The following is a 125,000-nucleotide window of genomic DNA, read 5'->3' as shown; positions in this document are numbered from 1 at the left end:
CAACCTATTATCCACTGCGGAAATGCATCTCCTTAGCTCACTCAACAAATATTCCTACACAAGTTTGTTTGTCTACTTATATTTTATCATTTTGCCAAGGCATTGAACCAACTGGGGAGCTGAAATAATCTTTCAGTGTTACTCTCGCGCCAAAAGCCTCCTTTGTAGCATTTCCCCCTCTTCCTCTCATTGGACGTACTGTGTTTGATGGAGGCATGACAACAGTATCTGGTAATGCAACAGTATTTGGGTGTATCAGATTGTGAAGTATGCATGTTGTTGTAATGATTGCATTAGCGTTAGAAGTCATAGCTTTAAGTTTCCTGAAATATATTCTGAAGGTTTGCACTAGAATACCAAATGTGCACTCAACTATCCTCCTGGCTCTAGATAATCTATAATTAAAAATCCTCTTCTCTACCTTATGTTCAGTCTGTGAACCTGGGTAGGGCCTCATCAAATTTCTCTTCGGCGGGAAAGCCTCATCTCCCACTATAACGTATGGTGCAAGCACATCAGTGCCAGGAAGTGCAGCATCTTCTTGTACTTTTCAAGTCATCCTCAATTTTGGATAGTATTTTCTCAAATGTTCCTTTGTTCATTCTGAAATAGCTGTGGAATTTACTCTCATCATCAATAAGACGAGGATACAGAGTATGAAATTCTCCTATCTTGCAACATAGGATGAACCCACAATCTCTTTCTTTTTCTATTTTTTTTTTTCTTCTTCTTCATCAAGTGCAATAGCAATTATTGCCAACTCGGCGTCAGAAAAGTCACACATCCTTCGTAACTGATGGTAAGACTTCTACTGGTGTCGAGGGAGGGGGGATGACGGGAACGAGAGCGGACCGATAGTGTGAATACCTCAGAACCGAGAGCGGAGCGCGACCGGACCGATAGTGTGAATCAACCCTGAATACCTCAGAACCGGAGCGGAGCGAGAGTGGAGCGCGACCGGACCGATAGTGTGAATCAACCCTTAGGTCATTCCGTCGTCATTGACGTAGCTTGGACGGACCTCCACTGTCCCCCACTGAAGGATGTTCCCTCAATGAGGCTTGGTAAAGTTGTGTGATTCACCATGGTCTTGGACCACGTGTTGGACTCGTGATCTACTGCTATTTTCCTCCCGGAAGAGAGCTCAGAGCTCATATATGACCAATCTATGGGTAATGGTGTGACCTTACACGCACATACACCCAACTCCCCGCCCACGAAAGTTGGTGTAACAACCCACAGCGCAGCGATACTGAAAATATTTTAGCCCTGGGTGGGATTCGAACCCAGATCGCCGTAGTGGCAGGCGGGGAGTCTAACCACTGCGCCACGAGGTAAAAGGTGCATGTGAAGTGGTTTTTGGTATGTTTTGAACAGACTGTGGTTTGTGAATGAAATCTGAAATCAATGTTATCAGATCGTACTGATTACGTTCTAGCGTATAATTACGACACTAAACTATCGTATCTCTAATGTATCGTAACTCTATCGTAACTCATTGTTAAGAGAGTTGGAATGCAATAAAAGTACTTATATACTTCACGGGGATCGAATCCGGATCGTCCACATTCAGAGGTATTGAGAGCTACCCATTGCACCATGCTGACCACTAAATTCACTTTGGTAAATAACCTTTAATACTTTAAAGAAGAATGATAAAATAAGGTGATGTCTTGAAGAAATAGAATTTTTCGTGAGGTAATTTTAGATTTTCCGTCAAAGTCCAACTAATATCGTTCTGGGAAGATTTGTCTCCCAACTGTCGATTCTAAAGAAAGCTAATTACTTCCTTACTAACTTAGTACTTACATGTGTAATCTGGCTGCTTCTATTCCAGTATAACGCAAAAAAAAAATCTTATTTTATTTTTATTCATTTATTTATCTTTATTTATTTATTTATTTATTTATCTATTTTGTATTTGAAATATCTAGTCTTCTATGAAGTGGTTACGTTAGGTTAAGTTGGTTAGGTTAGCTATGTTAGGTTAGGTTTAGGTTATATAGTAATGTGGCGAAATTGCATGTATGAATGTTGCATAGTGTGCCTGGATGGTTGGTATGCGTGTAAGTGATGCGTGAATCGGAGAGTCGAAGCATAAGCAAGGGGGTATGTAGCGAGGGTATGCATGGGGGGACGCCAGGGAGGGGTCCCGGCGTCGCTCACCATACCTCGCATAGAGAGAGTAAGCCTAGCATTGGTGTTGAACACACGTGTAAAATCCTCATGTTCGCTAAGCAGAATAAACAAGAGAAGACTGAACTCCTGCCTTTCCCTGATCCGGAAAATTGTAGGCGTGAACTTGTCTTTAACTCGTGATTCCATGATCACGGCCCATGTGCAATAGAAAAAGGTGAGTTTAATGTACATGCGAATACGTAACAAATGGCGTCAGAAGCGGGATCAGGTTGAAGTGATAAGTGACTTGATATCGAAGTGATAAGTGGTTTGATATTGAAGTGATAAGTGACTCAAGTGATCATGGATGTCACCGGTGATAATAAAGACATAGAAATTGATGGTAAAGACATAGAAATTGAGGGAAAGCAGGAGTCGAGTGTCATGGCGTCGATTGAATGTGAGGACACGGTGTTGCACCGAGAGGCTACTGAACATGTATCTCCTCAGTCAGTGTTGCTCTTGGCACAACACTCAGTGGCCGAGATGTTGAAACACCAACAACAGGTCATGGCAGATATGCTTGCGATCCATATGGATCAACAAAAACAGGTCATGACTGAAGTGAAAGAGGAACTGAGGGCTATAATGGGGGAGAACATGGGATCGTTAGAAACACGTGCTAACCAGTATACTGACGACGTGTACCACCGTGTGAAGGAAGAGGTTAAGGAGGAGGTGGTGGCAGTGAAAGAAGAGGTTAAAGAGGAGATGAAAGCAATAGAAGAGCGGTACCGTGAGCACATGCAGACGTGTCTTGACAAGGTATCTACACTGGAGGCGGTTTTGGTGAGACAGGAGAATGGGGAGATTGCAGCAAATCTCGATACCGTGACATGGTGCAATGCTGGTGAGCATCGCGTAGTGAGCTCAATCACCCCACCACCTTCACCTCCACCCTCACCTCCTCGTAGCCTCTCGCCGCCACCGGCGTCTGTAAGGCAGAGGAACGACTTTCGCCACGTGAACCCAGGGGACGACCTCACAGGGAGACGTCTGGGGAGTCGTTCAGTTGAACTGCAACCCCGAGGGGCCTGTGGAGGTGGTGAGGTCACGCGGTATGAGAAAGAGAGGAAGGTGATTGAATATGACGGGAAGGTGTCTTGGGACGCGTACCAGGCACAGTACGATGTGGTTGCAGCTCGTCATAGGTGGTCACAGGAAGAGGAGGCCTTTCAGCTGGTGAGTGTGCTGAAAGGGCAGGCGTTGGAAGTACTGGAGCACTTAACCCCCGCTCAACTGCGATGTTACGACAGTATGGCTGGGGCCCTCCGGCGTCGTTTCGGCAGGAGGCGGCAACCGGAGGTGTTTCGGGCTCAACTGAAGACGAGGAGGCGAGGGAAGGACGAGACCCTTCCCTTACTAGCGCAGGACGTGGAAGCGCTAGTGAGGGGCGCTTACCCCATGGCCACGGAGGACACCGTGGACATGTTGGCCAAGGACTGCTTCGTGGACGCTCTTCACGATAGGCAGTTACAGATCCACGTGAAGCAGGCTGCGCCCAAGAACGTGAGAGAGGCTTTGGCAAGGGCAGCGGAGTTTGAAGCCTTTCTCATGAGCGTCAGCCCTGCTGCTCCCCCTCCCAGCGACGCGTGGAAGCGTCGTCCGAGCCGTGCTTGGGCCAGGCGTGCGCAGGCAAGTAGCAAACCATCTCAACCTGGTGGGAAGGTGAGCTCCAAGCCTTTCAAAGGATCGTGCTTCAACTGTGGTCAGGTAGGTCACAAAAAAGCACGACTGCAAGAGGAGGGCACGGTCGCTGGAGGACGGAATGCGACCGGTGTTCGAGCCCTGCTGCTGGAATTGTGGAATACGAGGACACAGTTCCCCTGAGTGCCGCCAGCCCAAGGGGGTGACGCCGTCGGCGGGAAACTTGAAGCAGCTGGGGGCCGGGGCACCTTCCCAGCAGAGCACTCGGGCGCCCCAAGCCAACTAAGGTGTCGTCAGGTGGCGGCGTCCCACGCCATCAAGGTGACAGGGAGTATCAATGGACGCCAAGTGGAGATGGTAGTGGATACGGGGGCAGAGAGGACCTTCGTACGAGAGGGAGTCCTACCAGAACGTGGTGTGAAGTGCGTGGGTCAGCAACTGTGCGGTGTTACAGGAGACTGTGTACCGGTGAAGGGACCGGTGTGGGTGAATCTGGCTGTAGGCAGGGTGACTGAACGCCTGCCTGTGCTTGTGTCGGAGATGGAAGATGAATGCCTGTTGGGGTTGGATTTCCTTAATCGCGTGGGGGCGTGTGTTGATCTCCAGGAGGGTAGGATGTCAGTGAGAGGCTATGAAGTGCCTTTGAATCCTAATGGAGAGCTCGCCACGAGGGATGAGGTAAGGGAACCCAGAGGGCAGAGATCTCCGGCCGTCAAGTCACCCAGCCAAGATAAAGCACGGAAAGGAAGAGTGGCCCGCACCTCTGCTACTACGAACATGCACCACACCGCGTCCACCACTATCGCCACCGCTAACAGCAAGATGGAGTCACCGAAGGAGGAGAAGAAACAAAAGGACCTACCAGAGGGCCTGCCTGAGTATTTGGAAGACTTGACGGAGAGGAGTATCACGCAGCTTACGGCTGAGCAGGCGAGTAGAGTGAAGGCATTACTCGCACAGTACCGTGACGTGTTCAGCAGTGGAGACATGGACTTGGGTCGCACGTCATTGGTTCAGCACAGCATCTATACCAGAGATAGTCCTCCCATCAAGCAGGCGCCTCGTCGGGTCCCACCAGCAAAGAGAGAAGAAATGGAGAAGCTTGTCCGAGAGTTGGCAGCAACGGGAGTGATTGAGCGGTCAGACAGCCCGTGGTGCTCGCCGGTAGTCCTAGTGACGAAGAAGGACGGAAGCCGTAGGTTCTGCGTAGATTACCGGGCGCTGAACGCCGTCACTGTCCCTGATGCTTATCCTCTCCCCCGCATCGACGAAACGTTAGACGCTCTCAGTGGGGTCCAGTGGTTCTCCACGCTGGACTTGAAGTCAGGCTATCATCAAGTCGAAATGGCGCCTGAGGATAAAAAGAAGACAGCCTTCTCGATTGGGCAAGGCCTGTGGCACTGGAATGTGATGCCCTTTGGCCTCATGAACGCCCCTGGAGTCTTTGAGCGTTCTATGGAACGTGTACTCGACGGTATGCAATGGAAGGCAGCAGTCGTCTACCTAGACGACGTGCTGGTGTTTGGAAACAGCTTCGAGGAGGAGCTGGCTAGGCTCACAGAAGTGTTCAGCCGAATGAGGAAGGCTGGCCTGAAGCTGAATCCAAAGAAGTACACTCTATTCAAGTCAGAAGTGCCGTTTTTGGGACATGTCGTCGGAAGGGAAGGTGTGAGGACGGACTCACTCAAGGTCACCGCTGTGGAAGGATGGCCAGTCCCTCAGAATGTCTCGGAGCTGCGCAGTTTCCTGGGCTTGTGCACGTACTACCGGAGGTTTGTGGCAGGGTTCGCCACTATCGCCGCCCCACTGCACCATCTGACGAGGAAGGGAGCAGCTTTTGTGTGGAGCGAGGAGTGCCAGCAAGCTTTCGTGGCACTGAAGCGAGCGTTGGTGGAAGCGCCAGTGCTTCCCTACCCACAAATGGGCTTGCCGTACATTGTGGACACGGACGCGAGCCAAGAGGGTGTGGGAGCCGTGCTGTCACAGCTTCGTGATGGAAAGGAGTATGTGGTGAGTTACTACAGTGCTAAGTTTAACAAGGCGGAAAGGAACTACTGCGTCACACGGAAGGAGTTGGCAGCGGTGATGAAAGCACTCGCTCACTTCCATCACTACCTGTATGGTACGCGCTTCACCATTCGAACGGATCATGCCGCCTTGAGATGGTTGAAGACGATGAAGGAACCGGAAGGACAGCTGGCCAGGTGGATTGGAAAACTGGAGCAGTACAACTATGAGATCGAGCACCGACCTGGCCGGGTGCATAACAACGCCGACAGCTTAAGTCGCCGTCCCTGCCCACCCGAGTGTGAGCATTGCTCACGGCGAGAGTCTGAGGTGGCTGTGCGGAAATTAACCGTCGCTCACAGCACCACCGAGGCAGACGAGAAGTGGAAGAGGGACCAACGAGAGGATTCTGACCTGTCTCTGGTGATTGGGTGGTTAGAGGCCAGCAGTGAAAGGCCTCCCAAAGAGACAGTATCACCCGAGAGTCCTACTACCAAAGGACTTGTTGACCAGTGGGAGGCACTGAGTCTGCGAGGGGGAATCCTACACCGGCGTTGGACGCACGCACGAACAGGAGAGGTAAGCTGGCTGGTAGTAGTGCCATGCTCTCGGCGACAGGAGCTGCTGAAAGAGATGCACGAGGGTAATACCAGCGGCCACCTGGGAGTGAAACGCACTCTCGAAAAGTTGAGGCAGCGAGTGTACTGGTTGGGCATGCGATTGGACGTGCAGGAGTGGTGCAAGACTTGTCGTGTGTGCGCCGCAAAGAGAGGCCCCGCCCACAAGACTCGTGCCTCCCTGCAGTTATACCACACCGGGGCGCCGATGGCCTGGCTGTGGATATAGCCGGCCCTTTTCCGTGCACAGAGAGAGGAAACAAGTACCTGTGTGTGGTAATGGACTACTTCACGAAGTGGCCGGAAGTCTGTGCTCTACCTAACCACGAGGCAGAGACTGTAGCTCAGTTCCTTGTGGAGGAGGTGTTCGTGCGCTATGGAGTCCCTGGGGAACTGCACTCAGACCAAGGACGAGAGTTTGAGTCGCGGGTCTTTAAGGAATGCTGCAGTCTGCTTGGCATCAATAAGACTCGTACTTCTCCCCTGAGGCCCCACATTGATGGTATGGTGGAGAGGTTTAACGCGACGATTGTCCAGCAGCTGGCCAAGTACTGTCAGGAGGACCAGCGCGACTGGGATTTGTGGGTTCCGTACGTACTTATGGCCTATCGTTCAGCTGAGCATGAGGCCACGGGATTCACGCCAGCCAAGTTAATGTTTGGCAGGGAAATTCGTCTGCCAGTCGACCTCTCTACCGGTCGACCACCGGGAGCAGAACTTCCACATACGTATAGTGATTACGTGAGGACGATGCAGCGGCGCCTGGAGGAGGCTTCCCGCTGGGCGAGGCAGCATCTGCGAGTGTCAGGTCAGGCTATGTGGAGGCAGTACCAAGGTCGCGCTAGAAATGCAGAGCATCAGCCCGGCGATATGGTCTGGCTGCATAATCCACAGAGAAAGCCTGGCAAGTCACCGAAACTCCAGTCCGACTGGGAAGGACCATATAAAGTGACGAAAGTGATATCCGCAGTGAATTACCGACTAGAAATGCCTGGCAGAAAACGGGCGAGTAAAGTAGTGCATGTCGATCGGTTATGGAAACACCCAGGCGAGGGAGAATTTACCTGGGGTGAACGTGATGTAGATTCGAGAGACAGTGACAGTAGTAGTAGTTGTAATGATGGTGATCATAGTCCTGATGTTGAACGTGAATGTGAAAGTGATAGTGACACTGAAAGTGACGAAGGTGTAGTACATGAAGACTCGGAGAAAGAAAGTAAAGATGAAGTAGAGAGAGACCAGAGACCTGGGGCCGTATACACAAAACTTTTTTGTTAGCCTTAACAATCTCTGCTAGCTAACAGAAAACCACTAAAAGTTATACACCAATGCTTAACTAACAACTGTTAGCTAGCAAACAGTTGTTTGTCAAGTACCGCTAAACAGCGCTGAAGTTAGCAGCTTATGAACATGTAAATGGACGTATTATCAAAAATTGCACACATAAAACAGTGTTATTAATGCAGTTGTTCACAATTTATTATTTAAGTATCATGATAGCACATAGATATCGTATGTATGGGTTTTTAGAAGTACTTATTAACCAACGACAGATATTTTTGGACGAAGGCGCATTGTACAGGCGGCCGTGCCACAGACAAATCATCCGACAGAAGACTCAACAATAATTTCAGAGGACATAGACATGGCAGAAGAAACACAGAAAAAGAAAAGGAAGCCAAACTGGTCACAAGAGGAAACACTCCTCTTGATCAACGTGATTATGGAGAAAAAATAATAATAAATGGGCGATTATTAAAGTTTAAAACACAAGGATAAGAGGGAGGCATGACAAAGCACGTTGATGCTATAGTATTGTTTTCTGTTTACATATAAATGTTCATCGACACTTGGAGCCCCAATTCTAATGTTTGTGCCATCTATGGTACCCACAACACCGGGAAACCTACAGTTTTCCATGAACTCTGCTTGTTTTACTTGCACTTCTTGGCGAGTCAATAGGAATTTTACAAACTGAGTTACAATATCTGGTTCTGATAGTGCATCAATTGTTTGAGTAATGACACGGCTGATTGATGCTTGCGAGGTCCCAAATTCGTCACTGCTGCATTTTACCTGTGGCTAAATATCATAGGGTAATTGCCACCTTCGTCTCAGGACTCAGTGGTCGATTCCGTTCTGTTCTGGATTGAAGTTTGTCCCTCACTAAATCAGCCATTTTTATTATACCAGCACGGTTCATTCTGAAGCGTTTGATGAGTTCGTCGTCATTGTACTCGTTAAATATGTCCCGTCGCTGTCGATAAACTCGCAGTCATCTTTTTAGTTGTTGTTGCTCCGCCATCTTCTCTACTAACAGGCAAGGTCTAAGTAAACAGGTCTAACCGCTGGAGCAGTCCTGCGCAGCTTCTGACGTCGTTTGGATGCGTCCATTTTCTCTTTGTGATACACTGAAGAAAACTGTGAAACGCCAAGGAAGACAGGAACTATAATATTTTATATATTATATATATATATTATATATATATATTATATATTCATATATATAGACAGGAACTATAATATTTTATATATATATTTTATATAATATTTGTCAGAATATAACTAATTGAGTGGAGCGGTGCGAGCGAAGGCGACGTCATTTTCGAACGACGGACCAACTTCAACTGACAGCTATAGGACCCGCTAACCCCACTTTGAACAGCCAGGTGACGTTCACGGGCTCGCTGCGCCAACTCCCTCGAAATTCGGTCGGAAGTGGTTAGACCTTATATTCTTAGATCTTGCTAACAGGAACTTGTTAAGAGCTTAATAGTCCTCCTCAGCACTTTTATCTTAACAGTACTTTTAAGGCCCTAACAAGTTTTCTGTATCACTGTTAGTGCTTAACAGCTAAATGTTAGCCTTAACAGGAATTTGTTACCCTTAACAGCTATAGGTTAGTGCTAACAAGTTTTGTGTATACGGCCCCTGGTCGACTTCCCAGAAATAGGAAGCTACCAGCGTGGTTAACGGACTATGTGATTGACATTTGATGTTATCAATGTGTTAGGATATGCCATTTGATGTTATTTGATATTTGGATATGTCATTGTATGTGATTAAGTGTTCTTAGTATATGTAATGTTTTCCAAATGTAGAAGTGATGTTTTATTTCTTTTATACAGAATGTTTTGTTTTGTTCTTTTGTAAGTTTGTAGGTGAAAGCTGACGGGTCGTCAAGCTTTGTAGAGGGGGATAATGTGGCGAAATTGCATGTATGAATGTTGCATAGTGTGCCTGGATGGTTGGTATGCGTGTAAGTGATGCGTGAATCGGAGAGTCGAAGCATAAGCAAGGGGGTATGTAGCGAGGGTATGCATGGGGGGACGCCAGGGAGGGGTCCCGGCGTCGCTCACCATACCTCGCATAGAGAGAGTAAGCCCAAGATCTAAGAATATAAGGTCTAACCACTTCCGACCGAATTTCGAGGGAGTTGGCGCAGCGAGCCCGTGAACGTCACCTGGCTGTTCAAAGTGGGGTTAGCGGGTCCTATAGCTGTCAGTTGAAGTTGGTCCGTCGTTCGAAAATGACGTCGCCTTCGCTCGCACCGCTCCACTCAATTAGTTATATTCTGACAAATATTATATAAAATATATATATAAATATATATAAAATATTATAGTTCCTGTCTATATATATGAATATATAATATATGATATATAATATATATATATAAAATATTATAGTTCCTGTCTTCCTTGGCGTTTCACAGTTTTCTTCAGTGTATCACAAAGAGAAAATGGACGCATCCAAACGACGTCAGAAGCTACGCAGAACTGCTCCAGCGGTTAGACCTGTTTACTTAGACCTTGAGTAAGCCTAGCATTGGTGTTGAACACACGTGTAAAATCCTCATGTTCGCTAAGCAGAATAAACAAGAGAAGACTGAACTCCTGCCTTTCCCTGATCCGGAAAATTGTAGGCGTGAACTTGTCTTTAACTCGTGATTCCATGATCACGGCCCATGTGCAATAGAAAAAGGTGAGTTTAATGTACATGCGAATACGTAACAGTAATAATAGTATGATCGCCTAGTGAATTTCATGTTAAATATCCATGTAAACTTTAAACCCACAACCGGAGAAATAATATCAGAAGTACAGGAAATCTGTATATTTCGACTACTATCTGTAGTCCTCTTCAGCAGAATGGTTACAAGAAGATAGAGTATAGGTATAAATGAGGTAGTGAGGAGTACAGACAAGGGGACTTTTCACTTCCTCTATCTTCTTGTAACTATTCTGCTGAAGAGGATTACAGATAGTAGTCGAAATATACAGATTTCCTGTACTTCTGATATTATTTCTCCGATAGTCGCATAGTGGGTTTAAAGTGTACATTTACAAATGTGTAATAACATTACACTTTTCCATTAAATATCCTTTATTTTATTTTATTTTATTTTATTCGGATTCAATCATATATACAGTAAAATACAATACATGTAAGACTCATATTATACATAGTAGGTACGCGCGAATCCACGCGCGGCGCCACTGTCGACCATGTACTGTTTACATCGCCATTTTTTGCGGCCCACTAGCTTTTGATTAGCTTGGTTTGAATGCTTGCTGCGTTCAGCGCATGCGCAAGATATTCAAATTACCTTGTTGTTTTGCAAATGTATGCTCAATTCTTAAAATAGAAAAAAAAATCAGCGATTTAAACGGAAATTTGGTTATCAAACTTGGCAACATAGTTTTCCGAGTAAAAATATTAAGGTAAGGCATCACTAGATATTATTTTAATTTAGATAAACATGTTTATCAACTTATTTTCTCCCGGAAATGAGAAGCTTAAGATCGTTCATCACTTGATGTTTGAGCTTAGGGTCATCACATGTAGGCATATGGTCACGCGCGAAACCATGCGCGGCGCCGATATCGCCATCTTTTGCGCCCCGTTGGATTTTGATTTTTGTTTGGCTTAGTTTGAATGCTTGGAGCGTTCAGCACATCCGCAGGGTATTAAAATTATCTTGTTGTTAAACAAGTTTATGCCCAGTTCTTCAAAACTTTACTAATTCTTGCCGGTTTCAACGCAATTTTTTACATTAGCCTTGGCAAATTAGTTTTCCGAGTAAAAGTGTACAGGCAAGAAACTAAATCATATAATATTGAATGTAATAATGTTGTTTATTAGCCTCTATTCTACCGGATATGAGCAACTTTAAAATCGTTGGTAATAGTGCAGTTGTGCAATCTAATGATATTAGCCTGATTATCCTGCAAGTTTTTCACTAGTGTGCTAAGGTCATTATTTTGAGTTTCCGTGCTAACTACATTTGCCTATCAATTCTTCCCTATTTTCTAAATGTAAGAGTTTATATTTATTTCCACCTGCAGAATCCATTACCCTATATGGACCTGAGTACCTTGTTGAATCTGCGAAAATAGTTTTACTATAAACTAATATAAGGGTTTATAAATATTTTATTTTGTGTGTAAATTGTTTAGGCTATTTTGGTTTACTATAGTGGCTTTATGCAGGTTGTGATAAACTAGTACACTAATTTCAAATGAACTATAGTTTTTGTCCTTAACATTGTCGACATTTTTACAGCCGAAAGTGCTTAGTGCGGCGGGACCGTTGTTTGTTTGAACGTATTTTTTTCTTTTCTATTATAGTAAGTACACTGCGCCCCCATAAGCTGGAAGCCCAGAATAAGAGAATGCGTTTTCCACAACTTACTAGAATTATCAGGTAAAGTAATCATGATTGTAGATGTTGTCGTTTGTAGTAATGATAAAAACCCCAATCAATCAAAATTTTATCTTGGGTGACCGTTTACATCATGATCATTATCATATCGACTTCGATGGCGAGAGCGATGTGCCTGTTCATATTCGTTATTTTCGTATGTGAAATATAAGGAGAATGTTTGGATATTCATTTAATGAATAAATGAATATTTTCTGGTTTTGTTGTATCAATGTATACAAGAAAGTACTCTCAAATCGTGTGTACCATGAATACAAAGCGAATCCAAATATCGAATAATAACGCCTAGAAATGTAGTGGGAAATTAATTCAAATTAATTGGGTTGTTCTTGGTACTCATGAGCGAAGGATTTCCCGGAATAGAATTAAATATTTTGGAGAAACCTAGTGTAAATATTCAAAGTAATGCAACTACTACGCAAGTTAATAGTTCGGGGAAAACTAGAATAATTATAATGATGAATCTATTGGATATCCCCACCTTCCCTTCCTCCTACCCCTTCTCCCCGTCTTCGGCATACATGAACTCGTACACGATACGAGCATAGCTCCCCTTTCCGTAAGATACAACCAGGTAAATGCATACGGATACATACATACATGATACATGCACGCATTCACACACGTGAGCACAGACGTGCACTCGTGCACGCGCATGAAGACGTACACACACCCGCATGGGTTTGGACAAATACACGTTTGCACGCATACACCTTAAAGTGACCTTTGGACACAGGGAAGCATATACGCGCGCGCGCGCACACACACATATCCTCGTGGCGCAGTGGTTAGTTCTCGCCTACCAATACGGAGGTCCGGTTTCGAATCTCACCCAGGGCTGAAATAATTTCAGTATCGCTTCGCTGTGGGCTGTTACTCCAACTCTTGTGGGCGGGGAGTTGGGTGTGTGTGTGTGCGTGTAAGGTCACAGTATTACCCATAGATCGGTCGTTCGAGCTCTGAGCTCTCATCTGGGAGGTTAACTGTTGATCACGAGTCCAACACGTGATCCAAGACCGTGGTAAATGGTGAATCACACACACACACACACATGCAGTGGATAGAATTCCTGGCTGCCACTACGGTGGTCTGGGTTCGAATCCCGCCAGGCTGAAACAATTTCAGTATTGCTGTGCTGCGAGTCGTTACTCCAACTCGTGAGTGGGGAGTTGGGGTGTGTGTGCATGTAAGGTCATAGTGTTTCTCATAGGTTGGTAATATATGAGCTCTGAGCTCTCTTCTGGGAGGGAAATAGCTGTCAATCACAAGTCCAACATGTGATCCAAGACCATGGTGAATCACACATGCACACATATACATGCATGTACCTATACTAGGCACACACACACAAAATAACATGAACGCTGATGCATTATGGGAATATACATATATATAATACATATATATATATATACACACACATTAATTACATTCGTAAATATCAAAACCAAAAAATTTACTACTACTGGACAACATTGTGCAGCAAATTTTCCTACCAAGTTGAGGGAATGGGCAAACCATGGAATATATTGACAAATGTACCCCTTTCCTTAGTGACGGCCTGTAGTCCATTGTATTTACCACTCATGTTACTTGCATTGTCATAACTCTGGCATCTACCATCTTCAGAGCCCTTACATGCCTAAGTGCCACCCCAGAGGCAAAGTTCTCAGTGATGTCCCCCCCCTTCCCATCTCCACTATTCCTTACTGCCTATTATAGCTATTGGCTTGTGAAATAATGAAACAGATTTTAAAATTGTTATTTAATGTCCCTGTTGCAGAAAAGACAAGGAAAAATATTTCATGTTGATTCTCATACAAAATTTGTATATTATGGTCAAATATTCAGGGCTCCTCAGACTTTTTTTATTGTATTTATTTTGTCAGCCTTATGGGCGGCATGTCCAGACTAGAATTGGCGCCCCCAGGCATATGCCCGCCCCCAGCCCCCCCATGTGAGGGCCCTGACCATCTTCAATGTTGATTTCCCTTTCTGTAAAGAAATCTAGTAAACTGTCAGTAAGATTTGCAGAACTAGGTCCTTCCATCTCAAAAAAAAAAATTATAGGTATTTCTACTGATACAGAAGGCAACATATATTGCACAATTGAAGTAAGTTGGTCAATGTGTGCTAAATCTGGTGTTGAATCCAGTGAAACTGAATAATACTTGCACTTTTTAATTTCATAGATTATTTGGTCAAGTATCTTGGTCCCAATCAGACTAATAAACTCTGCACACACATCTTTGAACAGATATGAAGTATTGACTTTTCCTTTGTTCCCATGAGCATTTGTGCTCAGATAGAAATGGGTCAAACTTGGCCAGCAGTTATAACAGTCCAAGGAAAGGGAGACCTTGTTCTGATGAAAACTTTAAAACTTCTACAACACAATCAACTGCTTTTCACCAGTACTGATGTTCATATTCCATCTGTTTGACAAGTACAGCATCAACACTATCATCCTTCTTCTTCTTCTGAGCTAACAAGGCAGCAATAGCTTTCTTGTGCACAGTATTTTCTTTGTGTCAAACCAGTCCAGTGTTAGCATTCTTGCAATTATCAAAATCTTCCTCGGCAAGCTTAGAAGGGAACTCTGGGCTCATAACTTTGCATGGAAAGCAAAATAGGTGGCCTTGGCTTGTTGAGTAACAGAGCCAACATCTTTCTTTTATACAATTTATAAGTTTGTGACAGAGAGGGGGGGTCGCCGAATTTATGAAGTGGCCTTGCTGTGGATGTGCTGTGTCTTGCGACTGCTTCTGACCCAGAGTAGTGGACAGGATGCAGGGATGACCCGTCATCCAGGAGGTGCCAAGATAAGAGGGAGGGAGAGAGGTGGAGGGGAGTGGAATATGTAGGAAATGGAATGGGTGGAAGTGTTTTCTATGACTTTTTCTTTTTGGCTAACCCCCCCGCGTAAGGGGGAAAAAGCCTTTGGTATATGTAAGTTTGTGAACCCTGTTAAAGTAACTTTTCTTATAAAATCTTGTTTTATTTTCACTTTTGTATTATCTTTTGGAGGAAATAAACTCAAAGTATCTATTTTGACAGTCCTAGTTTCCTTTAGCATTCCAGTATTCTTTCAGAACCTCATCAAATTTTGGTGGCCACTTTCCTAGATAAGTGGAAAAAACTGTTTTTGTCCACATCTTTTGACACTGGTGTTAAATCTATTGTTTCTATATTTTGGTATTCTTCTCTACTGTGTACCACTGTTTTGGCTTCTTCCAAATGGTCAGGCTTGAAACTGTTATCCTCATCATACTTGGGTGGTTTCTTGACCTCATCTTAAGTTCAACAACACTTTCATCAACTGATGTTAAAGGGTGGTGTCCACCTTCAGGTTCAGATGTGTCAGTGTCACTAGGTTTTATCTTAAAGAAAGTAGTTAACGTTGGACACGGCCACTATCTCCTTCAGTCTGTCCTCCTTAGTTGTTGTTGTTGTTGTTTTGTATATATATATATATGTATATGTATATATATACACATATACATATATATATATATATATAGATAATATATATATATATATATATGTATATATATATATATATATATATATATATATATATATATAAACACTTCCAGAGAGTAATTGCACCCAAAATCTTGTTCACAATTCACCATTAATTTTTCTGGAAAAAAAAGCCAGAATTAAAAAAAAAAGAATAAGAAAAAAGGCCTAAAAAATTAAATAATAGGCAAACAATAATTTAAGATATATAAGCCAATTATTACATATTGCATAGCTTGCTAGTTATACAATATGCAATAACCAATATAAATACAACCTAACATGACCTAACAAAACTTGGCTTAGTATTTAAGTAATTATAAAGTATTTATCAAGTTATTAAGTATTTAGGTGATTCTTAGATGACACCACCTGAAACCACTTTTCTCACCTTTCTCGATGCTGGCTATACATTAAAGAAGACTAAAGAAGAACTTTTCTAGGAATATGATATTATATCATGGCTTAAAAGCATTAATGGCTTTCTTTACAGAAATACAACCTAACATAACCTAACCAAACTTGAATATTTAAGTAATTATTAGATAACACTCAGAATCTCACTTTTCCCATTTTTCCCGATGGTGCCTGTTATGGCGGGGTAATTCCCAAACAAGGCAGTTTGTTTCTTAGCTTTTAATCCTGACCATGTTTACATGGGCCCCGGCATGTCTCAAAATCATAAGTACAAGTATATCTATGCCAGGCGTCAGTGGGCAGTAACAAAATATAAACAGTCAAGTATTATGAAAGAGAATCAGAACAAATATAACTTAGGATCAAACTCTAAGTAGTAAATGAGGGATTTATACACTTATACAAAAACAATGATAGAGGTAAATGTATATACTAGAAACATACTGAAACACAAACATGAATCCTTACATCCTTTTTTATGACAACCAATTAGGGTGCCACAACCATACAGCACTACAAATCAAGGCGATCTGGAGGCTTTATAAGTCTGCCAGATTTGGTTCTATTCTTACGTTTCCTGATAGGAGATTTAACCGGAGAATTGTTAATGTGAACATTGTCTTTATCCGGGTCATCAGGAAAATTAACATCAGTGTTAGGAATATCACATGAAGGTTTGTTATGAGCATCAGAATGGCAAGACTCATCAACAGAACTAATATCCATTACTACAGGAGTTATAGGCTTCTTAACCTCTTCCATACGGTGCCGCCTACGTAGGCGGCATGAGGAGCAAGTGGATACGCGAGGCTGCCATATCGGCGTCTTGATTATATTTATTGTAGTTGTCCCTGCATAACTGACATACTCTGTAAACTGGCTTCATCACATTTACTATGGTCATCAAAATTCACGGGTGAAAGAGAGAACGATCGATATAAGCGGTGACTATTTTTTATGATGCGAGTATTATGACGCAACATCGTACGTCTGGCAGCTAATGCTGCCCGTGAGATTTTGGCCTGAAGTGAAGTGGTTAACACTCTGAGCCACAGTGGTTACATATCTTGGCATAATCTGATCAGCATGCCTTCTCCAAAATACATTTCCATGATCCATTAATTGAATCTTATAATTACGTACACCTAACTCTTCAATTACTTTTCCTGGCAACCATTTCTCTCCCTTTCCATAATTTCTTACAAACACAGCATCCTCTAACTTATATTTGGATACACCTACAACCTCTTCCTCAATCTTACTCTCTTCTTTTCCTTTTGAAGGGAGTGCAAAGGTCCCTTAAAAGTTCTACCCATTAACATCTCTGAGGGTGTTTCGCCTGTGGAAGCACTAACAGTTCTTCTCTGATTATATAAAAATCTACATATTGTAAGATGAATGTCCCCACTTTCAAATTTACGCAATCCACTTTTAAAGGTTCTCACTGCACATTCTGCTAACCCATTTGAGGAAGGATTGTATGGTGCTGGCATCACATGTTTAACACCATTCTTAGACAAAAATTCCTTAATTTCTGCCAAACAAAAATTTGCAGCATTATCTGACACTATTTGGTCAAGTAAGCCAAAATTTGCAGATGTTCTTTGCAACAACTTAACCCCTTCCATACGGTGCCGCACACGTAGGCGTCATGGGGAGCGAGTGTATTCGCGAGGCTGCCATATCGGCGTCTTGATTATATATATTGTAGTCGCCCCTCCATAATGACATTCTTTCTAATTCTTTTGTAATCGCATTTTCTATGGTTATCAGAATTCACGGGTGAAGAGAGAACGATCAATATAAGCGGTGACTATATTTTATGATGCGAGTATTATTACGACACGTCGTACGGCTGGCATTGGCTGCTGCCACCGAGATCTAAGTCCATGACGCCTACGTGTGCGGCACCGTATGGAAGGGGTTAATAGTAGCTTTTGAAGAAATGGTTTCAGTAACATGCACATCCATGAATTTGGAAAAAGAATCAACAATTACTAAAAAATATTGTCCATCTATAGGTCCTGCATAGTCATTGTGTAATCTTGACCATGGTATATCCGAATCTGGCCAAGCAAGAGACTGAGATTGGGGCTGCTGGTGATTAGAAATAGAACAAATAGAACAACTTTTGGTAACTTCCAACAGATCTTGATCCAGCTTAGGCCACCATACCCATTTTCTTGCTTCAGCTTTCATCGCATTTACTCCATTATGACCTAAATGCAAATGATCCAACACCACTCCTTAATTCCGACGAAATTACCACTCTATTTCTGAACAACACAATTTCATCATGAAGGCTAAGATCATTTTTGATCTTGGAGTACTCTGAAACATTAGGTTTATTTTGCCAAATTTAAGGTTATTTACAACATTTTTAAGAACTGGGTCCTTTCTGGTATACAGTTTGACTTTGTCCAAAACAATATCACTATATGCCATTACCTTGATTAAATTGACATATTCAACAGGTACACTAGATTCATTGTCTGAATCTACTATGGGTAATCTACTTTAAGCATTCGCAACATGATTTTCTCTGCCTGCTCTGAACACCAGATCAAAGTTAAACTGTGATAACAATAGAGCCCAACGCTGCAATCTGGCATTGGCATGAATTGGAATTTATTTCTGTTTACCAAATAAACCTAACAATGGTTTGTGATCAGTTTTTACAACAAATTCTCTTCCTAGTAAGAAATATTTCAACTACTCCATAAACCACCGCAAGAGCCTCTCGATCCAGCTGAGAGTAATTCTTTTCAGCGGAAGATAACTTCTTACTAGCAAAATACACAGTCTGTTCTTCCTTATTCACAACTTGTTTTAAAACACATCCAACTCCAACTGGGGATGCATCAACCTCTAAGATAAGGGGAGAACAGCCATCAAAATTTGACAAAACCCTTGAGTTACCAATTCTTTCTTAATAATCAAAAAAGATTTTTCTTTTACCTTAGTCCACTTAAAGGTTGCATTTTTCTGTAGATCATACAAAGGAGCAAGATTGTAGCAAATTGGGGAACAAACCTACAATAATAAGTTACTAAGCCAACAAATGACTTTACTTCTGCCACCAAGGTAGGAGCTGGGGCTTGGGCAATTGCTCTTATTTTACATTCAGAAGGTTTTATACCCTTCCCACTCACATCATATCCTAGATATTCAATTGAATCAGCTTTAAGTACATATTTACTTTTATTAACCTTGACATTGTTCTCTTGAAGTATGCTTAGTACTTTTAAAAGTCTCATCATGTTCCTGTTCAATGGAACCAGTTACAAGAATGTCATCCAAAAATACTGCTACCCCTGGAATTTTACACTGAACCATGAAGCGCTGAAAAATAGCAGGAGAGGAAGCAAGCCCAAAAGGTAATCTGTTGTATTTAGATAGACCTTTTGGAGTGTTAATCACTAAGTACCTCTGAGCCTCTTCATCTACTGCCATTTGCAGGTAAGCATTTTTTAAGTCCAGCTTGGAAAAGAGTTGTCCCTTTCCAACTACAGACAAAAGTTCATCCACCTTTGGTAATGGATACTGATCTACTAGCAAAAACTGATTGAGGTATTTAAAGTCTGCACATATGCGTACAGATTTCTGGTCTTGTTTTAAAACTGGTACTATCGGGGCTGCCCATTCACTGAATTCTACAGGGGAAATGATACCCTCCTTAAGTAGGTTGTCCAATTCGTCTTCCACTAACTTCCGAAAATGGAATGATACTGTACGAGTTTTGTAACACTTAGGTACAGCTTCAGGTTTAAGATGTATTGATGCCTTAACACTAGGTATGGGTTTTGTTGAATCAACTGTGTACTCATCTAATAAGGTACTAACATTCACAATATTATTTACTCTAGACACTCCAGAGGCATCAGGAATACCTGTAAGAGAAATTCCTACTTTTTGCTGTAAATCGTTACCACATAAATTTGTATTACCAGAAGCTACAACACAAAATGTATGTTCCAAGACATAATTATTATATGATACTGTAACATCCACTTTTCCTAAAACATCAATGGCTGTGTGACCATAAGCACGCAACCTTTTATTACCAGGTGACATGGATAGTTTTAATGAATGTACCCAATTTTGTGATAATGTGGAAACACAAGCACCTGTATCAATCTCAAATGGTATTAAATTGTCATTAATCTTGAAGTTGACTAACTCAGATTTAACAGAAAAGATATCTGATTTAACACCAAACAAATTGTTATCTGCACTGTCTGAATCTGAAGAATCTTCCAGTCTGTTTGCAGCCTCATTTCCTTTTCCCTTACTTTTCTTTTCAAACTTTGAATCTTTTAATATACAGACTGCTTTCAAATGTCCCTTTTTACCACACATGTTGCAATTTCTATCTTGAAACCTGCATTTTTCACTTGCATGGGGAAAACCAGTGTTTGCATGTGAGCTTAGACTTACTATTACCTGATTGATAATTACTAGAGGTCTTAGGGTCATATCTACTTCCTTTTTTCTTATGTAATTTTTTACTCTGATACCGCTCTTATACTGTTATTTTCACCCACAAATGCCTGTTCCATATTTAATATTCTATCAAAAGTTTTCTGGGAAGTCAAAGTTTGTAATTTGAAATTTTCTGCCACTAGATTGGGAAAATAAATTTCGTTGTCCACTGCCATAAATAATTGATCTCGTTCACGGTTGTCAAACTGGTCAGTGAAATTACAATCTTTGGCCAGAGCCTTTAAATCTGCATATAGATTATTTAAACTTTCACCTGGCCGTTTTTTCCTTTGTTGAAATGCCACAAGACTTCTATGGTAGGATGGAGTGACTATATAGTACTGCTTTAACGCTTTCACTAACTCATTAAATGATTTTGTATGAGGGAGATCAGGAGCATAGATCCTTCCCAACTCTGCGTACACAACACTTTTGACAGACACTAATAATAAGTTTTTCTTCTTCACTAAATCTTCTTCACTGTCGCCAGTTATTCCTGTAAATTGGAAGTGAGCTTCCAAAAGACTCAGCCATAGGTCTAGTGAAATCCTATCTGGCTCAAATCTGTCAATCTGTCTATCCTTAGACATTTTTGTACAAACACTAAGAATTACTGCCGATGCAAAAGCCGGTGCCTAATCTGAGGCTAATAAATGCATTGTAGACATACAGTCGTGTGATCTCAATGTCCACTTTACCATAGCACTCATAATCTAATCTCGCCCTTGTTGCCACTGTTATGGCGGGGTAATTCCCAAACAAGGCAGTTTGTTTCTTAGCTTTTAATCCTGACCATGTTTACATGGGCCCGGCATGTCTCTAAATCATGAGTACAGGGATATCTATGCCAGGCGTCAGTGGGCAGTAACAAAATATAAACAGTCAAGTATTATGAAAGAGAATCAGAACAAATATAACTTAGGATCAAACTCTAAGTAGTAAATGAGGGATTTATACACTTATACAAAAACAATGATAGAGGTAAATGTATATACTAGAAACATACTGAAACAAACATGAATCCTTACAGTGCCTATACGGTAGAGAAGAAATTTCCCAGAAATTCTATATTGTATTATTGAGGACATTATTTATTTATTTTCATAATTTATTTCATTCTGGGTAGATATAAATGAGTGCATAGAGGGATTAGGGAGAAATGTCAATGTAGTTGTATTGGGAGACCTAAATGCTAGGGTAGGAAATGAACCAATTGACGGAGTGATTGGAAAGTATGGAGTGCGAGTCAAAAATCGTTGTGGAGAGTTGATAGTGGAGATGTGTCTTGAAAGAGTTGATGACGGCAAATACAGTGTTTAAGAAGAAAGTCAAGTATAGATACACATGGGAGAGGGTGGTGGATGGAAGGGTGGCAGATAGAGCGTTAATGGACTATATAGTGGTGACTAGGAGTATTTTTAGGAAAAGTTAAGGATGTACATGTTCAAAGGGGAGAGATTATCAGATCATTTCCTGGTGGAAGGTAAATTGAGAGTGGAGAAAGAGGAAAAGGGCAGAAGGTAGGGAGATACTTGGCGTGAAATGCTTAAATGAAGGAAAAAAAAAAAAGGAGAATGAGTATAAGAAGTTGAGAGAGGAGTGGGAGAGAGTAATGGATAGAGTAGAACTAGGAGTGGAGGAGGAATGGGGATGGTTCAAGGAGGGAGTCATAAGGTGTGCAAAGATGGTGTGTGGAACAAGGAGGGCGGGAGGAAATAGAAAGAAGGGTAGTGAGTGGTGAGATGAGGAAGCAAAGAAGGGTGTAGAAGAGAAGAAGCAGGCATTCATAGATTGGCTACAAATTAGAATGAGGGAATTGTATGAGAGGTACAAAGTAAAGAGAAGGGAAGTTAACCATAAGATAAAGGAAGCAAAGAAGAGAGCAGATGTGAAATGGGGAAAGAGTATGACAGAAAATTTTGAAAGTAATAAAAAGATGTTTTGGCCAGGAAGTTAAAAGAGGAAGAGGAGGCTAATCAAGTAAAGAAGAAAAGGTAAAAGGTGCAGATGGAGATGTGATAATGGAAGAGAAGGCAGTGAGAGGAAGGTGGGCAGAGTATTTTAGGGACTTGCTAAATGTGAAGGAGGATAGGGAGGGAAAGGTAGTTGCAGTGGGAAGCGCTAAGAAAATGAGAGTGAGGAAAATGGAGGAGAAATAGGGAAGGATGAAGTGAAAGTAGCTGTTAAGATGATGAGAGCAGGTAAGGCACCTGGTCTGGATGGATGCCATGCAGAATGTCTGAAGAAAGGAGGTACAGTTATGGTGGACTGGTTGGTGAGGTTATTTAATGTTTGTTTAAGAGAGGGTAGAGTGCCAGAAGACTGGAGGAGTGCCTGTATAGTTCCACTTTACAAAGGAAAAGGGGACAAGTGTGAGTGTAGTAGTTACAGAGGGATCAGCTTGTTGAGTATAGTTGGGAAGGTTTATGGGAGGGTCTTGATTGAGAGGATTAGGAGAGGAACAGAGGGAGTAATTGGTGAGGAACAGTGTGGTTTTAGGATAGGTAGGGGATGTGTAGATCAGATTTTTGTGGTAAGACAGATATGTGAAAAAGCTATAGGAAAAGGTAAGGATGTTTTTTTGCCTGTTATGGATCTGGAAAAGGCTTATGACAGGGTAGACAGGAAGGCACTGTGGGAGGTACTGCAGATATATGGGATAGGAGGAAAGCTGTTAAGAGCAGCAAGAGTTTTTATGAGAGTAGTAGAGCTTGCGTTAGGATTAGAAATAGAGAGAGTGAATGGTTTGAGGTAAAGGTGGGACTTTGTCAGGGGTGTGTTATGTCACCCTGGCTGTTCAATCTTTACATGGATGGGGTGGTGCGAGAGGTGAATGCAAGGGTAGTGGGTCAGGGGTTAGAGATGATTAAAGAAAATGGAGAAAAGTGGGAGGTAAGCCAGCTGTTGTTTGCTGATGACACTACGCTTGTAGCAGGATCAGAGGAGGGATTGAGGAAGTTAGTGACAGAGTTTGAGAAGGTGTGTGAAAGAAAGAAGCTGAAGATAAATGTGGGCAAAAGTAAGGTGATGAGATGTACAAGGGGAGAGAGTGACAGTAGGCTGGAAGTGAGCATTAACCACTTCCATACGGTGATGCCTACGTAGGTGGCATGAGGAGCAAGTGGGTACTCGATGATGCCGACGTCGCCATCTTGATCTTATTTATTGTAGTTGTACCTACGTAATTTCCATTCTCTCTAAACTGGCTTCATCAATTTTCTATGGTTATCAAAATACACGGGTAAAAGAGAACGAACGATTGAGCACTGACTTTATTTTTTATAATGCGATTATTATGACGCAACATCGCACGTTGGGCAGCTAATGCTGGCAGACGTGCTATGTGCCCTGGAGTGAAGAGGTTAAGAGTGAGAAACTGGAGGAAGTGGATAGTTTCAGATATTGGGTGCAAATGTGACAGGGAAGGGAGGAGTGGGGGTCGAGGTAGAATGTAGATTGAAAGAAGTGAGTAAATGCCTTGGTGGATTAAAAAGTGTAATAAGAAATAAACATCTGGGAATGGATGCTAAGAGGAGGTTATATGAAGGAGTGATTGTGCCAACAGCAATGTACGGGCCAGAAACATGGAACATGAGAGAGGAAGAGAGAAAGAGTTTGAATGTGTTTGAGATGAAATGTCTGAGAAGTATGATAGGGGTTACTAGGCTAGATAGAGTAAGAAATGAGGAGGCGAGGAGAACAGGGGTGGAAAGGGAGCTGGGAGATAGGGTTGATGAAAGAGTATTAGGATGGTTTGGACACATGGAAAGAATGAGTGAAGAAAGATTAGTAAAAGAAGTGTGGAAGGCAGAGGTGGAAGGAGTGAATATGAGGGGGCATCCTAGGATGAGATGGATGGATGGGGTGAAAGGGGCTTTACAAAAGAGAGGAATGTCTGTAGAGGAAGGATGAGAGAGAACAGAAGATAGGGGTGAATGGAGAAGGTTTGTATATAGATGAGACTGTGATGCATGAGGGGAGTGGGTGGGGGATGGGGGGTGAGGAAGTATGTATGAGAAAACATTTGACGCAGCCCGAAGGGATTTCTCCCTGTCTTCTCCTTTTCTGCATGAGGGGATGGAGAGGGGGGTTTGCTGAATTTATGAAGCAGCCTTGCTGTGGATGTGCTGTGTCTTGCGACACTGCTTCTGACCCAGGACAGTGGACAGGATCCAGGGATGACCTGTCTTTGTATCTTTCAGCATCAAGTTTTTTTCTTAAAGTCTTGAATAGTATTTGCCAGGTAGGTGCCCAGATAGGAGGGAGGAGGGTGGATGGGAGTGGAATATATGGGAAATGAAATGGGTGGGAGTGATGTCTATGCCTTTTTCTTTTTGGCTACCCCCTGTGTAAGGGGGAAAAAGCCTTTGGTATATGTTTGTATGTATGTATGTATTATTCATTTATTTATTTATTTGTTTATTTTTTTCCTTGGCCATAAAAAAGCTGGATATTATCAGTCATGTCAAACTCAAAGTCCACCATGGGCCATATTAAAGTTGTTGTTAGTGCTGCACTTGCTCCAATTAGAATTATTTAATACATCATTAAATGCAATTTATTAGACAAAATTATTGACAAAATATGCAATTTATAGACAAGAAACCAAGAATCACAAGGTTGTGAGATCAAATGGCACACTCGAGTAACACAACAATGCACAATAAAACACACACAACTGGCTGAGAATGTTTTCATGTTATAACCAAATACCAGTGAGTTTGAAGGATTCCTGTAGCAAGGGCGCAGCACTAACAGATCATTATTGGTCGAATTCGAATGATTGTTGTCTTCATGTTTGTACGTCTGTGTGCAAATGTGCATGCTATTTTTCATATGTCCCTATGAGTAGTTTTTCCAGAGCACTTCTACATTTGGATGCCATAATTGATGCGACTATGCATATGCATAGGCATATAACTTTTTAAATTTACAAAATCAATTGATAAATCTACTGTTAGTCTGTTAATGCTCTTATTATCAGACTTATTATACAATGCTCTAATGAAGTGTTCTATATTTATATATAATAAAAAAAACTCGGGAAAATTAGTAATTTTTTTCTTGGGCTTTTGTACATAAGGGCAAAAACTTAATTATTTTTTACACCACAGGGCCCCCTGAAGCACGAGGCCTGTAGCATGTGCTTTATGTGCTACTAGGTTAAACCAGCACTGTGTACAGCTATTACTATGGGTGTGTGTAGAAAAATGGAAGAGAATGGGGCTTACCAGTCACCAAGGAACAGTGTACAGGCCCAGGATGAGTTCAAAGCACCCCTTCCAAGGGCTTCAAAGGATATGGAGGGTCAATAAGTATGGAAAATGGTAAGCAGCGCTAAGATGGGTGAGTAGACTATAGAAATCTAAAGTTATATGGCAATATTTTTTGCATTTTTACTATGAATTGCTCATATAATTTGAGAGGTTGCTGCTTTTTCCCAAGGGGGGCTCCTGGAAATTACTGACAACCCCTAGGAGGAATGCACTCCCCAGGTTAAGAACCACTGAATTAGATACTGTGTGAAGGCACATTGATGTAATTGCACAAATAACAAAATTGAATTAGTGTAATGTAATGGTGTAAAAATTGTGTCGGGTAAGGTTATGATAGTGTGGAAATAGGCAGAAAATGTTGTCATGGCTTGGCTTTGCAAAGATTTGAAAAGGTTGTCCACATCATCAATCGCAGGCACACTCATGGCAAACCAGACCAGTGTGGGAAAGGCAGGTTCTGCGAACAGTGTCTGCAGGAGAATTAGTGTAAGGTGTGGTGGTGGAGGCGGCACGAACATCCTCCTAGATGTATTACACGGAAAGGGAGCTATACTCATGGTGACCCGTCTTTGAATCTTTCAGCATCAAGTTTTTTTCTTAGTCTTGAATAGTATTTGCACTCACTGTTTCTTTATCTAAGTTATTCCAGATATACTGTCTGGGAAGTTTTTTTTTCAGATCTCTTCCATAGTTATCCTTTTTGAGTTTCTTTTCATGACCTCTTGTTTTTCCATTGTCATTTTTTAGTAAATCATTCCTATCAAGGATTTCCATTACTTTCATGATTCTATAGATAGTAGATCACCTCTTTCTCTTCTCTGCTCCAGTGTTGGTAGTTCCAATTTGGATAATCTTTGTTCATATGTTAATTTGGAAAGAGCTGGTGCCAACTTTGTCATTTTACAAAGGCTTACAAAGGTGGAGGATGCCAACAGGAGACCTTTTGGTCCATAACTAGGTTGGATGCAAAAAATTATATACATACATTTACCAAAGGGTTTTTCGCCTTACATGGGAGGTAGTCAAAAAGAAAAAGGCATAAAAACCACTCCCACCCATTCCATTCCCTACATATTCCACTCCCCTCCACACTCCTCACTCCCTCTTATCTTGGCACCTCCTGGATGACGGGTCATCCCTGCATCCTGTCCTCTGCCGTGGGTCAGAAGCAGTGTCACAAGACACAGCACATCCACAGCAAGGCCGCTTCATAAATTTGGTGACCCCCCCCTCTCTGTCCCCTCATGCAGAAAAGGTGAAGACGGGGAGAAAACCCTTCGGGCTGCATCAATTTTTTTCTCATACATACTTCCTCACCCCCCATCCCCCACCCACTCCCCTCATACATCACAGCATCATCCATACACAACCCCTCTCCATTTACCCCTATCATCTGTCCTCTCCCATCCTTCCTCCACAGACGTTCCTCTCTTTTGTAATGCCCCTTTCACCTCATCCATCCATCTCATCCTAGGATGCCCCCTCATATTCCTTCCTTCCACCTCTGCCTTCCACACCTCTTTTACTAATCTTTCTTCACTCATTCTTTCCATGTGTCCAAACCATCCTAATGGTCTTCCATCAACCCTATCTCCCAGCTCCCTTTCCACAAGAAATATATAAATAAGAAATATAGATAATACATGGGTATAGTTAAATGATAAACAGGTAAATAGTAAATAATAATAAACTGGCAAGTAAATAGTAATAAATAGAAATAAGCTAATAATAAATAAACAGACATAATAACAAACAATCAAATACAGTAGAAGCCCGATTTAACGAATCTCAATTTAGCAGAAGCTCAAATTAGCGAACTGCAAATAGCAATAACGAAAATGCTCAACTTAGCGGAAATGGTCCGCTAAGTTGACCATTTTCCGCTAGCTGGCCAGACGCACGTCTACGGAAATAGCTCAATTTAGCGGGAACGGTAAGCTAAGTTGAGCATTTTCCGTCAATTGGCCACATGCGTGTCTCAGAGTCCAATGTTACCAGATGTTACCAGGTTGTGGTGGTGGAGTCAAGGGAAAATTTATAATTTAGTACTTTGGAGGTATATAAATATATATATATATATGTACGTACTATAATATATATACAATAATATATAATTCAGTATATGTGTAAAGTATAATTGTAGCAGAAATATATTCAAGTAGAAATAGACAGTATAATAGGAAAACAAAATAATGAAACAGTAAGTTGATGGGAAAATTCAAAATCAGTACGCGAGAGTAATCACCACGAAAAACACTTCCATAATAACGAACTATGTTTTCTGCAACAACACAACAATAACGCTCACTATCCAAAAACCAACTGCCCAGTCCTATTAATCGCTAGAATTATGTACATCGAACCAAACACGAAGCTATGACTAATATTCCGCGAAATTCACAGACAGCTCATATCATTGTTACACGACAGACACACACACACACACACGGCTCAGTGGCGGATTGGTAAAGCACTGGCCTCACAAGCCAGAGAACCGGGGTTCGATTCCCCGGCCGGGCGGAGGTAAGTTGGGTTTGTTTCCTTTCACGTGTAACCCCTGTTCATGTAGCAGTGAGTAGGTACGGGATGTTAGTCAAGGAGTTGTGACCTTGCTGTCCCGGTGTGTGGTGTGTGAGTGGTCTCAGACCTACCCAGAGATTGGCAAATAATGAGCTCTGAGGTCACTGCCGTAGGGTGGTGTCTGGCTGTCTTGACAGAGACTGCAGCAGATCTGAGGTGAATATACACACACACACACACACCAAAGAAATCTGGTGGGAAGAGATGACCGTAAAGGGTGTAGAAGACTCATGGGGAAATGTTCTACTTGAGATGATTATTGACCACACAATGACACAATGGATTCAAGAGAACACTAGGTATAGAAATGAAGACGAACCATCGAGACTAGACCTAATAATCACATCAGAACCTGAAATAGTGGAAAAGATAGAATACCAGGCACCAATAAGTAAAAGTGACCACATATTGATAGAACTAGAAGTAAATGAGAAAAAATACATGAAAAGAAATGAACAATATAGAAAAGGAAGAGTGATGTATGAAAAAATTTTTTTTTGATAAAATAAGAGAATTCTTTCAAAATGAAAACTGGGAAAGAATACACAAAGAAGATACAACAGTAGAAGAGAAATGGAATATTTTGACAAAAATTAAAAAAAAAAAAAAGTGTGGAAAAGTATGTCCCAAGACAAAAACAAGAAAAAGAATATGTAAAGTGCTGGTACAACAAAAGTTATAGAGTATTAAAAGACAAAAGAGACAAAGCTTTGACCAAATTGAAGAAAGACAAAAGACCTGAAAAATGGAAAATATATACTTATAGAAATGAATATGTACAAGCGTGCAGAGAGGAAAAGAGAAAATATGAAAAAGATGTCATAGAAAAATGTAAAGATCAACCAAAACTATTCTACAGATTTGTAAACAACAAACTGAAAAACAAACAAGACTTGGAGAAATTAAGACAAGAAGGAGTTGAATACACAGAGGAAATAGAAATGGCAGAAATTATGAACAAGCATTTTAAATCAGTGTTTACAAGGGAGAATATACAACCGGAAGAGATCGAATGGAAAGAGAGTCCCCCCTATGAAAGAAATAGAAGTAACAAAGAATGAAATAATGAAACACTTGAGTAATCTTGATGTTAGAAAATCGCAAGGACCAGATGAAAAAGCAAACTGGATTTTGAAAGAATGCAGAAATGAACTGGCAGACAAAATACATAGCATAATAAATGGTTCCTTGAAAGAATGAAAAGTTCTAGAAGATTGGAAAAAAGCAAATATAGTACCTATATATAAAGGAGGTAATAAAGAAGACCCTACCAACTATAGACCAGTCTCTCTAACAAGTAGAATAGCAAAAATTTGTGAAAGAATTATCAAAAGTAGATGGGTAAAATATTTAGAAAAAAACAGCGTGCTCAATCCAAGGCAATTTGGACTCAGACAAGGATGATCATGCATCACTAATTTAATATGTTTCTATTCAAGGCTAATAGATATAATACAAGAAAGAGATGGATGGGCTGCTGATTGTGCATTTCTAGACCTAAAAAAGGCCTTTGACAAAGTACCACATAAGAAGTTGCTTAAGAAATTAGAAACTGAAGGAGGAATACAGGGCAAACTGCTTAAATGGATGGAAGACTTTTTGCTAGAAAGAAAAATGAGAGTAGTGGTAAGAGACAAACACTCAAGATGGGATGACGTAATAAGCGGTGTTCCACAAGGAACAGTTCTGGCCCCAATAATGTTTGCTATATATATTAATGATATGGATGAAGAAATTGAAAGTTATATGAGCTTCTTTGCAGATGATGCAAAACTATTAAAAAAAGTGAACACGGAAGATTGTGAGTCACTACAGAGTGATCTAAATAAAGTATGGTAATGGAGTAGGAAGTGGGAGATGGAGTTCAACACTAAAAAGTGTAGTATAATGGAATTTGGAAAAAGCAAAAACAATAACAGGAGCATATAAATTGGGAGAAGGAATAAAAAAAGGTAGAAAATGAGAAGGACCTGGGAGTCATTGTTATGAATAATATGTCACCTGAGAAACATATAAATAAGATTTTTGGAGAAACTTATAATTTAATAAGAACAATCAAAGTGGCATTTACATACCTGGATGAAGAAATGGTGATGAAAATTCTGATCACTGATAAGACCAAGATTGGAATATGCTGCAATGATGTGGTCACAAAGTACAAAAAAATGTATAAAAAAAAACTTGAAAGAATACAAAGAGCAATTACAAAATTGGCACCGACACTCTCAAAACTATCATATGAAGAGAGACTAGCAAAACTTGAACTACAGACACTAGAGCAAAGAAGAGAGAGAGGAGATTTGATAGCTTACAGAATCATGAAAGGCATAGAAATTATCGATAGAATCAGATAAAATGGGATGATAGAAATACAAGAGGGCACGGAAAGAAAATCAAGAAAGACAGCAATAGAAGAGATGTGAAAAAGAACAGCTTTCCTCACAGAATAATAGACAGTTGGAACAAGTTAGATGAGAAAGTCATGTGTGCAGAAAACAATACATGAATTTAGAAATAGTTTAGATAAAATGAGATGTGAAGACGGGACACCACGAGCATAGCTCCCCTTCCCATAAAATACAACTAGGTAAATACATGTTGCAACAAATTACTGCACGTTGATGTTTGCTTGCAATTCATGCTTGTGCTGCCTATAATTCACTTACAATAATATATATACTGTATGTGTGTGTGTGTACACTAGGGAATGTTTAGGTACATATCATTTTTATAATCCGCTCTGGCAACACTGTTACACCAACGCTCACTCACTCAAATTAACGTAAAATTCAATTTAGCGGACTGGACCTTGGCTGAATTAGTTCGTTAAATTGGGCTTCTACTGTAATATGAAATAAATGGCAGTCATTACAGTATCTTGCTTAAATGTTTATCTAAACAAATCTTAGGGAACCTGGGAGTTCTTATATGTGAATGTGTCATAAAAGTTGTTCAACTTCTCTGGTGAACTTGTGTATAATTACCCTTTTCAATAGAGTATAATTCCCCACTAAACTATTTCAGTCACATGTATATGTTAGGTGTAGTGAATATTTTTATTTTGTAGAATAGTGTATAGTGAAGATATATCTAAACATGAAGGTGTCCATATCAACCGCCTTTGCAGGAAATGAAAGATTAGAATCTTGGTAAGAACTTGGTAAGATTATATTTTATTTTATTTATTTATTTATTTATCAATAGTGAAAAATGCTGTGAAAATCTGTTAGGATAAATTAAAAAAAAGATTGTTTCCTTTTTTTTAACAAATTAAAGTATGACATTTTCCCTTTACAATGGCACAACAATCAAAGTTATGTGTAAAATAGAACCAGAGATATAGCTTATTAACCCTAGAACCACATCGTTGTTTTTGACGAACGTGAACCACATTGCCGGGAGAATTTTACCCTTTTTTGGAAAATAAAAAAAAACATGCTTAACTTCAAAACAGGTTTATTATAAAATAAACATTGAAAGAGTAACTCTTAAACTTTAGAATATGTAAACTTAATTAGTACTTTACGTTAACCCTGTAAGTGATTTAATGCAAAGTAAGGTAAAATCACTAAACGAAAAGTATGTTTAGGAAAAAAATTCGCAAAAGAAAAAAAAATACTGCAGCTGGGGACTTCTCTTTCACACTTGTTGCTGAATAGATGGACCCTTACCTCAGTCAGGTACAGCCCACTGTTGCCACTAGAAACTGTATGGAAGATGCGCGAAAAGTGGCTGTAGTTTTTTTTTTTTTTTTTTTTTAGAGGTTTCATTTTTGTTTTTCATGCTTTCTACAAAGCTTTTATGGCCACTTATTTCAACATGGATAACCCTAGAATGAAGACACATAATGAAAAATTAACTTGCCTCTTACAGACAGTCACCACAGATGGGGTATGCATGCCGAGGGCACTTCGGTAGGGCACACTTGACGCAGTGGTGGCGGGTCTTCCGGTCTGACTTGTTAGGACAGGCCGAACAGCGTACCAGGGGCGAGTTGCTATCTGAGATTGAAGTCCCTGGTGCCCCAGTAGCCATGCCCACTGATGACAGATCCAACACAGTTGTGATGAGAGTGGGAAGTTGTCTTGACATATTAGGTGACGTCATGTGCATCTGGGCCCAGGGAGTGATGAGTGCTGTGGCGATTTCCATCATGAGACTCCTTGCTGGTATCTTTCTTCCTGTTCTTCCACAATTCTCTGAGCTTATAATGTATTCATTGATGATTGCTGCATTTAGGATGCCGTACCACACAGGCGCGGATCTAGGAACAAAGTTTGGGGGGGGCCCGACGGCAGAATTTTCGGTTGTTTAACGAGCATTAGCATTACCGTTTCTCCACTCACGGGATTCTTATTTGTTAATAACTGGCGGACTGACCTAAATGAATGGGCATAACCATCTGCTCTAGGTGCCAGTGTTTCTCTTCGGATTCAAATGAGAGAGGAATTTTGTATCTTATCAAAACTTTATTGAAAGTAAGAAATTAATAGCTAGAGACCTAGAGACATTAGACCTCAATTTAAATGTAGAATATATATATAAGACAGTAAGCATTATACTTTATATTATTACCTATAATAGTAGCCTTAAAAGTAACATGCAAAGGTTATTACACTGAAAGGATTATTCACACTGCAGCCTAAGCAAAGAGAAGACGGCGGTTCCATAAATGATACAATGATAATAAAAATGGATTATAACATGGATTAAACATGGATTATAAAAATGAAATAGTGAACTGAAATGAAATCGGGCCAAAGCCAAAAGGGGGGGGCCCGGGCCCCCTGGGCCCCCCCCTTATATCCGCGCCTGGTACCACACACATAGGGGCCAACGTCGTGTCTTCCTTGAGGTGGAAGTTACAGCACACATTTGATCGAAAGTATCAACACCTTTAGTTGAATTGTAATATTCAATGACTTTGGGTTTGCTACTGGGTGCAATGGTAGGCTGGGTGTGCTGCAATGACAAAAGGAGAACCATCTTCTTCAGTACCTGAGATGTCTTTGAAACATAGGACACAAGCATCATCTCTGTTGTGAATAAGAAGGCACTTGAGCCATGGATGCGGGTTTCTTTCACCTTCATCTCGGGTGGAATTTCTGTCTTGTTGGCTCGAATAGTGCCAACAAGTGTCGTCCCACAGTTGTTCAGCAGGTTGGCAGTAAGGGGAACTGATGTAAACCAATTGTCGGTGGTGACATTTCTGTGGGATCCATGGTATGGCCTGGTTAGTTCTTTCGTATAGTAGTGTCCGAGGCTTATTCCATCCTGTGGCAGTGTTGTCCCCCCCTTCCCAAAGTAGGGTTTGGCACCAAGCATTTATTTAGTGCTTGCATCACATATAAGGACAAGCTTGATCCCATACTTTGGTGGTTTGTTTGGGATGTACATTCTGAAGGGGCACCTCCCTCTAAATCCCAGCAGTTGCTCATTGAATGTTAGGTTTTCCCGGGGGACATAGTACTGGGTACACTTCATGATGAATTCTTCCCACACTTTCCTTATAGGGGCAAACTTGTCCTGCTCCTGCCTCTCAATGCGGGTTTCAGGGTCATCAAACCTCAGGCAGGATATAAGGAATTCAAACCTGCCCTTGGACATTGCTGCTCTATAAATAGGACAACCAGTCACCTGACTCCACATCTCAAGGACAGACAAATGGTTGTCCTGCTGTTGCCCTGCTGCTATGAGCACTCCCAGGAGTGCTAACATCTCTTTTGGCTCTGTTTTTGCATACGTGCCTGACTGGGTTTTCTGCTTTGATGCAACAAGGTCTATACGTTTATTTGTCCAGGTGACACATTCCTGCACAATTGCATCTGTAATAAAGAGCCTAAAAGTCTCCTCTGCTCCCACAGCGTGTCGTGCCTCATGAGCTGACCCTGGAGTGAATGATGCCATTACATTCCTTGCCAGCCACTTCCGTGATTGCCCATGTTGAGGATCACACTTCCACTTAAAATTACTTCTTGAGGAAATCAATGATTTGTTGAAGTCTATCACAGGTGGAACTTCAACCGCCTGGCCTCGTCTTCCTCGCATTACAGGGGTGGCAGCAGCAGAGGTAGTGGCAGGGGTGGCAGCAGCAGAGGTAGTGGCAGGGGTGGCAGCAGCAGAGGTAGTGGCAGGGGTGGCAGCAGCAGAGGTAGTGGCAGGGCTGGCAGCAGCAGAGGTAGTGGCAGGGCTGGCAGCAGCAGAGGTAGTGGCAGGGCTGGCAGCAGCAGAGATAGTGGCAGGGCTGGCAGCAGCAGAGGTAGTCGCAGGGCTGGCAGCAGCAGAGGTAGTGGCAGGGCTGGCAGCAGCAGAGGTAGTGGCAGGGGTGGCAGCAGCAGAGGTAGTGGCAGGGCTGGCAGCAGCAGAGGTAGTGGCAGGGCTGGCAGCAGCAGCAGAGGTAGTGGCAGGGGTAGGCATTTTGACAGGTGTGGATGTGTACATCTTCCTCCTTTTTTTCTTTGGGGGAGGGTCTTCACATTCTTCACTGTCATCATTTTCAGGTTCTAACGTAGGAAAGTACTCTGTCATTGTCACTGTCATAGAGTAGGTCTATTTCTAAATCATCATCAGGTTCGCTTTCTAAATCACCAATTGATTCCACATCATCTTCAATGTCACTACCCATAAGTGATGATGCACCAGTTTGGTTCATAAAGTCAACCAGCTCTTCATTATTTAGTGTTTTGCCTCAGCCAGCCATGGTAAGGTTATATCTGAAATATATCACACTCAAACTGAAAAGAAACACACGAATCACATATTTCAATATCACATTATATATGGTAAACCACATCGTAGGGAAATTTCCACCCAGGTAAAAAGTCCGACGGTCACCACATTGCAGGGTGGAAAACTCCCTAAATCACAAACTTTCCCCCTCTCTGGACAATTCCAGGCAGAGAGCGGGACAGCGCACCCACCCATCATGGTGTCTTGGTAGGAACTGATTGTATGGGGAAGGAGCGCAGGCTCCTTTGTCTCCTAGTAGGTGAGTCATGTGTCACCCACATGCGCATGGGAGAAAATCTCCCTGTGATGTGGTTCTAGGGTTAAAAGACAAAAACATTGATTTTTCAGGGGAGGGGGATTTAAACTGGGAGGCTGGAAAGCGACGTGCCCCTCCCTCGAACTTTGAAAAGGCACTAAGAGGTGTAGAGAATAATAGCTTGCCTCAGAGTGGTGGGAAGAGTTGCCAGATATCTCCATAACCCCTCAATACGGGCCACATCGCAGGTCTGGCAGCATTAGCTGCCAGACCTGCGATGTTGCGTCATAATACTCGCATTATAAGAAATAAAGTCACCGCTCAATTGCTCGTTCTCTTTCACCCGTGAATTTTGATAACCATAGAAAATATGATGAAGCCAGTTTACAGAGTATGGAGGTCATGTAGGTATGACTACAACAAATAGAATCAAGATGAATTTGGCATCATCGCGTACCCACTTGCTCCTCATGCCGCCTACATAGGCGTCACCGTATGGAAGTGGATAAACACAATATCGTAAACAAAATAGAACTGGCTATCGAAATTTTGACTTTATTTCAATATATAGAATGTTTTCTAGTGCAATGGGGTTGCCAGAGGTTGCCAATAACTTATCTGTTTTATTCTGTATAAAAAGAAAAAGAAAAAAAAAAAGAAACTGAATTGAGCTGTAATATTTGCTTGAAGTGTTACCACCATCATAGAGATTATTTTGAAATGTTTACCTAAAATTCGTTCATGTGCTAGAGTTTTTTGAGTGATCTCTTTTTCCCCCTTACATGGGGGTTAGCCAAAAAGAAAAAGGCATAAAAATCACTCCCACCCATTTCATTTCCCATATATTTCACTCCCCTCCACCCTCCTCCCTCCCTCCCATCTTGGCACCTCCTGGATGACGGGTCATCCCTGCACCCTGTCCACTGCCCTGGGTCAGAAGCAGTGTCGCAAGACACAGCACATCCACAGCAAGGCTGCTTCATAAATTCGGCGACCCCCCCTCTCCATCCCCTCATGCAGTAAAGAAGAAGACAGGGAGAAATCCCTTTGGGCTGCGTCAAATTTTTTCTCATGCATACTTCCTCACCCACCATCACCCACCCACTCCCCCTCATGCATCACAGCCTCATCTATACCCAGCCCTTCTCCATTCACCCCTATCTTCTGTCCTCTCCCCTCCTTCCTCTACAGACATTCCCCTCTTTTGTAATGCCCCTTTCACCCCATCCATCCATCTCATCCTAGGACGCCCCCTCATATTGACTCCTTCCACCTCCGCCCTCCACACTTCTTTTACTAATCTTTCTTCACTCATTCTTTCCATGTGTACAAACCATCCTAATACTCTTTCATCAACCCTATCTCCCAGCTCCCTTTCCACCCCTGTTCTCCTCTTCACCTCCTCATTTCTCACTCTAGCCTAGTAACCCCTATCATACTTCTCAGACATTTCATCTCAAACACATTCAAACTCCTCTCTTCCTCTCTCATGTTCCATGTTTTTGGCCCGTACATTGCTGTTGGCACAATCACTCCTTCATATAACCTCCTCTTAGCATCCATTCCCAGATGTCTATTTCTCATTACACTTTTTAATCCACCAAGGCATTTACTTGCTTCTCTCAATCTACATTCTACCTCCACCCCCACTCCTCCCTTTCCTGTCACATTCGCACCCAAGTATCTGAAACCATCCACTTCCTCCAGTTTCTCACTCTTAATGCTCACTTCCAACCTACTGTCACTCTCTCCCCTTGTACAGCTCATCACCTTACTTTTGCCCACATTTATCTTCAGCTTCCTTCTTTCACACACCTTCTCAAACAAAGGATTACAAAGGCGGAGCATGCCGACAGGAGACCTTTTGATCTATATCTAGGTCGGATGCGAAAAAAAAATCATATTAATAATGAAATAATAAATAAAAACTATGATAATGTAAATAACAAATAAAATACATAAATAAATGCATAGGTATAGTTAAATAATAAACAAACAGGTAAATAGTAAATAATAATAAATTGACATATAACTAATAATAAATAAAAATCAGACAGACAAATGATAACAAAACAAAAACAAATAATATAAGATAAATTATAATCATTACAGCATCTTACTTAGGTATTTATCTAAATGATTCTTAAAGCTTTGAACTGAACTACATTGCACTACCTGTGCAGGAAGTTTATTCCATTCATTAACTACACGGTTGGCAAAGTTGTTTCTACCTACTTCCAAATTGAATCTATTTCCGGACAGTTTGAGACCATTGTTTCTTGTCTGATTCTCATTCAATGTAAAAATTTGGTCACTTTTGATGTTGTCAATTCCCTTAAGAATCTTAAAGACCTGTATCAAGTCACCTCTGAGTCTACGCTTTTTTAGGGAAAACAGATTCATATGTTTTAGTCGATTTTCCTCAATCCCTACTCTGATCCTGCTACAAGTGCAGTGTCATCAGCAAACAACAGCTGGCTCACCTCCCACTTTTCTCCATTTTCTTTAATCATCTCCAACCCCTGACCCACTACCCTTGCATTCACCTCTTGCACCACCCCATCCATGTAAAGATTGAACAGCCAGGGCGACATAACACACCCCTGACGAAGTCCCACCTTTACCTCAAACCATTCACTCTCTCCATTTCTAAAGGCCCCTACACACTGTCAGTCATGATTGCACAATATTCATAATTGTGCCAGCATATCCTGTGTGAGTGGGTGTGATTGAGTGTTTGCACAGTGTTACGGGCTGCTGGTATGTGAAGAGACGTTACGTATAACGTCTAAGTGCTTAAGAACCAGCGCACTTCTAGAAGCCACTGTAGGACTGAACTATCTGGTCAGGGCCTAGATAATTCGTAAGACTAGAAGTAAAGGTAACAAAGAAGATTCCAGGAAAGGAATATTAAACTAGCGATAAAACTAGTAAACGAAATTATTAATGGAAAATATTTACAGGCAATCAACACAAAAGAGAATGGGCAGTAGGGTCAATGGGACCGTTACATGATTATGGAAATTATCGTTCAAATAAGAAACACAAGATAAGTATGCAATATGGTACTATCTAAGTACAAAGAGATCAGGAACATGCATCAGAATAAGTAATAAGTACAAATATAAGTAAAGTAATGCAATGTATATCAGACACGTAATGTAGGCAAAAAAGGGTGATCACTTCACACCAATCGTCTCATGAGTCCAAACTTGTATTCTTATCAAGAGATCAATAGAGCGAAAAATGACAAGGAATGAGCGGTTTCAACCGCTTATATACCATTGGACCGGAAGCCGGATACTTCCGGTTAAGGGTGCGGGTGAGGAGGAGGGTAAGTTAACACGTCAACATGGGTAGTTTTAGGACCCTCGACTCGCTTGAACAATCTATTTATTTAGTAACTGTCAAATCTGTGCGCTCCGAACTATTCAGGATTTCGCTTGTCTGTTTGTTCTACAAGAGTGCGCACCTCTCCGCACGTAGGCGAGATTACATATAATGGACGGGCGTTACTGCTTAACATTGTTACAATACATACATAGACAAGAAATATGAACATAGTTATGTAATACAAAGGAACACAATTCTATAACATAATTACACATATGACGTAATATCTAATATTACGTTACACCTCCACCGTTTGGGAAAGCTTTTCACTTTCTGTTGAAAAGCTATGTTCTAGAAAGGACGTCGGCTAAAACATTAAAGACGCCTTTTATATGATGAATAGTTAGATTAAAGGGTTGGAGAAATAAACTCCAACGTGTAAGTCTCGGATTCTTGTTTTTCATAGTCTGTAGGAACTTCAAGGGGTTGTGATCCGAATATACTTGAATGGTAGTTGAGGAACCCAGGTAGACTTCGAAGTGGATAAGGGCCTGGACCAAAGCGAGCGTCTCCTTCTCAATTGTTGAGTAGTTCTTCTGCGCAGGGGACAGCTTCTTGCTGTAGTAGGCGATAGCGTGAAGAACTTCATTGTGTTCTTGCAAGAGGGCGGCACCGATACCGGTGTCGCTGGCGTCGACTTGCAGAAGAAAGGGTCGTTGGAAATCGGGTGCCCTTAGAACTGGTGCGTTAGTGAGAAGGGACTTCAGGTTTTTGAAGGCCGTCTCACAGGTAGGTGTCCACACGAAGTTGTGGTCTTTTCTCAACAGGTCAGTCAATGGTTCTGCTACATCTGAAAAATTTGGACAAAAACGGCGATAATAGCCACTCATTCCAAGGAATCGACGTACCTCTCTACGATTAGTGGGTGTTGGTACATCATTGATGGCTTTTATCTTGGCGTCTATTGGAAACACTTGGGAATTTCCAACTTTAAATCCCAAATAGGGGACCTGTGTATGTCCGAAATCACATTTGGACAAATTGATGGTAAGGTTTGCTTGGTCTGCTCTATAAAAGAAATTATTTAGGTGTTCAATGTGTTCTGTCCAAGACTGACTAAATATTATCACATCATCTAGATAAGTTTTTACTCCTGGCAATCCTGCAACAAGATTACTTATCATTCTTTGGTAAGTGGCAGGGGCATTTTTAAGCCCAAATGGCATTGCTCTGAATTGGAACAATCCCTCTTCCGTAATGAAAGCGGTAACTTCTCTTGAGCGAGGGTGTACAGGGATTTGATAGTATCCCCTTAACATATCCAACTTGGATACATACTTGGCAGTTCCTAGACTGTCTATGATATCATCTATCCTAGGGATAGGAAAAGCATCGGCCTTAGTATGGGCATTGATTTTCCTGTAGTCAATGCACAGGCGATAAGAATTGTCAGATTTAGGGACAAGAATGCAAGGAGATGCCCAAGGACTACTGGAGGGTTCAATTATTCCCTGTTGAAGCAGAGTGTTTATTTCTGCTTTTATGAACTCCTTCTTTTTTGGATTGACTCTATAAGGGGCTTGTTTGATAGCCCTTGGCGAGTCTAGAATTATTTCGTGTTCTATCCAAGAAGTGAATCTTGGGGAATCTAGAAATAATTTTGGAAAACTTCTTAAGAGGAAAAGAATGTCTTTACCTTGTTTCTCAGATAAGTGTCCTACTTTTATCTGAAGATTTTGTAGTATCTGAGAGTTTTCCAAGGGAATCTCAGGAGGATTAGGCAGGTTATCAGGAGGCTCTTCGGATTCTATTGTGGTAGAGCTGCAAGCTGGAATTGGATCTCGGGAATGATAAGGTTTTAAGGTATTTATGTGACAGAGACGGGAACTCTTTCTTCTGTCTGGAGTTTTGATTATGTAGTTGAGATCACTGGCTCTGGACAAGACTTCATAGGGTCCTTTGTATTTAGCCTGCAATGGATCTCCTGGTATGGGAAGATAAAGTAACACTTGATCTCCTGGAGAGAAAGTTCTAAGTTTAGAATTTTTATCATACCGACCTTTCATTACTCGTTGAGCATTCGTCAAGTTCTCTCTTGCCAACTTCCAAGCTTCTAACAACTTCTCGGTGACCTGGGACACGTATTTCAAAGAAGGAACTGGTGGTGGTTCTTTCATCCATTGTTCATGAAGTATCTTTAGGGGACCACGGACTTCATGACCGAAGACTAATTCTGACGGGCTGAATCCAAGGCTTTCTTGAATTGTTGTTCGGGTGGCGAACAACAAAAAGGGGAGTCCGTCTTCCCAATTTCGAGTGTTCTCAGCACAGAAGATTCTTAACATTGTCTTGAGCGTTTGGTGAAAGCGCTCTAGAGCACCTTGTGATTGAGGATGATAGGCGGAGGAAGTTACATGATTTATACCTAGTGTTACAAGAGTTTCTCTAAACTTGTTGGAAAGAAAATTACTTCCTTGATCACTTTGAATGTTCTTAGGAAATCCTACCATAGTGAAATATTTCAACATTTCTCTGATTATGTTTTGAGCTTTAATATTTTTCAAAGGAATTGCTTCTGGAAAACGAGTGCTCATACACATGATTGTGAGAATGTACTGATTTCCTTTACTTGAAGGAGGTAAAGGTCCTACACAATCAATAAGAACTTTTTTAAATGGCTCTTCCATTACAGGAATGGGATGGAGTGGAGCTTCTACAATTTTCTGGTTGGGCTTACCTACAAGTTGACATGTATGACATGTTTTACAATATTGGGCAACATCTTTGACAACCGTGGGCCAATGGAAATGTTGGGTTATGTTGAACAAGGTCTTTCTTACCCCTAAGTGACCTGCTAAGGGAGTATCATGAGCCAATCTTAGAACATTATTCCTGAAACTAAGAGGGAGGACTATTTGATTCCTTACTTGCCATGGCTGGTCAGCGGTTGCGGTGGATGCTCTCCATTTTCGCATTAGGACTCCGTTTTCTATATAGAAACCTCGTGACATATTTTCAACTTCTGGAGATGAAACAATCTCGTACAAATTTTTAAGAGAATGATCTGACTTCTGTTCTTTGATTAATTCTGCTCTAGATAGAGAAACTGGTGAAGAAGAAGATGGGTCAGTTTGGGAGAATAGGGATTCTAAATTATAGGTCTCCTCTTCAGATTTCTTGTACTGAGATCTGGTTACAGCACAAGCGGGAAACAACTGTAAGTTATCTGAAGGTTCTACTGAGGTCTTAGGGTTATTTGTTATTAAGGGAGAAATGACTTTGCTTCCAGCGATGTCATTGGCCAACAATAAGGATATTCCTACTATGGGAAGAGAGTCTACTACTGCTACTTTAACCATTCCGGTTGTTAAATCAGACCGCAAGAAAACATTATGTAATGGACATTTTATAATTCCTCCAACTCCTTCTATCAATATATCATAACCTGTATATGACTCACCCAGATTCTGCAAGACAGAATTTAAAATCAGACTTTGCTTTGCTCCTGTGTCTCGGAGTATGGAAATAGGATATTGTTGTGAACTACTACTATGAGATATAGTTCCTGAAGATACAAATGGTTTGAAACAAGGATCATGATCTGATGAGGGGGGTTCTACATTACTTGACAATACCGGCTTCTTTGGTAGTGTATCCTGAATAGAGGATTTTGAATCATCTGATTTTATATTACTTACAAGAGTTGGTGTCTTATTGGAGAATGAGGGTGTCAGTCTCTTTCTGCAATTAGAAATGTGATGGCCAACCTGTTTACAATATGAACAAGTTACAGGGGGATTAGTCTTAAACCTTTCCATTCTTTGCCAAGGTTGGTTTGGAGGATATTGATTGAAATCAGACCTGTAACTGAAATGTGATGGGCTAGACTGATTTTCAAAGCGTTTCTTTGGGGACCAAGGATCAGAGTATTTTGTTGAATCTGGAATATATGACTTTGACTTTTGGGATTCCATTTGTCTTGACTTAGGTTTATGATTTAGTGTGAACTCATCAGCCAATACAGCAGCTTTAGTTAAAGTTTCGGGAACATGATCATCTATAAAAATCCTAAGATCTGTCTCTAAGGTATTCTTAAACTGCTCCAACAAAATCAACTGTTTAAGTCTATCTAATGTGTCTGTTTCACTAGCCAAACACCACCTATTGAATAACCTCTCTTGTTGAGCCGCATATTCTACGTATGTTAACTGAGGTGTCTTCCTATAATTACGGAATTTCTGTCTATAGGCCTCTGGTATTAGTTCATAAGCTTTTAAAATACAAGCTTTCATATTATCATACTCGCTTTCTGCTTCTGAAAGAGAAGTATAAATTTGCTGAGCCTTACCCTTAAATTGTGTTTGAATGATTAATGGCCAATTTTCTTTAGGGATTTGTAACTGTTGCGCCAATTTTTCCCACTGAAGAAAGAAAATTTCTGGCTCTCCCTCTGAAAATATGGGTAAAAGTTTTACATACTTGGAAATATCTATACGACCTTCCTGAACTACGGGTTGTCTATCAACAATCCTAGCTTCTACTTCTGCCTTCTTTAATTCTAACTCTGCCAATTTGACTTTAGTTTCGTCTTCTCTAGCTTTAAATTCTGCCTCAATTTGCATTTGTTTCAGTTTAGTTTCCTCCTCTTTAGCTACTTGTTTCGCTTTAGCTTCCTCTTCTCTAGCTCTAAATTCCGCCTCAATTTGCATTTGTTTCAGTTTAGTTTCCTCCTCTTTAGCTACTTGTTTCACCTTAGCTTCCTCTTCTCTAGCTCTAAATTCTGCCTCAATTTGCATTTGTTTCAGTTTAGTTTCCTCCTCTTTAGCTTTAAGTTCTGCCTCAATTTTCATTTGTTTCAGTTTAGCTTCCTCCTCAATTTCTACTCTCCTGACCTTTAATTCAATCTCCTTAATCTTAAGTTCGGTTAGTCGTGCCTCTATTTCTAACCTATTTGAAGGAATTTGTATAGCTGTAATCTCTTCTGGAGATAAGATCTCATCTTCGATCAGATTTTCAACGAGTTCCTGAAGTATTTTTTTCTTTCGCAAACTTGTATCAATGTCTACTCCAAAGTGCTTGCCTATTTCTATCAAAGTGTCTTTAGTTTGTTTCTTTAAGAAACTTACCTTGGGATTTTGAACGAATTCTTGAACTATATCATCCATCTCTATAAGAATGTGTTAAATACCTGATCCAATATCCTTGGCAAGGGTCGCCACTTTGTTACGGGCTGCTGGTATGTGAAGAGACGTTACGTATAACGTCTAAGTGCTTAAGAACCAGCGCACTTCTAGAAGCCACTGTAGGACTGAACTATCTGGTCAGGGCCTAGATAATTCGTAAGACTAGAAGTAAAGGTAACAAAGAAGATTCCAGGAAAGGAATATTAAACTAGCGATAAAACTAGTAAACGAAATTATTAATGGAAAATATTTACAGGCAATCAACACAAAAGAGAATGGGCAGTAGGGTCAATGGGACCGTTACATGATTATGGAAATTATCGTTCAAATAAGAAACACAAGATAAGTATGCAATATGGTACTATCTAAGTACAAAGAGATCAGGAACATGCATCAGAATAAGTAATAAGTACAAATATAAGTAAAGTAATGCAATGTATATCAGACACGTAATGTAGGCAAAAAAGGGTGATCACTTCACACCAATCGTCTCATGAGTCCAAACTTGTATTCTTATCAAGAGATCAATAGAGCGAAAAATGACAAGGAATGAGCGGTTTCAACCGCTTATATACCATTGGACCGGAAGCCGGATACTTCCGGTTAAGGGTGCGGGAGAGGAGGAGGGTAAGTTAACACGTCAACATGAGTAGTTTTAGGACCCTCGACTCGCTTGAACAATCTATTTATTTAGTAACTGTCAAATCTGTGCGCTCCGAACTATTCAGGATTTCGCTTGTCTGTTTGTTCTACAAGAGTGCGCACCTCTCCGCACGTAGGCGAGATTACATATAATGGACGGGCGTTACTGCTTAACATTGTTACAATACATACATAGACAAGAAATATGAACATAGTTATGTAATACAAAGGAACACAATTCTATAACATAATTACACATATGACGTAATATCTAATATTACGTTACAACAGATGATTGAGGAATTATCAACATGGTTTGATTTTGTAAGTTCAAGCATAGTAGTTACACCATCATGAGTGATAGTGGCGATGATTGCGCCAACAGCTCAGTCTTTCCTTTGTAACCATGGGGAGCACACAGGACACTCAGGAATTTTGGAGGGAGTTTATCCAACTCCAGAAACTCCAATCTTACTGGTAGTGTGTGGCCCAAACACTGCTTGCACAATCTTGATGACTGCAATCATGACTGACAGTGTATAGGAGCCTTAATCCTAATGCAAGCTCTACTACTCAAATAAAAACTCTTGACTGCTCTTAACAGCTTTTCTCCTATCCCATATATCTGCAGTACCTCCCACAGTGCCTTCCTGTCTACCCTGTCGTAAGCCTTTTCCAAATCCATAAAAGCCAAAAAAAACATCCTTACCTTTTCCTATACGAGGGTCATTCAAAAAGTTCTGAGCCCCCCTTCACAAAATTTTAACCCCTTCCATACGGTGCCGCATACGTAGGCGTCATGAGAGCCCAACAGCATATACGGTGCTGCACACGTAGGCGTCATGATATAATTTTGTTTCCGCTCTTGTTGCGTTATCTTGTATGTTGTACTGGTAGTAAGTAAAGATTCCGTATGCTGTACTTGGGATTCTGTTGCTCCTCCCACCATCCTTGTTCCCATAAATCACGATAATGAGCTACAATATGCCCCGCCTTCTATCTACATTGAGTAAGTCTCATTAGGTAAAGCTCTCTCTCTCTTTCGCTCCTTCCTCTCTCTCTTTCGCTCCTCCCTCTCTCTCTTTCGCTCCTCCCTCTCTCTCTTTCGCTCCTCCCTCTCTCTCTTTCGCTCCTCCCTCTCTCTCTTTCGCTCCTCCCTCTCTCTCTTTCGCTCCTCCCTCTCTCTCTCCTTCGCTCCTCCCTCTCTCTCTCCTTCGCTCCTCCCTCTCTCTCTCCTTCGCTCCTCCCTCTCTCTCTCCTTCGCTCCTCTCTCTCTCTCTCTCTCTCTCTCTCTCTCTCTCTCTCTCTCTCTCTCTCTCTCTCTCTCTCTCTCTCTCTCTCTCTCTCTCTCTCTCTCTCTCTCTCTCTCTCTCTCTCTCTCTCTCTCTCTCTCTCTCTCTCAGAGCTGGACGCTCGGGTGGTAGGGCAGCTGGAAGGGTGGAGGTGACAAAGATAATGCGCTTGCTTTCCCCCGCTGAACTCCTTCTCTCCCTCACTCACTCACTCCCTCACTCACTCCCTGGGCAACCAGCAGCAGTGAGGTATAGGCTGCAGGTGCATCCTCCCTCCCTCCCTCCCTCCCTCCCTCCCTGGGCAACCAGCAGCAGTGAGGTATAGGCGGTCATACGACTGGTAACTTATCTGACCTCTTCTGCTCTCTCCCTCCCCCCCTCTCTCTCTCCCTCCCCCCCTCTCTCTCTCCCTCCCCCCCTCTCTCTCTCCCTCCCCCCTCTCTCTCTCCCTCCCCCCCTCTCTCTCTCCCTCTTACACACGCACACACACACAGACATTCTGTGATGCATAATCAGGAGAGGGAGGGAGAGAGAGAGGGAGGGAGGGGAGATGTGTGTGGTCAGAGTAGGAATAGCAAATGTTCCAGTGAAGGGAAAGAAGGAGGTTAGACTTTGCCTGGATTACTCCATCACCCCCTGGGAGTTCGCGTAAGACATCGTCATCGACGAGAGGATTTCTATACGACTGGTAACTTGTTTGATCTCTTTCTCTCTCTCCCTCCCCCCCCTTTCTCTCTCTTACACACACAAACACACGCGCACGCACGCACACCTTCTATGATGCATTATCAGGAGACGGAGAGGAAGAAAGGGGGGGGGGAAAGGGAGGAAGAGAGAGAGAAAGAGATAGGGAGGGAGGAGGGATGTGTGTTGTCAGGGTAGGAATAGCAAATGATTTCAGTGAAGGGAAAGAAGGAGGTTAGCCTTTGCCTGGATTACTCCATCACCCCTGGGGGTTAGCGTAAGACATCGTCAACGACCAGAGGGTTTATTTTTACCAGGGATGGGCTCTTCCTCTGTCTATGATGCCTTACAACCCATTGTCTCTCATCACTCTCAGTACCTCTTCCTTTTAGGCTTGCTGCTGCCAGCCTTGCTGCTGCCAGCCTTGCTGCTGCTGCCAGGCTTGTTGTGCCAGATGTTGAAGTGTTCCATGGAACACAAGCCTGGTTGGTCTTCACACCCAGGGCAGAAGTAGAGTGTTTCCCTATGTTTAGGGTAACAGATTCTGCATCTTTTCTTTGTTCTTGTCTCCCGCTTCACAAACCGGTGGGTTTCTTCATATGAACGGCGGCCCCCTGTCCTGAGTTCTTTTCTTCTCTGTGAAGAACGTTGCCAGAGCAGCTGCCCCCAAATTGTGTTCAAGCAAGATTTCTTTAGTCAGTGAAGTGATAAACTCCAGGAGAGGAGTCTTTTCATCAGTGAAATATTTGAAAGTAATATGGGCATTCAGCACCATCCTGAAGAGCATGTATATTCCTATTTTCTTGAACCATGCCATACTTTTTCTATGTGGAGTGTATGGTTCAAGTAATTGATCTGCTAGATCTACACTGCCCATCTTTTCATTATATTTCTCAATATGAAGTGGCTTATTTTAGAATACGGTTTTATTTCCAAAATAAGTTTTGTTTTTTTTCTACCATACCAGCATGGTATTTGGTAGTCAGAACTACAATGTCTTTTTTTGTCCGCCCACTTCACTATGAGTACATTGCCATTTCTCGCAAATGCTGTTTGGTAATTTTCCAGTGTCATGTCCTGCACTTCCTTTGGAGGCCCTCTTCCATACCTCACAACGCCAGTAATCATTGTCGTTCTCCGCTCCAGGTACCTAGCCAATCTCAGGCTAGTGTACCAATTGTCAGTTATGACATGCCTCCCTTCATCTAGCAGATCTTTCATCAGAGAGACAACAATTCTCTCTGATACAGACAAGTGGGAGGCAGACTCGTCTTGTACCTGGTAGGTATCTTTACCGTAGTACAGATCTATATTTCACGAATAGCCATTCCAATTCTTGTCTGATGGGCATAGCACGTAAAGTTTCACTCCAAATCTTGCTCTCTTACTTTTTATGTACTGCCTGAAGTGAAGCCGCCCTTTCCCTTTCATCAACTGCCACATGGCGTCCAGGTCTCATGACCATCTGGCAGTTTTCTCTAAGCAAGCACATAAATGGCTCAATACGTGTGCGAGGGTCAGTTTTTACTACCTTCGCAGGTGATGAAAAGCACAAGAACTTCATTATGCTAAAAAATCTATCCCTGCTCATCACCTGGGAACAAAACACTGGTGATCCAGTTCTTATCCAGTCACTTGCCCAGTAATCGTGCATCTGAGGAAGTTGATTTAGTCCCATTACTAACACAAGGGCTATGAAAGTGTACAGGTCACCTTTTGTCACTTCCTTCCATACAAGATTGTGTATCTTCCTCTTTTTCTCTGGATGCACATTGAAAAAGCGTTCTGCTTTTTCATTTATCCACTGGCATAATGTGTTCATCACCACTTCACTAAGAAACAATGTGAAGGCATCTAACGGTGTATTACAGTTATAGCCTTCTAATGCTTCATTTATGCCTTCATATAAGGCAGTGAGGGGAGGCACCTCGTCGGGGCGGTTATCGCTGAATGGATCAGCGAGCAATTCCCATCCATCACTAACAACTTGTTCATCGTCACTTGATAAGTCATCAGTGAAATCACCCTCAAGGGTGTCCTCACACTCCGTGTCACTAGAAAGGGTCGGCGCCCATTCAACATCACTGTGTTCTAGATCGCTCATGTCTTACCAGGTCAAAGGCTCAACGGTTTCTGCTGTATTCGATACAAGGTCAGAGGGAGAGGGAGGGTGATAAAAGAAGGCGTGCAGGACAACAGGATATGCTTGTGCGTAAACACACACACGCGCACGTACACACACACATACACTCGTGGGCGGGGAGTTGGGTCTCTCATGGGCGGGGAGTTTGGGGGGGGGGTGTAAGGTCATAGCATTACCCATAGATCGGACCTACGAGCTCTGAGCTCTCTTCCAGGAGGGAAATAGCTGTCGATCACGAGTCCAGCACGTGATACAAAGACTAAGTAAACACACACACACACACACACACACTCTATCTCTCTCATATTTTCATGATCAATGGAAAAGGTAAATAAAACAACATATCAGTTTTTTTCTTTTTATTGTTCAAAATTGGTGGGGGTGGTGGTGGTGGTGGGGTGGTTGGGCGTGATAGCTCGGCTTCTTCCTGGCCCCCATTGCCCAAGTACTTCCTGGAGTGGTGGGGTGGAGTCTCTTCCCTCAGCTTGGTAGTAATTTACCATCGCAATGGTATTCCCAAGCTATGTAAAAAAAAAAAAAAAAAAAGTGATATATACATTGTTTATTGTTTACACAGCATATTGTTTATTTTCAACTAGGTAATGAAGTAAATACTTGAAGAGAAATGAAACTCCAGCTCCATATCTGGAAGAAGGCGAGCTTCACTTTTCTCACCTCGAGATATCACGTTCATTGCGTATCTTGTTGTTGTCATGACTAATATGATTTAGCAGCAAAAGGTGTAATTGCAGATAAAAACGAGATGTCATTGGTTAGGCTTTATCGAAGTTAGTGATTGGCTAAGCTCAATTGTTTCCGCTCTAGTATTTCCATAATCAATTATTTTTTACTACCGAAGACTGCACCCATCCTTATGGATATTATATCAATGGCTTCGTTATTAGTTGTAGTAACATACCAAACAAAAAAATCATGAAAAACAACAATATATATATCGAGTTTTGAACGCTGAATAAATTGTCTACAAAGAAAATTTCAACTTGCCTTCTCTTTATCAGTCAATAATTCACAACTTTGTGAGTCAACATTCGAAGGTAAATGCATTTTTATTAGCAGAATTTTATGAGGATTCTCACAGTATTATCAGATTTTCAATTGAACAATTAGCACCCTGATTATAAGTGGAAACGTACAAGTTTTCCCTGAAACACATTCGTAATTGCGCGTAGGCCTCCCTTCCCGTATTGCTGGCCCGCGCGAAGTTTGAATGCCCGGAGTGAAGTGGTTAATAAAGACTTCCTGCAAAGGATCAAATTGAGAACTTACAGGTTCTAAATAGAAGTTGACAAGAAACCTTTCTTTGCCTAACCTTTTGGGAGGAAAATATTTAAGTCTTACAAGACTGAATAAGGGAAGTGCCTTTCTCAGTTTTCTTTAGAGAAACTCCATTGGTCTTGAAAAAAGAATTATAGTAAACAAGTGAATCTCCATGATATTCCTCTAAGCAATTATAAGAATCCACTCCAAGGTCAGAGTCTGGTTTTATCCTCCAAGGCCTCTCCTTGCATTTGAAACTATCAATGTCTTGGATTTCATTAGAGGGCATTTCAGGAATCCCCCTTATCATTCTCTTTAAGTACAAAGGCTTCTCACTAGGAGGGATATGTTGAGCCCCAGTCCCGTATGGAATGTAACCATCAGCAAGTTTGATAACCTTGCATGACGGGCCATACAAGGGGCACTTTCTATTGAAAAGTTTGAGAAGTTTTGAAGAATATTGTTGCCCAGAATCCCTAAAATGTTCAGTTGGTCTCCCTTCACTTTTGGAAAACTTGGCGAGACAAAAAATTGGTGATTATTCATACTAAGTAGTACAGAAGTTAAGGAAGGAATTTGTAAGGACAAGTTGAATCCTTCAATGGCAAAAAACAAACTAAACAAATGCATTCCTGAAGGGAGTTTTAAGTTAGCATACATACATACATCATACATATACCAAGGCTTTTTCCCCCTTACAAGGGGGGTAGCCAAAAAGAAAAAGGCATAAAATCATTCCCACCCATTCCATCCCTGAATACACTCCACACCCCTCCACCCTCCCTCTTATCTTAGCACCTCCTGAATGACAGGTCATCCCTGCACCTTGTCCACTGCCCTGGGTCAGAAGGAGTGTCGCAAGACACAGCACATCCACGGCAAGGCCGCTTCATTAAATCGGCGACCCCCCCTCTCTGTCCCCCCATTGCATAAAATGAGAGGACGGGGAGAAATCCCTTCAGGCTGCGTCAAATTTTGCTCACACATACTACCTCACCCCCCATCCACCCGCCCATTCCACCTCATGCAATCACATCATCCATACACAACCACTCTCCATTCACCCGTCTTCTGTCCTCTCCCGTCCTTCCACATTCCCCTCTTCCCCAAAGCCCCCTTCACCCCATCCATCCACCTCATCCTAGGATGTCCCCTCATATTCACTCCCTCCACATCTGCCTTCCACACCTTTTACTAGTCTTTCTTCACTCATTCTTTCCATGTGTCCAAACCATCCTAATATTCTTTCATCAACCCTATCTCCCAGCTCCTTTTCCACCCCTGTTCTCCTCCTCACCTCCTCATTTCTCACTCTATCTAGCCTAGTAACCCCCATCATACTTCTAAGACACCTCATCTCAAACACATTCAAACTCCTTCTCTCTTCCTCTCTTATGTTCCATGTTTCTGCCCCATACAGTGCTGTTGGCACAATCACTCCTTCATACTGTCTCCTCTTAGCATCCATTCCCAAATGTCTGTTCCTCATTGCACTCTTTAATCCACCAAGGCATTTACTCGCTTCTCTCAATCTACATTCTACCTCCACTTTCACTCCACCTTTCCCTGCCACATTTGCACCCAAGTATCTAAAACTATCCACTTCCTCCAGTTGCTCTCCCTTAATGCTCACTTCCAGTCTACTGCCACTTTCACCCCCTTGTACATCTCATCACCTTACTTTTACCCACATTTATCTTTAGCTTTCTTCTATCACATACTCTCCCAAACTCTGCCACCAACTTCCTCAATCCCTCCTCCGATCCTGCCACAAACGCAGTGTCGTCCGCAAACAACAGCTGGCTCACCTCCCACTTTTCTCCATTTTCTTTAACCATCCCCAATCCCTTGCCCACTACCCTCGCATTTACCTCTCGCACCACCCCATCCATGTATAAGTTGAACAGCCAGGGCGACATAACGCATCCTTGACGAAGTCCCACCTTTACCTTGAACCACTCACTCTCTCCATTTCCTATCCTGACACAAGCTCTACTACTCTCATAAAAACTCTTGACAGCTCCCAGAAGCTTTCCTCCTATCCCATATATCTGCATAACCTCCCACAGTGCCTTTGTCTACCCTATCATAAGCCTTTTCCAGATCCATAAAAGCCCAAGAAACATCCTACCCCTTTCCTATAGCTTTCTCACATATCTGTCTTACCACAAAGATCTGATCTACACAACCTCTACCTGTCCTAAATCCACACTGTTCCTCACCAATTACTCCTTCTGTTCCTCTCCTAATCCTCTCAATCAAGATCCTCCCATAAGCCTTCCCAACTACACTCAACAAGCTAATCCCTCTGAAACTACTACATTCACACTTGTCCCCTTTTCCCTTGTAAAGAGGAACTATACAGGCACTCCTCCAGTCCTATACAGGCACTCCTCCAGTCCTCCTCAGTTTTAAGTTAGCAGTGTAGTTAAAACCTCTTTTTTTCATTAGAGGTAAACCAAAGGAAGAAACTAACATGTCCATAGGAGGACTTAAACAAGGTCCAACTTTGTCCTCTACAAATTCCTTATTAATGATAGAAAACTGTGCTCCAGTGTCCAACAAAAAGAGACATTGGGCAGTTCTCTTTCCTCTGCTAGTAGGAAGGGAAACCAAAGGAACAATGGAATCTGATGAATTATGAAAATTAAACACTTTCCCTTCAGAAAGTGGTGCTCGGGTTTGTTGCAAACAAAACATTTATAAGGAAGAGCAGCCTTTAATCCAGGGCATTCCAAAGGACCATGTCCATGATTTAGGCATCTATTGCACAGTCCTAACTGAGATGCTCTAACTTTCCTGTGCACAAGGGATTTATATGAAGTACACTTCGAACTAGCATGGTCGGAAGCGGGGCAAAATTTACATCTACTAATAGACTTCTTAATGGGATTAGAATTGGCCTTAAAGGAGCCATCAACTCCCTTACTGGAATCAACTGGTTTTTTTCAAGGAAATTTCCTTGAAAGCAAGGGAGCTGGTAGTAAGGCTTCTTTTAGGTTTGACACCAAGATCATCTGATCCCATTTTGAGTCTAACCAAAACTGACTGGTAAACTTCCTTGATTTAGTTAAAATTGGGGTAATTAGAATTAATCACCCGAGACAATTCAATAAGAAAAATTTTAGGCAATTTAATTAAAATTAATTAACTTGTCAAGAGGAGGAAATCTACCCCAATTCCCGGGGACCATGGAGCAGATGGCCTTTTTTTTTTTTACAGTCTAAATTAGCTGAAATTTGGATATATGTAAAATTGAATTCTAAGAAACTTTTGTTCCTGACATTTTCTCGAAAAAATGAATATTAAAAATTTTATAAAAGAAAAGATAAAACATTTTGGAAAATGAACTCACTTTTTAATTTTTGTTCAATTTTATTGTTTTATGTCCCAAATTGTAAAGAAACATATTGTAAATGTTTTGTATTGACGATTTTTGGATACATTATTATAACATCATATATTCGCAAATAAAAAAAAACTAAAAATTATAAATTTTTGCAATTTTTTGAAATTTTTCTCCAATTTATTTTTTGAATTTCAAAATTTTGGCAGTACAAAAAAATTGCACGGTCTTTTCGAACAATTTGCTGCAAACGGCACTAAAATTGACAAAAAATTGTAGAAGATCCAATTTGAACATGGAAAAAAAAGTCATTGAGATACGGTGGTTTGAAGTTTGTTTGGGATTTTGACTGCTAAAAAGCATCCCCACTGTGGCATTATCAGTCATGTATGATCATAGTCAAGGGGGATTTTTATACAGTGGAGATCCCCTTCCCTTTTCTCACATACAGAACCATTAGCCATTACTTTATGACACAATAATAATAGGTAATGTAGGGGAGTAGGTATTATCTGCTAGAATGCACCAGCTGGATAGTCCTCATCTGTTTTGTTTTGTAGTCTTCGTTTTTGCATTTGGTGTCAAACTTTTTCTGATTCTCCCCTTATCTTTGTCTTGTAAATTTTTTTTTCAAAATGCTGATGTCTGGGAATCAAATCCAGGCGTGTAAAAGCCTTTCAAATAACCAACATTGTGATCAAGTACGGAAGAAGTGATGGAATACTTTAGTGTTAGTAGGGAAGCGAATTTTGTCTTATTGGCTCTGAGCCAAATTTTCGAATGAAATGATTCGTTAGGGTTTTGTGTTCGCCCTTTCAAGCATTTTTGAAGCAATTCGTCTCTAGTCAAATCTATGTAGATTTGAAGAACATGCTTCCTTGCAGAAGGTTCCAATCTAAACTTTACTTGCATTTTATCATGGAATTCTGGCTCTTCGTTTCTTGCAATTGCTTTGTTATAAAAGCAGTAGGAGTCGATATCAGTAGGGCAGAAATCGTGTCTTGGGGATTCGTCAGTGCTTGTGGCATGGTAAAATCCAGACAAGGCACTTTTTCGCATGTCGTCAGTCGTCTTGCTCTTGTTGTCCCTAATAGCTTTTCCAAAATAATGCATCAGTTTAGTTATGGTCAGGTCTAGATTCCATACTCGCTAGTAGATGACGTCAGGTTTTTGTGTTGTTATCACTTCGGGCAATGTCGGGTATTTTCGGAAGTTTCCGAAGTCCAATGTGACGGAAGACATTCAGAGGCCCAAATGAAACGCAATAATAGACTTCAAGCTTCTTTTATGGAAGAAAATTAAAATATCAAAACTTTATAACATTTTTTCAAGTGGAATGATAAATTATATCATACATACATATACCAAGGCTTTTTCCCCCTTCCAAGGGAGGTAGCCAAAAAGGGAAAGGCATAAAAACACTCCCACCCATTTCATCCCTAAATACACTCCACACCCCTCCCACCCTTCCTCTCATCTGAGCACCTCCTGGATGACAGGTCATCCCTGCACCCTACCCACCGCCCTGGGTCAGAAGCAGTGTCGCAGGACACAGGATAAATTATATAATATATAAATATATTACTATTACTGGGTGGACGTTTTTTACATTAAAAAAGTTTGAACTGCTAGGAAAAGACAAGAGACTTGAATTTTTTTTATATAAAAATGGTCTTATTGTTATTTACAGCAGAACAATATTAAAATACATGTATGTGGAAAATCTCAATATTAAAATACATGTATGTGGAAAATCACTTATTCTTATTTACAGCAGCACAATTAAAATAAATGTAGGTGGAAAATCTCTACTGGTAGAAACACTTTATTTTTATTTGCAGCACAATTCTCAATCATTCCTACATTGAGGGCAAGTGTAAGTGTCATCTGTGCACATTTCCCTGACATCATGCACAGACAGATTTACACAGTGTTATACTATTGTTTACAAGAGCTGCACTCTATCATCAGTTTTTCAGGACGATAGACATGACACGTACAATATTTGGTGATAGTTTCATACCTCTCATTTTGTGGCAATCTAGCTTTATTGAGTTTTTTATGTGGAAACATGGTGAAATCTCCCTTTTCGAGACATACTACAAGGTGTTCCCTCATTTTACTAACATCAAATGTTACTGACAAAGGATCAATGCCTTCACACACGGCTAAAACATTAGCAATGGAGAAAAGACCACATGATGCTCCATCTGGTTGTCTTTGAGGTGTAAGCATTCTAACTTTTATAAGACCATCAACACCAGTTGCAAAGATTCTATATAACTTTACAATTTGACTTCTAAGTGAGAGAGACATACGAGGTGCCAATGAATCGTATACAGTTACAGCTACATCATCATTAGGTTGTCCCACTGACATAATCCAGTGGTTTCCAACATGGTGAATTTGTACACCTTTAGATGTGGCAGGTGAATCAACACTGCCCCTAACACTAGCTAAAGTTAGTGTTTTCAAAGCCACATATACTATAAAACTTATCTGACAGAATTGATAGACAAGCATTGATAATCCTGTCATTAAGCCACCCTCTTTTCCATAGAACAGTTGCACTATCTTCAACGGTGAGACTGTGGCCATTTACATTCTTCCACAAATCGTTATCATCACTGACTGTTTCATGATCACTGACAACAATTGTTATATTATCATCATTGGGTTCAACATCTTTTTGAACAGGACGACTAGAAGCTTTAGATTGTACAGCCTCATCAGCATCAAGATTGATGACATTTTCTGGACATTGCCTGAAGTGATAACAACACAAAAACGTGACGTCATCTACTAGCGAGTATGGAATCTAGACTTGACCGTTGAGTTATCACGGCATCCATTAGTTTGTTCTTCCCTCCTAGCACTGTCCTTTTTCTGTTCTTTCCTGCTTTTGTAACAACGTCTTCAGCAGTGGTTTGCTTGATTAGTCGCAACCGAGTCCCCAGGCGCTTTGCAATATGGTTGACACATTCTTCTTTTTTTACCTTTTTGGAGTAGGGTCCCTTTCCATCATTCAGTTGAATGATGCTATTGAAGGCACTGCTGTCTCCATCACTGACAAAAGTAACATATCGTAATTTGAATTTGTCCTCAGACCTCTGCCACATTTGCAAAGCTTGTTCCTTTCCATGGCACCGGATTTTCCATCGAAGTTTTTGTCACAGAACTCGTTGTGTGCTTTTTTTCCCTCAGCTGTTTTATTCTTTGCCCTTGAACACCAATGACAAAAATTGGAAAGCACTTCAAAGTCAATAATAAATTGTGTCAGCACCTCTATCACAGCTGCAGCACCAAAATGTGAAGTGTGTCCTCGTTTCATCCATGATCCATCGAATGACACATCGATATCTAGGACACCTTCATCATCAGGTTCAATGCCAATTTCTGCATAGGCTTTTACAACTGATGATCTAATGCCTTCAAAGTTGAAATCATTCTTTTCACAAATTTTATTGCCAACAAAATGTTTGTATTGTTGATATCGATGAGAATTTGTTAGGTATGTTTAGGTTCATTGCAAGTGAACTGAAACCTGCATAGCCAGTTCCATTATTCATGGTTTGCAAAACAATTGATGCCGTATTTATGACATAGTTACATTTGGTTTGTTTATGTGGTATTTTAGAAAATAGCATTGCATCACAACAAGAGCATTTCACCTCTACACCAACATCAGTCTGAATTTATGAAAGAAAAGTTGCTAGCAGTACTACATTCTTCACTATAGGAAGACATAAAAATAACTAAAATTCTCAAATCTTCCTTGCTCACAATCACATTATCAGTATTATCACACAAACTTGGATTTGGAAATAAGTCTTTATTTTCTTCAATTAGCTTCAATCTTTTTTGAAGTGTAGTTAGTGGGGGAGGAGTTGTTGTTGTCATTCCCTAGACTGTCTGTCCGAGCAGTCCCGTCTCCCCAAGGAATGCCACAGCTGAAACTGGGTTTTCCCACAAATCCTTATAGAGTGTATGTTGTGTTGTTTGCATGCATAATTTTGTATAATGCAGTCTTCCATTATGTGTTGTATGGTATGGGGTGAAGTGTTACATCCTGGGCAGCTGTTCACAACGCGGTCATCCAGCCTCTTCTGGTAGCTTAGAAGTGCTTGGTGGTGACCGCATCGCAGTCTGGCCAAGTGGACTCTGTCCTTTCGTGGGAGAGAGGATTCAGAAGGGTGGATATCAGGGGGTCTGGCATGCAGCAGTGTGTTGTCTTTCAGTGTGTTAATGGAGCGGTGAGTGATATGATTATGAATGTTTCCGGAGGCTGGTATTTGGTGGTTGTGGAGGAAGAGAAGAGAGTATCTGCGCATGATAAAGGTCTTTGGGTGTTGTTTTAATGTTTCTTGATGTGTGTGGGTGTTCTGCAATGCAGTGTAGCGGGTGTGATGTGTTTGTGGTGGCAGCTGCAAGTGTTTGTGTGCCTCTCATGTTGAGGTGGTCCTTGACTTTGAGGACTTTTGTTTCATGGTGTAAATGGTCTGTAGGTGATGTATTTGTGCAGCCTGTAATTGTTTTTAGGGCTTTGTTTTGTATGATTTGAAGGGTGTTGTGGTGTGTCTCACTGAGATTAGGAGCCCATGCAGGACTCGCATAATTCATCACTGAGCGTATGCATTGTTTGTATATTGTTACATTAGTTTCTTTGTTTTGTCCAAATGTTGTTCCAGTGATTGACTTATGTGCGTTAAGTCTAGGTGTGCATTTGTTTTTTATGTTTGTGATGTGTTGTTTGAAAGACATAGATGTATCTTATGTTACACCAAGAATTTTCAGTGTGTTTGTGTGTGGTATTAGAGTGTTGTTGATGTAGAGATGAGGTATGTATTTGTGTTCTTTTGTCCAGTTGGTGAGAAGTGTTGCTGTAGATTTGGTTGGAGCTATTTTGAGTCTGTTTGTGATGAACCATGTGTTGAGTGTATCAAGGTATGGCTGGATTATATCTGCAGCTTTGTCTGTGTTATGATGTGTGCATGTGATTGTTATGTCGTCTGCATAGGAAGAGATTTGTATTTCTGAGGTGTCTGGTGTGGGTAAGTCATGCATGTATAGATTAAATAGTGTGGGGGATAGAACAGAGCCCTGTGGTACTCCGTTCTTAATGTTTCTGATGTGCGATGATTGGCCATTATATGACACATGAGCATTCCTACCTGCCAGATAATTGGCCAGCCATCTTTTGGTGTTATTGTGCATGTCTGTGTTATATATTTTATTTGTTAGGTTGTGGCGGGGGATAGCATTAAAAGCTTTACTAATGTGTAATGTTATAAGAAGTGTTCTGTGGTGGGGCCTATCTGAATTGATGCCATCTAAAATTCTTTGTGTGAGGTTTGTCAGAAGAGTGTTTGTGGAGTGTAGTGGCCTAAAACCGTGTTGTGAGTCAGCAAGGGGAATATATGGTGTGACAAGTTTAAGTATTAGGCGTTCAATGACTTTAGAGGGGGTGCAGAGAAGTGTGATTGGGTGGTGCGATGTTGGGATTGTTGGGTCTTTGTTCGGTTTTGGAATGGTGATTATTTTACCATGCTTCCAGATGTCAGGTATAGTGTTGTGTGAATAGCTGTAGTTTGCAATGTTTGTGAGTGCGTGTATACCTTGTGGTCCAATGTGTTTTAGGTGGATATTGCTTATGTTATCAGGGCCACAGGCAGATGAGTGCTTGAGATTATGTATTATGAGTTTTGTCTGACTGTCTATGAAGGGTGTATTGTCTGAGTCTGTGGGGAAGTCTTTCTTACGTCGAATGGTGCGTCGGTTGTCAGGGTGAGAAGTGAGATGGCTTGTCTGTGCAAAATGACGTATGAGTGCGTTTGCTTGTTGTTTGTTTGAGGGTAGATTATCTGTTGTTGTGATTATTGCTGCGTGAGAGTGTGTAGTGTAACTGTTGGATAGTGTAATGCTGTTGAGTGTTTTGTACAATTTGCTGGTGTTTGTTTTGTGATCAAGTGTATTGATAAAGTTTTGCCAATTTTGTGTTTTTTGTTCATGTATTTTATTGGCAATCAGTGTTTAGTGTTTGTATTTGGTCTATGTTTTGAGGGATAGGTGTGGGGGTATCGTGTTTAAGTGTGTCACGTTGTCTGATGAGGCCTTGGATTTTTGGTGTGAAGTTGGGGTTGTGTGATTTTCTGTTGCCTCTAGGGATGTATCTCTTGTCTGCATTTTGTATGATTGTATTGAAAGTGTGCACAGCATTGTTTATGTTTGTGATTGGTGTACTGTCAAGTGTTTCAAAATGTTGTTCTGTCTCTTTAGTAAAAGCTTCCCAGTTAGCTCTCTTGTAATTGGTGTAAGTGTGTCTGTGGCCAACTGGGGTGCATCTTGTTTTGGTGGTGATGATGATTGGAAGGTGGTCAGAACCAAGGGTTCCGACCACTCTCCATGATGTTGTTGGGGTTAGGCAGGGGGAGCAAAAGGTGATATCAGGAGAGGAGGGAGTGTAGAGGGCTTGGTGTGGGATATGTGTATGATTATGCGTGTTGTTCATGATAGTCAATGAGTCAAACTGAGTCTGTATATCAAGCCCTCTGTCTGTGTCAGGGTTGTCGACATACCAGGCAGACGACTTGGCATTGAAGTCACCACCCATGATCAGGTTGGGGATTGAGGCTAGTTGGCTAAGTTGAGGCCTGAAGGTGTCTGGAACTATGGGGGATGATTGGGGGGGGAATGTATATGTTAACTATTGTCAGTGTTGATTTGTGGCCTGTGCGGATTCGAATGGATTGGATTTCTGTTGTGTTATCTGTGGTAGGGAGGAGAATTTTGGTTGTGGCACTTGTGTCCACAAAACAATTGGAGTGGTGGATCAGGGTGATGAGTCCACTGCCATTGCCGTCAGTCCGGTCTTGTGTGATGGTGGTGTAATCATGAAATGATGGTATTTTGTGTGAGTGTCTTAGTTTTTCTTGTAAAATCGCAATGTGTATGTTGTGTTGTAATATGTTGATGTTGTGTGTTTTGTATGTATTGTATGTTGCTGTTTGGGGTTGAGGTTGGGGTGGTAGTGGGGAAGGTGTAGGATCTGGGTCAGAGGGCGGGAAAGGAGAGATTGGGGACAAAGGAAGGGGAGTACTAATCGGGGGTAAGGGCAAAGGGAAATTGGGAGTGGGTAAGGGTGCTGGCTGTGGTTGGGGAGGTGGGAGTGGGGTTACTGGAGGGCAGGTAGAACATGTCCAAGTGTTTGTGTATTGGTTTGTGTCAGCAAGTGTAGTACAAGTGATATGGGCCCAGTTTTTGCACATATTGCACTGAACTGAGCCCTTTGTCTGTCTGCTCGAAGTAATGGGTTTAGAGCATGTTGGGCATGTGTATTTTGTGGTGGGCCCAGGATTGCTCTCTACATCTCCGGCAAAAAGTAGAAGAATAGGGGTGATCGCTGGAAAATCACCCCTCGGTGCAGAAAGAACGTAACATTGCATGTTGGGAAAAAGGATTGTGGTACTCCCCAAGGTAGGCGTAGCTCCTCTTGGGGATCAGTGCCATCTGTGTAGAGCTGATGGCCAGGGGTGGTTGCTGCCGTTTGGCCCCCAACTCTTGGGGTTGGGGGGTGGTCCCACGACATAGACGCTGCAGCTCCAGGACCTGGGGGAGGAGTTCGCTAGAAGGAGCTTCACTAACGGCTTTACTTTCGCAGCTCTTTTCTTTATTCATTTGTAATACCTGTTGCCGTATTTGCTTTCTTTTTATAGCTAAAGGCATTATGAGTTTATAATAAATGCACTGAAATGAAAAATAATACAATAGAACACAGTATAAGCAGTCACATGGAGATAAATGACGAGAGAACACCCTCATGCGCAAGTGCCAACAGATAACTGCTGTCAAAGCTCATTTTTTCAATGATAGCATAAAAAAAAGAGGAAAGAAATTTTTTATGGTGGACTACAATATTTAAAAGCTTTTTAGGAGAAAAAACAAATGCAATTTTTTTTTCATTTCTTTGCTTCATGCCCCCCCCCCTTTACATCACTACAATATCATGGCACCACTGAGGGAGAGGGGGGAATGGGAAGAACAGATAGAAATGACAGAAGGAAGAGAGAGAGAGAGAGAGATAGGTTGCTGGGCTTTTGGCATGCAGGTAGTTCCTACGTCAGTTGGGGGAGGGGGTAGAGCCCATACCGCTGCCGCCCAGATGAAGATGGAAAGGTGTGTTTTGGTTGAGGCAGAACTTAAACCTTATAACTTAATCACTTAGACAAAATGTTGTACCACGTATGTTAGTGATAATCACGAAGAACCCTCAGCCCTGAAGAGGGCTATAGCTATTAGCAGAAATATAGAAGTTACATGTTCTTCTAAAGTTTCCTTTTATTCCGACTGTGGGTTCTTCGTGATTAATAATAACTTAAACCTATTTTTTTAACTTAACTCCAAGTTTTGAATTTTTGATGTCTTGATGTGCCTATGCTCACTTTTTATTATTCACGAAAAAGAGGGGGTATAAATTACGTCTGAAAAAGGGGGGTTGTGATTACGTTTGCGATGAAAGGGGGGTGGGGGATATTAACCCTCGGTCATGATTCTATTCCTATGTATATAGTAGGTATTGTGGGTGAGTAGATTGCCGCCTTGTGTTCTTTTGAAGCTCAGCGGTAATCTAGCGTGTTCCGCGTGTAATGGGAGTGTGTTGTCTGAGTGAACGTGTAGTTTCAGTGTTGATTTGTATGAGCTCCCATATACGAGAGGCACACTTGTGTAGATAAGTGTTTAGTGGTTGAATGTCAGCCTCCTCGTGTAGTGTTTGTGCTGTTTTTGTTAGGGTAGTATGTGTTTGTAATGAATTTTAGTGCTTTGTTTTGAACCGCTTGCAGTGTTTGCATTCCTATCTTTGATACATACATGTACCATACATATACCAAGGCTTTTTCCCCCTTTCAAGGGAGGTAGCCAAAAAGGGAAAGGCATAAAAACACTCCCACCCATTTCATCCTTAAATACACTCCACACCCCTCCCACCCGCCCTCTCATCTGAGCACCTCCTGGATGATGGGTTATCCCTGCACCCTACCCACCGCACTGGGTCAGAAGCAGTGTCGCAAGACACAGCACATCCACAGCAAGGCCGCTTCATTTAATCGGCGACCCCCCCTCTCCGTCCCCCCTTGCATATAAGGAGAGGACGGGGAGAAATCCCTTCGGGCTGAGTCAAAATTTACTCACACATACTACCCCACCCCCACCCCCCTGCCCATTCCTCCTCATGCAATCACATCATCATCCATATACAACCATTCTCCACTCACCTCTGTCTTCCATCCTCTCCCTTCCTTCCTCAACAGACAATCCCCTCTTCCCCAAAGCCCCCTTCACCCCATCCATCCACCTCATCCTAGGACGTCCCCTCATGTTCACTCCCTCCACATCTGCCTTCCATACCTCTTTTACTAGTCTATCTTCACTCATTCTTTCCATGTGTCCAAACCATCCTAATATTCTTTCATCAACCCTATCTCCCAGCTCCTTTTTCACCCCTGTTCTCCTCCTCACCTCCTCATTTCTCACTCTATCCAGCCTAGTAACCCCCACCATACTTCTCAGACACCTCATCTCAAACACATTCAAACTCCTTCTCTCTTCTTCTCTTATGTTCCACGTTTCTGCCCCATACAGTGCTGTTGGCACAATCACTCCTTCATACTGTCTCCTCTTCGCATCCATTCGCAAATGTCTATTCCTCATTACACTCTTTAATCCACCAAGGCATTTACTAGCTTCTCTCAATCTACATTCAACCTCCACTTTCACTCCACCTTTTCCTGCTACACTTGCACCCAAGTATCTAAAACTATCCACTTCCTCCAGTCGCTCTCCCTTAATGCTCACTTCCAGTCTACTGCCACTTTCACCCCTTGTACATCTCATCACCTTACTTTTACCCACATTTATCTTTAGCTTTCTTCTATCACATACTCTCCCAAACTCTGCCACCAACTTCCTCAATCCCTCCTCCGATCCTGCCACGAGCATAGTGTCGTCCGCATACAACAGCTGGCTCACCTCCCACTTTTCTCTATTTTCTTTAACCATCTCCAATCCCTGACCCACTACCCTAGCATTCACCTCTCACACCACCCCATCCATGTATAAGTTGAACAGCCAGGGCGACATAACGCATCCTTGACGAAGTCCCACCTTTACTTCAAACCACTCACTCTCTCCATTTCTAATCCTGACACAAGCTCTACTACTCTCATTAAAACTCTTGACAGCTCCCAAAAGCTTTCCTCCTATCCCATAAATCTGCATAACCTCCCACAGTGCCTTTCTGTCTACTCTATCATAAGCCTTTTCCAGATCCATAAAAGCCCAAAAAACATCCTTCCCCTTTCCTATAGCTTTCTCACATATCTGTCTTACCACAAAGATCTGATCTACACAACCTCTACCTGTCCTAAATCCACACTGTTCCTCACCAATTACTCCTGTTCCTCTCCTAATCCTCTCAATTAAGATCCTCCCATAAGCCTTCCCTACTACACTTAACAGGCTAATCCCTCTGAAACTACTACATTCACACTTGTCCCCTTTTCCCTTGTAAAGAGGAACTATACAGGCACTTCTCCAGTCCTCCGGTACTCTACCCTCTCTCCAGCAAACATTCAATAACCTCACCAACCAGTCCACCATCACTGAACCTCCCTTTTTCAGACATTCTGCATGGCATCCATCCAGACCAGGTGCCTTACCTGCTTTCATCATCTTTACAACTGCCTTCACCTCATCCTTCCTTATTTCTCCTCCATTCTCCTCACTCATCACTCTCATTTTCTTTGCATTTCCCACTGCAGCTATCTTTCCTTCCCTATCCTCCTTCACATTTAGCAACTCCCTAAAATATTCTGCCCATCTTCCCCTTACTGCCATCTCTTCCATTATCATCTCTCCATCTGTACCTTTTACCTTTTCTTCCCTACTTGATTCGCTTCCTCTTCCTCTCTTAATTTCTTTCCAAAACATCTTTTTATTACTTTCAAAATTTTCTGTCATACTCCTACCCCATTTCACATCTGCTCTCCTCTTTGCCTCCTTTACCTTTTGCTTTACTTCTCTTTTCTTTTCTTTGTACGTCTCATATGACTCCCCCGTCCCCTTTTGTAACCAATCTGTGAATGCTCGCTTCTTCTCTTTTACAACCTTCTTTGTTTCCTCATCCCACCATTCACTACCCTTTCTTCTATTTCCCCTTGTCCTTCTTGTTCCACACACCATCCTTGCACACTATAAGACCCCCTCCTTGAACCATCCCCATTCCTCCTCCACACCCATCTCTGCTCCATCCTTTACTCCCTCCCACTCCTCCTTCAGCTTCTTTTCGTACTCCTCCTTCTTTTCCTTTTCATTCAAGGAGTTCACTCTAAGAACCTCCCTACCTTTTGTCCCTTTCCTCTTTCTCCATCTATCCTCCACTCTCAGCTTACCTTCCACCAAAAAATGATCTGATATTCCCCCACCCTCTCCCCTTAGCACATGTACATCCTCAACTCTTCCTATCATAATCCTATTTACCACTACATAATCCATTAGTGCTCTATCTACCACCCTTCCCTCCACCACCCTCTCCCATGTGTACTTATGCTTGACTTTCTTCCGAAACACTGTATTTGCTATCATCAACTCTTTCTAGACACATTTCCACCATCAACTCTCCACTACGATTCTTTCCTGGAACTCCACACTTCCCAACCACTCCATCGATTGGACCATTTCCCACCCTAGCATTAAGGTCTCCCAGTACTATTACATTGACATTTCTTCCTAAACCCTCTATGCACTCATTTAAATCTATCCAAAAGGCCTCCCTTTCTTCCACGCTCTTCTCACTGCCAGGCCCATATGCACTTACAAAGACCCACATCTCCTTTCCCAGTTTCACCTTCATCCACATTATCCTTGAGGAAACCTCCTTCCACTCCACTACCTGTTTACCTATCTCCTCACTTACTAGAATAGCCTATCTTTGATAATAGGGTATTATCGGATATGTAAGCATGCTCCGTATAAGTGCGTGATACTTTTTTTTTTTTTTTCCGGAGAGGTTTTTGAATCTCTGCTGCCGTTGTAGGCAGAGAGATGCAAACACCTTCCTGTCGTGCACACTGGTGATAATCGTCCAGCCGAGTATCTTGCCCTTATCTGCGCAATGGTGCGGAGCTCTGTCAATGACGACGGGTTCACGCCTACGTCCCTGAATGGGAATGAGTTTAAATTTGTCTTTGTTCGTATTTTGTGTTTCCACTTGGATCCTCGACATTTGGGCACAGGACATTTAGGCACAAGACTTTTGGGCACAAAGTGGCAGGTATGACATTTGGGCACGATATGAAATTGTCATAGTAACAGTCAATCAAATTAGTCATTTTTCAACAACTGAGCTTTATTACCTCGCACTGCTGTTTCACTTGAGTAACTCGGAAGCTCAAGAGATTACATCAATGCTTTCGTACAGCAAAAAATAGTTGAAATTGTGAATTAATAGCCAAGTTTGTCACGATGTTTTTATAAATCTATATTATGCCTATCAATAAGATAATGTATTTGTCTATCAAGAAAGTACCAAGTCGGGCACTAAAGTGAGTGCTTTTTTTCAAACTTAAGTTTATTCATCACTGTCCTGTCTTTATAAATGCATGCTATGCCTATCAATAGAATAATATTTTGTATCAAAAAAGTTACCAAGTCTAGCAATAAAATGAGTATTTTCAAACAAAACTTTATTCATCCTTGAAGATTTGGAGACCACAGATCTTCAGATTTATGGTTCATCAACATTGTTCACAGGTTTCCAGTGGATGTTGTGGCCGGCACCTCTCAGGTACTCTTCAACTGTTTTGGGTCCAGAAGCTCTAGCCTGGCACAAGGTCTTCAATATCTGCTGAAGATCAGTGTAGACTTTACGCATACATTTCATAGGTGGCTGTCGTTTGGCATCCTGCTGTATTGTCACTGATACAGAGCATTCGCCCTTCTTGAGTGTCTCTATAAGCTTCCACACAGATGGGTGGTTGTGGCCAACCAAGTTGGAGAATCTGTTATTCCATGCTTCGCAGAAGTTGTGGCTCATCGTTTTGTGTGCCCCCGTGCACATTCCAGAGATGTGGAGGGAACAGTGGCAGTATTCTCATCCATATACCAGTCTGATCTAGGATTGCTTGGGCCCGCCTGAACATACCTGTCACATAAGTCCTGTCGAAGTACTCAACTTGGCACCATCGGGTATATGGTCCTTCAGCCACCAACACCCATCCTCAACATCACAGAGTGGCAGAAGAGCGAGCGCATCCAGCATCCCACAAAAGAGTTTCATATCTTCATTTTTGCTATACAGCTGCACAAGACCAAGTTCTTGTATTTTTCGCCATGTGCTCTGGGTCAAATGGAAAAAGCACCCACGAACTTGAACGTGCTCACCAAGGACAACCCTTACAGCACTGATAACTGCTTGTTCGAAGTCGCATAGGACAGTGGTCAGATCTGGATAAAGGTCCTGTCTGGCGCAGTGGTCCAACACTATCTTAATAAGATCTTGATGGGTTTCCTGTGATTTTCTTTGAAGAAGCGCATACACACACACACTGTTGTCACTGTGGTGTTACCAAGCGGTACCCTGATGATGTAGAGTTGGAGGAAATGACATGGTGCCATTGAAAAGTTGCCATCCATACATCAACAACAAAGGATTACAAAGGCGAAGCATGCTGACAGGAGACCTTTTGATCCATATCTAGGTCGGATGCAAAAAAAAAAAATCATATTAATAATAAAATAATAAATAAAAACTATGATAATGTAAATAACAAATAAAATACATAAATGCATAGGTATAGTTAAATAATAAACAAACAGGTAAATAGTAAATAATAATAAATTGACATAAAATTAATAATAAATAAAAATCAGACAGACAAATGATAACAAAACAAAAACAAATAATATAAGATGAATTATAATCATTACAACATCTTACTTAGGTATTTATCTAAATGATTCTTAAAGCTTCGAACTGAACTACATTGCACTAGGTATTTATCTAAATGATTCTTAAAGCTTCGAACTGAACTACATTGCACTACCTGTGCAGGAAGTTTATTCCATTCATTAACTACACGGTTGGCAAAGTTGTTTCTACCTACTTCCAAATTGAATATATTTCAGGAGAGTTTAAGACCATTGTTTCTTGTCTGATTCTCATTCAATGTAAAAATTTGGTCACTTTTGATGTTGTCAATTCCCTTTAGAATTTTAAAGACCTGTATCAAGTCACCTCTGAGTCTACGCTTTTTTAGGGAAAACAGATTCATATGTTTTAGTCGATTTTTGTATGATTTATTTTTTATATTTGGAATCAGTTTTGTGGCTCGCCGTTGTACTCTTTCCAATCTGTCAATGTCTTTAATGAGATTCGGTGACCATACGGAAACAGCATATTCCAAATGTGGACGAACTAACGATTTATATAGCTTGTTAATGAGTGATGGACTTTTGAAATCAAAAGATCGCGCAATCAGTCCTAGAATCTTATTTGCTTTCTCAGAGGCTGAAATACACTGCTTGGATGATTTGAGGTCGTTACTGATAATTATGCCGAGATCTTTTTCACTATCCACTTTTGTTAACGAATTTCCAAATAACTTGTAATCGTACTTACAGTTATTTTTACCAATGTGCATTACCTTGCATTTACTTGTGTTGAATTTCATTAGCCACTTTTCAGACCATTGCTGTAATTGATCTAAATCTTCTTGAATATCTAATTGGTTTGAGTGATCATTTGCCACTCTGCACAGTTTTGTATCATCAGCAAATTTGGAAACAGTAGATTTTAGTCCATGGTCTATATCATTTATATATACTATGAATAGAAGTGGCCCAAGAACGGAACCTTGAGGAACTCCACTTGCAACACTTTTCCTTCCAGAAGTTTTTCCATTTAAAACAACTCTCTGTTTTCGATCATTCAACCAATTACTAGTCCAACCTAATAGGCTACCACTTATTCCATGCAAAGCTAATTTAGTAAGTAGTCTTTCGTGTGGGACGGTATCAAAAGCTTTTGCAAAGTCTAGATATACTAAATCTATATTGCATGGGCTAGGGTTCTCAGGGCTGTAGGGGATGCAAACACGATGATCCTTGAGTCAGCATTCTGGCCATTGTCGTGGATCAGGAACCTCTGTGGTGAATCGCTTGCTGTTTCAGCCCACTCGCCATCAATGATCAGATCTTCAGTACTTGCTGGTTCCATTGGAATTTCCCTCCTTGTTCAGTGTCGTTGAATAAAACGCTTTGCTCACTTACCCATAACATGTTTGCAACAATTTAGTTATTTGGATTATTTTCATTTCATTATTATATATTTTTCATGTTTTTTCCTTTCTTATTCATAGAGAATCAGAAACAATGCATGGCTCTGATGCTCTGTGATTTTCATATGTATGTCTGAAAGTTTATGGCAGGAAACTAAGTAATTTATCTTCTTTTTGTATTCATTACGTGGCACAGTAAAACCCAACTAATATAAATTATTCATACATACATACATACATATACCAAGGCTTTTTCCCCCTTCCAAGGGAGGTAGCCAAAAAGGGAAAGGCATAAAAACACTCCCACCCATTTCATCCCTAAATACACTCCACACCCCTCCCACCCTTCCTCTCATCTGAGCACCTCCTGGATGACGGGTCATCCCTGCACCCTACCCACCGCCCTGGGTCAGAAGCAGTGTCGCAAGACACAGTACATCCACAGCAAGGCCGCTTCATTTAATCGGCGACCTCCCCTCTCCGTCCCCCTTTGCATATAAGGCGAGGACGGGGAGAAATCCCTTCGGGCTGCGTCAAAATTTACTCACACATACTACCCTACCCCCCCGCCCATTCCTCCTCATGCAGTCACAACATCATCCATATACAACCATTCTCCACTCACCTCTGTCTTCCGTCCTCTCCCTTCCTTCCTCAACAGACATTCCCCTCTTCCCCAAAGCCCCCTTCACCCCATCCATCCACCTCATCCTAGGACGTCCCCTCATGTTCACTCCCTCCACATCTGCCTTCCATACCTCTTTTACTAGTCTATCTTCACTCATTCTTTCCATGTGTCCAAACCATCTTAATATTCTTTCATCAACCCTATCTCCCAAATCCTTTTTCACCCCTGTTCTCCTCCTCACCTCCTCATTTCTCACTCTATCCAGCCTAGTAACCCCCACCATACTTCTCAGACACCTCATCTCAAACACATTCAAACTCCTTCTCTCTTCTTCTCTTATGTTCTTATGTTCCACAGCACGAATTATGCTGTGCCCAAATGTCGCACCCAGTATTTTGTGACCAAATGTCTTGTGCCTAAATGTCCTGTGCCCACATGCCGTATGCCCAAATGTCTAGATAGCATGGCCAATAGTGGTTTTGTATATGTATGCAAGCAGTTCGGTCTGTAATGAAATCACAAAATGTTCGCGTAAATGTTGGGTGCATGTTCATCTGTATCAGTTTGTGTTTCAACCCGAGCCACCATACCTTGTCGAAGGCTTTGCTCACGTCCTGCAAAACCAGATTAACCTGTATTTTGCGGGCTTTAGCGGCGGCAATCGTCTGGTATGTTGTGGCAAGAGTTGTGTCTGTGCCGAGTAAGGCTCGAAAGCCATGTTGGTTAGGAAGCAGTATGTTGTTCGTTCTGATGTGTGCTTGGAGATGTTGGGTAAGTATTTTTTCAAATACCTTCCTATGTGTTTCAAGAAGTGATATAGGGCGGAGGTTGGAGATGGAATGTATGTTTGTGCCTGTTTTGGGAATAAAAATCATAGTCGCCGATTTGAATGCATCAGGGAAATATTCTAGAGCAATTGCGGCACTGTAAATTTCCGCTAAGTTACATAATACTATTTCTAGGGCATTAGGGAGCATAGGCTTAGATATTTGAGTCCTGCCTGGAGTTTTATTGCGCACTAGCGATAATGTGTTCTTAACCCCCAAGGCAGTGACTTTAGCTGCACAGCCTCTCACAGGGTGTGGGGGATGGGGGAGGTGATGGACGTGTGATGTCGCATGTCCCTCGTTATGTCATCTTCGTAGTTTTGATCAAAATCCTGATTTTCCTCTGAGAAAATAGGATTGTCAGCCAGTGTTGACGTAGAGCAAGTTCTTTGTCTTCGACATCATGGTGTCTGATGCCATTAGTCTCCGTGATGTATGGTGTGTCACATGGCTTACTACCGCTGGAGAGCTTCCTGACCGACCGCCAGAAGGCTGCCGGGTCAGTACTGTGGTCCATTCGGTCTATCTATTGTTGCCAATTCAGAGCTGCTTGAGTGGCGTAATGTTTGCGTAAAATAGGTCTGATTTGATTAAGTCTTCATGTGTGGTGGGAATAGCAACCGTGTCGTGTCATGTATTTGTGGGTATGTCTCGCTTGAAAGAGGAGGCGGTGTATTCTGTAGTGTATTGTTGGGTGGATGAGTTCTGTGTGCTATTTTTGGGATTGTGAGGTTGGCTGCCCTGAGTATGGCTTGTTCTGTGTGAGTGATGGCAAGGTCAATGTCCGCCTTCTCGGCTCCCTCCAGGTCTAACGGTCGGGATTGTTTGAGGTGGTATGCGTATCTGTCCCAACGAGCTTTTTTGTGTGAGTATCTGCATGTAATGGGTATCTGTATTGGATTTGTGGATATTGTTAGAATTATGAGTATGTGGTTGCTCGTTGTTTGTGTGCCAGGTTTGATGTAGTGATTGTGTGCTGCGTGTTTATTTGCAAGATTTATGTCTGGTGTGGTGGCTGTGTTTGGTTCTCTGATGAATGTGGGAAACTCAGGCCCCAACACTTTTATGGCGAGATTCCTGGTCAAGTAGTTCAGCCCTCTTGCCAGGGGTTTTAGAAGCTGAGTGACCCAGCGTGTGGTGTCGTGCGTTTAGGTCGCCCAGACTGTATGTGGGATGGTGGAATTTGGCAAATCTAATGAAGACTGGGTATGGGGAAAATTCCTTCTGTGAGGAATATATGTAGTAGCAATGGTGGTGGGACCTAGTGTTGTTTCTATGGTGATGGCTAGTGTGTCAGAGAACAAAATTGTCAATGAGTGTATGTTTAATGTGTGTTTGTACTGATATGCTGGAGTGCACGACAATTCGTCGAATGGGACAATTCGTCGAACATAACATTTCGTCGACACGTAAAAATTGTACTTTTGGTGCTATATTTCTAAAATATTTGGTAATATTTGTGTTCTGTGTGAAATTTCCGATCATTTGATGTATTACTAAACATAATTGGATGACCAGGCTCAGAGTTATAACTGTTTGAAATTTTAGACAATTGCACTTTTTGCCGACACCTTACTTTGTTGCCATGAGAGCCATCTTGATTACCTAGATCAGCAGTAGATCATCGCCAGAGCCAGCCTATTCTCCAAGCAGATCAGCAGATTTTCTTGAAAGGATCAGCAATGGAATGTAAAATTTAATTGGATATTTGCAATTTATTTCTCAATATTGTGACACAAGTCAAAATAATAAATTGCATACAATATATTTCAGAATAGTACACAATTTCAACAATAATTTCAACCAATGTAAGACAGTGAATTGCAGTACAATAAAAACATTAACAATTTGAATTGTAAACACTAAAAACAATTGCAAACAAAGTAAAAAAAACAAAAACAAAAACAATTATTGCACATAACCAATGTTGTACGCGAGGCCCCGAAGGTAATCGAGGGTAGACCTCTCAGCGTACTGGTTCACAATGTTAGCAGTACGGTTCTTGTGCAGGCGCATTTTCTTGTGTGGTGGCTCAGGATCATCGCCAGCAAGTAGCTTCTGGATCAAGGTCTCAGTGTGGCACTGCTCACTGCACAAACTCTGGATAAATTCAAACAAGTTCGGGTGGGCCTTTTCGATACAGTTTTTCATCCTGTGATGCCAACCTTCCAACGCATTTGTTGTTTTGGGCTCATCAGCTAGTGTCTGGTCATACACACTCCAGAGATCGGAAGCAAACTTGGGAGGATGACGCGTTAGTCTGAGTTGCAGGCCATTACCATCAGCACGATACGAGCCAACGTAGGTGTTCTCAAAGTATCCCACGTCTGCAGTTGGAACATACGCCATGGCGAAGATCATTCGACAGTTCAGAGCGAACTCCTCATCTGTTGAGTAGCGTTGATTGAGTCCCAGAGTCGCGAGGTGACGATAGTTCGCCTGACAGAGGTGGAAGAATCAGCCCTCAGCCTCAACATTCAGGATGTCTGTGGCTGCCGCGATACACGCCTCCTTGTAGTCACAGCGGTACTTGGCGACGTTGACTTCCAGAATCTTTTCCTCCAGCGTGCGTAGAAGTGTCGTGAACATGCGCGTGTACACAACCTGGATTTTGCGTGGTAAGGAAGTACACCAGTGGCATGATCTTCCCAAACACGGGCGCATGAAGAGTGTACAGCTGATAATACAGGGACGGGACTATTGAGAATGTTCCATCGCCGTACCACGTGGTTGCTGACGACAAGTACCGAAGGTTTTGATCAGTAGCAAACATCAGGATCTTCTGGTTGTCGAGCGTGGTACTGGTCGCCCAAGGTTCCCCAGAGGTGGTTTTGCTCCAGGTATCGTCTAGGTCAATGTCCATAGTTGTCTGGGGCAGGGGAGGCTGATGTTGGCGCCTGGTTCTCTGGATAGTTCTCTTCAGACTCGCTAGCTTAGGCAGAGATGGGTCACCAGTGAAATAGAAGAAATGACATAAGTACACATGAAAAGACTGCAAAGATGTGACATTAAGGCAATATGCAATAGCATAATAATAGTCCTCTCCTTATATACAAGGGGGGACGGAGAGGGGGGGTCGCCGATTAAATGAATCGGCCTTGCTGTGGATGTGCTGTGTCTTGCGACACTACTTCTGACCCAGGGCGGTGGGCAGGGTGCAGGGATGACCCGTCATCCAGGAGGTGCTCAGATGAGAGGGAGGGTGGGAGGGGTGTGGAGTGTATTTAGGGATGAAATGGGTGGGAGTGTTTTTATGCCTTTCCCTTTTTGGCTACCTCCCTTGTAAGGGGGAAGAAGCCTTGGTATATGTATGTATGTATAATAATAGTAGTAAATAATAAACTATGATAGCAGTAGTAAATAGTTTTAAATAGTAACATGTACAACAATAATAATACAAAATATACCTGTGTTTTCTAGGGGTCTGGTGATCATCCGGTTGACTATGGATGCCGTTGTCTCAGTTGAGTGAGCAGCAGCTTTCATTTTGCTTATCTGAGCAGTAACTTTGGTTTTAGTCACATCCGGAACATGTGAATGCTCTTTGGTGGACAGAACATTGTTATCTTCTGTGATAGCTCGACCTTTACAAGTACGATCAGAGCATTTCCAGTAAATCTTCGTGGCTCATTCACGATCTTTGGTGTAGGTGTAGCCTTCAAAAAGCCATTATCAAAATGTATCAAAGAATGTTCTGATTTTTGTAGGATATGGTCAGACAGTGTCGACCATTGGGAGAGTGCACGACAGTTGGTCAAAAGACTTTGGAATACAGCCATGAAAAAAAAATCCTGATCAACTGTGATATGCTAGTGTGTACGGAAATACTTTAAAATTAATCTTGCCAAAACTTACATTGATGTATTTAACATATAATGTGTAATTATTTTATCTTATTGCAATGTCTCAGTGTCGCCAATCAATGAACAAATGGCGGCATAAGTCCTAAATATTCCTTTTAATTCATTTGATATTGTAACTTTTTCTCATGGAATGTCATCTAAACTACTCTAGCATTCCTCCAAAATGAAAATATATGAATATATTGATTAAATTAGTACTTTAAATGTATTTTTAATATCTGTCGATGAAATGTCACATTAGACGAATTGTCGTTCGACCAATGATTGTAGACCCATATGCTGACGCCAGCATGTGTTTTTTGTGTATGTGTGGTAACCAGGGATTCTGATCAGATGTTCTTTAGAACACCCGTGTGTGTTCGTAATGATGATGTTTGCATTAATGTGCTTGTATGTGTTGATGAACTCAAAACGTCTCGGCCGCCAAGCCAAGACGTTGTGTTGGAGGATGGTGAGGGTGCTGTGCATGGTTATGTGCTACCTGTGTTTATTTCTTCTTGTTACGTCATGTGTTGGTTTGTGTGTGTGGGGGAGGAGCTGATCAAATTGCTCTTGACCGATAACTTTGAATTGTACTTGGGGGATGTACTTATTCTGTTTCCAGTCATCGTATAGTTTTGGTGTCTTTGGGTCATTGAAGTTGTGTATTTTGTATCCATTTTTCTCTATTTTAGTATGTCTCGGTGTTTGGCGGTAGTGGGGAAAGGGTTATCCATGTACATGTAGATTTTTATGTTTTTGGTCCTTGTCTGTGGTCGAGCCTGTTGTGGGGGAGGTTTTGGAGGAGGAGGAGATGTTTTTAGTTATTGTTGAGCTTGAGGTCAAGATGTTGGAGTCGGATGCGGGAGGGCAGGTTGTAGTGGTGGGGGTGGAGGGGTGTTGGAAGAAGAGAAGTGGATGCCTAATAAGGCAGAGGAGTCGGGGTTTTCACCTAGGTTAACTGTGGAGAGGCTGTTCAGTTTACATAGTTCATTTAGTTTTGAGGAGAATGAACCGGGATGTTGAATGTTATGTAAATGAGCTTGGTAGATGATGCCCACCATTCGTAGTTGGGCAGTGGTGGTAAAATGAAGATGAGTGGGAGTGGATGGGGTTGCGACTGGAGAATTATTCTTCGTGACGGAGGGGGAAAAAAAAAAAACGTAGCCTCCGGCCGTTTCACTCAGTCGGGTCACCGGGATTTCCATTTTGCAAAGGGTCGTCAACGTTGTCTTGTATTTAGGTTTGGTCAAGATCCATACAAACAGGTCTGCCAATGTGAAATCGGGTGAGGTGTCTGTGACCTCACCTGAGCCCCTCTTGAGCAGTAGGGCTCAACTAGGCCAGGGTCCGTTCCATCCATACCTCATTCTCCATCAGGGTCCATCACATTCATACCTCATTCTCCGTTACTAAGTTTTTCTTCCCTACTTGTTCAGTTTTAAGTGACTATTTCCAGTTACAGTATAAATTGATTAATTTCTAAGTACTGTCAATGTTATATGGAAAATTCAATTTAAAATAAAACTATATATATGAATGAAACTTTATTGAGACAACTTCTTTAGTAACAAATGTTAAGCCGTATGCCATAAAGTATGTTTTTAATTTCTATCTTGTATAAATATACACAGCAATAAATCACTTTACAAACTCTTTAAATGAGAACCTGCACCCAGTGAAATCATGAAAATGATACATGTTTTGAACAATATAAAGGGAATTCACATGTTAAAGATTCTCATAGTTGCATTACATTAATTTCTTAGTTTTGCGAGCCTCACTTCTGCATTCTCTTTTTCTTTTTTTTTTCTTCTTCTTCTTCTTCCCCAAAACTAGAAGGTTATTGAGATGCCTCATTGTAAAGTACAAGGAAATTTTAAGCAAAAAAAGCTATGACATCTTTAGGTAAGTCAACATTTACACTTTCAAGATCAGAAGTGAGAGTTTTCAAACAATTGGTTCCTTCTGTAAGGTTTTCAGAATGTAGAGCCTTGAACACCTCTCTCATGATTGTTAACTGGGAAAAGAAATGATCAGAAGGAATATACAGATAACCTCTATTTACCATATCTATCCATGTGAGGATGGCTGATCACATACATTTTTCCGTAACCAAGGATACTTTGAAGCAAATTTCTTTGCTATATAACCTCCTATGTATCGCAATGACTCTTCTTCAATTACTGTTGCAATAGATATATCCACCTCACTCATGTTTCCATCTGATGATGGCAATCCCTCAAGGTTGAGGATGATAGTCTTCGTGCAAAGCTACTGGTGAGTCCGTAGGTGACTGATAAGACCGATTCTTGCTTGAAAAGATTGGTCGCAATGTGGACATCTTGTGCCGGAAGGAAGAGTCAGCCGTGGTTGTTGTTGGCGCTCCTTCCGTCGTCGTCCTTTCTCCTCCAGCTCTGTAGATCTTCTTGACTCGAAAGTCGCTCTTCCCTCATGGATGGTGGTTTTCCAGAGTCGTCTATTTTTAGCCGTTTCCTCCCAGTTAAAGAAGTCGATGTTGCACTTTTTGAGGTTCGTTTTCAGGGAGTCTTTGTAGCGTTTCTTCTGGCCTCCTTTTGTACGCTTGCTGTCTTTGAGTTGGAAGTAGAAGATCTGTTTGGGAAGACGTTCGTCCATCATTCTAACCACATGGTCGCTCCATCTTAGTTGGCCTTGTTTAGTTGTTTCCATCTATGTCAGCATCAACATCAGTGTTATCAGACTGCAAATCAACATCCATGTTTTTAAAAATGAGACTAGTTAAGCATATTTCCACTGCTAGCTTTCTCTTATTAGATGTTTCATTTATATCTTGATTTTTCCCCTGAGACGCATGACTTGAAAGGCAGTCATAATCACTATCCTTACTTCTGGAATTTGCTTTGTCACTAACTAATGTGACTTCTTTCCCTAGCAACACCTTTCTTAGCCTGAATTTAAAATGTACAACATTTGGGTGCTCGAATGGACCACTCATTTGTCTAATGCACCCGAAAAAATGTTCAAAACAATCCTGGTTAAGCCTTTGTGTGAGTATGTATTTAACATCATATAACTTCTGAACCATTTGAAATAGACCTGTAAGTGACTGATTCGATAACATTATTCCCTTGTGAAACTTATAAAGGCTCTTTAATTAATTTTTTTTTACTCTCATTGTTGCCATCAGGTCAGTCATCTTATTCAAAATGTTTATCTGATTATCTAACTGAATTCCAAATGCATTGAGTGAGCTTTTGTCACCATACATGGAATAAGAAATCATAACATCAAACCACTCGTCCACCAGACTTATCATTTCTGCAGTTTCAAACCAGTTAGGACTTTCGAACAGTCCTTTTTCTCCTAGATATTTAAATGAACTTGAACATGACTGTGAAAGTAACTGCATGTTTGACACATTGTCTTTGGTGCTTACGTACATTCAGGTGCATATCATTCAGTATATAAACTAAACCATATTCTGTCTTGGTTTTGACGAACATTTCCCGAATACAGGGATCAGAAACAAAACTTCCATCCTTCAAGAAGAACCCTGAATCCACAAAGTTATTTCTAATCAGTTTGATCAAGTGAGGAGCGAGCATCTGCAAATACAAACACTTCTCCTCTATCAGCACATGGGTTTCTGAAGGAAGTTTTCTTTGCTTCAATTGGGTCAATACCAAACTTTTCCCATATATGCAAGTTAGTAGATCCTAAGTCATGTACCACTGCAACAACAGGATAACCAACATATCTGACTTCTTTAATTATGTCTTATAACTGATCCTGCATATTCATCAAACTGAATATATATTGGTTGCTTCCACTTCCATACAAGACCTCTTAACATAACAACCTGAACACTTTTATATGGTTTATAAAGTACATCATTCCCTTTGTCATAACTCCATTGTTTTTCAATACTCATTTCATCCAATGAGAGTACTGTAAGATTTTCAACTGTCCCTAACATTTCAGATTTAACAACTGATGATAAGAGGCCAGGCTCACAAGCAAACTTCTGTGCTCAGTGATTTAAAGTGGAGACAGATGGCAATGGAAATCCCTTTTTGTTCCTATAACATCTTGGACTTAAACTTCTAAGAGTAAGGGCGGATGCTATATCTTCTTCAGTCCACGATTTTACTTTCTTGCTTTTCATAATTAGAGCACCTATTTGGGTTTGGGCTACATGGCTTTTCGCCACCGTTCACATTCGCCCCCTTGACAATTTGCCACCTGTTTAGAACGCCACTGAGACTTATCACCACTCATTGGTATTACATGCTAGACATTTCGCCACCCATTCGTTGGACTTTTCGCCACTAATTGTTATATTGCGCTATAATTCTACATACATACATATACCAAGGCTTTTTCCCCCTTTCAAGGGAGGTAGCCAAAAAGGGAAAGGCATAAAATCACTCCCACCCATTTCATCCCTAAATACACTCCACACCCCTCCCACCCTCCCTCTCATCTGAGCACCTCCTGGCTGACAGGTCATCCCTGCACCTTGCCCACCGCCCTGGGTCAGAAGCAGTGTCGCAATAATTCTACATACATAGCATTAATACAATTAATCAATGTCTAAAACAAATTTATTAATAACAAGGCCACGAATAATGCCCGGAATAATGTCTTTATCGCCGCCTGATCGTTCTGGTAAATTAAGATGTTTTGATCCACATGGCGTACGGCAGTGAATGCACATCATGCAGAAGATGCAAACACTATAAGCTACTATAAAGCTCCCTTACATCATTTATGATATGTTTTGTTTTTCTTCTCTGAACATGGCACTCCTATTTCAACAAACATTCTAACTGTTTGTACTAGCGCCACTGCCAGGCTTGTTACAAATGAAGTTACTGGCTGTGCTTCCCCTATCCTGAGAAAAGTGTATTATTTCCAATACAGACAAATGATAATTATTAATGCAGGCATATTTTTTCCTTTCTACTTGTTCATGTATTCGATTAAAATCCAATAGAACTGGCCCTCTATAGTATAGGCATATCATTGCCCATGTCTACAAATATCAATATCAGGTTAAAGTCACATAAAAGACTTAGACACATTTTGTCTCTTGATCTATCAGTTTATCCGCTCCTGGGTATTAAACATTTTGTCTCTTGATCTATCAGTTTATCAGCCCCCGGGTATTAGATCTATCTGTATTGGCCATGAACTGTATGTAAATATTTTCAAAGCGTTTTTGAGTTTGACCTTGAAGTTTTGAGCTTAAGACAATTCTGCGTGTAATCTTGTCTTTTATAAGTACAAAATACATTGACAGAAATAGGCCTAGCAAGTTCAAAATCCGCTTTTTTTTTTTTTTTTTTTTTCAAATTTGTCATTCACTCATTCATGATGGGGTATTCATGATGCTGTACAGCTTGATGTGTGTTTTAATTAAGTTAATTCCCAAAATATATCAAATGCGGGTGCACTGAGCATTGAGTGGGTTATTGATTGATTGACTGTGTGAGTGATTAATTGATGTACCTTATCCACATCTTTATTTAGCACTCCCAGTTATTAAACGCTTGTGAGTTTTAAACAATTGGAATTTTATTATATTAACAAAACACTATGTATTCTTATTTTAATTTATATTTATAATTCATTAAGCCTCAAAAGATCATACAAGTCATATAATAATTTTTCATTTTCTAATGTTAGGACTTCCAATGTGACATTATACAAATAGTAAATATTTTTCATAACGCCTTTAAACTTTTAGCCATCTCAGCGGCCGACTAGCTATAAATTTTATCCCTTCATTTTGTCTAATCATACATGCATTTAACAGAAATTGTGCTTAAATGCTTCATAATATATATGTTTATGAAAGTTGTGTTACATACTATAAGTTATGTAACAGCTTACCACTTTCCAATATCTAATGCCGCTTCTATAACTTTGCAGTATTAGGTAACGTACATACACAATATCCAAACATGCATACAGACCTGCACAGCTTTACTGAATTGCCATACTTGCACAATCTCAACTATGATACACTCAATGAACGGTGCAATTGCTCTGTGGTTTCAGTACATCATTGTATTAAATTGTCTACATAGTTTTATTATCAAGGAGTGTATACACTCTTTGCTTCTTTACACACGCTGTATTGTTGGATATTCTATAAACAGCATCTTGTTATACAATAAACATATTTTGGTCCGGGGTTTTGGTATTCATCTACAGTCGTGTGGGCGGCTGGTAAATCATAATGATTTCCTTCAACAGGGTTGTGGGTTCCAGTGCCTTCGGTCCCTTGGTGATGAATCTTTGCCATAGGGCGAAGATTTTATCTTATTTCTGGAATCTCGTTCTTTGGGATCATTTAAGCTTCTCTTCGGATACAAATGGGACGAGAAGCACGTGTATCAATGGATAGAACGGTAGATGATGCCTGTGAATGATGGTATTGAATCGGCGATGCTACCCCTCGGTGTCGTTATTTGTTCTAACTGAATGCATGTATACGGACCATGCTGATGGAGGCCATATCTTGCTTTTCATCCATGTCGAGTCTATGTAATCCAGCAGCTGGGGAAGTGGTTCTGCCATGGGCGTTGTTGGAGTATCCAAAGCCGCCATTATCTCAACCAGCAAACAAAGACGAAAGATGCCGCTTGTGATGCATTCAGGGGGGAGAAATGGAAGGCGACGTATCAACTTATGAGTACTCTTGTTCTGCATATATGCAACTGCCAAACCAAGTTCTTGCACCTTTTGCCAAACCGACTGTGCCCAATGGAAGGAGCAGCCACGAATTTGGACTTCTGGCAGTACCTGCTGCAATGCTGTCCAAACGGCTGCCTCGTCATCTAACAACACTGATGTCACTGACGGGGTGCCAAACTCAACTGTACTGTACATTATATTACACATTGTATTATATTTTTAAAGATACATTGTCAAGCTAATTTTGCACTCAACTAGGCCTTACATGGAGTTGTTAACGATGTCTGGTGTAGATAAGATGTTCTCATGACAAGTAGAGTTGGTGGTACTTTCAAGCAGAGGGAAATCCAGCAAGGAAAGATTTACACCCAGGGACAACCTCGTCGATTCGGCTGCAGGGGGTTGTAAAGCTGTGAGTTCCCTTTGGTAATAAGATTTCGGCTAAGGCTTCACGTGGACTGGCAATGCCAAACCACCATGTACGATTTCGGCAAACGTTGCCGGTGCATTGTCTCTGATGGGAGTATCCACCGAAGTATCCAAAATGACTGACCGTGTTCTGCCTTCAACAAGGGTACAAAGTGATTGGGAGTCCATGTATGCCCTTGTACTTTTGCAACTGTCCCCAGAGTATGTGTCCACATAATGACTACAGGCGATCTACGCTTGGATCTTTGAGCCTTGAAAGTTCTACTGAGGAGTGCCACAGTTTTGTCCTGGATACTGTTTAATGCTGGATATATGAACTCCACTGGTCGGTGAAGGATGTTTGCTGCAGCCTGCATATGCCAGGTACAGGCATATGCCCCAAGATCGACGGAGGACAGCAGTGCTGTCTCATATGTCGGTGAAACAACTGACAGGCCACTAGTCCTGTGTAAGTGTTCATGGGTCTCTCTGTTGACCACCAAGTCAACACATATGCGAACACGAAGTTCCACCATCAGCAAGGTGTCGCCGCAGACAGCCGGACAAGGCATGTTACAGGCAATTACCGTCTCCTGGCACTGGCACTGGTATGTGTCCTGCATATCTGCCCACTTCTGACAGGATCTTTGCAGAGGGTGTGTCTACAATACCACAAGCAGCATTGGCATCAGTGGAGGCTGTGGTCTTCTGGATTGGAGGAATGTCTCTCATCAAGATGGCTTCTCTCTTTGCTGCGGCTTCCATTGATCTCATGCTGTGTCTTGCAAAAGACAATCGTTGCAACGCCGCATCAAAGTCAAACATCCCTCCAGCATTCTTGCTGCAGTTTCTACAGATGTAGTCGAGGGGACTGCCTCGCAAGATGTTGACGTGATTACATGTGAGACCCTCGCATTTTGTGTGGCACCACCTATCACAGAGTTCACAGCAGATTGCGTTCGTGTTGTGGGCACTGGCATTACATATGCCACATGGCCAGTCGACAGGAGGATGCTTCTTCAATGACTTCTTGGGAGGCATTTTCTTGACGGAACGATAATAAGTAGATCTATTGACGTTGATTTCTAAAACTCAAATTGAAAAGTGAAATCTGCTGACCGAAGTTGTATATTCATACAAAACTCACGTACCTTTCAATCCCTAAAAAGGGGCGAGATCCAATCACAGTACCACGAGCTTTGTCAGCCAGGGTTGAAGGGCTGGGGTTGGCTGGGGCATTGGCTCCCTGACCCACATGATTTTCCGATAAAATTCCCATGCTATCCGGCTCTAGTATCTGGTTCTGGGCTATAGCCAGGTTGCTTGTTGTGAGAGGTATCATACCACGTCAATTTCTATTAGCTAATTCCACCACAAACGTGATTACAGTCCCACCCACCTCTTTCACCCAGAGAAAAAATAATTAACTATCTATGCTATTGCATATTGTTTTCACACATCACTTGTTCAATGATTTACCTTGGTGTATGGTAAACTACATTGTATATTATGATTGAATAAGTATATTTCCACTTTACTTTAATAAGATAAAATTTAATGTTTTGTATATGGGCAGTTTTACAGTCATCTGCTCAAAAGTGTCTCATAGGGTCAAAATTTAGAATTCAATTAAGCAGCCGAAAGGCCGTGACTCTCTGATTACCTCGAGGTTGTATTTCTTTTAAGATGGAGTAGAGTGCATATCCCAAGTTTTACTATGCCTTATCATTCATTTTCTGGTGTTAACAACAAGGTCTTATGACATGTGGATGTACACCTCTAAAAATGCTAAACTGAGGAGGGAAAATCATTTTCCGCATAGGGACCCTATCATCCCTAGACTTTCTTTGCATAAAACTTACTTCAAATGCCCGGCTTCAAATGATGTGAAACTGACCCATTATTCTATATATACAAACAATACACTATAGCTTGCTTCATACTGTACAATAGTGTTTGTCAGATCTTATACGTATTTCACAGTTATATAACTACGGTTGTGTGTGCTTATTGCAAATTTTGCATTGACAACGTTTGTTACCTTCATAAATTCCATCTTTCATTTATAATAATAACAGTGGCTGTAATTTGCTGTGTTACTGAATGCATAATTTAAAGAGATGATAATACACATATTACACACATAAACGTTTGAACAATACAAGTTTCAATTCTAAGGTGTGCACGACCTGTACAAATGTATTTAGTTAATTAGTTAATTTATTACTTGTAGATATATGTAGACGTGATGCCTTTTCTTTGATTTGATAGATGGTATTTCAAAGAAATCGTCCCACACCATACAGAAGTTACCAGTTCGTTACCCGTCGGGGTAACTACAGTCCAACTTGTAACTCAGTCTGGGCGTCAATACTACATTGAGCATGTACACATACCCAAAGCTTTTTTTTTTTATCACAGTGTAAGAACTTATTTTTCGAAAATATTGCATTTTAATAATATTATGCATCAATAGCTATACTTGACAATAAAGGCCACAGTAGTTCCCGGGTAAGTGACAAGTTAGATTGCATGATTTATCTCCAGCATAAATCTGGGGGCGCAGATAACCTATATTGTTTAGCCGGGCCACAGGTTTCCAGCTTGCCATATTACGATGTTCGATGGTCTTGCATTCTGCTTCCGACATTGTAATAGCTTTATTTCTATCTCGCATACGTTTAATCCCTCTTTCTGTGTTGAATAGAGGCATATGGAGTTAAGTACAGTAATATTTTCAATAAATTTCTAATGGTGGCGAAAAGTCCACTCAACAGGTGGCGAAACGTCCATGCAATGGGTGTGTGGTGGGAGTCAGGGATAAGGAGAAATGACTAAGCGGTACTGACTTCTTCACAGAGACTGTCACCTGCATTTATTAGCTCTATTTATAGGTAACATAGCAGAGCATTGTGGGAACTTTGCCAACGTGGATCAATCAGGAGTCAGGTATAATGTATAACAATTAGATAACATATTGACAAACAGACATGGGGAAAATATTATAAGTATAAATTCTTAAAATATTAATTACAAGTGTGAAAAGTTATGAAATTAAACAGAGGCGAAGAAATAATTTCCATCCGACCACAGCGACACGGGCCCAAACAAACATAGCAACAGGTACACACATTTTCAATATTTAACAATAATACACTTGTACGTGAGTAAACAGGAGTTTTTGATATTAATTTATGGAACAAACTTTGTAGGTATACAAGTGCCATTTCTACAGAATTTGCGTCATGCAGTATTTTCTTTTCGTATGTAACTTCGTATGCTGCATTTGCCGCAGGACGCCACAGGACTCCCCCACCAGATGTGGAGCATATCAGATGTACGGAGGTCAATAATAGGAGAAATCTGGGTCTTGCTTGAACGTGACTTTACGTCTTGATCTGGTATACACTGGTGCACGTGGAGTATACTCTGTCTCGAATGTGGGTATGTTAGTGGTGCACTGTGGTTCAACGAGTCCATCGAGTCCATCATTCGCGGAAAGAACTGGCGCTGGAGTAGGTGCTGCTGCTGGCGGTGTTGGGAGATGAGCCGGTTTTAACCTGTCGATGGAAACTGTTTTGACTAGGACGCGAGGACACATAAGCTGGCTGCCTGTAATGGCAGTGAATGGCTATATGCCAGACTCGCCAGGTAGTAAGCGGACTCTGAGCATCACTACGGGCAGTGCAGATAACCAGCATTGACGTTGCGCCATCATAGATGTCTTGATCACACAGTGAAGGCGCTCAATCAAGCTGTTAAGGCCTGTCTACACGAGCGGGCCTGATCGGCGGGTTTGCCCGTTAACGGGCAAATTCTCGCGGGCCTGCCCGTGAATGTTGTCCACACGACCGAAGTGATGAACAGCTGGGCCTGCCCGACGATGTTGCCAGTAGCGGGTGGAGTGCTGTACGAGAACCATGGTGCCTAGCATTGTCGGTGGCTCACTAGAGTTATCCTGGGCTGCCATCGTTAAATGTTCACTGTGCTACTATGCCGTGGAATGTGGGATGAAGGCCCGCTGTGGGTTCACGATATTATCTTGCGTCTGGCAGGGTAGAAACTCCAGCTACCGGGCACCAGCTCAGTGATTTCGCTCGGCGGCCTTTCGGGCAATTTGATCGTTTGCCCGTCAAATATGCCCGTTAACGGGCAAGCCCGCCGATCAGGCCCGCTCGTGTAGACAGGCCTTTAGACTGGGGGTGGTAGGACGTGGTGCTTAGACGATGGAAACCGACCCGTCGTGATATCTCTTGGAACAATTCGGACTCGAATTGGGTACCATGTTCAGTCACCACATATAGTGGGACACCGAAGCGTGACACCCAGTGAGTGAAGAAGGCACTGGCCACGGAGGCTGCGGTAATCTCCGTCAACGGTACTGCCTCTGGCCAGCGGCTTACACGGTCGATGCACGTCAGTAGGTAGCGGTACGGTGTAGCGTGTGGGTGGCCCACGTCAATCGCTGGTGGAAGAGGACCTACGATATCTAAGTGCACACACTCAAAGTGCGTACTCGGCACAGCAAAGTTGGCCAAAGGGGACTTCGTATGGCGACAAATTTTGGCCTGTTGACAATGTGGTGGGGGTCAGGGATAAGGAGAAGTGACTAAGCGGTACTGACTTCTTCACAGAGACTGTCTGTCTGTCACTACTACAGGATAGGATAGATAAGATGGAGGAGAGGGGGGAAGGGTTGGAGGCAGTAGTGGGATTCAAATTTTTCGTCAGCCGGTTCTGTTACAAAAAAAAAAGAAAAAGAAAAAAAGTCAAATTTGCCAGCAAATAAACTGATCCCATTTTAGTTTTTTTTCCAAATAACATTTCGAAATAATGGTTAGACAAGCATTATTATGATGATGTTGAGGATGTTTATATTACTGTCCTATATAAATAATTAACGTAAAAACCTGAAGGTATATCTCTATGTACCAGCATCCTGAATACACATGCTTGAATGTTTTTTTTTTCTCAGTTGTCATTACTTTTTTTTTTTATAAATTATATGTGTATTGTTGCTTATAGATTTTATGATTATGTATATTTTCAAAAGGTAATAATAAAAATATTTTATTATATATTTATTATTTGGCATTAAATGCTGTAATTCTATAAAAGATAAAATAAACCAAATATTTATCAAAGAAAAAATATAAAACAAAATCTCTACTGGAATCTCTTAACATATATTTTGGAATATTTTACTTTAAATATTTCCAAATGGCGACCTGGTTATCATCAATGTCTTTATCTTTCTTTTTCTTTACCCTGTTGTCATCAGCCGAGTGGTTTCTTCTAAGCCATGTCTTGACCGAAGGAGTGGGCTCCCATGAGCTAAACGGGATACCAATCAGATTAATTATCATAAGATTAGCTACATTTTCAACAGTAAGACGACTCCTTTTATCTGAATATATGATATTCATTCTTGAAAAACCTCGTTCAGCCTCTGCAGAACTGACAGCAATAGCATTGATAATATTTTTAGTTTTCTGTACACTTTGAGGAACCTCAGTCTTCGCGGGGTTGCTAGAATTTTGCAAGACATTTTCCACGTAGTCCCGAAAATCATTGATACTGATTTCATGATGAAAAACTTGATCAAATTCCCTCAGTTTTTCTTCTGCAGCTCTCCAAGGTACAACTACTTCCTCAATATTCCACGAATTGGGCTCAAGAAAATTAATCAGATCATGAATTTTATCATCTAGTTCATTGTTCTTTGATGTTAAACTGTCACAGCTCATCACCCTTTTTTTCATATTTTCTATTACTGTTTCAAGTAGTTTTTGACGAGGAAGGTTAATGACTGTTATTTTCAACAAAATGAATATCCTTAAAAGCATCTGAAGTAGCTCTGACATCGATTTTCGTTTCATAGGTTCCTTTGTTTTCTTTAAGCATTTCAAATGCCTTAATGGTCCTTTTTATTAGCTGTTCAGCTTTTTTCAATGTTAAACTTCTGGCTTGAAGAGCATTAGAAAGCAAGGAAATTTCTTGAAGTATGTCTATCATTAGTGCCAAATCCTCTAAGAAATGCTTGTTGCAAAGACGTGCAGCCATCCCTGAATATTTTGCTTCACTAGAAAAATATTTATACAATGCTGGATAAGCACGCCACACAGCAAGCGCAGATCTTAGACTGCAAGCAGCCCACCTTGGTCCTAGAACTCTACCTATCTTCAGAATTTGTTGTCCAAGCTCTTCTGAAATTTTAAAGAGTTGCATTTGGTTTTTGTTTGATTGGTGAAAAATTGTGTAGATTTTATCCATGAATATTTTGAAATGGTTCACTTGTTTTATGTCATTGACAGAATCGTCCAAAACAAGTTGCAAACGATGATTTAAGCAATGCCAAAGGACAATGTTAGGATAATCATTCCTAAGTTTAATGCCTACCCCAGAATTGCGCCCAAGCATTACACTTGCCCCATCTGAACAGAAAGCAATTAAATTATTTCTCAAATATTCATTGTCAAACCCACCGTCATGCAAACTCTTTAACAGCGACGCATATATTTGTTCTGCTCCTTGTCCTTCCAATTCGACCAAATCAAAGAAAATTGTTGGTGATAGATCACTATCTTCAATCTTCAGAAAAATTATAACAACTGGTTTATTAGAGATGGTTGAAGCTTCATCCACGATGACACAAATTTTCAAATTTTGTTCAATGATTTTGGTAAATATTTCATTCTTTATATCCTTTGCAATGTGGTCTACTATTTTCACAGCAGTTTTGCGAGAATGAAGTCCAACACCCATGTCAACTCCATTTCTTATTTGAAGTTCAATCTCATCTTCAACATCGGAAAATGGCCTGCATCTTTTTGCCAAACTGTAGACTGTATTGAAAACTCTGCATGTAGAGGCAATATATCTCTCATTCATTTTATCAAAACTTTTCGTAATTGCATCATATGCATGATCCTCTTGTTGCTTTACACAGACACTATGTGCCTTTGATGAAAAATGCTCCTTCATTTTTTCCTGAGAGATGCTTGCTGAATGGTTTTATTCTTTCCTGAGGCTTCGACACTGCAGCTTCCCCATTCAACTGAAACTCTAATTCCTTTTATATTTAGAGAATCAAATTTGGCACAATGATCACAACCAAGTTTCTTGCTACGAGAAATCAATCCATCATACTTTTTTTGAAAATCCTCGTATTGCATCGCACTCCAGCAGTCTGGCAGAGATGAAGTGGCAATTGACTGATCTGAAGGTGACACAGTAGCTATAGTATGCCTATCAGAAGCAGACGTTGCACCAGTATTATTCATCAAAGATGGAGGTATAACTGTTGCATTCTCAGTAGCTTCTTCCACTGAACTTTCAGTTCTTGGGATTTTATGCATGAACTTTAGTATATTTTGTTGTCTCTTCATTTTAAGGGCTAAAGACCTAAAAGTATAAACAAAAAGAAAAACTGCTTTACTAACATTAGAAATTAGGATTGCTACAATATTTTTAATGAACAATGTAAAATAAGATTTTCTTCAAAGGCTTTTTCCAGAATAAATTTCATAATCAGAAGGAAGTAGCATGAATTGTGCACGAATATATTTAATACTTAGGCTACCCTGTTATAAGGGAGTTCCAAAATACAAAAGCAGTTGATTGAAAAATAGAGAAGAGATAGGAGGTGCAATCAATGTGCTTCGTATCTTGAAGAGAAGAATGAAAAGATAGGAAAGGCAGCAGCTCTAGTAAAATTTATTGACCTTTAACTGTACGTACTTTATGATTGTGTGTGTGCAAGTGTCTGTTACATACTGACATATGTTTGTGTGTATGTGTGTCTGTATATAGTGCGTATGTATGCATATATGTATTAATGTGTATGTTTTATATAAGTGCAAGTCAGGGTGCCAAAATTGACCATTTTATTGAGATAATCTTGCAATGAAGAATTCCATTAAATTAGTCCTAGACTTGGTCCTTCATCTGAGAATAGCCCAGCTTCATTATCATGGCTATAAGCCCTAAAAACTATAGTATAAACATATGATATCAATATCTAGACTATAAATACCTTTCTATATTGTGAGAAAAATGTTAACTTTAGCCAAACCTTCAGTTGAGAATAGTCCAGCTTCCCTTAGGCCTATCAATCATCTAAAAACAAGGCTATAGCCTTGTTTTTAGATGATTGATTTCAACAAATGATGATTGATTTTAACAAATATTTAAGATATAAAAACCTTTCTAAATTGTTAGAAATATGTGAAAATCTTTAACTTGGATAGCTACCACTCACCCTAAACCCCTAGCTTTACATTTATTGTTATAGTCGGTGTATTTCCATCTGACACTAATTTGCAACCACTTCTTAGCCACATTTTCTTTATATTATTGTTATCAATTAAATATTCTAACTAGAAATATGGAAAACTAACAATATTATATTTAAAATGCATCTCTGGCTGCCAAACGTAAAAAATATTCAAATATTTACATACGAAAAACCTGAAAAATTGTCAGGTGGAAAAAAAAATGGGGTATAGACCTGGGTGCCAACCTATAGTTAGTCTCGTGATCAAAAAAATTGATTTGGGCAACCTAGTGCAGGTGTATTTATTTTTTTACGGACGCATGTTTGTGTGGGGGTAGTGTGTGCATGTGTAGGCTATGTATGTGCTTACACGTGTGCATATGTGTACATGTACATGAGTATGTGTGTGCAATGCATTTGTGTTATTTATAAACAAACATGTTTGTGTGGGTAGGCCTAAGGAGTGTGTATGAGAGTGCGTGTATGTATGTATGTCCATAATTATAATAAAATGTAGTTTATTAACACAAAATACAGAGAAACCAAGCACTATATACATGAAAAAAAACTGGTAACCACTTGTGTAAATAAACTATGCAATAAATCACTAACGAAAGTTACGAAACATACCGTCCCGGTACTTATCGGATGAGATGCAGAAGACCACTGACCAGCTGAGCAACTAGTCGGTTCGCCAGTTAGCCGGTTCGCCGAACTGACAAATTTGCGTGAGCCGGTTCTAGCGAATAGGTAAGAACCGGCTGAATCCCACTACTGGTTGGAGGGTGTGTGTGTAAAGGAGGAAATGGAAGGAAGTTAGTTATAATTAATGTGGGGCAGACCCACTTGCTACTTTGGTCATACATAATTATATACATATTTTTGTTTGCTGTGAAACTATGCCAAGTTATTCTTAATGTTGGTAGGAGGCTGGTCCATCTTCCGCAGGATCAGGTCGTCTGTTCTTCTTCTTGAGCTGTTTTTGATTGTTGTTGGCTGTTATTTTGTTAGTTTTTGACATTAATATAGATTTTTTTTCCTTTCTAAAAATGTGTATGACTATTTCTTGCCTAATTATAGGTTTTTGAATTATTTTAGGGGGTACATATTTTTTATTTATTTATTTATTTTCTTTTAATTTGTGTTATTATGGTGGGGGTGGCTTGATTTATACATGTCATATGCATTTTTTTTCAATGGGTATGAATTTTTTTCCCATTGGGATGATGGCTAGTGATTTTTAGTGATCTATTTTGCATTTACAATGTTGGGGGAGGGTAGTAACTCCTATTACCATACTCATCGATTTGTATGATATCACATGCGATTGATTTCGTACGTGTTATAATTTTTAAATAACAATACTAATGATAATAATAGTATTAGTGATAATAGTAGTTATATTGTTAGTTGGGTTAGTATGGTTAGTAGAACAATGAAGGATAGTGATGTATTTTTATGTTTGTGTTTAAAGTATGTATTTAGGTTCGGGTGGGGGGCCGGTTATGATAGGGGACACTCTAGGCCACCAGTTGTGATCGTGTCTGTCTTCTGTGTCTATGTCCTCGCTGTTTTGTACTATTTCTGGGTTTGTTATTGTAAGTCTGTTCCATGTTCTGTAAGCCATAGGTTCCCAAACTTTACCGTGCCAAGGACCCCCCCAGATATTTAAGTCCCATCCGAGGACCCCCAGCCAATCAAAAGTTATTATTACCATACCAAGATACCCATTACATGATTATAATGCAGTAAATTTACAATTTGCATATTCCTACACAAAGAAAGTATGAAAATAAGCATTTAAAATATTTTCAAAATTTTGTCGATTTTAGTTTTAAAAACTTTTCCCTCTTCAGTTCACACTTTCTGTAAGCATAGAATAAAGCTTGAATGAATATAAATAGTAATTAAAAAGAAACAAATGAAATATTATGACAGATATAAGAATGTAATAGAGAAGTGCTGGCGGATTGCACAACAAAATATTGATATCACTGACACTATAATGACAGAATCAGTATTGTATATTTTTATAATTATATATTTTTTTCTGGAGTTAATATTTTTCCATTGTGTCGCGGACCCCCTAGGACCTTCTCAGGGAACCCCAGGGGTCCGGGGACCCCAGTTTGGGAACCACTGCTGTAAGCTAGTCTGTGAAGTCTTGTGTTAAGTGGTTTGAGTTTATGTTGTATGTGTAGCTCTTCAACTGTGTTAAGGTATGGGGGTATGGAGTGTGTGGCGAATCGTAGTGCTTTGTTTTGTATCGACTGTAGTTTTTGGAATTGACTTGGTTTTAATGTGATTGTTGTTATTGGTATGTATTCTAGTTGGGGTCGTACAAGTACTTTGTATAGTCTTAATATTAGTTTGGTGTCTAGGTTTCTGAATCGTTTTAATGTCTGTAATGTTTTTTCTGCTTGTATTTTCCTGTTGTTTGTGTGTGTTTGTAGACCTCTGTTTCCAAGTGTTAATCCTAGTATTTTTATGTTTCTTTGTTTGCATATATGTGTGTCTCCTATCCATATTTCTGCTGGTTTCTGTGTTGATATGTTTAGTAGTTGGAATTTTGTTGTGTTTGTTTGTATTTTCCATTGTTGTTCATATGTGTTTATGGTCTCTATTGTTCTGCTTGTTTTTAGTGCTAATATGTTTTTGCCTTTTTTGCTTGGGTATGTGATTATCTGTGTCAGGTCATCTGCAAATTGTATGTGTGTGACTCCGTGTGTTGGTGTGGGGATGTCGAGTGTGTAGAGGTTGAATAGTGTTGGTGAAAGGATACTTCTTTGGGGGACTCCACTGTATATGTTGAAGGGTCTTTCTGTATACTGGTGTATTCGTATTTGTGCTTGTTTGTTGTCGAGGTAATTGCAGAGTATCCTTGTTAGTATGTCTGGGAGGTGTGTTTGGTGTATTTTGTATTTAAGTCCTGTGTGCCATATTTTGTCAAATGCTTTTGTTATGTCTCGTGATACTATGTTACATCCATGGTTGTGTCGTTGACTTATGGCTATTGTTTCGTATAGTGTGGCTATGGCTGTGTATGTCCCTCTTCCTCTTGTGAATCCATGTTGGTTTTCGTTTATTAGGTTGTTATTGTGTAAGTGTTTGAGTAGTCTTTGTAGTAGGAGTTTTTCTAGTATTTTTCCTGGGACTTAGAGACTTCGAGTAGTGATATTGGTCTGTAGTTGTTTGTCTGTGAGTTTTTTTTTCTACGTTTGGGTATGAATGTTAGTGTAGCTGTTTTGAATATGTCGGGGAAGTATCCCATGCTGAATGTTTCATTAAAGATTTCTGTGAGTAATTGTAGTGTTGAGTCCAGAGTGTTACTTAATGTTATTTTGTTTTCTTGTGACTGCCCAGGTGCCTTGTCTTTGAAGTTCTTTATTATCTGTTTAACATTAGTGTAAAGGGTTTTGTGAGTGTGTTGTCTGGGTCGAGTTGTCTCATGTCAGCTAAATTGATAGGGGTAATGTCGTCTTGTATTTCTTGTACTTGTGTTATGATTGTTCTTTTGTGTTCCATGTCAAATGTTGTGTTTTCTGCTGGTGTGATTCTGAATATTTGTCCAGTGTTGTCTGAATATGTGTTTTTGTCTTTGTGTATCTTGTGGTTATTGTGTATGATGTAAGGGGTGGTGTTAGTAGGTGTTCCTGTTAGTGGTTTAATTTGCATCTAGAAGTATTGGTTGTCATTGTATAGTAAGTTTATTTTTCGTATTTCATTGTTCCAGTGTTCGTCGTATAGTTGTTCTCCTCTAGTAGTTGGAATTTGATGTCGCGTAGTGCTTGTTTTGCTCGTGGTGTCCATGTGCCGGTATTGTGTGCTTGTGTTTGTAGCTGCTGATATTGCCATTGTAGTAGCTTTAATGTATATGATTGTCTTGGGTGTGGTAGAATTTTATTTTTTGTTTTGGGAATGTGTTTGTCCATGGCTTGTTGTATCATAGTGTACCATGTGTTGAGTTTGTCGTCAATGTATTGTTTATTATGTGTTGTTCTCCGTCTTTTCTATATTTTGTTCTTTCTGTGTTTAGTGTGTTCTTGAATCCTATCCAATCTGCTATGTGGAATGTGTATCTTTCTGATGTAGGTATTGTTATGGGTTTTGTTGGCAGTGTTAAGTATATTGGGATGTGGTTTGATGTAGTTAGTTGTCCTGATGTGATTCTGTAGTTTAAGTGATGATGTCTGTTTGTTAGTATTATGTCTGGTGTTCCTTGTCCGATGTGTGTGATGCAGGTGGAGAAGTCTGGCCCTAAGTGTTAAGTGTCTTCTCTGTATTAGTTGTGCTATCTGTCTTCCTGTGGATTTCGCTTTGTTGTGTCCTAATGTGTGATGTTTGGCGTTCATGTCTCCTATATGTATACTGGTAGTCTTTTCCTTGTTAGTCTTAGTATGTTATCTATAGGGAGGAGGGGGCGTCTGGGGGGTAAGTACAGAGTTGCTATTATTATGGGTCCTTGGTTTGTGTCAATTTTGATTGCTAGTATTTCGTCCAGAAAGTCGTCTAGTATTTTGTGTTTGATGGCTATTGCTATGCCTGCTTGTGCTTCATTAGAGTCGTTTCTTCGGTGTACTGTGTAATTGTATATCTTGAGTCTGTCAGGTGTACCTATCGAGTTTAAAAGTATGATGCCAGGTGTTATGTTGTATATGTTACAGAGTTCGTTTCTTCTGTCGAATGTCCACTGTATTATGTTGTGTTGTATGATGTATATTTGTTCCATGATGTTGAGGTAGAAGTGTGTAGTTGTTGTTTATTTGGCGTTGTGTGTCCAGTGTGGTTCGTGTTCTGTGCTCTTGTCGTGGAGGTCGAAGTGTCCTTGTTTGAGATTCTTGAATTTATTTTCACCTATTACCTATATGGAGTAGTTGGTTAAAGGTCAGATATCAACAGATATACCAATCACTAAAAATCATTGTATTGCTCGAAAAAGTACTTTTTAAAATCATACAAATAAAGTTTTTACCTGTTACAGAAGAATTTATTCAGAAAATTCACTTTTAATTGCGCCTCGCATACCAATTTTCCGAAGTCTAGATGTTCTAGTCAATTAGCATCAGTAATTGCCGCTAGGTGAACCGGCAGTGATGTCACAGTTGTCAAACAATCGGACAAAGAAACACACGCTGTAGTTCAGCTCGGTCATTCCAATCGAGTTATTCATCTTCATGTTTGTTTTTAATCCAAATTTGTTTGCAAAAATGGCCCATTGTGCATTCCAATTCGGAAGGATAGGTGGAAAAAGAAGAGGAAGAGGAGTTTGATATCGCCGAACATCGCATAGTAAAGCCATACCAGTTCGAACCGATAATAGGACAGCCCGTTTCTTCGTCGGAATACAGTGAAAGTGAAGATGAAGAAAGTGGTGAACAAAATGGCAAAGAAGAAGGGGAAAGCCATTTGTCAGATTCAGAACCCGAGACCACGGGGGAGGAGACGGAATTCGACGGCGACGTTGATTTAGACGGTGCGGAGAATCAAGACGGGCCTACCACCCCTCCTAGACGCAAACGCAAAAGATCTGACCAGTCTCATAGGATTGGGAATACCAACTGGTACGAAATTCAGTGCATTATTCCTGCCTTATTTAAGCTATCATTGCAAGCATGGGATGGGGTCCTTTGTTTTTGTGTCGACGATTTAGGCCCCTATTTCGATTGTAGTCCAGGCCTACATGATGGTATAAGCCTACCAATAAATTTTTGCTCTTTTTTCCAAACTTTTAATTTCAGAAGATTGAGGACATAACCCTGGGGCCAGCCTCTGCGCCGAGGTCCTTCTAAGTCCAGCTCAACCTTTTATTTCATTTGTAGATAAATTGACTTTTTTATTTCCAGGTGTACATGCGGACACTGCCTACCCATGCAAACAGCACCCCATAATGTCTGCGATACTAAAAATGACAGAAAAAAAAATAATCACAAATGATCCAATAAAATGGAGCCCAATCCCTTGCACCGTGGAGGTACTCCATGTATCAGATCTTTCAGTGTGACCTGTACCCGTGTACCGGTACCTTGGTGGTAGCATGATTTTCACTTTCAACATGTTCAAGATAAAAAAATACACATACCCATGATGTCTGGGAACCAACTGGCTTGGTTATAAGACTGTCTGTTTGCACAGAGATGCTGGTCGATATGCTTTCAGTTAGGTCAGGCTCTGTCGTGTCAGCTGCAATTGTTGAGATTTCAAGCTCGGAAATGTCAGAGACACTATGAACTGGCATACTACCGGCACCCTCTTCTTGGTTTTCATCATGTTCGTCCATCAACTCGGATATAGTCTGGAAAAAAATATTGGTAGGACAATTACTACATAATCATGATAATAGGCCCTCACTCACTGGCATAGCCATAGGCTAGGACCACGATCCAGACCACGATGCACATGCATAGCCTGGCTTCAGGTAGGCCTAGCCCTCGGGCCATGGGGGTGGGTAGCCCTCGATCCTCTCGACTCGCGGCTTCAACTCTTATTTTATACCTCCGGTCCATGGCTTCAGGGCCAGAGTTTAATTCACTAGGCCTATATAGGCCATCCTGCATGTCCATGGAATTTAGAACAGGCCCTCTCTGACATAGGCATAGGCCTAAGCCTAACGCATGCACATGATGCATGGAGTCAGAAAAAGTAAACTGCCTACGGTACCTCAAGCCTCCGGCGTTTATCAAACGCTGACCTCCTACTTTTCTTTTTTGGTTTCGGCGTGGAATGCTTTGTAGTGGCTGCAAAGATTGAGGGCACGGCATCAGGTTTTAGATGTCTACTGGTCTTCTCCATAAATCCAATCGATAACGCTAGATTCATTTCGAAGCATTCCTCTTCGAAGTGGTCAGAGCAAAGTTTTGAAAACTTCGAAGGTTCCCACAGTTTGTCCGGTCTTTTGCCTGCTCTCTTCACCTTTCTTTATCCATTCCGATCGTCGGCCTGGCTCCGTAGGAAATTGAAAGAAACTCCTCCCACTTCCACTACCATAGTTGCAGCCTGCGGCAACGCAGTACACCATTATTATCACAATTTTGTGACAAAATAAAAAATTAAATTGAGACACTCAAGAGAGGACGCACGACTGACAATGGCATAATGCAAAAGCGATACAATGCACTCTCAGAATAGCAATACTGTATTGTTTGGCAACTGCGACATCACGAACGCGGAATTCCCCGAACGTTCCCGAAGCGCACGGGCGGGTTGTTTCGAATAGCAGACGACGCAATGAAATAAAGACAAACAACTGTTTTTGGCCAAATTTGATAAGATTTAGATGGTGGAATTATATAGAATAGTATCAATATGTTTTTTTATGTACATTAAACTGTAAATACAAAAAGTTATGGAAGTCTTGATATCTGACCTTTAAGTTGATTGTGTCATTGGCTATTTTCTCTATTATGTCTTTTTCCTGTTGTGGTGATGTGTATATTATTTTCATTTTTTGGTTGTTGATGAGTGTTTTGAGTGTTGTGTGTGGGGTCTGTTGGTATCTTCTGTTACTGGTGCTACAATTTGAAGTCCTACGTTGTTTGGTTTTTGGTTGGTTGGTCTTTGTTTTTGTGGGAGATTAGTGTCATCGTTGGCTGATGCAGGTCTTTTTAGTGTTTGTTCTGTTGTCTCCATGGGTTCTGTGATCTGTGTGTTGTTAGGTGTTGTTATGTGTTGTGTTTGGTCTTTAACTGCCTTTGCTAATAGGGTTGTGTTGATGGCTTGGGGAGGGATTATGACTGTAGGGAGACCGTTGGCTTGGTATATGGCGTTGAGTGTGTTTTGGAATGAGCCTGGTTCTACTGCATCCATAAGTGTAGCTAGTGTGATGCCTGTGTTTACTGTTGTCATTTGGTGAAGTGTTGAAGTTGCGGTTGTTGGTGTAGGGAGGAGTGCGGGTTTTGACTTTGTGTGTGTTTGTTGATTTCCTTCATCTTTTCCTTTTTCATGGAGCACCGCATTGCAATAGCTGGGTGGTCTCCCTGGCAAAGGAGGCACTGTGGTATTGCACAGTGGCAGTCGTTCCTTCTGTGTTCCTTGGATGCACAGTTCCAGCACTCCATGTATGGGAATGGGTGTGGCCATTGTTTGCGTGTGTGGTCGAGTGAAAAACAGTTGTTACACTGTGGGATAGAGTGAGAAATAGATAGAGTGAGAAATGAGGAGGTGAGGAGGAGAACAGGGGTGAAAAAGGAGCTGGGAGATAGGGTTGATGAAAGAATATTAGGTTGGTTTGGACACATGGAAAGAATGAGTGAAGAAAGACTAGTAAAAGAGGTATGGAAGGCAGATGTGGAGGGAGTGAACATGAGGGGACGTCCTAGGATGAGGTGGATGGATGGGGTGAAGGGGGCTTTGGGGAAGAGGGGAATGTCTGTTAAGGAAGGAAGGGAGAGGACGGAAGACAGAGGTGAGTGGAGAATGGTTGTATATGGATGATGTGTGATTGCATGAGGAGGAATGGGTGGGGGGGTGGGGTAATATGTGTGAGTAAATTTTGACGCAGCCCGAAGGGATTTCTCCCCGTCCTCTCCTTATATGCAAGCGGGGGTCGCCGATTGAATGAAGCGGCCTTGCTGTGGATGTGCTGTGTCTTGCGACACTGCTTCTGACCCAGGGCGGTGGGCAAGGTGCAGGGATGACCCGTCATCCAGGAGGTGCTCAGATGAGAGGGAGGGTGGGAGGGGTGTGGAGTGTATTTAGGAATGTAATGGGTGGGAGTGTTTTTATGCCTTTCCCTTTTTGGCTACCTCCCTTGAAAGGGGGAAAAAGCCTTGGTATATGTATGTATGTACACTGTGGGATGTATGTGTATGTGTCTTTTCTAAGTGCATGTGTGGGGAAGGATTGGCAGAACATCTTGATGCCTTTCTGAAGGCAGTCTTTCACCATTTGTGTTGTTTCGAATCTGATCTTTATGACTGTGCGTGGGAGTATGATGACTTCAGTGAGTTTAGTGTTTATGTTGAGTCTTTCAATTTCTACTTTGATTTCTTGTTGTGTGTGGTTTGTTACGTGTGGGTCAACTTGTGTGATTATGAGTGTTCTATTAGCTTTAAGTTCTGGTGGGTCATGAATGTCGAATCCGTTGTTTGAGAATTGGTCCTTAGTTTGTTTCTGGCATAGTGTTTCAGTGGTTGTGTCGTCTGTGAGTAGAAGAAATGCGTTGTGTTGGTGTATGAGTTTATGTATGTATATGTTGTGTTTGGCTAGAGTGCCCCAAAGTTCCTTGGTTCGTGACTGTCGGTTAGTAGGATCCTGACCCGACCCATTGCGCCGAGCGCAATGGGTTAAGCTATGGTATGTTGGAAATACCACTTTGGTATAGGACTACAATTGCTGGGCAATATAAACACGTATGGTGCGTTGGCTCTATTTTATTATGTGGGTTATTTTAAATATGTTTCGGAGTTCGACTACGGGAGGTACGGAAATGTGGCAAGATGTGGCAACTGTACTTACACTGCGTAGTAACCTTACTCTTGGCGATGGTACTACGTCGTGACCGCCTCCGTCAACCTTTGGCCCTGGAGTACCGCCTCTCCCGAGCGGGCTTCCTACTATGCGTAGTCCAATCACCTCTTAGGCCTACAACCACGTGACCTTGCATGGGGCGGAGTTAGCCCGGAACAAAGGGTGCGTCCCTGGGAAGCGTGGTAGCTGGGCACGACCAAGCCAAGCCAAGCTAGGCCCTTGTTTACGATATGCGCCAAAACCTACTTGCGCGCCAAAACCAACTTGTCACAAAGCGTCCTTGTGTCCTAGTGTTTTAGTTTGTTGTACGTGTTGGGTGAAGGAGTGGTTATTGTAAAGGGATTGTTGTAGGGGTGGGTGGCGGGGCGATGGGGTTAATCGAACGGGTTAGCGGAAAGAATGTAAAACGTAGGCATACACTGACATTGCGCGAGCGTTAAACGGGGGCTGAATCTCGACGTGGGAGGTGATGCTCGATACGGGAGAGTGAGGGAGTCAGGTTCAGACTGGTCAAACACGCGTGCCTATGCCGGTTGTACTACAAGAGGCACGAGACCGGGAGGGAGGTTTCCCTCCCCCTCTACTGCAGAACAACCAAGTTTTACAGACCGCAGGGGCTATGGTTGCCTACAGCAGAGTTAAGGGGGACATGAATCGTCCGACAGAGCGAGATCTCGGAAGAAAGCGAGAATAGCTCGGATATCGGGAATTTTTAATCGGAGCTTCGGCGATACGTCTTCACTTCACGACAGCTGGTTGGGCAATGATAGTAATCGGTGGAGGAGGGACGGAACGGTGGTGAGAGCAAAACCTTCCCTGACGGGAGAGGTGAAATGCCTCCGCACTACAGTAACATTACATCACTATAATATCATGGCACCACGGAGGGAGAGGGGGGAAAGGGGAAGAACAGATAGAAGTAACGGAAGGAAGAGGGAGATAGATAGGCTGCCGGGCTTCCGGCTCGCAGGTATTTCCTACGTCGTCAAATACAGGGAGGGTAGAGCCCGTGTCGCCCAGACGAAGGCGGGAAGGGGTGTGTGTGTGTGTGTGTGTCGGTTAAGGCAAAAACTTAAACCTAAACTTAAATCTAATGACTTAAGCCTACAAAACTTAAACCTAAACTTAAATCTAATGACTTGAATCTACAAAACTTAAACCTATTTTTTTTTTATCTTAACTCTAAGTTTTGTCTATTGATGTGTGCCGATGCTCGCTTTTAATTATTCATGAAAAAAGCGGGGGGGGGGGGTATAGCTACGTCTAGAAAAAGGGGGGGGTTGCATTTCCGATAAAAAAGGGGGGGCTACTTCCCTCGGTCATGATTCTACTCCTACGAATATATTGTGGAGTGGGTAGATCACAGCTTTGTGTCCTTTCGAAACTCAGCGGCAATCTAGCGTGTTCCACATGTAGTGGGAGTGTGTTGTCTGTGAGTGAACGTGTAGTTTCAGTGTTGATTTGTATCAAGATCTAAATATACCAGGTCTGACCGCTTGAGCAGTTCTGCGCAGCTTCTGACGTCATTTGGATGTTTCTGTTTTCTCTTTGTGAAACACCGAAGAAAACTGTGAAACGCTAAGGAAGACTGGAATTATTATATTTCCCCCCTCCCTTATCTCTCTCTTTCTAGCTCATTGCTATTATCAGTGTGTGTGTGTATTTACCTAGTTGTATTTTACGGGAAGGGGAGCTATGCTCGTGGTGTCCCGTTTTCGTATCTTATTTTATCTAAACTATTTTTAAATTCATGTATTGTTTTTGCACACACCACTTTCTCATCTAACTTGTTCCAACTGTCTATTACTCTGTGAGGAAAGCTGTTCTTTTTCAGGTCTCTTCTATAGCTGTCTTTTTTTTTATTTTTTTTTTATTTCCATGTCCTCTTGTATTTCTGTCATCCCATTTTATCAGATTCTCTCTATCAGTAATTTCTATGCCTTTCATGATTCTGTAAATAGCTATCAAATCTCCTCTCTCCTTTGCTCTAGTGTCTGTAGTTCAAGTTTTGCTAGTCTCTCTTCATATGATAGTTTTGAGTGTTGGTGCCAATTTTGTAATTGCTCTTTGTATTCTTTCAAGTTTTTTTTATACATTTTTTTGCACTTGGTGACCATATCGTTGCTGCATATTCCAATCTTGGTCTTATCAGGGTGATTAGAATTTTCTTCACCATTTCTTCATCCAGGTATGTAAATGCAACTTTTATTGTTCTTATTAAATTATAGTGTGTGTGTGTGTGTGTGTGTGTGTGTGTGTTTTATGAAAAGGGGATATATCGTCGTGTGTGCTTATGTGTGTACATGTTCACGTGTGTGTGATTCATCTTGGTCTTTTGGATCACGTATTGGACTCATGATCGACAGCTATTTCCCTCCCGGAAGAGAACTCAGAGCTCGTATGTCCGATCTATGAACTTACACGCACACATCTCTCTAACTCCCCGCCCACGAGAGTTGGAGTAACGACTCGAAGCACAGCGAGAGTGAAAAAAAAATCATCCTGGAAAGGATTCGAGCCAGGTACCGTCTATATCTTGCCATTGTACGTCAGACTCTCATCCAATTGCGCCACCGAATCAATAGTTTATTTATGTGTGTGTGTGTTTATTTATATAGTTTTATTTTACGGGAATGGGAGATATCATCGTGTGTACTTATATGTGTACACGTTCACATATGTGTGTGTGTGTATATGTGTGCGTGTATTTTATGGGAAGGTGATATATCGTCGTGTGTGCTTATATGTGTACATGTTCACATGTGTGTGTGATTCATCTTTGTCTTTTGGATCACGTATTGGACTCGTGATCGACAGCTATCTCCCTCCCGGAAGAGAGCTCAGAGCTCGTATGTCCGATCTATGAGCTTACACGCACACATATCTCCAACTCCCCGCCCACGAGAGTTGGAGTAACGACTCGAAGCGCAGCGAGACTGAAAAAAATGAAAATAAACTTGGACTGGTTTCGAACCAGGTATCGTCGACATCTTGACTTTGTTTGTCCGACTCTCTACCGATTACGCCACCGAGAAACTTGATAATTCAAATTGTATTTGTATCATTTTATTTTACGGAAAGGGGGAGATATCGTCGTGTGTACTTGTGTACACGTTCACATATGTGTGTGTGTGTGTGTTTTTATATACTTATATTTTACGGGGAGATATCGTCGTGTGTGCTTATGTGTACACGTTCACATGTGCGTGTATTTGCAGGGAAACGATGAAAATTAACATTTGGCTTAGTTCCTCTTTGGTTTGAGCCACAACACTTTATGGTACAATAAGCCATATTGTCAAGATCTATATATACCGGTATATATAGATCTTCATTGTCAGAATATAACTAATTGAGTGGAGCGGTGCGAGCGGAGGCAGCGACACTCCCCGTACGACGAGCCAGCTACAACTAACAGCAACGGGACGTGCGAAGCCCACTTTGAGCAGCCAGGTGATGTCACGGATTGCGCCAACTCTCTCTCGAAATTCGGTCGGAAGTGGTTAGACCTGGTATATCTAGATCTTGATTTGTATGAGCTTCTCCCATAGACGGGAGGCACGCTCGTGTAGGTAAATGTTCAGTGGTTGAATGTATCTTCCACGTGTAGTGCTTGTGCAGTTTTTATGTCAAGGTAGTGCGTGTTTGTAATGAATTTTAGTGTTTCACCACCCCCTTGTCACCACTGTCACCACCGCTGTCGGTCGTCGACCATACACGTATATTTGACTTGTAATACCACTCGTCTCAAGGCCCCTTGCCTTCTTTACGTGAGTTTCACTAAATATTCAAGTTCCTCTTAAGCAGTAGGCCCAATGCCTTGTATTTCCTGTAGTCTCACTATTTTCTAGGCCCCGTGCCTAGTTCTCTCGTCCTTTGGGTTAATAAAAGGGTGGTGAATTTTCTTTCTTCTTTCACTGTAATTTCACCTTCTGGTTACACTCAGGATCTCTTTCTCTCGTCTCTACATCGTCTCTCTCGATCGTCTCCCTAGATCGTCTCTCTAGATCGTCTCTTGATCCTCTGACGAGATCCTGTATCCTACGCTAAGCTACCTTCGTCTGACGTCACTAATTTTTCTAATCCAATCTCCGGTGACTTCTGAAGTAAATGTCACTCCTTATGGGCGTGACTTTGAATTCATGCACCAATAGTTTTTTCCTCCTTCTCCACCTTGCACCAATCCGGAAAGCCATTACAATGCCACTAGCAAAATCGTTTACCTCAGCATTAGTCAAACGAAGCTAACCTGCGCTTACAGAGTTTTGATTACATCATCGATTATAAAACAGTCACCACCGTCGGTGTGTTTACATAGACATAACGTCACCTCAATGTTTTCAAAACAACAGGCGAGCAGGCAGGCTCATTTCCATTCGCACAACTACCGGCCTCTTACATAGTGCTTTGTTTTGAACCGCTTGCAATGTTTGCATGCTTGTCTTTGGTAATGTGTGTAACGGTATTATCGGGTACGTAAGTGTGCTCCGTTCAAGTGCGAGATACATTTTTTTTTTATACTTAACAGAGAGGTTTTTGAATCTCTGCAGCCGTTGTAGGCCGAGAGATGCAAGCACCTTCCTGTCGTGTACATGGACCGCCCCACCATTGGTGGTAATCGTCCAGCCATGTATCTTGCCCTTATCTGCGTAATTGCGCGGAGCCCCGTCAATGACGACGGGTTCACGCCTATGTCCCTGTATGGGGATGATTTTAGATTTGTCTGTGTTTGTTCGTATTTTGTGTTTCCGCTCGTATGCATTTACTTGCTCGACTGCTTTCGCAGTCGTTAAGGCAATACGCTCCGAGCGGCCAGGATATTTTATAATCTGTGTGATGTCATCTGCGTATATTATGTTTTGACAGTGTGGGTGTGGTGAAGGGAGGTCTTTTAAGTAAATGTAGTGTTGGGCTTAATACGCTTCCCTGCGGTTCTCCACAGAGTGGAGCGAAGTATGGTCCATAGTGGTTTTGTATACGTATGCAAGCAGTTCGGTCTGTAATGAAACCACAAAGTGTTCGTGTGAATGTTGGGTGCATGTTCATCTGTGTCAGTTTGTGTTTCAACCCGAGCCACCATACCTTGTCGAAGGCTTTGCTCACGTTCCGCTAAACCAGATTAACCTGTTTTTCGGGCTTTAGCAGCATCAATCGTATGGTATGTTGTGTCGAGCTATTTCTGTGCCGTGTAAGGCTCGAAAGCCATGTTGTTTAGGAAGCAGTATTTTGTTCGTTCTGATGTGTGCTTGGAGGCGTCGGGTAAGGATTTTTCAGATACCTTCCCATGTGTTTGTAGCAGTGATATGGGGCGGAGGTTGGTGATGGAATGTATGTTTGTGCCTGTTTTGGTAATAAACATCATAACCGCCGATTTGAATGCGTCGGGGAAGTATCCTAGAGCAAGTGCGGCACTGTATATTTCCGCTAAATTACATATTACTATTTCAGGGGCATTAGCGAGCATAGGCTTAGATATTTGAGTCCTGCCCGGAGTTTTATTATGCAGTAGAGATAATGCGCTCTTAACCCCCGAGGCAGTGACTAGTTGCACAGCCTCTCACAGGAAGGCGGCATATGATGGCGTGGGGGAGGGGGGAGGTGATGGACGTGTGTTGTCGCATGTCCCTCGTTATGTCGTCTTCGTAGTTTTGATCAAAGTCCTGATTTTCCTCTGAGGAAATAGTCAGGATTGTCTGCCAGTGTGGACATAGAGCCAGTTCTTTGTCTTCCACGTCGTAGTGTCTGATGCCATTAGTCTCAGTGATGTATGTTGTGTAACGTGCCTTACTACCGCCGGCTAAAATCAAGAAAACCTTTCTTTAAAACAAAAAACGAAAATTTCAACCTAAAAGAAGCCTGGCAAGAAGAATGGACAAGGAAACTACCCACTGGGGGAAACTTAGTAACAGACCCAACCGAAATACTACCTGGATTTTCCAACCTAACCAGAAGAGAATGGACACAAGCCAACAGGCTGATATCACAACAAGGCAAAACAGCCGTTAACCTGCATCGCTGGGGCTACAAAGATTCCCCAATGTGCCCATCTTGTCATAACTCACCCCAAGATACAGACCATCTCGTACTGCACTGCCCAATCACAGCAGTGCCTGGGGGTTACCAGACTATCTATGAAGCAAATCAAACATTCATAGACTGGCTAGTAAATACAAAGTTGGAGGTGCAAGAAAGCCATACAATACTAAAGAAAAAAAAAAAAAAAAAAAAAAAAAACGCCGGAGAGCTTCCTGACCGACCGCCAGAAGGCTGCCGGGTCAGTACTGAGGTCCATGCGGTCTGTCTGTTGTTGGCAATTCAGAGCTGCTTGAGTGGCGTAATGTTCGCGTAAGATATGTCTGAATTGATCAAGTCTTCGTGTGGTGGAGATTGGAACCGTGTCGTGCCATGTATTCGTGGGTATGTCTCCCTTGAAAGAGGAGACGGTGTATTCTGTAGTTTATTGTTGAGTGGATGTGAGTTCTGTGTGCTATTTTTGGGATTGTGAGGTTGGCTGCCTTGAGTATGGCTTGTTCTGTGTGAGTGATGGCAAGCAAGGTCAATGTCCGCCTTCTCGGCTCCCTCCAGGTCTAACGGTCGGGATTGTTTGAGGTGATGTGCGTATCTGTCCCAACGAGTTATTTTGTGTATCTGCATGTAATGGGTATCTGTATTGGATTTGTGGATATTGTTAGAATTACGAGTATGTGGTCGCTCGTTGTTTGTGTGCCAGGCTTGATGTAGTGATTGTGTGCTGCGTGTTTATTTGCAAGAATTATATGTTGTGTAGTGGCTGTGTTTGGTTCTCTGATGTGTGTGGGAAACGCAGGTCCCAACACCCATACGGCGAGATTCCTGGTCAGGTAGTCCAGCCCTCTGCCGGGGGGATTAGGGTTGATTCACACTATCGGTCCGGTCGCGCTCCACTCTCGGTCTGCTCTCGGTTCTGAGGCATTCACACGTACGGTCCGCTCTCGCTCCCGTCATCGCCCCTCCCTCGATACCAGTAGAAGTCTTACCATCAGTTACGAAGGAAGTGTGACTTTTCTGACGCCGAGTTGGCAATATTCGCTATTGCACTTGATGAAGAAGAAGAAGAAGGAAAACAAAATAGAAAAATATATTGTGGGTTCATCCTATGTTGCAAGATAGGAAGACTGAAGGAGAATTTCATACTCTGTATCCTCGTCTTATTGATGATGAGAGTAAATTCCACAGCTATTTTAGAATGAACAAAGGAACATTTGAGAAAATACTATCCAAAATTGAGGATGACTTGAAATATACAAGAAGATGCTGCACTTCCTGGCACTGATGTGCTTGCACCATACGTTATAGTGGGAGATGAGGCTTTCCCGCTGAAGAGAAATTTGATGAGGCCCTACCCAGGTTCACAGACTGAACATAAGATAGAGAAGAGGATTTTTAATTATAGATTATCTAGAGCCAGGAGGATAGTTGAGTGCACATTTGGTATTCTAGTGCAAACCTTCAGAATATATTTAAGGAAACTTAAAGCTATGCCTTCTAACGCTAATGCAATCATTACAACAACATGCATACTTCACAATCTGATACACCCAAATGCTGTTGCATTACCAGATACTGTTGTCATGCCTCCATCAAACACAGTACGTCCAATGAGAGGAAGAGGGGGGAATGCTACAAAGGAGGCTTTTGGCGCGAGAGAAACACTGAAAGATTATTTCAGCTCCCCAGCTGGTTCAATGCCTTGGCAAAATGATAAAATATAAGTAGACAAACAAACTTGTGTAGGAATATTTGTTGAGGGAGCTAAGGAGATGCATTTCCGCAGTGGATAATAGGTTGTTATTATACATATGGAATTTCTTTCTTCGGTTAATAATGTGTATTTTTTTCTCTCAGTACCTTGGCAATATAAGTATGCAAACATTATCACTGTAGTGCAGCGAAGTCAGGTCATACAGCTCTGGTTTACCTTTTGACTAATTCTATTAGCATTTCATCTAAATCCACAAAATTAAAGTAAGTTTTGTAGGTTATATTGTATTCAGTTGGTGCTTATGAATATCCTCGCTGTACGCATTGTCATTGTATCAGTGATAAATAAAAAGAAAATGTATTTTTATCATTTTTCTAACTTTCTCATGATCCCATTGTGGTGTTTCCTTTGGATTATCCATGGTTTGGTAGGACAGAGGGTAACACTACTTGCTTATATGAAGGCTGAATCTCGACTGGAGTGGAGCAGGACCGTGGCAACTGAGTTCACACTGGCGCTCACGGTCCAGTCTCGCTCCAGTAAAAATATCTTTTGACGGAACCGTGACCGGAGCGAGACTGGAGCGAGAGCGCCAGTGTGAATGCTTCCATTGAAATTAATGAGACAATATTGGACCGGACCGAGAGCGTAGCGGGAGTGGAACGCGACCGGACCGATAGTGTGAATCAACCCTTAGAAGCCGAGTGACCCAGCGTGTGGTGACGTGCGTTCAGGTCGCCCAGAATGTACGTGGGATGGTTGAATGTGGCGAGTCTTATGAAATCTGGATATGGGAAAATATTCCTTCTGGGAGGAATATAATTATGTAGTGGCAATGGTGGTGGGACCTAGTGTTGTTTCCATGGTGATGGCTAGTGTGTCAGAGAAAAAATTGTCTATGAGTGTATGTTTTGTGTGTGTTTGTATTGATATGCTGACGCCAGCGTGTGTTTCTGCATATGTATTTTTCGTGTATGTTTGGTAACCGGGGATTCTGATCGGATGTTCTGTAGAACACCCGTGTGCGTTCGTAATGATGATGTTTGTGTTAATGTGCTTGTATGTGTTAATGAGCTCGAAACGTCTCGGCCGCCAAGCCAAGACGTTGTGTTGGAGGATGATGAGGGTGCTGTGCATGCTACCTGTGTTTTATTTCTTCTTGTTACGTCGTGTGTTGGTTTGTGTGTGTGTGAGGGGGGAGCTGATCAAATTGCTCTTGACTGATGACTTCGAATTGTATTTGTGGTGTGTGCTTGTTCTGTTTCCAGTCGTCGTATAGTTTTTGTGTCTGGGTCATTGAAGTTGTGTATTTTGTATCCGATTTTTTCTATTTGTTTTAATATGTCTTTTTGTTTGGTGTTGGCTGTTGAAGGGTTATCCTGGTATGTGTAAACTGTAATGCTTTTTGGAACGCCGTCGTCAGTCTGGTTCTTGTCTGAGGTCGAGTCTGTTGGGGAGGAGGAAGAACTGGAGGAGGAGGGGGGAAGGTGGCTGCCGAGTCCTTGGGGACTGATACCGACGGGTAAGTGATTGTAGTTGAGGCGGTGGAGCTGTTTTTGGATATTGTTGCGGTTGAGGTGGAGGGGGTAGCGGTTGAGATGTTGGAGTTGGAAGCGGAAGGGGGGGGGTTGTGGTGGAGGGGGTGTTGGAGGAGGAGAAGTGAATGCCTAATAAAGCAGAGGAGTCGGGGTTGTCGCCTAGATTCACTGTGGGAAGGCTGTTCAGTTGACATTATTCGTTCATTTTTTATGAGAAGTAACCTGGGTAAATGAGCTTGGTAAATGATGCCCACCATTTGTAGTTGGGCAGTAGTGGAGAAATGAAGATGATTGGGTGTGGATGGTGTTGTGATGGGAGAGTTGTTCCTTGTGACTGAGGCGTATGAGACGGCGGTAGTTGTGGTTGTTGACGGCCTGGGGGTCTGCTGGATTTTGGCGGCTTTCTTCCACTCGGGGCAGGAGCGGGCGACGGCCACGTGATTGCCCGAGCAGTTGATACACCTGAAGTTTGTTGTCGAGCAGCTCCGATGATCGTGTCCTTCCTCAGCACACCTTGAGTAAACCGAGGATTTCCTTGGTGCAGGATCTTGTGTTGTGGGAGTAGGAGTAGCAGCGGTAGCATTGCTGCACCGCTACGTATTCCTCACGTCAGATGTTGCATTGCATGGGGGAACTACGAGGTTGAATAGACGTAACCCTTGAAAGAGGGTCGCGTCGGCTTCCTCCGTAGTTCCGAACGTGATCTTGAAGATTCTGTTGCTGTTGCCGAGCTTGGTGACGTTGGCGGTGGTGATGAAGGTGTGTTTTTGAGTCAATTCGGGCTTGATTTCTTCCGCCGTGCGATCTCCAATCCAAGGCTGGATTCCGCGGCAGAAGACGGAGCGTTGAGCTAGATGTTGCGGAGTTAGGACCGGAGCCAGTCCAGCTTCCTTCAAAGGAGAGTTCTTCAGGTTGAAGATGGGTTGTAGGTGTTTTTTATTCAGGCAAAAAACCACGTAGCCGTCAGTCGTTTCAGTTAATCGAGTTATCAGGATTTCCATATTACATAGTGTAGTCAGTTTTTTCATAGGTGGGTTTGGTACTTGTAGCCGCCCGTAGGCGGACTTTGGCACTCAGTGTGTTTTATGTTATGATGTAAGGAATGATGGCGGTAAGAAAAAGACATTTAAAAAGTAAAAGGATGGTAGAGAAGGGGGGGGGGGTGTCACGGTATTATATTTACCTCTGCCGCTAAAGCAATTGTGGATGTAGGCCAGCGTTGAGTGTTGGGGAGATCTTGATGGAGGTACAGCGGAGCGGAGCGTAACAAGTCACCGTGGCCAGTCCTCATGGGCAACTCCATCAATCAATCAATCGGTGGAGGAGGCGGCGGCGGAAGATAGGATAGGTAAGATGGAGGAAAGGGGGAGGGAGTGCAAGAGGTAAGGAGGAAAGGAATGGAAGTTAGAGGTTCAATAGATGTGGGGCAGACCCACTTGTTACCTTGATACTATTTTAATGATTAATTTTTATGTTGTGAAGCATATTGTGCCTATTTCTTGTAAAGGTTGAAGGCTGGTCCATCTGCAGGATCGAAATGTTTGTTCTTCTTCTTGAGCTGTTTTGATGGTGTTGGCTGTTATTTTGTTAGTTTTGTATTATTTACTTATTTATTTTTTATATATTTTTATTTTTTATTTTCCTTATTTATTATATATAAAAAGTATACGACTATTACTCGCCTATTTATAGGTTTTGAATTTTCCTAGGGGTATATATTCTTTTTGTCTTCCTTTTTATTTTTGTGTTGTGGGGGTGGGGGAAGTCTTGATTCCTATACTTCGTATGATTTTTTTTTTCAATGAGTATGATTTTTGCCCATTGGGATGACGGCTAATGATTTTATTTTTTTATTGTACATTTACGATGTTGGGAGAGGGCAGTGACTCCTATTTGCCATACTCATTGATTTTAGATTATATCACGTGCGATTGGTTTCGCACGTGTTATCATCTTTTTTGATTAACAATAATAATGTTAGTAGTAATAGTAGTTATTGATAGTAGGGTTAGTAGAACAATGAAGGGTAGTAATATATTTTGTGTTGTTATTGTGTTTGTGTTTAATTTATGTATTTAGGTTCGGGTGGGGGGCCATTTATGATGAGGGACACTCTAGGCCACCAGTTGTGATCGTGTCCGTCTTCTGTGTCTATGTTTTCGCTGTTTTGTACTAATTCTGGGTTTGTGATTGTAAGTCTGTTCCATGTTCTGTAAGTTAGTCTGTGAAGTCTTGTGTTAAGTGGTTCGAGTTTATGTTGTATGTGTAGTTCTTCTACTGTGTTAAGGTATGGGGGTATGGAGTGTTTGGCGAATCGTAGTGTTTTGTTTTGTATTGACTGTAGTTTTTAGAGTTGATTTGGTTTTAATGTGATAGTTGTTATTGGTATGTATTCAAGTTGAGGGGTTCCATGTCGTTTCGCCCCATTGGCTTTTCGCCCCCAGTCAGTTCGCCCCATCTTTGGTCGTTTCGCCCTGAGAGGTTTGGTTGTTTCGCCCCAAGCTGTGGTCGTTTCGCCCCTACCTACCTAGTCTCGGTTTCGCGAGGTGTGAATTCTTTGCAACGCTGTGCTATGAGGCGCTAGTTAAGTAAAAATTCAAACGTCAGTGATTGCTTGCCGTTGCCTTGAGGTATTAACATTCTTAAAATTTAAATGTTTTTCATCTTCAGTCGTCTTTACATCATTATGACTGCTCCCTTGAGTATTCCTTCTGTATTTGGTGCGCTTGATCGACCGTCGACGATACCATAGCCCTGCCTAGCGGAGAGGTTTGGAACCAAACTAACTTTTCAATTCGGGATATGAGAATTGGAAAAGGATTTGGTTTTTCTATATTCTGATATTTCCCTTTTCTGATATTTTTCCATAAGCACCCGTCCTCAATGATAATATCATTGAGAAAGGGTGTTAGTTGGGGGCGGGGGTGATGTTTTTCAACTCAAGATATCATATTTTATTCATATTTCAACAACTCATAATCCTACTTCAACAATGCGTCAAGTTCATGTGTGGATGCAATGACCTGCACCACACCCGTTTTCCGCTCAAATGAGGGCCGATTGATGTCATTGCATTAGCCTCTGTGAATCCTTGAACACACAAAATCAAAATTAGATTTTGTACACAAATAATTTATTTGAACAGGAATCAAGAAATAAAATAAACAATACACAAGTCAAAACCGATGACCATGACAGATCATACATATAATTTCACAGGTAATGGTTTATCCCGAAATGAAAAAAATCCAAAATAATAATAAATTCATGATAAATTAAATTCCGTTTGGCATAGATGCACTGATCCAAATATGGGAGATCATGAATACAAGGGAACCTGCCAAATTGAACACCATATATTTGAACAATCAGGAGGGATTAATACATCCCCGCCAAAGCACATTAGTTCCTCATGAAACGACAGGTCCATTCAGATATGAGCACGCTTTCATTAGTTGTTTTGCTGTTTTCGTTCCTTTATCGTAAGCATCCCATAATAAGAATATCTTCTGCTGAAGTTTCACGTACTTCTTTCGCCCATCCCGAGACAGCTTTCCATCGGAAACAAGTCGAACGTTAATTTCCGTTATGCGGCATTCTTCATACAGTAGACCAATCAGTTGGTAAAAAGGCAAAGAGCATCGACCTCCAGCCCGACGATTGAGTGCATGATGCCAACCCTCGATGTCGTTGTTTGTGCGGATTGGGCGCATGCAAATGCTCCAGGCAGAAGGCGGCCAGACGGTACTTTGTATCCACGTGTTTTCGATATAATCTACGAATTTCTCCAGCTCACTTGAGTTCGCCTTTGACTTCAGTTCATTGAATTCTAATTGAATTTTGTCCGCTGGAAGAAACGGCAGTGCCATCAGCTTACGGACGTAGGCGGAAATGTTCTTTTCTTTTGAATATGAAACTTGAAGGCCAAGTTCTTGAATTTTCCGCCAAAGTGCTTGCGTCCAATGGAAAAGGCATCCAATGATTTTCACTTCTTTAAAAACTTTGGGAAACGCTTTCCACATGGCCATTTCATAATCAATAACTAGTTGCTGCAGCCGGGTTGTTGCGCCATCTGTTTCAAGAACCTCCTTCAGTTTTTTCAGCAATCAGATTTTTTCTTCCCAGACATTAGGACAAACACCATTGGGACTTGTTTGATGTTGTCTTCGCTCTTAACAAATGCATTTATAGAAAATAACTGCTTGAAGGGTTCCCGGACGAGTTTAGATGTAGAATCTGCATACCAAGTCTTTGCCTTGCGAAGTAATTTCAGTTGCTGTTCTGATGCAAAAACGAGATGGCGCCTATCTTTTACTTTAACGTCTTCGACAAGAAAATCATCGGGTTTGTGTTCATAGTTTAGTTCGAAGTTCAAGTCTTTAGGATCTTTTGGCCGGTTCTTCTGTCTCAAACGGTTCGTTGCTCTCACAAGATTGCTTGTAGTGGGGAGGGAAGGGCAAGGAGCGGCGCCGACGTTTTCCAGTAGAACTTCAGTGATGATAGCTGATGCAGGTTTGTACATGTCCGTTGCTGCCTTGGCCTTGACGCTTGCAGAGATCTTTGTGGCTATATCAGTTCCCGGTTGTGCGGCGTGGTTGTGGACGTTTTTTCCCACGATAAACTCGTTTCCTTTCTGCACTACCGTTGCGCGACACTGGTTTCCTTTTGGGCGGACCGTACATTGCCAATCAGTTGTTCCAGTAGTTCTCCGTCTCTTCACGTTATACGAATAACCACGATTATCGACCAACTTTCTGCATCTGCGTTTCGTGCCATCTTCTATTATCTCGAATGTTAATCGGAATTCCTCAGCAACAGCCGAAACTGTAGAAGCGTCTTTAATTGAAGATTCACCAAATTCCGTTGGGGAAGGGACAGCATTGTCGTGACTGTTATCTTCTTCCATCAATGATGTGTCGATCACAGACATACACGGCACATCTCGTAACGAAGGCAAAATGTCGACAACTGGACTTGATGTTAGTGGGCACTGGCTGGATTGGCGCTTGAGCTGAGAAAGCTTGTGCAGGTAATCAGTGGTGGGTGTTTTTTCTTGGTCGCGGGCTTGTCGTTTGCTAGGTATACCTGAAAAGATCAATAAACATTGACAAGACGTACCGATGTTATCAGGGCTGTGATCTGTTTGAATATCATGTTTTCGTTTGTTCGATGTATCTAGAAGCGGTACAAAGTGATTAGGTGTCCAGATGCCACGGTCTGTACCGATGCTGCCGAAAAGCGACCACATAACGTGTATGCAGTTCTTTTGACTCGTGGGGTGCCGTATTCCACGTGGATTGAAAGTCGTGTTCAATCGTCCGACAGCAGGATCTTGCAGGCCATTCATTGGAGGATAGATCGATGTTATGTGTGATGACGTCACAGTAGCAAGGGCATGAATGGTCCAAGCAGACGACTCGTTTGATCGGATGCAATCTTGAATGGCGGTGTCGTAGTCCGGGCTGAGGGCTTCTAAAATAGGATCATCATTTTGTTTTTTGTAAAATGTTGCCTGGGAAATCATCTTAATCGCTGTTCTCATACGTAGCTGTTTCGATAGCCCTGTATGTCCACACAATGCGACCGAAATTGAGTGGAAAAGACAACTTCCATCCCCTGGTACGGATACTGGTATTCGTTCATGTCTTGTACCAAACTTCGAAAGTATCTCCTGGGCATTCCTATCGACTTCATGAAGGTTTTCTTGGAATCTGCTGAAGCCTGGTGGCGCAGGTGGCAGCTGGATGTTCCGAAGAAATATCTCCTCCCGTCTGGCAGCTTGTTTCAAAAGTTTGAAATCGAGAGTTGTGGCATCCCTCAGTCTCTGGAGCGACAGGCTGTAGCAAAAAGCGTTCGGCTCGAAAGTACTGGTGGTGCAGTGGGTACACCAATACGCCAGTGGCATCTTTCCCAATTCTTTCATCATTGCAATCGTAAGGCCTTCCTTGGCATTTTCTGTGAAACCAACTTCGGCAGCTCTCGCAGTAAATGACGTCGTTCTGGCACTCAATCTTGCAGTCACCGCAGGGGTACTTCGGATTCGTCATTCTGTGTCGTAAATTATTCGTGTCTTGGCAATTCTTTCGGAATGTTGAAGGATGATATGACCAGTTGAGGAATACACCCATTCTTATACTGTCACTGGGTAAATTTCATTGGATCACTCCTAATTACTCGATAGCGATTGGCCCAAAGTTAATTGCTGAAAATATATTGGCTGCCATGTCCTTGCAACCTTAGCAACCCGTCCCTTGCGTTCCGTAATTAAGAAAACTTATTTTAGTTACTTGTGAGAATTCGGGTTGGAAACAAATAAACGATATATAACTTCCAGGCCTGAGGTTTAGATACGTGGATAAGAATTAAACATGACGGCCGGCTTTTTAGCATCACAATAACGACGTGCTGGATCCTTTCTTACCTTGTAATTTGTATGTTATCAATAAATTCGTAATTTGCTAAAAGTCGTTATTTTAATAAGTTTTGGTTTATGATTTCTGTTTGATACGGGCCTTCTAAACTTTAAAAACTGTCTCCGTATGAGGAACCTACGAGTTAGGCCCGCCAATGGATTTAGGTTAGATTTTATACCGTTGCTGTAATATTCAAAACAACCAGAATCTATTTCTGAAATTTTCAACGGCTTAAAGGGACACCTGCTAAATCAAATTTATAAATGTCAAATTTGAATTTAATTCATTAAAATGACCCGTGGCATTTTTTTTCGAATAGGTCAATCATCACCATCGTTTTGATAATGTTGCTGTACATGCCAGGTTCCAATGGTTTACCATAGACATTAATGTATAAAATGTATTGGTTTGTTTTCCAATCACAGGAGACCCGAATCAGTATTTTCGCAAACTTTTCGCTCACGTGTCACCTCCTCCTCCTCCTCGCATATGTCATCTCATTTTAGTGTATTGAGCATTCGTGTTACCTCATCCTCATCACATGTCATCTCCTCATTTTAGGTGATTAGCATTCGCAACCAAATAGGCAAACACACTCCTGGGGTTGTTTAGTGTGGAACCAATTACCCAATTGCCATAATCACATTCTAACAATGCCCCAATTAACCGACTTCTTTAATTACTAAATATAACTCATATGTCACCTCTTGTTTGTTGATAGAGCTTGATTGCTGATGTAACCGTTCTGTTTACTGTACGGCAATGTGTTTATTATGCAGTAATTATATCCTGCGTGTGGCAACCAGATAGTCATTCTCAAGTAAAATTTATTGCAGAAAATCTTATTTCTGGGACAATTTAACATTTAAAACAGGAAAATGTTATAGCTAGTTGTCAATAATTCAGGATCTGTTTGCATTAATCACAGATGATTTCTATGCATTTGTTCTGCCAAGTCCAGTACCCTTTGTGCTTGAAAGTGGTGGCTTAATTAGGATTAAACTGATAAGGTTCACTTGTGTACATAGCAGAGTTGTTCTTTGATCTTGTGCTGTTCCCGCCTTCAGAGGAGCAAGGGGCTCCAAAACGGTATAATAAAACTCAACTGATGATTTTCCTAGGCCGTATGGAGAGACGGGAAACGGTCCCCTTATGCCATAGAGGTATACTGTACCTCCATGCTTATTACAAAGGATTACAAAGGCAAAGCATGCCGACAGGAGACCTTTTGATCCATATCTAGGTCGGATGCAAAAAAAAAAAAAAATCATATTAATAATAAATTAAAACTATAACAATGTAAATAACAATTAAAATACATAAATAAATGCATTGGTATAGTTGAATAACAAACAAACAGGTAAATAGTAAATAATAATAAATTGACATATAACTAATAATAAATGAAAATCAGACAGACAAATTATAACAAAACAAAAACAAATAATATAACATAAATTATAATAATTACAGCATCTTACTTAGGTATTTATCTAAATGATTCTTAAAGCTTCGAACTGAACTACATTGCACTACCTGTGCAGGAAGTTTATTCCATTCATTAACTACACGGTTGGCAAAGTTGTTTCTACCTACTTCCAAATTGAATCTATTTCCGGACAGTTTGAGACCATTGTTTCTTGTCTGATTCTCATTCAATGTGAAAATTTGGTCACTTTTGATGTTGTCAATTCCCTTTAAAATCTTAAAGACCTGTATCAAGTCACCTCTGAGTCTACGCTTTTTTAGGGAAAACAGATTCATGTGCTTAAGTCGATTTTCGTATGATTTATTTTTGATATTTGGAATCAGTTTTGTGGCTCGCCGTTGTACTTTTTCCAGTCTGTCAATGTCTTTAATGAGATTCGGTGACCATACGGAAACAGCATATTCCAAATGTGGACGAACTAACGATTTATATAGCTTGTTAATGAGTGATGGACTTTTGAAATCAAAAGATCGCGCAATCAATCCCAGAATCTTATTTGCTTTCTCAGAGGCTGAAATACACTGCTTGGATGATTTGAGGTCGTTACTGATAATTACGCCGAGATCTTTTTCACTATCCACTTTTGTTAACGAATTTCCAAATAACTTGTAATCGTACTTGCTGTTATTTTTACCTATGTGCATTACCTTGCATTTACTTGTGTTAAATTTCATTAGCCACTTTTCAGACCATTGCTGTAATTGATCTAAATCTTCTTGAATATCTAATTGGTTTGAGTGATCATTTGCCACTCCGCACAGTTTTGTATCATCAGCAAATTTGGAAACAGTAGATTTTAGTCCATGGTCCATATCATTTATATATACTATGAATAGAAGTGGCCCAAGAACGGAACCCTGAGGAACTCCACTTGCAACACTTTTCCATCCAGAAGTTTTTCCATTTAAAACAACTCTCTGTTTTCGACCTTTCAACCAATTACTAGTCCAACCTAATAGGCTACCACTTATTCCATGCAAAGCTAATTTAGTAAGTAGTCTTTCGTGTGGGACGGTATCAAAAGCTTTTGCAAAGTCTAGATATATTAAATCTATATTGTTTCTTTTGTCATAATTCGAGACAACTGTGTTGTAGAATTCGAGTAAGTTAGTCACGCAAGAACGTTTCCGTCTGAAACCATGTTGGCTATCATTTATCAAACGGTTACTTTCTAAATGATATTCGATAGCATCTCTGATGATAGTTTCCATTATTTTTCCTACGATCGAAGTCAAACTAATAGGCCTATAGTTATTTGGTTTCTTTTTGTCACCTTTTTTGAATATGGGAGTAACGTTAGCTAGCTTCCATTCTCTTGGGACATCTCCGGATATGATGGATTTCTTGAAAATAATTTCTAATGGAACAACAATCTCATTTTTCATTTCCTTTAAGATTCTTGGATGCCAACCGTCAGGCCCTGGTGTTTTATTAACTTTGAGCTTGTCTATACACCTTTTAATTGTTTCTTTTGTTATATTTACCGTAGTGAGTAAGTTTACCCCAGACTTTTCACAGGTTTCAGTTTGGAATTCACTTTGAGGTGTTTCGTTTACGAATACCGAGCTAAACGGAGACAAGGAAAAATCAACGACTATCACTATAAAACTATAAGGGTCAGAAAGCCAAAGCCAAATAATTAAATTTATAGTTAAAGGGACTCATCCGAAAAGTTATTTCACGCCAGGAACTACAGTACTGCCATCTAACGGCAGTAGCAGAAAGCGTTTTTCGCAAGATAATATGCTTCCAAAATCATCGCATGCCATATTAAATGCCACAGCTTGGGGGCGAAACGACCAAAGATGGGACGAACTGACTGGGGGCGAAAAGGCAATGGGGCGAAACGACCGGTTACCAAGTTGAGGTCGTATAAGTACTTTGTATAGTCTTAATATTAGTTTGGTGTCTAGGTTTCTGAATCGTCTCAGTGTCTAATGTTTTTTCTGCTTGTAGTTTCCTGTTTGTGTGTGTTTGTAGACCTCTGTTTCCAAGTGTTCGTCCTAGTATTTTTATGTTTGTTTTGGTATGCGTGTGTCTCCTATCCATATTTCTGCTGGTTTCTGTGTTGATATGTTTAGTAGTTGGAATTTTGTTGTGTTTGTATTTTCCATTGTTGTTCATATGTGTTTATTGTTTCTATTGCTCTGCTTGTTTTTAGTGCTAACATGTTTGTGCCCTTTTTGCTTGGGTATGTGATTATTTGTCAGGTCATCTGCAAATTGTATGTGTGTGACTCCGTGTGTCGGGTTGGGGGTGTCATGTGTGTAGAGGTTGAATAATGTTGGTGAAAGGATGCTTCCTTGGGGAACTCCACTGTATATGTTGAAGGGTCTTCCTGTATAATGGTGTATTCGTATTTGTGCTTGTGTGTTGTCGATGTAATTGCAAAGTATTCTTGTTAGTATGTCAGGGGTGTGTGTTTGGTGTATTTTGTATTTAAGTCCTGTGTGCCATATTTTGTCAAATGCTTTTATGTTTCTTTGTGACGGCGACGAGTCGCGAGGCTCGGATAGAACGAGTGGGAGGAGATTGAAAGAATACTAGGTCATTATAGACCCACTGGAGCAATTTAGGGGAACTCCACTGTATATGTTGAAGGGTCTTCCTGTATAATGGTGTATTCGTATTTTTGCCAGTCTGTTGTCAAGGTAATTACAAAGTATTCTTGTTAGTATGTCGGGGTGTGTGTTTGGTGTATTTTGTATTTAAGTCCTGTGTGCCATATTTTGTCAAATGCTTTTATGTTTCTTTGTGACGGCGACGAGTCGCGAGGCTCGGATAGAACGAGTGGGAGGAGATTGAAAGAATACTAGGTCATTATAGACCCACTGGAGCAATTTAGGGTAACAAGTAAAATTCATAATAATATGTACTTTTACTGAGTTCTGGGTGCCAGTTCTGTCATGACCGAGGACCACTTGGTCGCAATATGGATGAGGTACAAAGTATAGAAGGAACAAGAAAATAGCATATGTGAACGCACTATATATATATATATATATATATATATATATATATATATATATATATATATATATATAATTCAGACAAATGAGAGAGAATGTGGGTGGGGAAGGGCAAAAGAAGATGTGTTGGGAATAAAGTTTATTGCCCTAATGTTGCGACCAACCCGGTCTTCTTCAGAGGACTACAGCATTACAGATGGATCACAATTCTTATATTCGTAGTGAGAGGAAACCCGCCAAGGTATGAGCGGAAGGGTCATGTTTTCCATTTGGCTAACGATTTCACTATTAGGACACTTGCTGCTTTCGAGAGGCATTTAAATCCGTCTCTGTCGTTGTTGTTCTTGTTGGTGGCAATATGTGCAGCTTCCACAGTTTTTTTTTTTTTATCTTCTTTTCAAATCCCTCGTGTAGAATTTCTGTGTTGTTCCAATCAGGTAAATGTCCACATTTGTCCAGGTGACGAACCAGGGAGTTAGATGTTCTATGTGCCCTGAGGTCGTTTTTGTGCTCACTCAAGCATTTATTGATCCCACGACCTGACTCACCGAAGTATGATGATGGACAGCCGCTACATGGAATACGGTAGACGACACTGAGATTATTACCAATATTATTATGTTTCTTAAATATTTTTCCTATTTTATTGAAAGATGTTTTTGCTACATTTATTCCAATTTTTAACAAATAATCATCAATAGCTATGGTGTTTGCAGAATTAGGGTCAGAAATAAAATGTGACTTATCTTTTCCCGGGGTCCGGACATTTGAGCCATCGAAGATCTTCTTGGCTTTCCTCATTGTCCTGGTGACGACACACTTAATATCAAGAGTAAACGCCGTAATTAAATACACTTGTAAATGCACTCTAACGTCAAAAATTATTGCCGGGTGTGAATTAGGCTGTGCTAATATATCATACTGATGTGAATGGTTATTTCGGAAATATGAGCAAAAAACGATGGGTCAAAGCCGCTGAAATACTTAGTAGTTGCCAAATGTGAAAGTCTCGGGCAACTGCAAGTAACCAGTGACTGTCACCAAGTTGTGGAATCCATTCTCATTATCTCATTAGTCGAAAGAATGGTATCAATGGAGGAGGTGCTTCTGTTGGCTTTGCTGGTCAAGAAAAAGAGACGGTCGGTGACGGCAATTGCCAGTGACGGTCACTTGTTACCGGAGCGGGCAACAGCTATAGCCTGTTGCGCAACCGGGCAACCGCAGTGACGTAGTGTGAAAGGCTCAATTTAAGACAATAGTAGGCAACTAGTGACGGTCACTAGTTGCCCATTAACGATCACACTTGCGAACCAACGTGGTCCGCCATGGATCCATGAACCACAGGATTAGAACCAATGCCCTAGTGTATTATAATCAGCTGTCGTCAGGCGATTTTATTAACATCTGGAAGACCTCCCTCCCTTAGTCAACATTAGTCCTTCATATCATGTGTTTATTTGTATAGTGACCGCCACTCCATACTCGAACAAGTGTTTGGAGGGCCTGCACTCCACTCAAGGAGGTACTTTTGTGTGGAGGGAGTGCCCTCCATAGGCAGGTGGAGGATGTGCACTCCATTACAGGACGTTATGTAAATATGGACAAGAACTTCGGGTTTGAATGCTTAGGATGCAATGGGTTCCAGGATTGGTCGACACTGGAATTTGGGCAGGAGGAGAGGGAAGATAATGAAAAAGGGTGGAGGAGGAAGAGGAGGAGGAGGAGGAGAGAAGAGAAAGAGAGGGGAAAGGGGAGTAGGAGAGGAGGAAGAAAAAATGGAAGCGAAGGAGGAGGAATAGCAGGAAGCAAAAGAGAGCAGGAGAGGGAAGATAATGAAAAAGGGTGAAGGAGGAAGAGGAGGAGGAGGAGAGAAGAGAAGAGAAAGAAAGGGGAAAGAGGAGTAGAAGAGGAGGAAGAAAAAGAGGAAGCGAAGGAGGAAGAATAGGAGGGAGTAAAGGAGAGCAGGAGAAGGAAGATAATGAAAAAGGGTGGAGGAGGAAGAGGAGGAGGAGGAGAAGAGAAAGAGAGGGGAAAGAGGAGTAGGAGAGGAGGAAGGGAAAAAAAGAGGAAGCGAAGGAGGAGGAATAGGAGGAAGTGAAGGGGAGGAGAAGAAGGAAGATAATGAAAAAAAGTGGAGGAGGAGGAGAGAAGAAAATAGAAGAGAGAGGGGAAAGAAGAGTAGGAGAGGAGGAAGAAAAAGAGGAAGCAAAGGAGGAGGAACAGGAGGAAGCGAAGGAGAGGAGGAGGAGAAGATAATGAAAAAAGGTGGAGGAGGAAGAGGAGAGAAAGAAGAGTTGGAGAGGAGGAAGAAAAAGAGGAAGCTAAGGAGGATGAACAGGAGGAAGCAAAGGAGAGGAGGTGGAGGAAGAAGAGAGAAGAGAAGATAGGAGAAAGAGGGGAAAGAAGAGTAGGAGAGGAGGAAGAAAAAGAGGAAGGGAAAGAGGAGGAACAGGAGGAAGCGAAGATGAAGAGATTAATCTACTCGCATAAGAAAATATTTTTTAACTTCTGATAGCCATCTTTTCTACTGCCCAGTAACTTACCAACTCTGATTCCACATGCCCAACGCGATACTGCAAACCTTCCCCAGTGCAATAGTGCCATCCTCCCCCAGTGCGATAGTGCCATCCTCCCGCAGTGCAATAGTGCCATTCTCCCCCAGTGCGATAGTGCCATCCTCCCCCAGTGCGATAGTGCCATCCTCCCCCAGTGCGATAGTGCCATCCTCCCCTAGTGCGATAGTACCATCCTCCCCCAGTGCGATGGTGCCATCCTTCCCCAGTGCGATGGTGCCATCCTTCTCCAGTGCAATAGTGCCATCCTCCCCCCAGAGCGATTGTGCCATCCTCCCCCAGAGCGATTGTGCCATCCTCCCGCAGTGTGATAGTGCCATCCTCCCCCAGTGCGATAGTGCCATCCTCCCCCAGTGCGATAGTGCCATCCTCCCCCAGTGCGATAGTGCCATCCTCCCCCAGTGCGATAGTGCCATCCTCCCCCAGTGCGATAATGACATCCTCCCCCAGTGCGATAGTGCCATACTCCCTCTACCTATCACCCTCATCATTCCTCTCCCTCCCTCCCTCCCTCCCTCAATTTCCCTCTTCTCCATCCCTTTTCCCTCCCTTATCCACTCTCCTTCACCGCCCCTCTCTCTTCTTCCTTTCTCTTCTTCCTCTCTCTGCTCCCTTCCTCTGCTGTTTCCCTCTGCCCACACCACCTTCCAGTTTCTTTCCTTTCCCTACTCCTCTCACTTTCCTTTCTCCTATCGCTCCTCTATTTTCTCCTCTTCGCATTACCCCTCTCCCTTTCCCTCCCTCTCCTTCCCTCTCCCTTTCCCTCCCTCTCCCTTTCCCTCCCTCTCCCTTTCCCTCCCTCTCCCTTCCCCTCCCTCTCCCTTCCCCTCCCTCTCCCTTCCCCTCCCTCTCCCTTCCCCCCCTCTCCCATCCCCTCCCTCTCCCTTCCCCCTCTCCCTTCCCCCTCTCCCTTCCCCCTCTCCCTTCACCCCCTCTCCCTTCCCCCCTCTCCCTTCCCCCCTCTCCCTTACCCTCCCTCTCCCTTCCCCCTCTCCCTTCCCCTTCCTCTCCCTTCCCCTTCCTCTCCCTTCCCCTTCCTCTCCCTTCCCCTTCCTCTCCCTTCCCCTCCCTCTCCGTTCCCCTCCCTCTCCCTTCACCTCCCTCTCCCTTCCCTCTCCCTCCCTCTCCCTTTCCCTCCCTCTCCCCCTCCCTCTCCCTTTCCCTCCCCTCTCCCCCTCCCTCTCCCTTTCCCTCCCGCTCACCCTCCCTCTCCCTTTCCCTCCCTCTCCTTCCCTCTCCCTTTCCCTCCCTCTCCCTCTCCTTCCCTCTCCTTTTCCCTCCCTCTCCCTTTCCCTCCCTTGCCCTCCCTCTCCCTTCCCTTCCCTCTCCCTTCCCCCTCCCTTCCCCTCCCTCTCCCTTCCCCTCCCTCTCCCTTCCCTTCCCCTCCCTCTCCCTTCCCTTCCCCTCCCTCTCCCTTCCCTTCCCATCCCTCTCACTTCCCTTCCCCTCCCTCTCCCTTCCCTTCCTTCTCCCTTCCCCCTCCCTTCCCTTCCCTCCCCCTCTCCTTCCCTCTCCCTTTTCCTCCCTCTCCCTCCCTCTCCCTCTCCTTCCCTCTCCCTCTCCTTCCCTCTCCCTCTCCTTCCCTCTCCCACCCTCTCCCTCTCCCTCCATCTCCCTTTCCCTCCCTCTCCCTCCCTCTCCCTTCCCCTCCCTCTCCCTTCCTCTCCCTTCCCCTCCCTCTCCCTTCCCCTCCCTCTCCCTTCCCCTCCCTCTCCCTTCCCCTCCCTCTCCCTTCCCCTCCCTCTCCCTTCCCCTCCCTCTTCCTTTCCCTCCCTCTCCCTTTCCCTCCCTCTCCCTTCCCCTCCCTCTCCCTCTCCCTTTCCCTCCCTCTCCCTTCCCCTCCCTCTCCCTTCCCCTCCCTCTCCCTCCCTCTCCCTCCCTCTCCCTTCCCCTCCCTCTCCCTTCCCCTCCCTCTCCCTTCCCCTCCCTCTCCCTTCCCCTCCCTCTCCCTTCCCCTCCCTCTTCCAATTTCCTCTTCCTCCCGCCACCCTGCTCGTCCACCTCCACCACCACATTTTAACCACCTCCCCTGTACCTCCTCTTGTCTCTCTTATCTTCTTTTTCTTTTTGTCTTCTTACCCTCTGTCCTCCTCCTCCCCTCTCTGTCCTCCTCCCTTTTCTTCCCATTTTTTCTCCCATCCCCTTTTTCTTTTCTTCCTCTCTTTCTCTCTCTTTCCCTCACCTCCTCTTTTTCCCCTTGTCTCACATTTTCTCTTCATACCACACTCACTCATTGTCTTCCTCTTCTTTTCCTCCTCATCCTCATCCACACCCTCAACCTCAGCCTCACACTCATCCTCACCCAGGCCTTCATCCTCAACCTCACCTTCAGCTTCAACCTCACCCTCAACCTCACCCTCAACCTCACCCTCAAACTCATCCTCAACCTCACACTCATCCTCACCCAGACTTTCATCCTTACCCTCAACCTCACTCTCAACATCACCCTCACTCCCAGCCTCCCTCACCCTGAACCTCACCCTCAAACTCACCCTCAACCTCATCCTTACCCTCAACCTCACCCTCAACTTCACCCTCAAACTCATCCTCACCCTCACTCTCACCCTCACCCTCAATCTTACCCTCACCCTCACCTTGACACTCACCCTCTTGCTATCCCTGTTCCCTTCTTTACTCACCCCCCCTCCCCCAACTCCCTCTGGCTCCCACGACTCTCTCTGCCTTTCTTCTCTCCTGCCTCCCGAAATTACCCTTTTTCATCCCAATGTTTATCACCTTTACTCCTCCTCCTCCTCCTCCTCTCCTTCCCCGTCCACCTCCGCCCTCCACGTCCACCTCCTCCTCTTCATACTCTTCCTGCCCCTGCACTGGCTCCTCTTCCTCCTCCTTCTCCTCCCCCTCCTCCTCCTCCCCCTCCTCCTCCTCCTCCCCCTTCTCCTCCCCCTCCTCCTCCTCCTCCTCCCCCTCCCCTCCCCCTCCCCTCCTCCTCCTCCCCCTCCTCCTCCCCCTCCACTCTTTCCCCTTCCCTTTCTCCCTCCTGACCTTCTCTTATCTCCTCTCCCTACTCCTCCTGTCACTTCCTTTCCCCCTCCTCCTCCTCCCCCTCCTCCTCCTCCCCTCCTCCTCCTCCCCCTCCTCGTCCTCCTCCCCGCCCTCCTCCCCGCCCTCTCCTCCCCCGCCCTCTCCTCTTCCTCCTCCCCCTCCTCTTCCTCCTCCCCCTCCTCCTCCTCCTCCCCGCCCTTTCCTCTCCTCCTCCCCCATCCTCTCCTCCCCTCCCCCTCTCCTCCCCTCCCCCTCTCCTCCCCTCCCCCTCCTCCCCCGCTCTCTTCTCCCCCTCCTCCCCCTCCTCCTCCTCCCCCTCCTTCCCCTTCTCCCCCTCCTTCCCCTTCTCCCCCTCCTCCTCCCCCTCCTCCCCCGCCTTCTCCTCCCCTCCCCTTCCCCCTCCCCTCCCCTTCCCCCTCCCCCTCCTCCCCCGCCCTCTCTTCCTCCTCCTCTTCCTCACCTATATCTTTTAGGCCAATG

The 125,000-nt window shown here is 42.0% G+C and overlaps 2 protein-coding genes and 1 long non-coding RNA gene across 3 annotated transcripts; 1 reads left to right on the top strand and 2 right to left on the bottom strand.

Moving 5' to 3' along the window:
- Window positions 1-12,027: 12,027 nt before the first annotated feature.
- On the top strand, window positions 12,028-74,248 carry LOC143023630 (uncharacterized). Its single transcript, XR_012966188.1, has 3 exons — window positions 12,028-12,155; window positions 25,709-25,940; window positions 73,541-74,248. It is a non-coding gene; the product is annotated as an uncharacterized LOC143023630 (long non-coding RNA).
- LOC143023607 (uncharacterized) lies at window positions 33,251-33,775 on the bottom strand. The gene has a single exon (XM_076182194.1). The coding sequence runs from the start codon at window positions 33,773-33,775 to the stop codon at window positions 33,251-33,253; it is 525 nt and encodes a 174-aa protein (XP_076038309.1).
- A 37,235-nt stretch (window positions 74,249-111,483) lies between the features above and the next one.
- LOC143023618 (uncharacterized) lies at window positions 111,484-112,101 on the bottom strand. Its single transcript, XM_076182206.1, has one exon. The coding sequence runs from the start codon at window positions 112,099-112,101 to the stop codon at window positions 111,484-111,486; it is 618 nt and encodes a 205-aa protein (XP_076038321.1).
- Window positions 112,102-125,000: the final 12,899 nt, after the last annotated feature.

Source organism: Oratosquilla oratoria, unplaced genomic scaffold (assembly GCF_046742065.1).
Source record: "Oratosquilla oratoria isolate Oo_2021 unplaced genomic scaffold, ASM4674206v1 SCAFFOLD52, whole genome shotgun sequence".
Taxonomy (NCBI): Eukaryota; Metazoa; Arthropoda; class Malacostraca; order Stomatopoda; family Squillidae; genus Oratosquilla; species Oratosquilla oratoria.
This window is presented reverse-complemented; position numbering and strand designations above follow the sequence as displayed.

Bases quoted from the DNA above. Each gene is read 5' to 3' on its own strand.
- LOC143023607 (XM_076182194.1), bottom strand. From the start codon at position 33,775: ATGCTTGGTGCCAAACCCTACTTTGGGAAGGGGGGGACAACACTGCCA.
- LOC143023618 (XM_076182206.1), bottom strand. From the start codon at position 112,101: ATGGCCATGTGGAAAGCGTTTCCCAAAGTTTTTAAAGAAGTGAAAATC.